The sequence below is a fragment of the Manacus vitellinus genome, unplaced genomic scaffold, assembly GCF_001715985.3.
Source record: "Manacus vitellinus isolate BGI_N305 unplaced genomic scaffold, ASM171598v3 scaffold_23_pilon, whole genome shotgun sequence".
NCBI lineage: Eukaryota > Metazoa > Chordata > Aves > Passeriformes > Pipridae > Manacus > Manacus vitellinus.
In genome coordinates, this window is record NW_021939718.1 from 9,328,320 (window position 1) to 9,445,477 (window position 117,158).

General features: G+C 39.7%; 1 protein-coding gene across 1 annotated transcript; it reads left to right on the forward strand.

Annotated features, from left to right (window-relative positions):
* The first annotated feature begins 39,258 nt into the window (after window positions 1–39,258).
* On the forward strand, window positions 39,259–108,052 carry MEGF10 (multiple EGF like domains 10). Its single transcript, XM_008925121.3, has 24 exons — window positions 39,259–39,379; window positions 42,094–42,195; window positions 42,919–43,019; window positions 47,894–47,986; window positions 59,123–59,369; window positions 60,277–60,397; window positions 62,212–62,348; window positions 65,312–65,524; window positions 71,052–71,226; window positions 72,046–72,166; window positions 73,881–74,044; window positions 76,918–77,020; window positions 86,106–86,252; window positions 89,483–89,617; window positions 89,851–89,979; window positions 93,026–93,154; window positions 94,418–94,546; window positions 96,457–96,585; window positions 97,098–97,334; window positions 98,128–98,255; window positions 98,425–98,548; window positions 100,394–100,438; window positions 102,354–102,560; window positions 103,502–108,052. Exons 1-24 carry the CDS (start codon window positions 39,264–39,266, stop codon window positions 103,660–103,662), a joined length of 3,393 nt encoding a protein of 1,130 aa, XP_008923369.2. The 5' UTR covers window positions 39,259–39,263; the 3' UTR covers window positions 103,663–108,052.
* Window positions 108,053–117,158: the final 9,106 nt, after the last annotated feature.

The following is a 117,158-nucleotide window of genomic DNA, read 5'->3' on the forward strand; positions in this document are numbered from 1 at the left end:
CCGTTTGAAAGAAAATGAGAAGAAAGACTGAGTGTGAGGCTCTGGTATTGTCTCAGCTATCACATGAAGACGAAACAGGGCTTTTTACAGGATAATGGTGTACTTTGCCATGATGTATTAAGTTACGATGTATTACCTAATATAAAATGTGTTGCTTTTATTTTCTCTCACATAATACAAGTTTCGAAAAGAAATGGATCTTCTCCTAATACCTGCTTTTTTCAAATTCATGTAAAATAGTTACTGTCATGCAAAGGCTGATTTTTGCTGTTTTTCCTGATTACTTCATAAAGAAACACAATGAAGTCATGTTCTTCCCCTTTGCTAAAAAGCTAATACGTGTTAGAAAGTGTTAAAATTCTGTATTTTGAAATCCATTTGAATAAAAAAGCAGTAGCTTTACATTCAAAATTTTAATTGTTTTAAATCTGACTATCTGATTAAAACCAGTATGTCTCATCATACTTTATCAGCTGCCCTGAGATCTACATAAATCAATAGCTGAAAAAGGATAGCAATTTTATTTCAGCAGCTTTTCCCAATTAAAACAATTCTATTGCAATTTGTACTCAGATGCTATAAAATATGAGCTTTTTGTTTTATTCCTAATTAATGCAGCTATATCAGCCCCCTTATTCTTTGTGTTTGACTTAATTGCACAGTGTTTGTGTGTCTTCATTCAGTACTTAACTGTTAGGTTAAACTGGAGAATGCACAACTTAAAAAGGCAGCCAGGGAGCATCTTGTTCTATCTATCCAAAAGTCAATTTTTAATCCAAAATTAACATTTAGCAAAACTGTGTAGTTTTCACTAGGCATAAGGGAGAAAGAATATATTGTTTTCTGATCATTCCTTCAGCACTGGATTATTCAACTCCTAATAAGCTTGTGTGTTTGTGCATTTCTGTGTGCATTAGTGAAATATAGGTAAAGGAGGGAGAGATCCACAGTATTCGCCTCTTTCTTTCTCAATACTTTGTTTTTCTGTTAGTGATTAATTCCTCAAACACAGATTCAGGTGCTGTTTTAAGTCAGAAATTCTTTACTCTAGACCTCTGTCTACTGTCCAAATGAAAATGTAGTTGGTTGAGTACTTTCTTTTTTTTTCCTCTTTTTTTTCCTCCTGTTTGTTTAGTTTTTAGTTATGCAGGAGTAAAATATCATTAGTCTCCCTCTGGGTTCTCCATTGCAATTTTTTTTTTTTTTTCTGGAATAGCACCATGGTCTGTGTTGCCAGACTGATAACTGGGCAAAGTCTTCACTCAGACCTCTCTTTCAGTTCTTACTTCTCTGGTCTATCCAGATCTTGTCATACAACACCTTTAAAATGTGGCCTTTTCTGTTTATTTGTGCAGCCAAGATTCTTGTTTGCAATGATGCAGTTCATTAGGGTTGAAGACAGCTATTTTCAGTGTTTCAGAAACTAATGGGACACATAGCAAGTAGTCAGTTGGTGCTTGAAGGGTATTGAAACAGTTGCTCCGAACAAGGTCAAAAGATACCATAGTAGGGAAGGATAATTAATAAACCCTGGGTTAGTAGTGTGCTGCAAAGGACAAGTTAACTTCATCCGAACAGTACAAGTAGAAAGTTTTAGAACAAAGTGCAGAACTAATTTTGGCTGCAGTCGGGCTGTGTTAATAGGAATTTGGTGAGTCAGCCTACATGGAAAAGGAGCTCCATCAGAGCTCCTCATGAAATAGTGCTTTCTTCTCTGATTTATCTTTTGTGGCATCTCTCAGACGTTACAAAAATTACTCCTTTGCTTGCAATTTTGAGTAAAACGTGAAGAACTACAGTCCTATTTTAACGTTCTCTTGTTAACTAGCAGAAAACTAGTATCTTGGTAAGATAGTGTAAAGTATGGACTGGAGGAGTTCATGCTGCTTTATAGGTTTTTCATTCATAGTTGTGTGCTAAGGATAGAACATAAGTACTTGGTCAATTCAATATTACTAATCAAATAAATGAAATAATAGATGAAGTAGCAAATCTGGATTGATGGTGATGATAAACTTGAAGTGCAGTGTTAGTAACTTCTTGTAGGCACTTCTTTCCCTGCTCTAAAAAAAAAAATTCAACTTGTGTGAGTGAGATGCAGCATTCTGGGTTTCTTTAAAAAAGTTTTTCCTTATAAGGAAAAACATATGATTCAGAAGATATGATTCAGATGCTGTGATGTTCCTTTGGTTTGAGCTAAGTTCTTGTCAGGAAGCAAAATTGAGCCCCAAACATTGTATATAATTACCTGTTCCAGGACTTCCAGTTTGCCAGAACAGAACAATACACCACGATTCAAAGTTTATAACCAGTACAGATCTAATTCTTTTAAAATGTACCTATGATTCTTCAGCCAGGCAGTATAAATCCATCAAAGAATCAAATTTTGTAGGTGTGATATGTCACTTTAAGTTCTTCAGTCTAACCAGATTCCAAATGTTTCTTGTATTTGTTAAGTTTTCATAAAGCCGTGTAAAGTTTTAAGTACCCTTAATCATAGGTTTAATCATAACTACAGTGTGCTAGCTTGGATACAGAGTGTTATCAGACTTGCAGACATTTTCTTTGGTCGTAAATTAACATTGGCTGAAAAACTAGACTATTAAATAGTGAACAAAGAAACAATCTTGAAAGTCTTTGAATCCTCATTGAGTCTAAGAGCTACAACATCTTGCTCTTTTAAAGCTGGATGATAAATCTACTAAATATCCTATGTACTAAGAAAAATCTAATAAATAACCTACAGTTGTCCCTTTCTTAGTGGCATTTTGATCTTGTCTGCCAATACAGGGGGGACTTTAGTTCAATGACATAATATGTTTCGCACTGACTTTCCATCTCTGATTAATTTTAATAGTTGAAATGGCGTGCACATAGAACCTCTAATGGATTGTTATTATTATTTTTGTTAGTAGTATGCTAACATTTACTTAATATTTTTAGAGAGGTGGATAATTTTACAGAATTTTATAGGGTGAAACCATAAATACTGTATGATACTGAATGCAATCAAAACACAGTCTCTCTTAATGATATTTATATTTAGTTGTGCAGACAGGTGGAAAGTTTGTAAAGAAGATAATTTTAAATTTATATAGGAATAAGTGCAAGATTAAAGTAATTTTATCTGTATATGCTTCAATAGTTGTTTTAATGTTTACCACCCTTTAATTTTTTAATACCAAGTACTACATAGATGTTTTTAGTATATTTTCACCCACCTAATCCCACTCCTCTGCACTCCATGACTTCTTCCTAGCAGCTGTTTGGGAAATAAATATAGTAGTGTTCTACCTGTGGTAAAGTTAGTTGAATCATAATTTTTTATTTACCTTTGCTGTTGGATTTGCATTGCCATGAGGAGGTGCTGAGGACTGGTTTCCATTCCTATGTCAGAACCCCCATAAAAGGTATGGGAGGTAGGTTCCAGTTCTTAGCTGAGAACTAAGATGAGAAGTGTAAACAACAGAAATTAATAAATTAAAAAAAATAGATACTACAGTGAGCTGAAGTAGGACAATCTTCTGTTCATCATGTTTTTACAGCAGTTTATGGAGAAGGAATTAAATTCTCCTCAGCAATGTAGCTACTAAAAACTAGGAGAATCTGATATTCTTGAAAATTATCACTGCAAGCTATTACAAAATCAGTATATAGTTGAGGAAGCACTTCATCACTTTGAGGTTACTACAAGAAGCAACTGCAAAGCATTGCAATTCCCTTAAGAAGGTACTTGCAACTTTGCAAAACAAAGCAATTGAATAATTTCTGTTGATCAAGGTGAGCTTATCTCTGCCAAGGCTGTTTCATTATGGATTTATCCAATCAGTGCTCCACTTTTTCTTGAAGCAACACTGGAAAGAGCCATTAACTCCTTAAACTCATGTACTTCCCAGTTACAGAAGGACAAGGCTGTCAGAAGGCATAAGGCAGTTTTTAAATTAAGGAGAACTCTGTGCGTAATACCGTAATGGGGAGCATCCCAATCTTGTGAGATCACCTCCAAAATGTTAAGAGCCTCCTAAATATGGTACACACTAGTTACTCCATAGACTAAAGCATCTGATCATAATTTTGTGTGGTGATGGAATGGAAAGAAATAGTTGTTTGGAGTTTGTCTGTCTCTGTGTTTTACTCCTTTCTGTTGTTCTGTTCATGCTGAATTTCCCTCCTCATTTTAATGAGTGTATCATAATATACCTTGTAATTCCTCAAGCAGAGTTATCAGGATACAAAATGATTCCTCAGCTCTTCTAACTGCACTTCTAGGTATCAGTGCAGCTTTTCCTATTGTCCTGAATTTATTGGGCAAGTAAAATGCGGGAAATGTTCGTTAGTTGACATAATAGCGGCACCATGTGGCTTGTGCTTGATTTTGCATTGCAACATCTAAAATCCTACAGTAAAATCCCACCAACTCCCTGGGATGGTTATTATTATAACACGCATGAAAATAACTTATTTTAGCTCATTAAAGGTAGCTGATTTTGTTTTAGAAACCTTAATTCTCTGCATATGAGATAGAGTGTATTCGGGGCAAGAATGTAACTCCATCTTGAAAAAGTTATTAAAAAACGAAATAGCTTTCACCCTCTGCTGTTAACCTTCACTTCTTTGGGTTTACTTATTTTTGTTACTCACAGAAAGCCATGAAACCATCCCTGAGCTCATATACAGGCAACTATATGTCCAACAATATGGATTACAATTAATCAAACTGACCTGGACCTCAAGAAGTGCCTCAGATAGGGCTTTGTGAACCTGGCCTCCTGATATTTAGAAAGTTAATAAATATTATTTTAATTCAGTTCTGAAAAAAGGGCACTGCTAGTAATTTCTGGAGGCTCTGTGCTCTGCTGGTGCAAGAGACTCTCAATAATGGGACAATGTTTGGACCATTTTCCAGTATCACACCTGTGACACTTTTAAGGGTCACTGTCATTCGTGGCACTTTGAAAAAATCCTACCACACTTGTCACAAAAGTGAGGCAGTGACATAGTATCAAAGGATGCCACTCTTTGCACTTATTCCTCTATTGTTTCATTTATCCTTTGTAAACCAACCCTTATAACACTACAGTTTGTTTCACAGCCTATGTAATGATATTTCTTCATTAGTAAATCACTCCAGAGGTTACTGTTCTGATTGGAAAGAAATAAAAACATTGATGTGTTTCTGTTTTGCTAGCCACCAAATTTGCAGCACTCGGGAGAGCTCAATCAAAAAACCATCCCAGGTGATGTATTTTGTTCCAGCAGCACAGTCCTATGCCTTGGCTGTTACATTTATATATTGGTAATGCTGGAGGTACTTATTTCATATGTTGCATCCTGATTTTGCACCCATATTTCAGAGATTTGACTTACATATTGAAGCAACAACTGAACAGCCTCTGCTAGCTAACATTATTTCTCACATACATTCAGATGAGAATAAGAATTTCAGAGCAGCAATTGACAGTCCAGTTGTGGCTTGGATGGAGGCAAGAAGCAAGAATCCCAGAGAAAAAGTAATAGAACAAAGAGAGCAGAGAAAATGGGTTGGTAAGTGTACAGATGCATAAATGAGAAGAAAGAAGATCCTTTTGTTTTTTCATTTTTGACAGCTATCTATCATATTCTCCTTTCATTCAGAAGAATGAAACAGCAACAGGGTAGAGATACTCAACTTGCTTCAAATTGAGTGCACTGAGTTCCTAGCAGGTTGGTTACAGCATTGTAGAGGTCAGTGAGTCATTTGCCCTAATGAGAAGTTAATTGGTATGTTTAAATACTAATACCTGCTTAGTGTTGTTATCAGTATTTACCCACAGGTCCATATTATCAATACTTACCGATGCCAGTAACACCTTTCAGTTTTGAGCTGTCACATATTCTGTCAAAGGCTCAGGAAACAACTCCTTTAGGATGACAACTACACAGAAGGAAATTTAATAAAGAGATCCTGAAAAAAGTACTGCATTGTCCTGAGCTTTCAACTAGATTTGTGAAAGGAAGGCATTATTTTGATCTTTGAAATAAAAGTCAGGTTTCATGAGTACATTTGCAATCATTTAGCTGTTTAAGTTCGAACGGAGAACAGAAGTAATGATTTTGACATATTAGAAGAAAATCTGTCAGTATGACTTTTCAGTAACTGTGCTACATTCTGCCTGTAGTTAGTGTTAGATGGAGTCATTAGCAGTTCAAAACTTTCTAAAATTAGGTCCTACAAACATTAAAGTCTGAAAATTGTGTAGAAGAGTTTTTTAGGTCAAAATCTGCCTGTATTTAATGTAAAATGTACAAAGGCAATAGTGAAATTAAAAAACAAATATCCAAATATTTAGAATACAGTATGTAGGATATATGTTTGGTTGGGTTTTTTTGTTGGGTTTTGTTTTTTTTTTTCAAAATAAAAGTTGTGTTTCATGTTAAAATATACTTTGCCATTTACAAGTATGTAAATATGTGTGCAGGGCGTGGGCCCGGGCCGGCCCCAGAACGCGTGCGGTGCGGGGGTGCAGCCCAGCCGGCCCTGGGGGGAAGAAAGGAGCGAGAGAGGGGGAGCTTCGCCTGCGTGGACAGTGCCATCGTGGGAGATGAGAGGGGAGCCCCGGAACACACAGAAGAGAAGGATAACTCTAAACCCGGGCAGATGGAGCTCGTCAGCCCTGTAAGGCCATCCATCTAAGAGAAGGTCCCTCTAAACAAACCTACGTCCTGAGGACCTCGCTGCCACCGTCCAAGCTCGCTCGGCCCCGGCAGATGAACCTCAGGATTAAAGGGTGGGCTCAGTTCAGCACACACTGTGTCTCACCTAAAAAATCCATTGTGCAGGCTCGAAGGCCTTACCTGCATTTGTAAAGCCCTGTATCACCTGCGCGCTTGTAACAAATGTGGGTAGAGACCTTTCCCAGATCTTCGTTCGCGAAGACTGGCCATGATGATGATGAAATGTGTGTGCAACATGTAAGTGATAATTAGCAGACAGGCTGTCTAGGTTACTGCAAAAATTGTTGGAACCTTAAATGAAGATTCTTAAGCTGTCTAACATGTAAAACTTCTTTCTTTAAAAAAAAATTATATTATGATAAACTGATTTATAGATGGATATTTATATTCATCCCATAGACTTAACAGTTGCTTTGTAATCTTCAAGTATTTAAGAATTGAAAAAAATACTTTAAGGATTTACCCTGTCATCTATGTTCTCTCTGAAAATTTTCTGATTAATAACAAAACTGCAGAAGTATTATTTTTGCTTCCTTCATAATCCCAGATATTTTTGAACATGTGACTGTGTGGAAAAAAATATCAAGCTATGTAAACTGCCACCACATCACCAATTTGATTGTAAAAGTATATACTACTGTAGTAGATTGTATTGCATTATAATTAGAAGAAGCCTTTATACTTGAAAATACTAGTTAGTGGAGAGTACCTCATATTCAAGTCTGGAATCCAGTTTTAGGAAAGCTAACAGTGAACTGAATTGAAAGAGATGGATGTTTCATCAGAAACTCAGTTCAGGAAAAGCACTGAAACATTTTAGGCAGAAGCAGTTTTTCCGTTTAGAGACTTAAAAAAACCCACATTTTCCCCCCTCCTCTTCTGAAGGAGGAAAATAAAACTTCCTAAACTCTGGTAGCTTGGAAAATTCTTGTCTTAATTTAAGAAATTTCTCTGCAAGAACTTTACTCAGTAGAATATACCTCAAAAATAAGTAAATGTAAATAACTGCTTAACATAGTATAATTTTATCTATAGACACATTTCCGTTTCACTGCAACAGTGGTTTATGAGCATTAATATATTTCTTTATCAGTAGTAATATTCTGTTCATAGACTCTTGCAGAGAACAGATACTAAAGCTGTAAAAGAATCTGTGAAGGACGAGGAATCAGAGTGGGGAAAATTTCAGTAGTGGAAAAAGATGTACAGTGATTGAAAGGACTTTATGATACAGACTTTACAGTTATTATGTATATACACATTGTATGCTTCCCCACAATTTGTATTTCCCGGGCATGTTCAGGCTTGTCCACTTCCCTGCTTTCCTGCGGATTGGCTGGAGAAGCTGTAGAGAGGAGACAGCCTCCATTCGCCCCTTCTGTCCCCAGTTCCTCCCACGTTCCTCCCTCTTTCTCCTGTGCCCCTATCCTGATTTGCTTCCCCATTTGTCTGTCTCATGCTCCACCCCATGTCCTGGCCCTTTCCCCACCTAAAACTCGTAAAACCCCGACGCACCTCAATAAAGCATCCATTTTGCACCTCTACCTTGTCCCCGAACCCATCCGTGCTGTGTCATGGCCCCATTCCCCTACCCCCTCGGACCGTGGCAAGAATCCCTTTGCTGTAGGTATAAAAATGCTAAGAAATGTCTTTCAAAATAAGAACTCCTCTTCTTAAATACCTTTTTTTTTTCAGCTAGACTTACACATCTAGACAGGAATGTCTGCTTTAAAGTGTATTTTGGAAGCCATGCAGCCCAAAGGACTAGGCTGTGAGGTAACTGCTGAATTCAGACTTCTGGTAATCTTTCTGGTAGCATTGTGGAAAAAACTGTGTCAAAAGGAGTCTTGGAATATACAGACAAGTGTTCCCCTTCTATTTTATTATATCTTTTCTGGCTGTAGATCTGTAAGGACATTAACAGGCATCACATCAACTTCTGCATCTTTCAAACGCTGAAGAGTAAAGATAATTTAGTCATTTCTGCTTTATTTGGTGAAAGAAAGCAAAGTTATAGCCTAATTTCTAGAGTGATGTGAGGGTAGTACATCATAAGGTGTAAACAAACAAACAAACCCCAAAAGTAAAGTTATAAATTAATATTGAGCTGCTGTGTCCAGACACACACTGAAGCTTCTGTGCCTGATCTATTGCCCCCAACAGCACAATGATTTTTTTATCAAGACTGTATAGCAGTAAATATAATTGCCTTATTGATTTCTCTCCCCTTAGATATCCGTGTGAGCAGTACTAGAGGAGAGCTGTGCTAAACACAGGCACATCTGCAATGTCTTGGAACTTAAGGTGACATTCGTGGATTTTCTTTGCAATCCCGTTTCCAGGATTTCCACTGTTATATCCTTTGCAGTACAACCATCTGCAGCGTGCTGCAGTCAGGGCAGTGAGCCACACTTTGAGGTGTCCACTGTGTCCTAAAATAGGGAATGTCCACCTCTGTAATGAAATGAGCTTTGAGGCTTTAAGGTGAAGCAAAGTGCTGATGGCAAAAAACCAGTGGCATCTAACTGAACTTCAGGCTATTGAATTAAATTGGAAGGAATGTGACAGTATTTCCTACTTTTGTTTTTCTACCCTGGCAGGCTTTTCTGGTCTTTCCATCTCTGACAGAAAATGTAGCTGCTAATAGACACCACCTGCATTACATTGGAAGAACATCCCCTTGGTGTTTTGAGCTAAATTTGCGATTTAAAAGAAGTAATCCCAAGCCACAATTTTCTTAAAAAAAAAAAAAAGAGAATAAGAAAGCACTAAATCTTTCTGGAGGGTTGATTAAACCCTCCACTCTTTTAAATGCTACAGAATGTTATAGTTAAGCTCTGAGCTAAACACATGAGGGATCTCTGATGATTCCCGATGCAAGTATTAGTGCTCCAGAGGCTGTGACCTAATTGAGTGATGCTTTTCTTCTCTTTGCTGAATATAAGAGGTGTGAATGATTTAATCTGCACTTATTTTTATGAGGCTCTGAACATCTTAATTTTTCTACTCCAAATTCTGAGGTGCATTTGCCTAAAAGGGTATAATTAATTATTTTGCTTTTAAGTTTCTGTTAAACAGATTAGATGGGGGGAAAAAAAGAGCATAAACTGAAGAAATTCTTAACTACCAATTTACATATGGTTTTGCCATATGTAACGTTAAATTAGTCAACATACCAACCTAAGGGGTTTTGTAGCAGAGTTGTATCTCGAGAATTTTACATGAATGCCTCTGCCACCAAATCTCAGTTTCCTTTGCTTCCATATGCAAATGTGGTCTACCTTATCAAGCAGTCACAGTGAACTGCAAACTTTAATTTTATATTCTCATAACGTACTAAAACCTGTAAGAGAAGCATCATATCTTCTCATGGGTTCAAGGTATAATACAATAAATAATATAGATAATTATATATAAAATAACCATACATATATGGTTATTTATATATATATATAAAAATCTTGGGTTCCTATGACCTAAAATCAAATTCTAATGAATGTTTGGACCTTATAGATACTGGTTTCTTTTATACTACAAGCATAATACCAGCTATTAAATGAAGACCATATAATAGCTTTACTTTCAACAGTACGTGTAAACATGTGGTAGAGCACATCTGATTGATTATGTCAGTGATTGTTTGCTATTTATGGCCTAATTGTTCAAGGGACGTAACTGGTTGCATAACCTAGAATTTTTTCTTATACAAGCCTTCTGTGCTTAGGTTGATTTGACTGTTCCACACAATAGAAACTCGTTTAAAATCTAGCACAGAAAAATAACTGTATCAATATGCTGAGAAGAGAAAGTCTGTTACATTGCACACTGCAAATTCAAAAGTACTCCTTTGATTTTTATGTGGAAATGATTGCTTTTAATCTGAGACAAACGAACAAACAAACCAATCAACCCACTCTGAAAAGTTACACATTTTTGGTAGAGTTGAGAGATCTGAGCATTGCTAACAGAGGCAGTGATGAGCTGTTCAGATGAGTTCTTCAGATCATGTGGGAAGGATCACACAGAAATGGGACTGCTGCAAGGCAGAAGTGTCCCTGAATGGTGGGTTTTTTTCTGAATGGAGTATAATACCTCTCCTGGGCACTATGATTTCTGCACACTGGAATGTGACAGACAAAACCTTATTCCGAAGAAGAAAATGCATTGCCATTAGGCTGCTGTAGTGTTTTTTTAAAAAAACAAGGTGTATGTCTAATGATAAGACTGAAGGTGCTGTTACAGCTGTTCTTTTTATCTGTGTGTGAAAATTCCAGATTTACTGAGAAGCACATGAAGGATTTTATTTCATCCTGAGATTTCAGAGCATAAGACAAACTAATTCTGAGTTCTGAGGGAAAAGTCATATTTGGAGCAGTTCAAAGGTGTTATCTGGTGCTGGCAAGTAAGAAACCATGATTCAAAACATTTAAGGCCTGCTTTAAACTCTGTCAGTCAGCCAGTCTGAGCTGTTTACCAATCTATATGAGAAATTTAAGTATCTCAACAATTATTGAATTACTGTTTACAAGAAGCTGAGAACTGTTAGATAAATAATGTTATAAAAGACTAATTTTTGAGAACAATATTTAAGCTATTTAAAGGTCACTTTCTGCTCTGGACAGGCCTGCAGTGGCTGCTGTGGGTAGTGCTCCCAGCAGAAGGAGCTGGGGGGGGAAGATGGAATGGATGGGCATGTGCCAAGTACTTGGGCCCTTCTCCCTGGGATGGCAAGGGGGGTAGCAGAGCTGGTGTGAGCAAAGGGGCCCAGAATCAGCATGGCTCCTTTCCTTCCTGCCATAGCTCTTTGGAAAACCACTTGGGCTATCTGAGAGGACAGACATCATCCTCACAACCATGATGACATTAGATTACCTGTCTGCCTACACTGAGCAGCTGGCCATGACCATGCTGGAGGTGATCCAGGAAGAGCCAAACTGGTGGCTGGTAGCTGTAAGTGGCCTGTGGCTGGGTTGCCTTGCCCTACAACCCTGCTGGGTCCCTCCCAGCCTCCCTTCCAAGTCCAGGTGTCTGTTGCACCTGGAGCCATCTTAAGACAGCAGAGAGGGATGGGAGAGGCAGCTGAGGGCATGGCTACATTCCATGCTCCCCTCACCCATGCCCCCTGCATGGGCCAGAGATGGTGAGGTGGATCTTCCACTTTAAGAGACCAGGGACATACAAGCCCAGCACACCCTTGACATGCTGCTTGTCCTGCTGGCCAACAAGGGCCCTGGGGAGGTCATAATGCTGCTACTGGAGATCACACTACGAGGACACAGGTACTGGCCACAAAAGCCCTGAAGGCTTTTTCCCTGTTGGGAGAGGGAGCCTGAGACTGTCTGGCTACCAGACTCCAGAAATGCTGCAGGATGCCCCCGAGCAGTGGGGCCTTCCATCCCACCACGCTTTCCAGCTTTCCAGCTTGGGGGTTATCCAGCGCCGCAGCAGCCAAAGCTGGCTAAGCCAGCTCAGAGCCAGCACGCTGCTCCCAGCCCCTGCTTGGGAAGGACCCCAGGGACCCCAAATCCTGCAGGGCTGGCCCAGGCCGCGCTGCTGTGGCCGAGGCAGCCCTGCAGACAGAGCACTCTGCCTTGCAGGAACACCCTCAGTCTGTGGGAAGTGATGTTCTACCTGCCCCAGACTCTGGGGAAGGTTTTGAAGGAGCTGCACATCCAACTCCAGGACTGGCAGAACAGTCTCTTCCACACTGAGCAGGAGGACACCTGTCTTGACACCTTCTGGCTGTGAGTTGTCAGGAAAAACCCCAGTGACCTTGCCCTCAGCTGCAGTGGGAACCAGGAGCTATGTGGTGCAGGAGCCCCGATGGCTCTGCTGGGTGCTCACTGCTGGGTTTCTTTCAGGTGCTGCCTCCAACACTGTGCAAGACGAGGAGTTTGCTCTATTGTGCAAAGTCTTGAGGTTTCTGAGGTGTTGAAGCATTGATCTGCTCTCTGCAGTGCTCAGGGGCCTCCTGATGCTGTCAGAGAGAGCTGAGGTGGTGAGCAGGGTGGTGTAAGGGAGAGCCATGTCAGCCCTTGGGGCTCTGGGCCATGGGCAGAGCCATGGGCCATGGGCCTGGGCCATGGCCTGGTGTCATGGTTTGAGAACCCCAAAATCCAATTCCCTAGTCCAAACCCCCTCCCTCATCTCAGCCCAATGTGAGATGGTTTTCCAGACACCACACGAGACTCAAAATATGGGGGAAGGGAATATATATTACAATGACTGTACAAATAAATACTACAATACATTATATACAATCTTAGCTATCTCTACCATGACATAAATGGATCAAACCTCTTCTCCCCTCCAAATAAAAGTCCAGGAGGGAAGTAGGAAAAGATCCTTTTCCACTCTCAGAGCAGCAATGTCTCTAAGGCAGCAGGCTCTCTGTCTCTCTCTTCCATGCAGCAGCTGTAGCTGGATCTCTGCCAGTACACACGAGGGGGTATCCAAGCCCCTCGGCCCGTCGTCTTCAAGTGAGGGTCTTATCTTCCATGGACTGGGTAGCAGGGACAAAACTCACGTCACCATGTCATACCACGAAGTGCAGGGGCATCTTCGTGATCGTCCCTTTCCTCAGGGGATTCACCCCTGAGTCAGAACATCTCAGGCAGCTTTCAGTTGAAGGTCTTTGCCTCAAGAGTTCTATCAGAGCTTCTGTGCTCTGATCTCAGGCTGCTAGCTTAGCTTGGCAGCAGCGGCGAAGGAGGGCCAAGGTCACCCCCTCTTTCTCCGTCCCAGTCCATCTTTCCAGGATGCTTTGAGCTTCTCAGCTCTTCTCTGCAGTGCATGCTGCACTTCACCCTTCCCTTCTAGGAGGTGAGGGGTCTCCAAGGAGTTTTGGTGGGTTTTTGGTTTCAGTTCTTACCCAAACTTTCTCTCTGTAGAGCTTAACTCTGCTCTCTCTGCTGCTGGCTCTCTCTTGGCTCTCTCTCTGTCTCCTTCCAGGAGTTCTCTCTGTGTTGCTGCATGCCTGTCGTTGTTGCTTGGTCTTATCTCTTCTGGTTCTCTGCCACTGTTTCTTCGGTCAGTGCAGTTCTGCCGCCACTTTTCAGTATCTCTTGCTGCGGCTCACAGTGGAGAAACATCCCCTGGTTCAGCTACAGACACTTAGCCCAGTCTTATACTGTTCCAAGTCCCTGTAGCCCCTGTAGTCCCCCAGGGGGCTCCTACCCTCACTCCTTGTGGCTTTACAACATGGCCACTTCTTCTACAACTAACTACAACTACCTTTCTCTTCCGTTCTGCTTGTGATATGTTTATATTTTGCAAAAGCAGGGGGTGGAGAGTTGTGGTGGTGGGGAAACAGTTTTCCCCCTAAAGTTATAAAATGGTAAAACCCCAGGGGGTGGTGACCCTTGAGATTTTACCCAATGAGCGCTTCTGCAAAATATAAACATATCACAAGCAGAATGGAAGAGAAGGTTAGTGGTAGTGGTTGTTGAAGAAGTAGCCATGTTGTAGAGCCACGAGGAGTCAGAGCAGGAGCCCCCCTGGGGGTCTCTGGCCCCAGCCCCTGGCTGGGGGCTACAGGGACTTGGAACAGTGTTAGACTGGGCTAAGTGTCTGTAACTAGAAAGCTGAAAGAAGTTTTCTCCACCGTGAGTGAGCAGCGGCAGAGACAGCAGTGAACAGAGGCTAGGGCTGAAAGCCAACAGATAAGAACTGAACTGGAGAAGCAGCAGAAACAAACATGCAGCTGAGCAAGGAAGACACAGAGTTGTCTGAGAGAGCTGAGGGAGAGCCAGCAGCAGAGAGAGAATTAGGCTCTACAGAGAGAGAGAGGAAGTTGGGGTAAGAACTGAAATAAAACCCCATACCCCTCTGAGACCTCCAAGAAAGGAGGAGGATGATGGACTCTTACTTGAAAGAGTCTTAAAGTGCTACAGCACTTGCAGAAAGGAGCTGAAAAGCTCCGAGAAAGAATGCAGAGGAGGTGACCTTGGCCCCCCCGCTGCTTGAGACAGAGCACAGAGCTCTGCAAAGGGGACTTGAGTCCCCTGAAGATACAGACCGTCACGAAGACCCCTGAGCTTCGTGGTATGACCGTGGTGACGAGACCGTTGTCTGGGTGAACGCAGCCCACAGGAGATAAGACCCTCACTTGAAGATGACGGGCCGAGGGGCTTGGATACCCCCTCGTGTGTACTGGCAGAGATCCAGCTACAGCTGCTGCATGAGAAGAAGAGAACCTGCTGCCTTAGAGACATTGCTGCTCTGAGAGTGGAAAAGGATCTTTTCCTACTTCCCTCCTGGACTTTTATTTGGAGGGGAGAAGAGGTTTGATCCATTGTAAATACTTATGTCGTGGTAGAGATAGCTAAGATTGTACATAATGTATTGTAGTATTTATTTGTACAGTCATTGTGATATATATATTCCCTTCCCCCATTTGAGTCTCGTGTGGTGTCTGGAAAACCCATCTCACACTGGGTTGAGATGTGGGAGGGGATTGGGAATTGGGGAATTGGATTTTGGAGCTCTCAAACCATGACACCTGGCCAGGACTGGGAGTCAGGAGATGGGGTGACTGCTCCAAACCTGCAATGGCATGGCCTGGTGGCTGCCTGGGTAGCTGCCCAAGTACGGACCTTCTCACAGAATGGAAACTGCCTTCCATCCAGGCAAGAAAGTTGCAGGTCCTCCTGCCAGACTCATTAGAGCTTCTGTGGCATCACTGTACATCCCTCATGAAGGAGGCCCTGGCAGTGCTCCAAAAGGTGATGGAGCATTTGAAGAAGATGGAGACAGACCCATCACTGTGCACATGGTAGAGAAACTCCAGCGCCTCTTAGACTGGGTCAGGCTAATGTGGGAGCTGGAGCCCTGCAGATGGGCCCTGGGCATTGACAACTGCCCTGCAGCCCAGCCCTGCCAGCAGCACTCACAGCAGGTTCCGCTTCCCCGAGCTCCCTGGAATGGCTTCTGGACCTTGCAGCCCAACGCTGCCTCTTCTGGAATCTGACTCCGGAACATCTCCCCTCCCCACCGCCATGATCACGCCTCTCCTCACTGTGGGCAGAGAGCTGCTCTTTCTGAAGCTCACCTTTCTGCCTTCCTACTAGAATCCAACTACGTGCGAGGTTCCCTCTGCCTCTGTGAGAGCTACTGGGGACAGTGGTGGGGAGTGACAGTGAGAATGTGAAGAAGTATATGCAGAATGCCCTGGTCATAGTCCTCTTTGGCTCCAGCAACCAAGCCCCCAGCGTGGCCAAGGCAGGGATTTCCAGGCTGAGCACTGACACAGAGAGGGGTGGGCTGACACTCCGTGGGGGTCCAAGGGCTGCTGGCAGCAGGTAGTGCTCCCCCAGAGCAGCCCATGGGAAGAGTCCTTGTGGAACCAGCACGAGAGGGGTGCATGAGCTGGCATGGCTATTCTCAGAACCTGCCCTACGTGCTCCAGCAGGGCTCAGAGCAGACCACAGTCACCGAGGCCTGAATGTGCATGTCCCCAGAGGCTTCTCAGCTATTCCTGCAGGTGTCAGAGGCCAGGCCTTGGAGCTTCTGTCCCCATCCCCCAGGACTGTTCCCAAGAGACCCCTGCATGCTTTGTGAGGGCACGTCCAAGCTTGGGATCCCTCAGGGTGCGACCACCCTTAGGAACAAAGCCAAGAGGTCACCTTCCCCAGGCTCTGGTGCCACCTCCCAGCTTCTGCTGTCCTGGAGATTGCTGGGGAAGCCCTCCTGTCTGCTGCAGAGCTCCTGAAGGGGGAAGAGCTCAAGCATGTGGTGCAGACACAGCAGACATGGAGGATCAATGAGTGTGTGGTGAGGACAAGCCCCAGGGTCCAGGCTGGGCGAGGGCTGCCCTCTGTCCATGGGCTCTGCAGCTCTGCCCCGCCTGCCTGGAGCTGCACCCTTGTTCCTGTCCTAGAGAACAGAACCCCCAAGGACTCTTTCAGCCCCTCTGCCCTCCCTGCACCAAGTGGGATGGAGGGCTCTCTGCAGGAAGGACCGCTGGCAGGAAAGACTGCTCTGGCCAACTGGGGGACTTTGTGCCATGCCCATGGCCTCATGCTCTCTCTAGCTGGTGAAAGACAGGAGCAGGGCTGAACACTACATGTTACAGAGGCTGCAGTACCTGTAGGACCCTCAGGCCCCCATGCAAGAGGTGGCCGTCAGGTTCCTTGGTGACCCCCAGCCCCGGGGTCATTCTTTGGGCAGCCTGGCCCCCATCGCCCCCTAGCCCTGGCACTGCCCTGGGCAGGGTCTCAGCCTCCCCCTGTCTCCCCTGCCCACACAGGTGGGCTTTGTGGCTGCCTTGCCCTGTGCCACCCCCCAGGCTACTGGTGGTCCCTGGGATCAGCCCTGCTGAGGTGTGAGGCCACAGCATCTCTGCAGTTACAGGGGCTCATCTTGGCTCTGTTCGGTTTGGTGGCAGCCTTTCAGCCCTTGGAGGAGGATGCTGATGCTGCCTTCTCTTGCCTGCCAGCTCAGACCATCTTGATCCTGAGGTGTCCAAGGGAGCAGTGATGACCAGGATACTCCCTTTGAGCGCTGTGTTCTGGTCCTGGTGACCTAAGGGCTGTGGTGTCTCAGACTTGCTCAACTGGGTTCCTAAAGGCGCTTAGGGGTTTTCTGTAGCCTGAGGCACTGGAGAAAGGTTTTCAGGAGGTTAAACAACAAGCTTTTACTGGCAAACTTCAGAAAAAAGGGTACTTGGCAAATTTTGAAGCAAACAGTCAATCAAAATAAAGCATTTCACAAGGCATTGACTTAGCAAACTCTAACCCATCCAATTTGAAGCAATATTGCAGCAATTATGTTAAAGCCAGCAAAACCAATTATTAAGTAGGGGTTGATGTTCCTCACCCAAACCAACACCTGGGGGAAAATCTCCCTCACACAGCCTGGAGGAGTGACCCTGAGGGATGTCCCCCCTTGAGGGAAGGATCTTCACACGCCTCAGGGAGGGCTGCCAAAAGTCCTTGCCCTGAGAGAGCAGGACTGGCCTTTTCCAGGAGGAAGTGGTGGAATGTCAGTTGGGCATTTTTAGACACAAAAAGAGCAGAACATGTGAGGGGAAAAGTGTGAGAAACATGAGGAGAAAAGGATGGGAAACATGATGGGAAAAGGGGTAGGAAATGTGAAGGGGAAAAGTGCAAGATATGTGAAGGGAAAAGTGCAAGAAAAGTGAGGGGAAAAGGATGAGAACCATGAGGGGAGAAAAGGGCAGGAAAAGTGAGGGGAAAATTGTGAGAAATGTTAGGGGAAAGTTTGAGAAATGTGAGTGGAGAAAAAGGAAACATGAGGTGGAAACAGTGGGAAACATGAAGGAAACAGTGTGAGAAACCTGAGGACAAAAGTGGGAGGAACATGAGGGGAAAAGGGTGGGAAACGTGAGTGAAAAATGGGCAGGAAATGAGGTGAAAATTGGGAGAATCGTGGGGGGAAATGGTGGGAAACGTGAGAGGGAAAAGGAAAGGAAGACCCTGGAGGTTCCCACTACAGCCTGTACCCCAGAAACTCCATAGTCCATGGGGGTGCCACCCTCAGCACCCCCGCATGCCATGATTTTTGGTGGAAACCTGTATTGGGTTTGCCTGGCCAGGTTTTGGTAGCAGGGGGACTATAGGGGTGGCTTCTCTGAGAAGCTGCTGGAAGATTCCCCCATGTCCTGCAGATCCAATGTCAGCCGGCTACAGGACAGACTCACTGCTGACCAAGGCCAAGCCCATCAGAGATGGCAGTGACACCTCTGGGATAACATATTTAAGAAGGGAAAAAAGTTGTTGCACAAATGTAATTGTGGCCAGAGAAGAGCAGAGTGACATGTGAGAGGAACAACTCTGAAGACATTCAGGTCAGTGGAGAAGGAGGGGCAGGAGGTGCTCCAGGCACTGGAGCTGAGGTTCCCCAGCAGTCCGTGGTGCAGCCCATAGTGAGGGAGCTGTGCCTCTGCAGCACTGGAGGTCAACAGGGAAACAGAGATCCACCTGCAGCCCGGGGAGGAGTCCATGCTGAAGCATGCTCAATGTGTGAAAGGGGGATGTGACCTTGTGGGACACCCATGATAGAGCAGGGTCCTGGAAGGGACCTGAAGACCTGTGGAGAGAGGAGGCCCACGCTGGAGCAGGTTTTCTGGTAGGACTTGTGGCTCTGTGGGGGACCTATGTTGGAGCAGCCTGTGCCTGAAGGAGTGACCCCATGGAAAGGGACCCACGCTGGAGCAGTTTGTGGAGAACTGTTGTCCATGGGAGGGACTCACATTAGAGAAGTTCAAGGAGGACAGTCTCCCGTGGGAGTCATGTTGTCTACCTTGACTCCAGCAAGGCTTTTGACACTGTCTCCCATAAGATCCTCATAGGTAAGCTCAGGAAATGTGTGCCAGATGAATGGATAGTGAGGTGGATCAAGAGCTGGCTGCACAGCAGAGCTTAGAGTGTTGTGATCAGCTGAGCAGAATCCAGTTGGAGGCTTGTAGTCAGACCCAGCATTCCCCAGGGATCAATACTGTATTCAGTCTTATTCAACTTGTTTATCAATGACTTGGATGAAGGGATAGAATGGACCCTCAGCAAGTTTGTGACAGTATGAAACTGGGAGGAGAGGCTGATCCATCTGAAGGCTATGTTGCCATTCAGAGGGACCTAAGCAGGCTGGAGAGTTGGGTAGAGAGAAACCTAATGAGGTTCAACAAGGGCAAATGCAGGTCCTGCACCTGGGGAGGGATGACCCCAAGGACCAGCACGGGTTGGGGCACGCCTACTACGGAGCACCTCTGTGGAGAAGGACCTGGGGGTCCTGGTGGGTGAGAAGTTGGCCATGAGCTGACAGTGCCCTGGAGGCTGGGAGGGACCATGGAATCCTGAGGTGAATCAGGAAGAGTGTGGCCAGCAGGTCAGGGAGGGGATCCTGCCCCTCTACTCAGCCCTAGTGAGGCCACATCTGGAGTGTTGTGTCCAATTCTGGGCTCCACAGTTCAAGAAAGACCAGGAGATACTGGAGAAGGTCCAGCAGAGGCCACGGAGATGATGAGGGGTGTGCCTCCTCTCTCTGATGAGCAGAGACTGCAGGAGCTGGGCCTGGTTCATTTGGAGAGGAAAAGACTAAGAGGGAATCTTATTAATGGATATAAATACCTTCAAACAATGTTCCAAGAGGATGGTGCCAGACTCTGTTCAGTGGTACCCAGCAACAGGATGAGGAGCAAAGGCCATAAACTAAACCACAAGAAGTTTCACCTCAACATGAGGCAGAACTTCTTTCCACTGAGGGTGGCAGAGCACTGGAACAGCTGCCCAGGGAATGTGTGGAGTCTCCCTCTCTGGAGACATTCCAAACCCACCTGGACATGCTCCTGTGTCACCTGCTCCAGGTGATCCTGCACTGACAGGAGGTTTTAACTGGCTGATCTCAAGAGGACTCTTCCAACCCTAACAATTCTGTAATTATGTGAAGTAGTGGTTGCTTAGCTTCACAAAACATTGTTCTTCCCATGCTCCATGCTCCAACTTTAGTTATGGAGCAGGCTAACAGGTCTGATTTACCTGAAATACCTGTGAAATAACAAGCATCTCTACTCATAATGCGCTAAAACAGTGGAAAAGTCATGACGCCCTTCCTTTCTCAAGCAGTACCGGAGGGGACCACATACGATTTGTTTTTTCTTGGATTTGGGTCTCCTGACGGGGTTGAGGATCAGCTCCTGCTCGTGGGACTTAAGGATCTAGTCGATTGAAGACTGTTTCATTCCTCGATCACCTGATGCCTAGGTACTCGTCCTTCACAGGGCCGAATAAATGACCTCCGGAGTCCCTATGTAGCTTCCACTTTGAGTGGACGGGGGCTATTCTGGGGCTGGGGAGAGGCGGCATCCGCCTCGGGCAGCGCCGCACGGGTGACACCGGCTGCAGAACCGTGTAAGTGCTTAAATGTCTGTGTGTCTGTCTGTGTTTCTGTCCGGGACCGGGGCCAGGGGCGGGGGCGGTCCGGGGCCGCCGAAGGAGTGGCTGATCCCGCCCGGCCCCGCCGTTCACACAGCCCCTCGCTCTGCTCCCGGCGGGCGGCTCCGGCGGCGGCTCCCGGCTCCCGGGTCGGACGCCCCGGGACAGGTAGGCAGGGGCCGGACTCGACCCGACTTCTCCCATCCCGTCCCGTCCCATTCCGCAGGTGCGGCTCCCAGAAGCCGCGGTGCCGGGCGCGGGTGCGGTGGCCCCGGGGAGGGAGCGGAGGAGAGGCGGGATCTCTCCCGGAGCGGCGTTTGCCCTGGGCAGAAGCATCCTCGGGGTAGCGGTGGGGATGCGGGGCTGCCCAGCGGTGCCTCCGCCTTTGCGGAGAGTTTCCCTCCGCGTTCGTTCTGGCTGGTGACCGGGATGCGGGAGCACTCCTGGCGCTCTCTCCAGCCCCCGCCGCTCCCTCGCCAGCGGGACGGAGCTGGGACGAGTCACTTCAGGCTCTCCATTCAGCTGATTTTTTTCCACTAAGGGTTTTTAAAGGTTATATCTTCATTTTCACGGAAAGCTTTTGGCAGTCTTGAGCAGAGGCTGGAACAAGCACACACACTGGAATAGAGGGATATTTGTGTACATATATAAATAAGCGTGACCTGCACGTGAAAATGCACATCTGTTTAATACTTCGACTTCGTTCCAGCATATGTCCTTCAGCAGACGCTGCCTAGAGAAATGCTCAGTTGTGTGGTATCCTGACCAGATTTTCTATTGGCGGCAGCAGTAGTACTGTAAATATTTCCTATTTTGTCTATCAGCCAAGAAATAGGTTCAGTCTAGAAATGTAGGCACAAATCAATTAAGGAAAATGTGCAGCTGCTTTTCCTCGAATGAGCTAGGAATGCAATGCTTTTTGGTAATCTTATTAATTACTTAAATGTTGCTGCCAGTTACTGAGTAACTGAAATGGAGTCTTAGAGACAAGTATTTCCCAGAGTCACGTACAACTCTGAAGTTTTTCCAAAGTACCAACTTTTCCCTGCAGAGTGAGTTTAAAACCTCATTTTGGAACATGCCATCAGTATGGAAGATGGCTTATTTTATCAGGTTTGTAACTGAGCTTTGGCAGCAGTAATTTGGAAAGCAGATTAACATGACTGTTTAGGAAAAATGTTTTCATCCAGCAACTTGGAAAAAAAAAAAAAGAAAAAAAAGACAAGTGTGGAAAGTGGCATTTGTTTCCCAGTAGATAAGCTACAGACCCAGGCTGAAAAGCTTAGATGCTTTGATTGAGCAGCATGTCTGATGCAAGACTGAAACTGAAAGCTGGCTTCAGTTTCCTTGTCAACATCCCTAAATGGCATTTCTGTCCGATAGCACAATGCTGGGAGTAAGCATAGGTAATTAGGTATGTGTGTTCTTCTTGAAGTAGAGGGGGGTGTGCTACTGTCAGAGCTGGAGATAGAATTTAGGAAAATGACAGCCTTGGTGGCCAAGTTATCTGTTTTGGTTGCTAGTCACTGGCCCTGCAAATGAAATGGTATTGGGATTTCTATTTTTGTTTTCCATCTCAAGTTGGAAAGGTCAATTGGGCAGGTGTGCTCTAGATTTTTAATAAACTGGACAAACAGTGTTATTCAGGCCCAAGTTTCTACTTGTTTGCTCACATAATTCATGCACCTGCACAGCATCAAGACATGGAACCTTATCTAATAAAATTTATCTAATTTTTCTTGCCCAGCCAACCGAATGCCATAAATTTAAATGTGTATTGCTCCCATAAGGGGTGGATCAGCTGCATGGTGTTAGTACTGACTGTTAATATGCTGTGGAGATGCTGTGGCTTTGTTTTGGCGTTTTAAGATTGTGTAGTGGTAAGTCTGGAAGTGTTGCAAGTCTCTGCTGGAATTATGAGTTGTTCACAGGACTGGCAATGAATTTTCTGTCTTGCTCACTGACTACAATCCATACCTTGCAGAAAAATTCTCAACTGCTCAGTGAGCTGTGTGAGCTAAGCTGGTTGTGCCTGTTTAATTTCCCTTGAAATCACTTACCAGATTTCCCTTTTCTGGTGTGTCAGGTGGTGAAATGTTTCAGAGATGGCACAAGGCTGTGCACACCAGGTTTGACTCCCCACAGATAGATCTGGTAGACAAAAACTGTGCCACATTTGCCTCAGTGCATGATGCTTTAGCCCTTTGTATACCACAGATTTCACCATTGTGGCATGTACCTAAAACGTGGGTACCTAATGCCAGCACTTTGAATATGACTGGTGTTGTAGCAATGGGCACCCTGAGGGCTTGTCCGGGTGTTATAGTGTTAAATGAGCTGTTCCTTACCTTTAGGTGAACAGGAGAGTTTGACCAGGTTGACAGTCCTTTGGTGACTCTCTTTTCTACAGTCTGATGCATTCAGCTTTAGGGACACCACCCCACCCCACCCCCAGGGAAGCAAATGCAGTTTAACAAAAGCAATTAACTCATCTATGCAAAGAATACTTAAGTTTGATTAACATCTAGCAAGAATTTGGAGTGTGCTTTTGACTGCAGCTGGTAAGGATCCCTTGAATTTATATTCAGATCACTTGGCAGGAGTTTTGCATGGTCTCTCTACATAGCTCTTGTCTAGGCATTTTCACTTATTTTGGGAAGCAAGTGGCTTTTGACGAAGGTAAAAATGAAACAGATTCTTTGCAAATGTGCTACAGCTTTAGTCAAACCAAAGATATGTTGATTAAAAAAAGCAAAATTGAGTAGATAGTACTGCCACATGGATAAGATCCCATATATTCTTGTCTGTTTTTTTTTAATGGAACACAGTGTAGAACAGTAAAAATCCACTATTAGCGCTTCTTTAGATATGAAGTGGAATTGTGTAGTGAAATAACAAAGTTCTTACATCCTTGCTCTTCATAAGCTGTGTCTTCCTTGATAAATGATACCAGTGGAATCAAATTTCACTATGTTACTGACTCACTGTCGGTAGTGTGATCCTGATTTTTAGTATTAAGAGATCAATTTGTCAGTAGTTTGTATTTGTGTTCCCCTTCATATGCTCAAATCAGCATATCATGAACATTGATATAACTGCATTATTTTTTCATCTGTGAGAAGAATCTGTCTCTCGATATTCCAAATGTTTTTCTCTTATGGAAAGAGTATGTATCATCTAAAGCCATTTGTCAGAAAAATAGGAATAGTATTCTGGGGAGGGATTTGCTTTACTAGAATAGCTTTATTGATTGTGTCAGGATTCTTGTTAATTAACGCATTCAAACTGTCTGGTCTTAAATTGATGTTTTGCTTTTGTAAGGATTTGTGATTCATGCCATTGGATGTAGACATTAGGTTTATATTAAAATGTAGACAGCCATCTCTTCATGTTTTGTATCTGATTGTCAGAGAAATTAGCCCATAGTCAGCAATGAGAGACTAATTCTGAGCTCTTTTGATGTGCAAGACAATGAAAAAATACAGATTGGGAAGCAGAAAACATACCTTTAACTTTGACATTGACTTTCTGTGACCTCGGGAAAGGAATTTAATCTTTTTTCTGTTGCTGTAAAAGAATACTCTTCTAAGCCTAACAAATTATTTTTGTTGAACACACAGAGGTGCAAGTGTGTGCAAATTTCTTCATTCAAAGAAACTTGAATATAAAGACTTTATATTAATGTGTCATTTTAGAAATAGAAACACTAGCATGAACAGCTGCAGGTTGTACGGCTCCAGTGTCCACCACTCTCATCACAGGATGTGTACAACAGCACAAAAACAATAGCAAAAATGGTATTGCCTTTTGTAGTCTAAACTCTAAGACAATGTTTAAATGGATTAATGACAGCTTTTTTTCAGATGAGAGTCTTCAAACAAGGAGAATGTAGAACTACTACTCTGTAACACTATTATATTACCAATGAGGGCTGGAACCATGGCCTTACCAAAAAGGGGTCAACATCTTATTAAGTACTGGAAATGTTGGGGATATGAAGAGATCATGAAAGGCAAGGGGAGTCTCAGAGAAGTCATGACCTTAGGATGATGTAAAAGGTGAATTTGTCCAGCTGGGCAAGAGAAGACCAGCAGAGGTTTGTAGTGTTGGTAAAATTGACCAGGCAGGGGACTAGGGGGCCCTGACCCAGCCTGGTGGTGTTTCTGATGGGCAGTGCTTGTCTGGATGGGTCTGCTCAAAACAGTATAGGGAAGAAGGAGGGCTGGTCAAGGCTGTGTAAGAAAGAAAAATGATCCAGAGAGGGATACTATGTGTTTAGGGCAACTGGTGGGTGTTGCAGGGTGGAATACCAAACCAGAGTTCAGAAGTTGTTATGTACTTCGGTGGACTGCAAAAGAAAGAAAAATGAACTAGATAAAAAATTATATGCAAGATGATAAGTTGTCATTCCATGCATACCCCCATTTCTTTTGGAAAGAAATCATTGCTTTCCAAAGTTTTCTGTGCTTCACAAGCATTATGCCGTGAGTTCTTGTCACACTGTGCCTATCTCCTTCAGGGGTAGACCCTGCAAGCCATTTTCAGAGTGAGTAGAGGTGTATTTCAGGAGTATTTCTACAAGACAAAGATTTGCAGCACAAAATGATTCAAGATCCAGTAAGGGCAGGAGGATGTTGTTCTTAACATAGTTTGGTCTCAGCCCTGTGAGAATATTTTCCATTAATGAAAACAGAGACATCCGTGCAGGGTTTCAATTAGTTCAGCATGTTTACAGCATCTTTTGAAGTTTCTCCTGCACAGAAATCCTGTCTTATCTATTTTTCAGGGGTTTTTTGGAGGTGGGGGAGAGGGCACTTGGTGAATTTAAAGAATTTACGGAGTAAGTAGTACAATAACATTGTCACCTGGTAAGTTACTCATCTTTGTCTCATGGAAATGCTTTGATTTTACCTTGCAGATGTTTTTCTGAATTACAGGAGAAAAAATATTCAAAGTGGAGATAACTCTGACTTGGGATTTTTCCCATCCCCCGCTGTTATTTGGAGCACAATCCTCTGTTATCAAAGGGCTTAGGAAAAGTCATGATGAGATCCTCATCATGAGGATCAGTTTTCTGTGGATCTGGCAGTGCTGCCTGTGCTCTGCAGTCCTGCTGCAGCTCTGCAGCGGTGCCAGCCTAGGCTGTGGGAGCTGCTGGGGAGCTCCATCCATGGGGAACCAGCATGTGCTGGAAGAAGCTGTGTATCCCAGTCCCATTCTGACCATCATAGTTCATATCTAAAGGTCAAGGCTACAGGCTGCATCTTGCTTGGATTGCAGGGGCAGGCAGGAACAGCGAGGTTGCCAGCTGGGGAGGAGCTTGCAGCTGTGATGCTGTGCTTGTCTTCTCCTGAACTAGGTTTTAGAGCATCCTTCTGACCTCGCATACAGCAAAGCTGAACTAAGTAAAACTTATTCCTGTGTTTTCTCCCTTGGCTCCACTCAGACCTTTTGCAGTACCAAAGTCTATTTTTTATTAACCACATTAAATTTGGTGTTGATTCAGACATAGTGATTTAGATGATGGCTACTTTATGCTACTTGCCCCTTTCTCCATAGAGAAGCTTCATAATCAGTTGATTTAGATGAGAAGTTTTGAATCCTGACTTTTAAAGTTTCGGTGTTGCTGCTAGACTGATGAACTAAAGAGCAGTGAAAGAGTTTCAATTGCAGGGCTCTGCCAAAAGGAGCCCCCAAAGTGAATGTTTTGTGTGAAAGCATGCCTTGCAGTTTGAGCCTGGAGTGACAATGATTGTAACACAATGCTGTTCATGTGACAGTGACACAAAGAGGCCATTATGCACGGCTGACTGGCATCAGATCCTCCAAAAGCCAATAGTCAGACCAAGACTGATCATCCTGAGAATGTGAATACACTGGAAGCACTTGCATGTTAAAAAAGAAGAAAAATACGTGTGTGCGCACCAAGGCCTGGTTAAGTTATAAGTACAAAATGACATAATTGATTTGTTTATGCTTTTTTGGAAGTTGCTGTCAGAAATCAGCAAAAAACATGTAACAGAGCACGGAGAGCAGACATAGTGGGAATAAGACGGAGTATGCCAACAGGCCAAGTAGATATTCCACTTCCTTTGCTCCATGCTACAGGGTTGCTTGCTACAGTGTGCTTTTGAGCATGTGTGACTGAGTTTTAGTTTCCTCTAAAGTGTTTACAAAATTTTTGGACCACACTGGTCTGTCAATACACACAGACATGTCATGATCATAAAAAATGCCTGTGTGTGTTTGTGGGAAGCATTTGTTTGCAGATTTATAAACCCTCTTCAAAGGGTTCAAGAGCACTTGATACATGAAGAAATGTCCCTGACAACTTGTGAGCTGCAGCAGTCTTGGTCCCAAAGGCAGCATACTTTGTCAGCCGTTGCAAATCTACTGAGTAAATAGGGTACAGCAGGTGGGGTGGAAAACTCTTCAATTAGAAAGGTATTTGTTTAAAAACAACTGTTTTGCCTTTGCAGCCTTGAGGGCTGGATTGACTTCTCTGTCACATAGGAGGTGGCACCTGATGATAATCAGAGTTGCTGGTTATCCCACCCAGCAAAGGGTTTGGCCTCGTTCCTTAGTACTGCTGTATGTCACACTCTTTTTTCTTTTTTATTGCTTTTCTAGGTTAAGAAAATTTCAAAATTTGCACAGGCTGCCTGACTCTTCTGCTCTGTTGCCACTGAAACCAGAGCCTGTCTCTTTATTATCCTCATTTTGCTTATGAAAACCCTGCTTAACTCTCATGTCACCTTCACTCCGACTTCCTTCTGCTCAGATGCTGACAATGCAAAAGCAGAATAATCTTTTGGGCACTTTTTTCAGCTGCAGCTGCAGACTGTATGAGAGCTGTATGTGGGCCCCTCTGGATCTGGGGGAGACCCCTCGGGACAGAGCCCTGGACAAGGTACCTACCAGTGCCACCGCTGGATTGTCCCTTGAACTCGTGGCTCTGCTTCCTCCATAATGGAGCTTTCCTGCCTTTTTAATCCACGCCACATGTGGGTGACCCGAGCAAACCCTGTGGGAAGACAGAAGCCCTGTTGTGTGTTTGTAGAGCAGTTGCTCGGAAGCTGATGTACAGCTGTGGCCGGGCTTGTTTGGAAGTGAAGAGTAATTTGATCTTTTAATCTTTTTTATTTTTTCTTCTCCCTACCCTTCCACCCCCCATCTCCAGTCTGATATTGTAAATAACAACTGTTTCTGGAGGGTACCAGCCAGTGAGACTGAAATGCATATTTTAGATTGAAGTAGATTTCATGAAGATTTTATCAGTCTGCAAAGAATGTCCTTTTTAAAAAAAAGTAAATTAATATTATGTTTCATTTCTTTTAAAATAGCAGACATAATTGAACAAGGGCTGAAGGTCCAGTTTTCTTACTTGCCTTGAGCAAATCAGGAGTAACTCAAGTGAGATCAGTGGACTTTCAGAGTAGCTGAAATGAGGTGCTTGATCCTGGGTCCCTTGTGCATCACTTGGTTCATGAATTTTAGGATCTGCGAAGACACACACATCTGTGTCATCCAGGTATCCCAAAGCTGCCTCCACCAAAGACTCTTTTAAGAGATAATTACATTTTCTTTTAGAAAAAGCGGAATTGCCAGCTCTGTGATGGACTCTGCTGAGAGTCCACACCAACATCAGTGTGGTTGTGCTTCAGGGTTTGTTTGGATCAAGGGCACTACACCTTACAGACACTGCTGTGCCACAGGGCTCCATCACTGCAAAACAGAAGATAGTCCTGTACAGACGTACCACTAATTCTGGGGAACTTGTTTAAAATCTGAATCCACAAAAGAGCGCATTTTTAATTATTGAGTAAGAAGATTGGATGAGTAGTTGTTGGAAAAGGAAAACATAAACACAACAAGAGAGAAACTTCCTTGCTTTAAGTGTCCCCGCTGCTCTCAGTGAATTTTCCCTCTCCATAACCCATTTGAGAGAGCTGTGAGACTTAATCTCATCTCTGGAACAGTATTGTTCCTCTGCAACTTTAATGCACACTTTAGATACGCTCTATTCTTTCTTGCACTAGTTCTTGCCAATTTGCATTATGTATGAATAAAGACGGCCAGGATATGCATTCATGGTAAGTGAACCTCAAAGGATGCAGTGATTTGGAGTTCTGGTCTGCACCACAAATTTGCAGAAGAAAATTTTTGTGTGTGTTTGCAGATTGTCAACCTTTCTGTGTGTGTTTTAACCATGGATCAACTTCAGAAATAAGATTTTTGTATGGTTTGTTTTGCTGAAGTAGTCCTTGGATGCAGGGAGGAAATGTTCTTTCTCATCTAGCAAATGAGAGATATTGTAAAGAAAGGCTGAGGTTGCAGCCTCTTGGTCTGCACCAGGAGGTTTTCGAAATTAAGCAGAAATCCATTGCAGTCACTCCAAAACATGTCTAGTGCCATTCAGTAACATTTCTGGAGCCTGCGCCCTACTTTAAACTTTCTCTTTTTCTGCTGTGGGAGTCTTGCACTACACTTGTGAAAATTACCCTGCTTTTTCTTGTATTGCCCATCTTCAGGGAAATAGCAAAGTTTTAGTTCATTGAGGTTTTCTCTTAGGCATATATGTGTGTTTTTCTTCATTGCTGTTTCCAGTAAGAACACCATTGGGAAAAATAAAGAAATGGAAAAGCAGACAGACAAGAGGGCATTACTGACCTCTTCAGAGGTGATCTACATCTGTAAAAAAATTCTCTCCATCATGATATGGTGTGTAAATGTCTAAGACACAATCTGTATTTCATGATACCTCTGCTATACCTACAATAAGTAGTGGAAGCACAATATTCATGTCCTTGCCACTGTGGCAGAATATCAGAATGGAGCTGTGGGTCCAGGGGTAGGTTGAAAATGGAGACTAGCAGACCTAAGTTCTGTTTTCAGCTCTGCTGTTGACTTGTTTTGTGAAATAAGGTAAAGCATTTAGACAGGAGACTAAATACTTTCCATATACAGTATGGTTATTAAGAGTAGCCTTAAGAACAAAGGGCCTTCCAGTACTAGAAGTGTTGTAGATCTTATGAGCAGTTACAGCGATAAAATGCTGTATGTGAGATTATTACATAACGTATCTAAAATAAATGTGCTTAAAGGGGTCCTATCTTTTGCTAAGTTCAGTAGGATGAGGGAAAACAAATATTTGCAAAAGAGAAGAGATCCCAGAGATAGGGAGCCACATGGAAACTATCTGGACTTCCTTGCAGCATGGAGCAGCCTTGGACTTCTGAGAGCATAACAAAACCCTTCAAACAGTGACATGGAGCATCTGCCCTGGCTCATCTCGCCCATTGGGGCAGACTCCTTCCAGAAAACAGTCACTTGCTGTCCTGGAGAGAGGAAATTGGAGTGTCCCAATCTGCCCTCCAGAGAGAAGAAAGATTTATACATGGATTAGTTCAGTGGGCAGCTGATAGGTTGGGTCAGACGAAGCGCCCAAGGCTTGCCACAGCCCGTGGTAGACAGCTTTGCTTTAGCTTCCAGCACAAAGGCATCCCTTTACCTTTCAGGAGCAGATGCAGTGGATATTGGATATTGGTACAGTTTTCATTGCTCTTCCACACAGTCCTACCTTTCTTTGCACTCCTTACTGGATGAGATGGATGAAAAGTGATTTTAAGCAATATTGCAGCTGGCCTACTTGTCTTGTTGACAATAGCAACATATGTTTCTGTGCTCTTAGTAGAAAGCCTGTGTGAAATTTGAAAAAAGAAGTTAGTTGAGGAAGAAAGTGCGTGTAAGCTCAGAGTCATTTGACTGTGTCAGGATGGTAGATGCTAAGAGTTTGGGTTTTAGAGACAAGAGAAGATCAGCTGGTCATAAATCCAATTTAATAGCAGTTATTGGCCAGCTCAAGATACCTGGAGTTTTCACCAGGTATCATGATCTCCGGATATCAGAGACAACAAGCAGTTTTGTGAGTGAGTTCACGTTTCATCCCAAATTTCCATGCAGTTCAGAGGAGAGTGTCCATTCTGCTTTTGCTCTTCCCAGAAGCTCCCTCACTGTGCTTCCCAGTCCCTCTGCAAATGCTGTGCTGTTTTTCACTGTCCTCTCAGCCATTTGCTCATTTGGTAGAGCAGCAGATGTACTGCTGAATGTGAAATTCTGTGTCGTGCAGTTTCCAAACTCCGGGTTGCTTATGACTGTTGCCCATTAATGAACGATGACACATTCACACATTCAGATGATCACTGTATTTCCTTCTGAAAATAGGGATTGCTTTTAATTTATCTTAACACCCCCCCATGCACAACTTGCAATACTTATTTTTATTTTTAATGAATGACTGAACCAAGGCCAACGCTTCTGCAGTTTTTGCTGAGAGGCAGCAGAAGTTGTAACAGAGATGCTGCCAGTGCCAGTTGGGCTATAACTTATAAGTCTGCTTACAAAGTTTGCCTGTTTTCTGGCACAGTCTCTGACACATACACTCCAGTCAATCACAGTAAAGTGCCTACTAACAGATGTGACAATTAAGCTGAAGAATTCTGTCTCTCTTGTTTAATTTTTATTACAGAGAATAACAGAGTACCTCATTAAACCCACCATCATAGAGATTTTTTTAATTTGGCATACAAATATCTGCAAAAATTAGATCTCTGAACAGAGTACCTTGTTACTAAAGGTGCTTTGTCAGACAGTTCTATGAATAGACCATTTTTGTAATGACAGATATATGCTTGTGCTACTGCTGTCCTTTTACATACTGCAAAGATGTACAGGTATAAAGAAGTCAACATGTGTCCTGAAGGATAATGTTTTGCGGGATTTAGGGCCTTGTGGTCAAATTAATGAAAATGTAGTCTTGATTCTTCTAGGTTTAAATTACGCTGCCTTTAGCTGGAATCAGCAGCAGACATTTACAAAGGTTTCAGTTAACCTGTAACCAAATTAAAGATCATCTAGTTCCAGCCCCCTGTGAGGGGGCAGGGACACCTTCCACTATGAACAACAGATTAAGGAGTAGCTGAACATTTAAGACACCTAAACTTTCTTCAGAAGCAATAATACAAATTTAAAACCGTGTTTGCAGGTGTAGAATTTCAGTGCTTAGTCTCCCTCTCTGTCAGCAGAGGAAATAAAACATTCCTAGGGAGAAATTCAACCTTCTTGGTGCTAGTGGTGTTTGCAGGCTCTCTGCACACTAGGGCATATATATATATACATGCAGGTAAACACAGACAGAGGCTCCTAGATAACTAGTTGAAGCTGTAGGACAAGATGCTGTGCTTCAGTGAGTAAACGAGACTTGCAACAAATAAAACTCCTACCAACACTCGTGATGGGCACTAAAAGCCAAGTTCTTTCCAATACTGACAAAGTAAACAGCTTGTATTTTATGCATGAAACCACTCTGATACTAAAAGAAAGACTTCATATCAAACATGCTGGTTCTGATTTACATCAGTTTCAGTTTTCTCTTACCATAATTTCTACGACACCTCAAATCATTAAATTCTTCAATAGATTTTTTTAAATGATGAATCAGTCTCTTAAAAAAGAGTACCCACTACCTCAGTAAAAGAAGCTAATGAAGGCAAATGCCTCAGAAGCTCTAACAATCAGAAGATGAATTTTTTTGGCTGCAATTAATACCATTTTCCAAGAAACTTTCTCTTATTTTGTTAATTTAAAGTCCCTTCCAACCCCAACTGTTCCATGAGTCTACAAGTCTTTAGATTTTACAGGCCACAGGTGGGATTATGAGACAAAACTGTTTCCCTATAATGTCAAGGAACAGTGCAAATCAAACAAGTTATGAGGAAAGAGTTGTGAGAAGGCTCACAGATACAAGGATATGTGAAAACCACATAAAAAATGTGGTTAGAGGATGGCCTCACTAGGTTTATGTTGTAATCTCAATGAAAGTTCTTCAGGGCAGAGTTCCCTCTGTCTTCAGTGGAAACAGGCTTTGTCCCTTGAATTGTGGATTGGGTAAAAAACTAGAATTAACCCATTGCTTTCAGTTTTTCATTATGTTCTTCCGTTTTCCCCTTCGATTAAGGAATGCAGGAGTACTATATCCATTCCAACCTTTGCAGATAACAAAATAAAAGATAGAAGTGGATGAATGAACTGTCAGAAGAAACACTTTTGGGTTCCCCATTCTTCTACGAGAATGTTTTGAATTTACTTTATGGGTGGGGAGGTGGCAGTGGCATGTGAGGCTTGTGCTGTGAGTTGTAGATGCTTTGATTGCTGGAAGTGGAAAAACTGATAAGTAATGCATTGAAATGTTCAGAAGCTGTTAAAGTGAAATGGCATCAGAGTTAATTAACTTTTTTTTTAAAGCGGATCATTTGAAAATTGAAGTTCGTAACAAAGTACTGTGATAAAGTTTTAGAGGAGCGTATTGCTCTGTCTAAATCATAAAAACAGGGGCTAACTGGAATGACAACTTTATTTTCTGTAGGGTGTTGTATGCAAAATGGCATTCCACTGGATGATTTACAAAGACAAAGGTACTGAAGCAGAGTTGCCAACAAATTTTTTTCACAAATTATAGCGTATTGTTAGCAACTAGAAGTTTAAAACAAATGTAGGAGTTCATGTGTCTGATTTTCACAAGGAAAGGGAATGAGAGGCTGCAACAAGTGTAGGGAGCTGCAGACTGAAGAAGTTTGCCAGTGATAACAGAGGCTGTGTCTGGAAAAGGGAAGAATCTGATGTATGATGGAAGTCTATGTGGAAAAAGAGAACATACGTGTAATGGAGGAGGGAAAGAAATAGAGATGGTCTTTGAAGAGAGTGAAACAAAAAGAGAAAGACTTTTAAAGGAAGATGGGCACATTTGAAATTGATCCTAAATTGCACAGGAAGCTAAAGGAATTATGTGAGTGCTTTGATTGTACTTCTTTATATCCTGTCAATAAACTAGAAGTGACATGGTGTCTGGAAGGCTGATAACAGGGAAAGAGGGGTCACAGAAGCTTTGGTTAAGTGAGGGTAAATAGCATAAATGAGAATTTCCACAGTGGTGGAACCAGGCATTGGTGTATTTAGGATTGTCCCAGGCAAATTGTCAGCAAACACAAAGTTTTCACAGTTACATCCATGAGTGCAATGTCTTTTCTATGATTCCCATTAGAAAAAAAATATGAAGTATCAGAAGTCTGGTGATGCTGTCTGCCTAAGGGACTATGATAAAGATTTGATACAGGTTTCTTATCATGTTAGTCTTTAATTTAATACAGCATTCATACATGCTGCTAATATGTAGATTGAGAAGTAACTCTGCTTAAATATGTGTATCCAGCCATTTTTACTTAGTCTTCTAGTCTTCACTTGTACTTTTAAAGTAGGCCTGGGATTAATATACAAGACAGATGGTCCAGTAAAGAGTACATTATTTGATTTTAAAAAGGGAAGAGGGAGAAAAAAGAAGTCTCTTTATGTGGATATGATTTTTGTCTCAAGCCTATACCATATAACCTCTATTAATTTATATGTTATTTGCTTTCATTACTCAGAACTGACTGTTAACTCTCAACAGCCACTCTGGGAAAGATGCCCAGGGCTGAGAGGTACCATCTGTGTATGGACCTGACATAGTTTTGTATGTTTCACCTGAAGTGTCTTTTTAAAAGGTGCCATTTTTTCTTCTCAAAATGCTTTTCAGATAGTGTGGTTTGGATTCTAGACAGCTTTAACTGTCTTTATTTGGTAACTTTTTGTCTGAGTGGAAAACAACCAGGCAGCATATTTAGCCAAAAGATTTTTTTTTGACAGTTCATCCCATTGGCTTCCCATGGGAATAATCTTTAAACATACAGTACCATGTGCTGTAGGTAACCTTAGTGATCGCATTTGCACATTCAAGACCTGTACTTGTTATATACCTGAAAAAAAAAATATAATATTTTAAATTGGAAGGGCTCTAATTTGGCATACAATGACAGCTACAGCAAAGTGACCCCATGTTTGGGATGTTTGGCCGCCTTCTTCTGAGGAATAATAATGAATCTATTTGCAAAAAGTATCTGGCATGCTGATATTAGTCTTTACCATGCCTCCTTGCCTTGTGCAAACTTGACTTCCACTGAACTGTCTTCTCCCCACCATCTTTTCATACTGATTTGAGGGATAAGAGGACTGATAAATGGATATATCACCCTGCCAGCTTAGCATCTACAGAAGCTCTCACTGAATGGTGAGAGAGTTGTATGACAGTGAGTGAAGTTGGTGGGCCAAGAAGAGTTGCTTTTCAAGAGTCCAGAAACTCCAAAGTTTGCTCCAATTGACAGTTTTAATACAGTTAAATGGGTGTTTTCTGTTATTTAAGATCAGATCATGTATTATGGCATTTATATTTAGTAGGAATGGTAGAGGTATGCAGTCTGTGAAATGGCAGCATTACTTAAAGGATTGTGATGCTGTAGCTTTCAAAACTGGTAATTCCAAGACTTTTGGGCAAATAAAGTCTGGTCTCCTCCAGATTTGTGCATTATCACTATTCTCTGGAACTTTACAATTCAAGACTTCTTCACCTCTGTTACTTCCAGTTTAAATGACAGGTGAATTTGGAAGTTATTGGACATGAGGCTAGAACACGCAAACATTGTGATTACATAAACCTCATTTTCCTAGGAAGCTCTGCTAATTAAGAAACTGAAAAATAAAAAATTGTCTAACTATTAACTGAAGAAAAATGGCAATTTATTAGTGATATATTTTTCTTAATAACATGGCACTTGAAAAGAGTAGCAGCATATCTGTCTTCATCAAGAAGACGTGTTTCATTACAGCCTCTGATTTGGTAATTCTCCAGGTACCAGTCTAAATGAATTGTTTTTCCTATTTCATATGCTTAGCCTCATCTTAAGTACCTTTAGACTCTTCAAATGGGTCAGTCTGTTTTACTTTGCATCTTAGATACTAACTCAACTCTGGGCCCTTGGCTGGGGTCCAATTTGAGAAAAGACCAATCAGTTTACATTTGCTGTGATTGTACATCTTCAGCCAGTCTGGGATCTTTGTAATAATGCTCCTATTCAGGTTAGTTTGTATTTGCTTTGTAAGCAAGATTTCATGTGACAAAGCGTCAAACTGATTTACAGATTTCTGAAGGGAAAACACCTTCTGCTCCTCACCCATTAATTCTCTAATGTAATCAATAAAAGCAATCAGTTAGGGGTTTGGTTTTGTTTTTTTTTTTTCTCTGAAGTTAGCACAGGATTAATCATCATTGACAAGATTAGGTCAGATTCAGATTTTGCTTTCCTTGACATTAGTAGTTTAAGAGATGTTTTTATAAAGAAATTGTGCTCCTTGTAGAGGAGCTGAACCTCAGGAGTGAAGACAGTATAATGTTATGAAAAAGACTCAGTCACGGCTAGGCTTCGCGAAGGAAGGTTTGGGGAGGGTACCACCCATGTTTATTGCAGGCGCACTGGTGGCTAAAAAGGCCAATATGAGATAGACAAGTTGCAGAAGGCACAGCAGAAAGACTCCTTAGGAGGTATATTCTGCAAGGCACGATTCTTTCTGCGTTGTCTTTTCTCCTCAAGGGTGATCCTACATGCTTTCTCAAAGGCATCAGCAGCGTTATAGATGGTGTGTCTCCAGACCTCCCGATTGGAGGCCAGAGTAGACCAGTTATGGTGATCAATATGGCCAAGGCTGAGATGTTGTTTCAGGGAGTCCTTGTATATTCTCTTCGGGGCTCCTCTCATGGGGCAGCCAGTGGCAAGTTCACCATAAAGCAAGATCTTAGGGAGGCGGTGATCTTCCATCCTTGAGACATGCCCTGCCCAGCGCAGCTGTGTTCTCAGCAACATGGCCTCCATACTTGTGACCAACATGACCTCCAAACAGTTCTTCACTAAAAAAATATTTAAAAATCTCTTTATCTCATCTGGAGCCATAATTTTCAGTTGCAGGTAGCAGTCCGTAAATCTGGGATGAGGGTGTAGCCTTTGTTTGCTCTGGAGAGTGTGAAGGCAAAAGCACCAGGAAGGGACCCTGCAGCAATGACAGTGTGGTTTACAATTCAGTCTGAAAGCTGACGAAAACTATGATGGACAGAAGGAGATTTTTTTACAGTAACACTTGCTGTACGTGCAATTTAATGCAATGTAAATGTAATTAAGAACAGCCCTTGGGTTTATAGCCCAGAGAAGGATTTGACATCCCTGTACCATATCACTCCAGAAAGGCTGAAATGAGGGTTGTATCTCAGAGATACTATGAGAGGCTGTGAAAGGCTCTTACTGTTCTGAAGTTTGTCTTCTAATTAAATGGCATGTTCCTGCTTCATTTTTCATGTTTCAGTGGTAAAAATGCTTTTGCAACAGTAATGAAAAAGCTGCATCAGCGTTTCCCTTGGTCTTGGGTCCATTATGTCGTGTTAGCAACTGTATCGTACTATTCTCTCTTGCTCATGCAGTTCTAATCCTGGTTAATTCACCAGCAGCACTTGATTTTGCTGACCAAAAAATATTTGTTTGCAGCCTTGAGTAACCTTCACTTCTTTTACATTATTTAACATTGTACCTTCCTATACTCCCCCTGTTCCGCTTGTATGTATTTTCCTTTTGTTACAAGAGCTGCATTCTCTCGCTTTTGCTTGTGCCTCTGCTCTGGGTGGGTGGAGAGATCAATTTGTAGTCATGTCTCAATTTTCACCTCACAGAGCGGAAGCAATTGTTTGCCTTTTTTAGTTGTCTGTTCTTTCCCTGGTTTTGATCCTGAACTCTGTATAGCAAAAAAACCCAAACCAAAGCAAAACTGTCAACATAGTTGGTAGTGGCAGAGAAAGTGCCTACAAATCTCAGATGATGGGTAGTAATAGTTAACTGGCTGTGCTTATGTGGTCCACATACAGGATTTTTCATCTGCTTACCAGTGAGACAAATGTAGTTTGTGTAGTTGCTCACATTTAAATGTATTTTATGGGAGTGCCTGTATATTTTGTACACCTGGTACACCATTTTAAAATGAGCTTGTAAGTAATTATAATATGCCTCGGGGTGATCAGATTAATTTTTAATATGACTACTATTGATTATCTTCCTTTTATATAATAAACATATAATTAGTTCAATTTCCCTAATTAGGTTACAGAAACTTAGGAGGCTACTCTACAGTTGCTTCATGCAGCTGCACTGCTTTCTTGTCAACATTTTTAAATCATGGGCCTGCACTAAATTTGAGGGAAGCAGAGAAGTCTCTGAGCTAAACAGACAGGATGTCCCTTAAAATTCCTGACCAAAATGTGAGTAAAGATGTAGCTTTTTCAACAGAAGTTTTTCCTCAAATGCTAACAGGCAATAAGATTTTAGTGTTCAGTTGCATACCTCGGTGGAACAAAGATCTGGTGCTGTAGGTGAAGAAGCTTTCTGTTTTAGCAAGAGGGGTTTCTTTTCTCTCATATATCTGCTAATCACTAACTTACACACAGAAGGCATTCTCCAATATGAGCGTTTTCAGTACTTGAACTACAGATTCTATGTATCTGTAGATAGTGAAAATACTCATGTATTACTGGGTGAGGTAATTTGAGCAGTATATGATATGAAAAGTGAATCTCTGAACAGTTTTTCTTAGTGTGAACTGTAGACAGCAAGAGTTAAATGAGTCATCTACATCTGTTATTGCTAATATAATCACTTCAGCAATGCTAATCAGCTGTACTGATTTTCCTTAATAATTAAGCAAAAGATCTGGAATGCAATCAAGTTTTACACTAGGGGGTTCATGCAAATTTTTCTTTTAATTTATTTTAAATTTTGTTAAATGTATCCTGCAAAAGAAAAGTTGCTGAAGCTGAGAATAAAAGGAAAAAAGGAAATACCACTTACTATCTGGTTAATCAGAGTGACTATTTTCAATGAAATCATGACTTCACTGGAATTATTAGCTGAAAATACAGCTGCTTTTTAAATAGTACATTAAATAGTACATTGACTACTTCCCTGCATGCAGAGAAACTGTTACAGACCATGAAATGTGTTTCAGCAGCCCTCATTTTTCAAGAAGGATTTAGCAAAATAGGTTCATCTCTGTATCCTTGGATATCTTAAATATAATAGTTTCTTGTTGTGAGGTTTTTAGGTTGACTTCTGAAGAGGATATTGTAAACCAAATCTATTTCACATCTTTTTTTTTCTTACTTTCATGGCCCTGTGGACTTTTTTCTGATGAACTAGTTATAGGTGTGGTTCACTTTATTCTGTTCCATACAATTTAAAGTAAGAAATTTCTACTTCTGCTTAGTTTAGTTTAGTAAAAATATTTGTGCTAAATCAAACATATGGATTAGGAATTATTTTCTCGTTATACTACAGACTAGACTCAATGATCTCTTTTTTTTTTTTTTTTGGTAATTTTTGTAGCCACAATTTGAGTGTAAATTAGGAAAGAAGATCAAATGTTCACTGAAGCAGAAATATAGAAGTTTAAGTTGTTAGAAATTACCTATTAATAGCATTTATTCTGGCATTTGTGGATTAATGGCCAGCTGGATTAAGACTGTTTCAATACGCAAATTTAAATAATTTGCTTAGTTAAAGTGTCAGGTTAATATTTTAGATTTTTATGTCGTGTTATGTGTGAGGCTGTCTGTTAATCCTGGAAAGCGAAGACATTTACATTCTTTCCCTGATTAATTAATGTTTTGGTGTTTTTTCTTACAGTTATCTTTTTGGAAAGATGGTTCTTCATTTGAACTCCTTTTTTGTCTTCCCTGTAATACTTCTGTACCACTGGATGGGCCCAACATTATCTCTGAATCTGGAAGATCCTAACGTGTGTAGCCACTGGGAAAGGTAATGTTTTCTTCTGGAAAATAACTGACACAAATTCTGATTTACCATTTTTGCTTTGCTTTATTTGGCACACTTCAGATTATTTAAAGCTGTTAGTTGAGTTACAGAATGAGGAGAAAAAATTCACTTTACTGAATGGGCAAGGTACATTCATGGATAAGTAAAAGACTGTTTCACATTGGGCTGAAATGCAGTTGTATTTGCGGTAGGAGTTAGGATGCAAAAAAAACTCCAGTGGTACCAGCAATGTTACACAACCATCTGGGTACAAGAAGTGAATAAAAATAGCTTTTTCCAACGGAAGTGAAAAGAAGCTTTTACATATGCAAAATATAGTTAACCATATTGGAATTTGGCCAATTTTGATTATGATGATTCTTTCCTATACAGCATTCACAGAATCTAAATTAAGGTTTGTAGTTTAAGTATTTTTATGAGGTTCAGAAATTTATAACATACAAAATTAAATCTCATCAATGTAATTGGTCCCTTTGTTCACTCAGTTTCACATTAATTCGCAAGAGTGCCACAGTGGATAGGAGAGGTTGAACCTCAAGAATCTGCTAAACTTTTTTTCTTGTGTAAAGATTATAATAGTGAAACCAAAACTCATAATTATTGTTATGCCCATTATTGATCAGATAGTCCATGAGACAGTCTGATTTTCACAGTTCAGTTGAGGACATCGGTATTTCCTGCACTTAAGGTAAGCTGTGTTTAATCATGGGGAGTGCTGCTAAGCCACTGTACATTTATTTGTGATTGTTATGGCTGAATTTTTACAAAGAAAATCGAAACTTGTATATCTTTTTTATAGATTCTATTAAAAAAAAAAATCACTTAAGGACTTTCCTCAGGAACTTACCTGAGCTTCATGTGAAGCATTTGGCATCTCTGCCTCAACTCTTGTGTACAATTTGTACAACAATGTATATATGAAGTAGTAATCATTCTAAGAATCTGTTAGAGTATTTAAGCATGTGTCTACAATGTTACTGAACACTGTTCTAGATTGTGTATACTTCATTTACAGTTTTTGTAGATAAAAGTGGTTTTGAGGGAAGTTGCAATGAAGTGAAAGCAAAATGGGTAAAAACCTGAAATACAACTATTAAGACTGCATACTGTATTTTAAAACAAGCTAATCAAAGCCTGCAGAAAGAAAAATATATCTAAAAATGTATCTAGCAAGCATGCCAATGAAAAAGCCTGAACTTTTTTCCTTCTTCGGCTGTGTCTCAGAAATAGGGAGGAATTCCAAGTAAACTTACTGAAACATTCACACTGTTTCCCAGAGCAGGCAACAAAGGTACATAAGTATGAAAGAATAAAGGCCCAGATACAAGCTCTGTACTGTCACTGGCAGTGCTATGTGCTTTAAATAAACCTATTCCAGTCAGTACTAAAATGGTCTTTTACAAGTGAACTGTAATCACAGCAAGAAGGGGCAGAGCCTGCCATGCGTCTAACAAAGAGCACAGAGCCTCAGGCAAGCATCAGCATCCCACTGATATTTTGTTGGACTGGAGCAGCTGGATGGATTAGGGCTGCTTGAGGAAAAACAGGGAGTAGGTTCTGGGCAGTTGAAGTGGGTCTGGGTGAGCTTACCCTCAGTGTAGTGATGACAGCAGGAAGGGGAGACTGTGGCTGTTGCAGTGGGTGCGAAGAGGTCAAAGAGGGTGTGGGTGGAAGTGAGTGAAAGCTGTGTGGGTTACAGAGTGTTTTGGTTGGTCCTGGGAATCAGCCCTGCTGCAGGAACTTGCCACGCATTCCTCTGTTTTCCAACTCCCTTGCGCAATCAGGACCGACTGACTGCCAGCATAAACAGCCTCCTGAAGAGTTTTCTGGGATGATTCAATATTTTCCCCTTTCACAACAGGGCTCTGTTCTTTTTGCCCTACTGACAGCTTTAGAGGCTCTGGACTTCAGAGCACAGATTTATTTCTAGGATGCTGTATAGTTGTATAGCTGGCAGAAAATCATAATAGCATTTCAGTACAGCATTTCAGGGTGGGGTGGTGGTGGTGGTGTGATATGGGAATTTCTCTGTTAAAAATTAGCCAGTAAACAAAATAAGGTGTTGTCTTTAATACTTGTGAATTTCTGATTGCTGAATGGACCGTTTGACGGTACGATTGTTATGTCATTTTTCAGTAATTACTACTCAGGTGTATTTCTGTGCTAACATCCATCATTATATATGTCATTATATACATCATTAGTATCAAAATATACTGGATGTTTTGCCATAGCCACAGATATGGCTTTTAAAAGAAATTTTTCAGAAAGGCCTATTTTCTATTTTTCTATTTTGAGTGATAACAGAAAAAGCCTCATTTTCTGACTCCTTAACTAGTTGTCCAGCTATCCAGTTACATAATAAAAGTTGCCACAGGAGAAAATGTACTACATACTACTTTGATTTGCTGCTCATTTGAGATACAGGTGTTTTAGTCTTTTAAAAAATTTGGGCTTACATTACTTTTCTTTAAATGTCTAGTACAGTTTTATCAAACATGTTACACAGTAGAGACATGGTGACTCTTTGCATATATATTTTTCTCTGTGAGCTTTCTGTGTGATTTTGCTGCACATGAGTATTTTGTTATATTTATTCTGTTCTATAGCAGGATTGTGTAAAAAATTTAATTAAATCAGACTGTACTACAAAGGACTTGCTCAGTGATCCCTCTTTTCTCCCTGTCTCTCCCCAGTTACTCAGTTACAGTGCAAGAGTCATATCCGCATCCTTTTGATCAAATCTACTACACTAGTTGTACCGACATCCTAAACTGGTTTAAGTGCACACGACACAGGTGATGTATAAATCTTAATATTGTCAAACCACTGATATTGTAGCGGTTTGTTAAGGTTTTGCGTCTGTCAAAATCAAGCATGATGTGTGGGACAGTTTAGCTGTAGTGACCAGCCTGTCTAACTGCTGTGACCTGAGTCTGCTGGAAAATGCTTGTCCAAGCAATGTCACGTATGTTTTAGTAGCGGGTTGGGGTGTATCATCCAGTGAAGTGCTAACAGAAAAAAACCAGCTTGGGAAAAAGCATGCAGTCCCCAAAATTAAATTCCCCAGACCCTGCAAGGTGTATTTTTTCAGTAATATCATGAGAGAGCCCTTGCTGCTTGCAACGTTGTGTTCTGGGGGAAGTGTATGCTGCTTGGAAGGAAAACAAAAAGATCTGTTACAGGAAAAGTTCTTGTGCTTCCAGAAGGCAAGTGAGGGGTGAATAATTGAAAACTGGTGACAGCTGTAAAGAGCATTTTCCTCATAGGAATGTGCCCGCATGTATGAACCATCACAAGTGAAAAACACCTCCTTCTTTTCCTACTTGCTGGCCACTCATAGGCATAAGGCTTGTTGGAGTAACACTTGGAGTCTTGAACTCAGCAACAGATAAATCAAGACCTCTTTGAGCATTTTTTCTCTTATGACACCTCAATGTTTTTTAAAATGTGTAAGAAAATATACTGTCTTGTTTCTGAATTGTGAATTGTGTGTAAAAACCATTGCTTCCTTTCCTTAGGATCAGTTACCGTACTGCCTACAGACATGGTGAAAAAACAATGTACAGGCGCAAATCCCAGTGCTGCCCTGGATTTTATGAAAGCAGGGAAATGTGTGTCCGTAAGTTTAGCCTCTTTTTGCCTTGAAATTCCATACCTACATCACAGTGCTGGTTTGACTCCCCTTTGATGAGTGACTCATGGAAGCTGAGTTAGGGGCTCAGATATTCATCAGTGGTACACATGCAGCTCTCACTGAAGTCATGTGAAGTTATGAAGTGCTGTGCATATGCAAATGACAGGATAATTGGATCTCAGATGTCATAAGTAACCAACACAATAAATAAATACGAGGTTTAAAACCAGGAGGGAAATCCAAGTTTTTTTTCTCCTTAGCATAGACTCCAGTAATCCCCATGCTTAGACTCTCCTGTAGATAAAGAGATCTGTAACAACTGTTTGATGGTGGCTGGTTGCGGGTGGTGTGTGCCCCTGTCTCATCTTCCTATCCCAAAATAGCTGTGTCCAGAGTCTGTAGGCAGCCCTGGCTCTGCTCTCTTTCTCTCTCTTGTATGACATCGTATAGACCAAAGGTCTTAAAATGGTATTTATTCAAGAGCATAGAAGAATGAAAAGAGAGGAGATGTTAATCCAGAGCCCTGGAATTGTATGGTGGGACGTTTAACAGTGGGTTGTCCAAAGTCACACGGCATTTACTGGTTGGGAATTAGGTGCTCCTATTGTCAGGACTGACAGCAGGGAACTTGGGACAGGTAATATATATATTAAGTTTATTTATTCAATACAAATGCAAGGTTGTTTCTTAATTTGTGCCATTCTACTTGTTGTGAGTGCCATATTGGAGGTAATTGACAGAGTTTATTTGTATCCCTGGAAAATCAGACCCTGTGAATGTCATAACAGATCACATTATCCTTATTTATATCTTTGTTTTACAACACTTCCTGGAATGCAGCAGTAAAATCTTTGATTTAACATGTTTTCTGCACATGAGAAAGCAAGGTCAAACTAATATTTTTTTTTTAAGGAATTGCAAGAATGTGCCAGCCTCATGTTGATAAAGTCTGTAAATGTTCTACTCACAGAGGAAAAGAATGACCAACAGCCAGAGAAAAGCACTGGCTAAAATTTTAGAGGGTATTTTGAGTCTTTTGGAGTCCAGTCTGAATGGACAAATTTGAATTCATCTAAGGATAAAATACTTCTGTGAACTTGTGACTCTTGACTTCCACACTTCTTCCTGAAAACTTTCAATACATGAAACTTGTGCTATGTTTTTACTTTTTGATTAGAATTCTTTTTGTGTTGTATCTTTGGATTCAGTATGTGTGGAATATGGAAAATATATAAAAAGGCCTTTTTTTTTAATCACTCATATGGAAAATTTTGCCCTGTTTGTTCATATTTAAAGTAAAAATAAATGTACTGTAACTGTCCAAACCCTGATGGAGAATTTTACCATCCTCTTCCTTGGAGAAATGCCATTGATTATAATAAGAAACTAGTCACACTACAAGTAGATATCTGAGGAAGACCGCCCCAATACAGTCACCATAAATTTTAAAAAAGACCCTGTTAAACGACTCAGATACCTGTCTTGCCATTGCTTATGAGTTTGTTGAAATGATGCTGCATTTACATCACTATTCATAAGCAGCAAAGTGGCATCAGAAGTCAGCCTCCACCTGCAGCCTTTGGAAGGTTTTCAGGGGACCTCTTAGGAAAGTTGAAAGTGATGTTTATATATAGTACAATAGACACTTTTTTTTGGTAACTTTTTGGGCAGTATAGATATATTTTCTTGCACACTGAGTTTATTATGGCAAGCAGCATTCAATAGAAAAAAATATCCTGTGTTTTATTAGTTGTGCCATTTCATTTTGTCTTCAGATGGGTTAAAAAATTACATTTTAATTTGAAATCCAATATTATTTTAGGTCAGTACTTGGACTGTTTTATAAATGTGAAGATATCTGTTAGTACTTACTAAGTAAGGAGCTCCCACCAACAGAGAGTGCTTTGTACTGTCCTCATATAACTCCTGTTTATAAAGGATATGAATAATGTACAATTTTCTGACTTCTGTCTTCACTACTGCCAGTATCCCCTAGAACAGTAGGTTAACTGGAGCTCAGGTTGTTGGTTTTGCTCTTAAAAATTACAGTGCATGTTTAGATCTGATGAACTTTCTGAGGTGATCTGATTGCAGCATATATGCAGATATAAAGGTAGAATAATTCTGTGGAATTCTATAAAGGAGCTTACTCCTGGCCTTAGAAACTCTATACCAGGCTGAATGATTGATTCATCTCTTATTTATTGCAAAGAATTTCCTGTCACTTGTCTTCTAATATCAGTGGTAATCCCTAGGAGATTTGGTATATGGGTGTTAGGCTGAGCTACAGACTAGAAGTTTTAACAAAAAGTGCAGTCTTTTTTTTTTTTTTTTAATGTTTACTAGGTCCATTGAATTTTTGGCATGATTTTGGACAGAAAGAATTCAAAGGTTTTAAGGTGTCTTCTGTTGGCTTTCTTGTAGAGTGATCCTAGCAGCATTTTGGTAGCTTGAACATTAACTTCACATACAATTTCTAACAGTGTAGAACATTAATGGAGAATTTTGCCTGTTTCCACAAAACATGAAATAGACAATGAATCATCTATCTTAATGCATAACTGGATATGTCATTTTAATAACATACAGTCATCAAGCACAGGAAAAAATGATGTGTTCTAACATGCAGTATAGATGTGAAGAATTTATTTGAAAAAACATGTTTATTATATAGTTTAAAATATATTTGAATTTTTTTCACCATAAATGTTTATTTTAATTAATTTTGAGGGAGTTGTGGTCATTTACTTTATGTGCATAATTACTGCCAAAATGTTTCAAGCTTTGTTTCTGTAACAGGCAACATATGTAAAAAAATTATTGCACTAGACAGGGGGGTAAGAGAACCTGCTCTTGGAGGTGACATCATGTCCAGCAATTCCACAGAAATGCAAGAGAAAATAGTTTATCTGTTCCTGATACCATTCCTGTCTTTTCAGCTTGTTCTAGTGCTTTTTGTGTCTTCGTCACCTTTTTTGTAGATAATTTAGTAAATTTTGGGTCTCTTATCCCCACGTCTAGTGCAATAATATTTCTACACATGCTGTGTGTTACAGATATTAACTAGGATTCATTTGTCAAGAATCGTTTAGCCCAAAAGGTGTCTAGAGAACAATTTATTTTGGTTACAGAATATATTTTTATGTAAACCCAGAGTGTGCTGTGTTCAGCATGGCATGAGGGGCAGTGCAAGGAGATGCTCCAAGAGCTTCTTCGGTGCCTTTCACTGGGTCCAGTTTCTTACAACAGTTTTATTTTTGTCTCATGGTTTGCTGACAAGATTTTTCACAGATTTGGTTTGTGGAGACCTTTGGTGCCCCAGACAGTACTAACTAAGCATGAATCTTCAAGGATACAAGTAATTCATGTCAAGTTATAAGACTAATGGAAAATTGTGATGTATTATTTAAACTGAGTCTTTCAATAATAAATAAACAGAGAACAATGAAATAGCTTTGCGTTTATATAGTTTCATCATTTAAAAATTAATGTTCTTCCTGTTGATTTCTAAAGAAGAATGCAAATCTAAAAGTTGCTTGTTAGAACTAAAAGTTGACAATTAAAATTAAAGGCTGTAAAAATAAGCAATTAATTACTGAAATCATAGGTAACCAAAGATGTTTAGGATATATGTGATTGATCTCTGTGGGCTTTTCTTTTTTCTTGGCCACACAAAATGTAAAGATGACCAATGTGCTTCATCATCTTTAATTAGGAAAAAACCCCAGAACATTTTACAAGTATTTTACCTAAGTACTATAGAGAATTTTCAATCAATTCAGAAGTAAAGTTGATCTACATGTAGCCCCATTAAATTTTTTTCTATTGTTCTTTTGGTATAACAGTAGATTCCTGTCGAGGTTTCTCTAGAAATGTTGGTACCAATAAAATTCTCTTGTGAACATATTTTAAGTTTTACTGTTGTCCAAAGTAAAAGGAAAGTACTACTGTGGATGTATTTTGGAAGGCTAAGGGTGTTTTGTGATTAATATGATGCCAGCAAATGGTTACTAGTTGGAGATTCTTCCTCTTTGGTGTACTATATTCTGGGTCAGTTATATGGATATACCAAGTATCAAAGCCATTTCAACTTTTTCTTAGAAGTTTCAGATAAAAGCTCTGTTTCAAAGTAAACCTTAACTTAGAAACTCATGTTTGTAAATCATTAAAAAAAAGTGAAAAAAAAAAAAAGAAAAGTTTCAGGCAGCTCTGCTTAGCACTTAGAATAAAGGTTGCAGTGATTCAGAGGGCTTATATCTCATACCTTACTTCAATCACCATCACTGTTTCTTTTATGCTTCATTTGAACTGTGCAATTGTTTGGAAAAATTGGTATTAAAATGCCAGTGTGTTGCAAATCATATTTTATCCTTGTTGTTGCAAAAGAGCATTTCTTTTCATGCTTGCTGGCATTCACCTCTTTTTCTTGTAATGAGAATTTTCTTCAGAGAATCACAGAGTGGTTGAGATTGGAAGGAAAGTCATCCTGTCCAAATTCCAACCAGAGACTCTTGCCCAGGACCATGGTCAGATGGGTTTCCAACCTATATCATACTGTGACTCTTTTTTCATTAAATGTGTACAATTTTCTTGTTGTTAAATGCAGAAATGTTTGAGTAACACTAACATGGTTTTAGTTGGAGCCTTCAAACTTAGGAGAAATAGATAAGACTGAAGTGAAATGTGTTTTGAAGAGATGCCATCAAACTTTAGTACACTGATGTTTATTTTGCTTTTAAAAGATACTTGAGACAAAAAAGATCTGGATCAGGAGTATTTTGCAATATTTTTAAATTTTATTTTTTTTTAGTGCTAAGTGTTCTTTAATTGTTTTAATTTTTTATTTTCTTTCCTGACAGCTCATTGTGCTGATAAATGTGTCCACGGTCGTTGTATTGCTCCGAACACCTGTCAGTGTGAGCCTGGCTGGGGAGGACCCAACTGCTCCAGTGGTGAGTTTTCATCTGCTTCTGCCTGTCTTGTACTCTTTCCATGGTGTTGTCCTCTCTTTTGGGCAGATAATCTTCATTCTTGTAGTTGGGCTTCCGCTTTCTGGTCAGGGTTTTTGTCCTGAGATATCAGTTTACTCTGTGTAACCTGATTTTTCTTCATTTACTTGCCAACAGTGTTCCCATGTAGCAGCACTAAGTGTCATGAGCTTTTTTCCTTGTGTTCAGAAATATGCAGATAACACAGAACTTTGTATTTGGAGTAAAGCAGATATGATTATATTTTAACCATAGGAAAATCTCACAGTTTTTTATTTTACTAATATGCAAAGAGTGATGGTGCTTGGTCACATTTAAAAGCTATGAGTAAAGCCTTCCTTACAACTCTATTCTCCTTTTTCACTCTGCTGCTAACTTTTCCTTTTTTCCTTTTGCTCTGTTCCCCATTTGCACTATTAGTTGCTCCCTGACTGCCTGGTCTATATATATCTACTGTAGTCTCATTTCCAAGACTTTCTTCTCCTTCCCTTTGCCATAAAAACATATGCAGGAGATGAGGGGAGCAAAGCTGTGCAGGCCACAAATCATTATCTTTTCTTCCCATTGCCTGAACTACAGTTGCTCGGAGTAATTTTTTAATTCATTATAATCTGTTATTTATTCCACTTTTCTGGTCTCCTCTGTAACAGCTTTGGAAATGTAATATTGAGGGTAACATTAAAACTACATATTTTGTTACAATCAAGGTCAAATTTGGTTACTACTACTAACTGTCCACTTGAAAGGAATGTATTTTAGTCAACAATTAAGAAATGTATGTATAATTTAAATTTCACAGACAATATAAATTTGTAACACATAAACCAGAGCTTGATGTCTTGCACAGATATTGTGCTGCTAGTTTACTGATTATGTTTCCTCTAAAAATAACAACTATGAAAAACTTAGATTATCAGCAGGAGAAAAATAATATGGCAGGATATTTTCACCCATTTTTTTTTCTCCTTAACAAAAATAGAGAATTGTTCTTTTTTTTTGCAAACGTGGTGCTGTAGTAACTCTTCATCTGGAACTGATAGTTGTTCTGGCAGCATATTTTGGGAGGTGGGGAAGAATTTAACCATTTCAAAAGTATTATATTTGTTGTATAATTTTTTTATATGCTTACGTGTGATTTATACATAGCTCTAAAGAAACACCAAGTTTTGCATAAGGCGTAAAACTGAAAGAGTAATGCAATGTTGCTGTAATGCTGATCTTAATCTAGTGCACTGAGTTGTCAAAAGAAATTGTCAAGAGATGTTATCTTTCTGAAAACCTTGTGCATAGAGCTCTTCTTTAGCTAATCAAAGATGCAGAAGAAACCTGACTCATTAGACAACACAGCATGCAAAGATACTGTTATTTATGGAGCTTTCCAAGTTTTAAACTTCCCGAAAAGGTACTTTGGATGAGACAGGAACCTCTCAATCTGCCTTTGGAAATGATCCTTCCTCTCACAGGGTTTCTAGTACCCCTTTCCCTCACCTGCCTGCTATACCGCATTTTGAATATTTATGCAGCTCTTTTTCTCTGCTTCTTCCTCAGTTGGTTGTCTTTGGCTGATCCTCAACTTGGTCAGTTTTAGTAACAGAAGGGTAGTATAAACATATGGTTTTTTAATAATGACTTTGTTGATATAGCAAGTTATTAATTTGATAAAAATATATGCAAATTGCTCTACTGTAATAATGTCCATCAAATAAATATTTTAACTATGTAACTATGTAAGTGAATTATGGAACAATAATTACAAGGCAGGATTTAATGGTTACTGATGACCAAAACAATAACCCTGACTGAGAAGGAGAGATTTTTCTCGAAGTGTGAGGTTTTAGGCCAACTTCCAGATTTAGTGATCTGTTAATTTTCATGGTCCAAGACATGCTGGAAGGAACTGCTCTACCTAAGGACTAAATGTTTTGTAAAACTGGAGAATTATCATCTTCTTCCAAAGTACTGTCCTTTCTCTATTAGGATTGTTTGATCTCCTTACAAAGAATTTAATCTGAAAGTATCTCAGAACAGAGATATTGCAGCATCTGTCCATCTGCCAACTTCCCCCAGCTTGATCTTTGTCTGTCATTTCTTAGAAGGGAATAAACTTTTTGGGAGACTTCCATTTCCTTGTAGCAAATATTGTGAGGGTTCTTATCGAATTACTAATAGCTTAGGTCAGTGGCTGTTTTCAGTTTATGGAGAAGAGGGCTAGAGATTAGCCTGGACTACCGAGATTGTCTTCTTTAAGTTCTTAATTCTAGTCCAGCCTGTAACTCTGCTCTCCACCACATCCTCTGCCTTTCTGAAAACTGAGAGGAAACCAGGATTGGATGCGTTCTTCAGCAAGTAATACCTGAGTGGTGGTCTCAGAATTTAGTTGATTAAATAATGTTTCCTTGGGGAACATTTCCTGTGTCAGATGTGCTTTTTCTTTAGGTTCCTTTTTAGTTAAAGGAAATATGCTGTATTAGCCAGTAGTTGCTTGCAGTGAAAGTCAATGGGAGGTGGATAGAGGAGATGATGATAACATACATATAAACTGAAGAGAAATACTACTTGAATCAAGAGATCACTCACATGCAAAACAATTTATTCCAGTAAAGATTTATTGACTGAACACAGTGGTCAGGACAATGACAAATGACTGGACAGATGATGTGTTGAACAAATGAAGCGAGTGAATCAGCATAACCAGTAAGCTGTCAGCACTCCTTTGAAGAAGTATTTGTGAAGTCCAGGAACATAAATTGACCAGTTCTGGGCTAGGAACAAGGGCAAAATTTAGAAAAAGGCACACAGTGGTAAACACAGGTATATTTGTAAATGAAACAAATAGATTTTATTGAAAAACAAACAAAACCAACATAACCTTTCCCTCTCAAACTAAATTATTTATATCAAATTTTTAACTTGCATGTGTCAGATTGTGTTGTTATATGTCACAAGAGTGCCTTTGACTCCAGGCTGGGTATAAAGCAGGCTTCTGTGAAAGTTTCTACATGCATGGTAATAGTTGTCTGTCTAGATGTGGAGATGATCAAACCACATTTTACATTTGTATATTATGTTTTCTGCTCACACTCTGGCAACACTATTTACTCTAGTAGATATGGTCAGTTTTGAATGTGTGTGCAAGACAGATACAAGTGCAACCTAACGTGGAGTGCCACTAAGCAATCAGGACATGCACTTTTTTTTCTTCTCATGCCTAGTAGTCCACAAATAATTCCTTCAAAATCAATAGGGCACTTTCTGGATAAGCTGGAGCAGAGGCAAAATCAATATTACAGTGACTTGTCTGAAATGGTCATAGCCTTGTGATTCCCCCCGGCTGGCCTGAGCAGTGAAGCAGAAAGGGAGTGACATGTCTTTGGTTTATATGTGTGGTTAGGATTGTTTGTGAAAATGTGAACAGGATTTTTCTGTTTTTATTGGACTTAAGCAATCTGAGATTTGTTTGAATGACTGGGTTTTAATTTATAATTTGATTCTATTGGTTATTCATAGAATTTTATCAAAACCACAGTCTGAGGTCATGGGGGTAGAAAAAAGTGTCATGAAGGTGTAATTTGGCTCCAGGGTTTTATAAAACATGAGGGGAGAACTGGCTTTTTCACTAATACTCATGAAGGTGTAATTTAGCTCTAGGGTTTTATAAAACATGAGGAGAGAACTGGCTTTTTCACTAATACGTTAAACTGCATGTTTAAAGCTGGCAGCTCAGAGAAACAACTTGTTAACTTTAAATGCACTTATTAAGGAACCTTTCAAGGTACGGGAGCTCTGCTACTATTACATTTCCTTTACAGTCGTGGGTGTTTGTAAAGTTCAAAAATTCTGTGAAAATCTGGCACTTGGCAGATGCAGAATATGGCAGAAACTGGATCCCTTGGCATAGTTTGTGAGAGACACTCACGTGAGTTGCAAGCACTGCCAGCTTCTCAGTGGAGTTTTTAATCTCCATTAACCCTGCAGAGGTGGATATGTGACTGTTTTCCACAGACATATTTGCACCCCAAGTGAAACAGCCCCGTGGTGCAGCTCCCAGGAAAGGTGATGGTGATGGAAAATCTTTTGAATCTTGAATTGAGCTTTTTTGACCTTGTTTGTTGAAAGCATTTAGACTAATGGAGCTTGCAAGATATGCTTAGAGAGCCAGTTTATCCTTAAGTTTTCTAAGCCATTCAACAGGCTGCAGAAATAAGTTCTGGTTTTAACCACATCTTTGCATTAGAAATGCTCGATTCCCAGAACTGAGGAACTGGTAAACACACAAGTAAAACTGCAGAGTATTGTGACAGACAACTATTTGCTTTTATGCAAAATGCAGAGAAAAACTTTATTTTAGTAGTGGAGAACTGCCCCTAGCCCAGCTTCCTGCAAATACATCCTGTGAACCAAAGTGACAGAAGGTCATAAACAATCTTAAATTTAACCCGTTTGTATTTCATGTGTCTTCCCTGTGCTCGTTACTTCCTGTAATTCTCCTGTATTTATTACTGCTGTACTTTCCCTGACTGAATTCCCAGTTTTTCCAGCTGAACACTTCATTTTCTCCTCTAACAAGGCTGAATATCTTTAGGTTGAGAAACTCACCCACCAGCAAGTTAGATCAGATCTAAATAGGGAAAAAACAGTATTCATGGAAGCTGCCATCACCTTCATTGTTGAAAGAGTCACTACAGTGTCACTGTGGTAGGTGGTATCAAAGTTCCCAGGGCTACAAAGCAGCTGTGCTTGTCTTGAGTTCGGTACAACTATGTTTTTGAAATACTATTATTCTTATGTTTAATATATTTTTGGTCCTATAAAACATTTTGGTTTTAAAGCTCTAGGGAAATTAATAGCTTTTATGGACATGCTTCAGCATTTTGCTGAATTACAGTTCCAATCTTCAAGCAAATGTAGAAACAAAAAAATTATTTTCTACAAAACTGAGTTCTTAGATTTGCTTCTGTTGAGGTTTACTGAAGGAAGGCATTCCAGTAAATGGTGATGGTATTACTGCTTTGAAAACATTTCTGGATCAGAGAGGCTTTTCATTTCTGCTTTTTACCCTTTTGGAAGCTATTTATAGAGTTTACTTAAGTTGATTTCTTGAATAATGTCTGTGGGGTTTTTTCCTAGTAACAGTGCAAAAGTATTTTTCGAACTCATTTCATTTCAATCTGCCTTATGCATTGGCAGGCTTATATATTTTCAATGTCTCACTTGGTAGGTTTTCAGAGATGCGAAGGATAACATTTGTTGCTAATTTAGAAACTAGGATGACCTTCAAGTCATTAAAAAAAAAGAATGGGGAGGAAGGCTAATTTATCGTCCTACAAGGAGATCTGTGCAAAATCAGGATCATGGGCAGGACATGAAACAAGCAGTTTCTTAGAATTTTATAACTTTTCCTATATTGGTCATTGTTTCTAACAGGTTTTATCTCAGTAACATCATAAAATGAACACCAACAGCTGCCTGTGTTTTTTCTTATCAATTATCCATCCTTGTATTCTGATGTCCAAAGCACTTTAAAGAGTCTTGTGAAATTTATGGCATGTGAAAGGCATACAGTTCAAGTCTTTCATAGGATCTGAAAAACACATTTTCATTGTTCTTCCACTTCATGGATCAAGAGGCTTTTATAAAGTAAAAAAGAAAAAAAAACTAAATTAAATTTAAGCTTAACATTTTGAATAAAAATCCTTTCTTATACACAAAACAAAAAGTAACAATGGAAAATATGCCACAGGGTTAAAGGCCTACAGTATAACAAATGCAATCAGATAGAAACAAAAGGTAGAAGGAAAATCCAGATTTAATAGAAAGGGCATTCATTCTGAAAAAAAAAAAATTCCATTCATTTTTGTATCTCGGATGTAGGTAAAGTAGGTCTTTTACTAAAAGGCATTGATACTTTATAATTATTTTGAATGATTCTCTAAGGCCAAAATATTTCTTTTTTTATGTGCACATGCATATATTTTCATAACATTCTGAGATGACTAGAACAGATCAAAATAAAAGAAATATATATGGAGAATAATCTCATGGTTTTATTACATAATACTTTGAAGGTTTTCTGAAGGATGTTTTTATTCTAGTTTTTAGAGTAGCTGACTTAGTTTTATCGCTTTTTTGACTCATCCCTGAAATTTCTGTTTCCCATGTTCTGTGTTTACTGTCTTGCTGTCCAGGCTGACATACAGGTTGATGTCACCAGAGGCTTAATGCATCTTGTCAAATTTTATATACTTTATAAATACTTGAGTATTTATAGCTTTGAAAATTACTAGGAATTTACTTTTATTTGGTTTAAATTCCAGTTGGAAGAATTATCTGTTTCTTACCCTGCAGTAATATCCTAAGGGAAACAAATGCCATCAGTTTAGATCTGCAGCTAACCAAACGGAAATAGCAGAGAGTAGTTTCAGGAATACCCTCTGAACTTTCCAGTAGGGATGGTGTGGATTTAGATTAGTGAAAACATCCATATTTTTGTCATGGTTTTTGCTCAGTGAATCAATGGTTTTCCCTTCTGTTGACTCTTGAAAGTCATGCCTTAGAGCATTTCCAGAGATTAGCAATCTTGTTCATAATAACAAGACTGTCAGTGCGATACTCCTTTGGATAAATCAAAGTTTTCTCAATATTGGCCTATTTTGCTTACACTGGTTATATTTGGCTATTCATGGTGATTATTCCCTTTTAATGCAAATCACTTATGGCCCCTCCTAGAAAGGTTATTCTTATTCTAAGTTTGTACTTCACAATATTGTGTTCCAAGTGAGGGAACATTTACTTTTCTTCTGTGGTCCGGAATTTCGTTTTCAGTTGTTTTAAAAGACCATAAAAAACCATAAGTCTAATGCTGCAGTAAGAATCTCTTCTGTTTTGTGACAGTGGTAAATATTTCCAGAAACACACAGCAGTGTGCCTTGCAGAAAGATGTGTAAGACAGAATAAAATCTCATTTGTGCTACATAAAACACAGTTATAAAAAAATGATAGTAAGAAAAGTAAATCTTAGTTCTTCACTTCTATGTCCACATTAGCAAAAAAAGAAAGACAAAAGGAAAACAAAGATCTTTACAAAAAAAGTATTGCAATAGACATTGTCTGACTGGATTATCATGTTATAAAGGAAATTGTGGCATAGTTAAAAAATAGTTGCAAGTTGGAGTTTCTAAGGAGGTTTTTCTTCTGAAATGTTCTTTGACTTGATTTGATAGCCTTGTTTTCTTCTCATCATAGGCCATTGTTTAGAAGAGTGCAGAATTTTAGGTGATCAAAGTGGGTTTGTCAGGAGTAAACTCAGAGTCATTTGCACTTTTCTTTTTGTTGCCTTTTAGGGAAATCAACATTAAAAGAAGCAGAAAAACCTTTATAAGTATTTAGTTGAAAGTATTTTTGTTTATAAGAAGCAATAAAGTAGCTGCCAAATTCTTTACAAGTGCTTCAGATTATTATAGAAATCATACCTCGTGTTATAAAATGTAAGGGCTCCCACCATCCCAGTTTACAAATCATCAGCTGCTCACAGAAAGCACGTGCATAAACCCATATCTAGCCCAGCATAATAACAATATGCATTAAGTTATTGTACTAGGAAATGGCATTCCATATTACAGAACTTTAGATCTTCAAAGATACTACAAAAGGCCCCAAACTGACAGCAGTTTGCAGCACCGATTTCAATTTCTTCTTGAAGGTGATTTTTTTTCACCACTGAATCCTTGCACTCCTCTCTGATTCTCAGGTCATTTGGCACTCAGTGTCAACAAGCATTTTTATCATGATAGACCTGTATCATCTTAGAGATTCTTACCATAGTGCAGCCTTCTGAGAGAACAGTTATCTTTCCTGTATCTGTGGCATTGTGTGATGTGCACAGCTCTTACTGTGGTGACAGAAAAGTTATTCCCAGCTGAATGTATAAAAGGAAAAATGAGAACAAGATGTGGCATTAATACCATGGTGTTTGTTAAAAGTTTTTGTGTATTTTTTTTTCCCAGTACAGCATAAGGTGAAGGCAGAAAGGACCCCGGGAATCTACTGCAAAAGCTGACAGGGACCCTAAAGCAGTTCTTTAGTTTAAAATGTAAAAACCTGAGGGTGAATATAACATGTGAAGATGGGAAGGTGAAGGACTTTTGTAAGGAAGGTGTTCTGCATGAAACAGAACAACATTAGGCCAGTTCTGTATGATTAACACAAAATTAATCCTGATTTACTGGCTGGGTTTTGATTTCTGTGTGATTTTTCAGCAGTCTTTGTGGCTGGGACACACCATCCTTGTGCTGAAGCCATTCTGAACATGGGACTCTTGCCTCTGTACTTTGCTTCCCTTTCACATATACCCTGTTCTGAGAGAGATGATTTACAGCTCCGGCTCTGTTCAGAAGTCAGTAGCTGAGGCTTTGGCGTGTGTCTGCATGTAGTGTGTGACCTACACATGTGCCTGTGACCTTGGTGCAGTCAGCAGAGCTATTCTGATTGAGCTGCAGCTGACAATCTGTAAACTGACCATAGTCATTAGCTTAAAGACTATCCCATTCCACTAGATTAGCAGATGTGTGACTTCCAGACCAGCTTTCTCAGTGTTTGAATACTAGGAAGCAGCAGAAATAGTCTGATGTAATAGTTGGTAAAGTTAGCCTCCAAAATCCAAACTTGCCATAGGAAACATTTCTACCCTTTGCCCTCTTCTTTTTTAATGGAAAACTTAGCATCAGTTTCTGACAAATCACTTTGATTTCGTATGAAGAACATTATTGATTATCAGTCAGGGGACATAGAGGTAAAATGTGATTAATCCATCTTAGTCAGTATTGTTATTTATTCCCCTTAATCCAGCACATTTCTCCACATTTCTGCCCATAACTTACAGACAGATGCGAGGCTGGTGGCAGACCTTGTGTAAAGGACTATTGTGAAACTGTATTGTGGCTGGGCTACCACTGTCCTTGTGGAATGCTTTACCATGGGGCTGTAATCCATGTTGCGTAGCCGGTATTTGCTATTCACCTGGTCATTGCCAGGAGAATGGTCCTGAGGCTTGGAATCCTTTAGCAGTCATATGATGGGTGGGTTTTTTTTTTTTCATATTAATGATTTCCTGCAAAAACAATGTGAAGATCATGCCAGGAAACTAATAAATTGTTAAGCACTGCATGGTACATGTGTCTTCTAGCAAGGCAGTTGTGCTGCCTGGGTGCTGGGTTCAGTGGCAGTAGATGTTTCTGGTCTGTGTGGCCCTGAGACTCTTGGCATTGGGTCTTGAGACAGCTCCATGAATGTTGTTGCACTGCACCTTCATCCTTGACTGAGCCCTACACTGGAACAGTTTTGGTCTGGCAATCAGCATGAATTCTCCTGTTTATCAGACATGCCTGGATGGGGGCAGGGGGAATATTTTTCTTTCTTTTCTTTTTTTTATTATTTTAATTTTTAATTATTCCATGAGAAATGGCACTAATTGAACTTTTTTCTGGAAGAACAAAGACTTTTATCTGAATCCAGACTAATGTGTTAAGCAAAAAAAACCAAAAAACAACAAACCAACGATGTAGGGGTTTCTGCTCAGTCATGACAAAACATGCAACTGTCTCAGGCCTCTAGCCACCCATACACATATTTTTATATATCCCAAAATAGCTGGTTTCCTGACAACAATTTCAGGACTGGTTAAGTATGAGAATTACACATTCTATTCTATGCAGTCATGTTCAAAATAAACTTGTATCAGTTCTGAATGAATGTGAGTTATCATGGCAACAGGCAATTTTGTGCTGTAGACAGCAGTGTGTTACAGAACTCTATATAAACCTCTTGTTTGTGCACCACAAAGCCCACACATCTTTAAAGAGAGAGGCCAATAATAAGACAGACAGTTGTTCTAATAATCCAACAGTACTGATGAGTGTTTATAATACATACGCTGCTTTCTGTTGCTCTCTATTTTATTGTGTGTGAGTGCTCACAGTATCCCCATTTTGGATGCATGTTCTAGTGACCTGTCTTGGAAAAAAAAAATCTTAAAGAGTAGATTCTTGAAAATACCCTAATTCCTTTTTTTTTTTTTGTGCAGCCTGAGTGAACAGCTCTTACAGCTGAATAATTCATAGCCTGAGGAGCATTCTTGAATTACTTTGCATTAGTCTAGGAAAGTGTGCCTGTTCTTTGCCTGGGTTTTTTGCCCCAGGAGAAGACTGGGAGAACAAAGGTTGTCAGTCTCCAAGAGAAGAGTTTGAGCTTATGGTCACTGCAATTGAGGCTTTGCCATTGTACTGCTGTTATCAACACAGCATAAAAATAAAATCAGATCATTTGACCATATGATTAGTACATTCCTGTTGAACTCCAGGTGACCTTAATCTTCAGGGTCTTTACAGAACTCCTGTGTTTCTTAAGATGAAATGCCTTCCTTAACGTTAAGTGTTTCTTTGGATGCTGAAATGATGTCTGAGTGACTTACTTATAGGGCTTTAATGGGAGGCATTGGGGCAGACAAGAAAAGATTTGAGTGGTTGTGAAGACACATTGGATAACCAAATCTGTAACATCCATATGAAGTTTCACCATATAATTGTTAATTTTTATTTCTTGGCGAAACACTTTTTGCATTTTCTTTTGCCGTTTCAGTGTATTGCAGGATTGAAAAGGGAATATTTGCAACTATGCAAGTAAGTAGGGATTTCTGGATTAGTCAAAAGTCATAAGTTTACACCAAGCAAGCTTTGCAGCTTCCTTGTGGGATTCAGCCTGTTGTTTGTGGATTTAGACTACATTTTTTTAAGTTAGCAAGACTTCTCCCTGTAAATGGAAGCTAACTGCAACCGTAACTGGTTTTTGATGGTACAGAGTCACAATGAAAAGTTTTGACAGTTAAGAGACTAGAACTTCCGTTGACTTCTTAGCCTCACATTATAAAACGTTTGCTTTTCCATATAAGAATCGGTGCGCACAAACTAAGTCCGGTCTGCCTGCTGAGATCCTTGAGGACCAACTGAGGAACAACTATTCCCAATTTACAGCTTCTTTTTTTTGTTTGTTTGTTTTACAGCTGACTCTGAGCATCTTCATAACATTCTTCCTTTCTTGCCCGTTTAGCATGTGACAGTAACCACTGGGGACCCCACTGCAGCAGCCGCTGCCAGTGCAAGAATGGGGCGCTGTGCAACCCCATCACGGGCGCCTGTCATTGCGCCTCGGGATTCAAGGGCTGGCGCTGCGAGGAGCGTTGCAACCCCGGGACATATGGCAACGACTGCCACCAGAAATGCCAGTGCCAGAACGGAGCAACCTGCAACCACATTACTGGGGAATGCAGGTGTCCACCGGGATACACCGGAGCCTTGTAAGCAGCAGGTGTATTGTTTTGAGGTGCAAGTTTAAAGAGTTCTGGCGAGTGAAATTCAGTTTAGAAGTTTAGATTAACTTTTGTGCAGGGAAGCAAGTTTGAGCAAACCACATTACAGAACACATCTGTATGTGTAACCAAGAAAAATCCCCTTGACTTGGGCTGCTCCCCTTCTCCCCTGCTTGGAGCTTCTTCATGACCATTGTGAAAACAGTTTGGCTGCAAGTTTGGAAAATCACATTACAGAATGACAGAATCAACTAGGTTGGAAAAGATCTCTGAGATCATCAAGTCCAACCTTTGACCTAACACCACTTTGCCTACTGGACCATGGCACTGAGTGTCACATCCAGTCTTTTCTTAAACACCTTCATGGATGGTGACTCCACCACCTCCCTGGGCAGCCCATTCCAATGCCCAACCATTCCTTCTGTAAAGAACTTCTTCCTAATGTCCAAAAATTCTCCCCTGGCACAGCTTAAAACTGTGCTGTCTTGTCCTACTGCTGGTTGCCTGAGAGAAGAGACGGATACCTACCTGGCTACAACCTCCTTTCAGGTAGTTGTAGAGAGTTATATTGAAACATGGAGTTATTTAGTTTTGTCATTCCAGAACAGATCTTGAACTTCTGTCAGTAATGATGAATGAGCGCCAAACTGTGTATAAAGAAGTAGCTTAAAAAGAAACAATTCCTAGATTGCTCCTTAGATTTGTTGCATGGGTGCTGTACAGTATTCAGTGTGCTTATATTGGTGTTGTGCTGCTTTCTCCTTCACATTTTCTGCTGGGAAATTTAATGATAAGGTTAAAAATAAAGACAAACTGGAGCGTGTGCTGAAATAATGGTTGTCTCTGTTGTCTACCACCCCCTCCAAATTCTCCCATCACTCCAAACTCTCCGCAGCTGTGAGGATCTCTGTCCCCCCGGGAAGCACGGCCCACAGTGTGAGGAGAGGTGCCCGTGCCAGAACGGAGGCGTCTGTCACCACGTCACTGGGGAGTGCTCCTGCCCGCCAGGATGGATGGTAAAAACACTTCTGAAACCCGCACAACCCCCTACAACTTCCATACTTGTAGACTTCAGGCGGCATCAGAGGAGGCTAGCAAATGAGGATAGCAAATGTAGTCTGCTTGTAGCCAGGAGTAATGAGAAACATATTTTAGCATAAGGGACTGGAATAAAATACTTACAAAACCATCTGTTACTGAAAGTTCTCCAGTTCTGCACTGCCTCTAACTATATCAGATTCTAGGAAGCAAAAACATGAACTGTGCTGTGACGAGGCAATATCGACTAGATCTTGCCTGGAAGTCATTAGCTTCTAGATGTAATTTTATGTTATAGTGAGGTGACACTATTTGTACATATTAACGGTGGGGTTTTTGCTTGTTTTCATATGTACAGTATGCATGGCAAAACCTCAAAACCTTTAGATATTGTGCTAAATGCTGGAGAGGAAATGAGACATCAGAACTTTGACATTATCTTTAGACTTTCTACTCTTTTAGCAGAGGGTAGGGAAAGAAGACTTCACCTTGGAGCTGCAAGTAGCTTTCCCCACTATCAGACTGCCAACTCTGAGTTGGCAAATAATGGATTTAGAAGGCAATCAAAGCACAAATAAATTCTTTAAATACATTTGCTGATAATATTGATCATGACTATTTGTTAATAATATTTTCTGTTTAAATGTTCATTTTGTGTGAAAATTCACATGAAATGATCTTTTAATTACCTTGTGATAATTGAGATATTATACTGAGATAACCTGTTTTTGACCAACTAGAGAGCACAGCTATAAAGCAGGATCTCTGATTGTGAGTTTGAGTAGCACTATTCATCTGACTACCTAGCCTGGATTATTGCCATTTTTCATTTTATTCCATTTCATGTTAGAAGAATGAAATTATTGGTCATAGAATACAGATGTTTGCATAAATTCTTGAATCCCTTTATCTGCCTAAACACAGCTACTGAAAAATGAGATAGAACATGAAGCACTGAGGGAAATTTTATACTAGTGTGTGTCTTAACTAATAAATTACTGCTTAGCCCTTTGACTAATTTTCCATTCCAAGTGATTATTTAAGAATAATTTATAATTTTAGAGTTTTCAGTTTTGTGAAACACAATTGTGTCACTATAACCTTTTTTGCTTTTCCTGTAAGGGAGGTTTCAAATAGCCAGGTAGATGAGATACCTGCATGCCTTTTGTCTGATGAAATACCTGCAAATACATTTGAAACAGCTTCTTAAAAGTCTTAAGATTTGAGGTTCACCTCCATACCCGGGTGTAATTAATTCCAACAATTTAAAAAGCAGTGCAAGAATTCAAACCCCATTGAAGGGAGCAATCATCCTACCTAAACTTTTAGGATATGCTGCTTTTAGTGAATACAAACAGCTTTTCCTTTCATCAGAAAAAAGCCCCAACTTATCATCAAGTAGTATAATTGGGGCATTACAACAATTACTGATTCCTACACCATTACACACTGGAGGGCATTCCAGTTATCTTGATATATACTGCTCCTGGTAAATAAACTGGGAAGAGCTTGACATCAATTAGTCTTAAATCTGTAAGTGTTTTCACAGTTGCTTAGAGAGTGTGTTTTTCATGAGCTTTTACTTCCAAAATGGAAATCCTACAAGATTATTCCTCCAGTGTTGGAACATACCTCATGTTTAAAGCTGGAGAGAACTCTGGCATTTCCAAGATCAGCACTGGACAAGTAACACAAGATCTCCTGGATCTTCCTTCATGACAATCCTTTCTTCTTTGTCTGTTCAAGCTGCAATCCCAAATCTAACCTTAAGATTTCTTTTCTGCACACACAGGGCATGGTCTGTGGTCAGCCTTGTCCTGAGGGTCGTTATGGGAAGAACTGTTCTCAGGAGTGCCAGTGCCACAATGGAGGGACCTGTGACTCAGCCACAGGCCAGTGCCACTGCAGCCCAGGTTACACAGGGGAAAGGTAAGGAAAACTCATTTTTGCCAGGCTGCTGAACCTGAAAGAGGCTCTGCTACAACAGGGAGAGTTAAGAACCTGGTAGAAAGAAGAGTGAAAGTATCTGTGATGGGATTAAAAGAGTTGATTTTGGTTATGAAATGTTTGCCACGTCTCTCAGCTGATGCTGGGTTGCAAGTTGAACATTTCTATGTGAAAGAGCCCTTCTGTGAAGGAACTGCTTGTTTTCAGTATTTTCCTGCTATGGCCTGTGCTCTGGCAGTTCCCGTGGGTCTGCACTGGAGTGGGTTGCAGAATGGTGCAGTTTGGGCTGTGGTGAAGGGGTGAGGAGGGAATCTCGTGGTTTTGTGCAGATGTCTGGCAGTCATAGCAAGAAGGGAGGCTCATTCAATTACTCTTCAAAATGAGCAAGCTGGAGAGTTGTCTCCTGAAATATTTAAATCAAATGAAATGAAACATTTATTTTCTGATTATTAAAAATCAGCTTTGGTAGATGGGAAAGAATATATTGAGACATCATTTTTGAAGGCAGTGGAAAGGGATGAAAGAACTGCTTTCTTGCATGTGTTTGAAACAGTACACAACTCAATTTTCTGAAGTCAGCAGCAGCTTGATCACTGGAGTTAGTCCAGAGGATCTATGACAACAATTGTGGGTATTATAACCATATGCATTTCCCACACAAGTGTTCACAGGACATGGTTAGTGCTGTGCTAGACATAAGGGAAAAAACCTCACCTCATGAAGAAGAGAAAGAGTTAGTCCAGAATCATTTGCATGCCAAAATTATATTTGTGTGTGTGAAAATACAGTGCAGAAGGTGGTAAAAGCATTTAAACACAGACAAGGCCACAGGGCAATCAAAGGAATATCCATATGCGTTTCTATTCACTGCACTACCCTGGAGTTTCTAAAAGTAATACATTTTTACTATTGTAATTGTAATCTGATTATCATCTGAAATGCCTTACTGTCTGCAGCATTTTGATCACTTTTGCATATCTGAACTCCCTCTTTTCCTGCCAAACAGGCTGTATTTGCAGTTCTCTTGTTTTCCAAGATACTCCAAGGGCAGGAATGGGTCAGTAGCAAGGTTGTAGACCAGGTTCTTATTTCATGTCAGTGAACTGGCAAGGGAGGGAACTGTTACAAGAAATGTGCGAGCAATGGCTGAGGTAGCACATACATACCAGCAGCGAGAAGATGGTTTTTAAAGTGCTAAGCTATTCTCCACTTCTGTTTGTGACTCCAGCAGTGTTTGTCTGAGATTTTGGTGTGGTGGTGACTCCTGGAAGTTGATTATATATCAAGAAAAAGAGGACTTATAGAGCATGTAACAGTTTCTATGTGATCTGAGTTAAGACAAAGGAATCTAGTTTAAACTACCTTTATAAATCTTCTGCCTAAGACTTTTTGATTGATACCTGTCCTCACCACAAAACGGGAAAAGGGTCTTTCAGAAGCTGATGAAGATGCAGTTAAATAAAAAAAATATATATTGCAAGGTTAAATTTCATCTAATTTGGCTGGGATTCCTGATTGTCATTTGAAAAAAATTCTTTCACAGCTTTATTTGTTGAACTTCATTAGGAAATACTGAAACAGGGTTATTAGCTCTATTATTACACTATACTTGAGAAGAAAAAGAGATTTTATTGCTGACTTCAGTCAGGACAGAGTTACGAATGCCGTGAAAATTCTGGCTATCCGTATCAGACTGAGACGAATACTGCAGAAGCATGAAATAAACATGTATGCCCCTTCTACTTCAGTCAGAGGGCTCTGCTAAGTTCTGTTACATTTTACAGTGCCTTGTATCATGGTCTTTGAAATTCTCATGTAATAAACCACCGATCATATGAAAAACTAAACCAAAAAAAAAAAAGCCAAGTGTATAAGAAAAATAGAAAAAGAACACCAAGGAAATTCTTTTACAAGACTGGGGAAATGAGCAAGTTATAACCTGATAAAACCATTAATACTGTGCTGTATTATCAGGTAATATTTTTGTACAGTCTGTAACTTGACAAAACTTAAAGGTACATAAATTGCAGAAGATGATACCACCTCTTAAGTTCACGGCACATCTAAGGACGTTAATGTCGGCATGTTCTGGCCCTAAAGCTTTGGGATTTAATTGTTTTGTCTTTTTATTTATGTCAGCATAATTCAGACTCTATAGGGTGCTTATACTGAAAAAAGTGGGCATTTTCCTTGACACATAAGCTATGAAATGTCATCCTTGGCTCTGAGGCATGAACCTGTTGAGTTGAGAGGTCTGCTCTCATAAATACAGTGAAATATTTTAAATGCACTGAGTGGTGGAACCTTTAGTAATGCTGTAGTAGTACTGACATTTACAACAATTCAGCTGTAAAATACAGAGAAGATAAACCTGAAAACATCAAACTCATAAGACATCTCTGAATGAAATTGCTATCCAGAAATTGTTACTTAATGAGTTGCAAGTTTCAGAAACAGGGTACTGAACATTTTCTTGTAGTGAGGACTACAAGGCTGGACAGCTAAAGATAAGACTGATCTTTAGGTTAAATAATGTCATTCATATGAAAGACATGAAAGAATTAAGTCTGTTAACTAAATTGTCTATCTTCTTAAATCTCTATGAATGAAAAAGTTCCTTCACACTTCAGGTCTGACTTAAGAGGGTTTGGTTTTGTTCTGGTTCCTGAATGTGGAGTGCAGTGGTCTGTGTATGAATGTTATGTCCTGTGTTGCAGAGAAGGGAGGCCTTTCCCAAAGGAATTTGCAGAGCCAATGTTTTTGAGTCTGTCTAGCTTAGCACCAAAGGCAACCAGAGATGGGCCCTTTTAAATATGAAGTTATATAAAGTATTTGACCCATATAAGAGATTCCTTATAAACCATATTTCCCTTAAACCTCCAAAAGCTGTAGTTCATGGGAAACAAAACAAATTTTTGTTGTTTTTTTTTTTTCCCCTCCCACAGATGCCAAGATGAGTGTCCAGTGGGGACTTACGGAGTGCATTGCGCAGAGACCTGCAAGTGTGTGAATGGCGGGAACTGTTACCATATTAGTGGTGCCTGTCTCTGTGAACCAGGATACACTGGAGAGCACTGTGAAACAAGGCTTTGCCCTGAGGGAATTTATGGTCTCAAGTGTGATAAAAAGTGTCCTTGCCACATGCCCAATACCTGGAGGTAGGCTTTACACCCTTTAGCCTGCTGTCTTTTTCTACATAGAACATAGAAATCCTAATATAATCTGAAAATTAAAATTTCCTGAGTTTTCTAGTACTTTCATGCAAATTGAAGACTAAGCTAAAGACTTGTAATAGTATTTGGTATTCTCTCACCACATCAAAAAAAGAAAATATCAACCCAGAAGAGCTTCTGAATTTTAGTCTTTGCATGTATATTTGATCATAATATTCACGGCATTATTTGGTCTCTGAGCCATAAAATAAATATTAAGACAAAGTGTGACCTTTTTCTATATTTACCACCTCCATGAATGTATAGTGTTCTGAGTTGGGCTTGAGAAGCCTGGGCATTTCCCTCTCTCTCTCTCTCTCTCTCTCTCTCTCTCTCTCTCTCTCTCTCTGTATAAGAATTGCTGTAGGTGACTGTTTTAATACAAAGTTTCAGAGACTTACCAATTGTAAATCTGCATTTCAAAAATTCATTTATTGTCATTTTAGTGACTTTTCTACTAAGCAGGTAAAATCTGTCCTTGGAAATCGAATGAAAATAATTTCCCAATTAACTTACCTTTTGCTATTTCTCCTTATTTGGGCAGTAATGAGTCCTATTTTTTTGTGTTTCTTGTGTCTTTGTGGATTTCATAGTGTTTGAGCATAGTGTTATGAAAATGTAAAAAGCTTGGAGACAAAGTTTCAGCTGTGAGGGAGGAATGTCAGATGTCAGTTGAGGGGACCCAACATATTTATAGAACAATTCTGGACAGCTTTTTCTTGTTACAAAACAGTACTTCTGGTTAAATCCTATGGTCATTGTGCATTTGCTTACACTTCATTGTATTACTATTTAACAGTACCTTAGAGAAGGTTTGTGATCATAATCTAAATTTTTGCTGTTGAAAGTAACTGTGAAAGGAATTTACATAAACTATTGAGTGTCACATAGAATGTTGCTGTACATGGATATAAGATGCATTTTTCCTCACAGATAAAATAAAAAACTTTAGTCAGAAGTTAGCAGAGATGTTAAATCACTCAGGCACATACATGGAAACAGCTACTCAGGCCTCTGTGAAAAATTACTTTGTGGATTGTCAGAGTTGATCAACACACCTTTTGTTGACAAACTATGTGTCAACAAACTGAATTCCTTTCCCTTTCCATTCATATGCTTTTACAGTTTTGTACTTGTGCTCTGTTTTTCCCATTTAGGTGAAATATCTAAAAAAAAAATACAGAGCTGTTTTGATGTAAAATCAAGCAATAATTATTTGGGCAACGTGTTCAAGAATAAATGGCTCCCTAGTGCTGACCCATCTAGCTTTCAAATTATGCCAGTAGACCAAATGCTACTGTATTATGAGTTATGGTTAAGCTGCTTTCCTGAAAATTTGTCTGCAGACTGTTGTGGCAGCCTTGTTTGACAGGAATGCATTGCACTGTATAGCATTTCTAGTGTTACAGGGATTACTTCTGATTCATGTTCAACACAGCTGTTCGTTCATTTATACCACTGGAAGGCAGTTTGTGGTCGAATCAGATCACAAATGTTCACAAGTAAACTGCAGCATATGTCTGGTCTTTTTTTGAAATTTTTCCCCCCTGTGTGGCAAATCCAAAGCCACTTAACAGCCCTGAAGGTGCACAAGAGCATAGTGATGTCTGAGAAAAACAAATATTTTCATTACTTCACAAGTGTATTTTACATATGTAAGTTCCTTCCCCTAGGTCAGGAAGTGACTAAAACCATCAAATAATAGGAATAAAAGGGCACCTAGGTAATGGTATAGAAGCCAGAGCTCCCTGGGGGCACTTGAGGCTTTTCAGATTCTTTTTAGAAGCCAGTTGTATCTGGTTGTCTTCATCTCTCAGTCAGGGAGGAGACAACTCTTTAATCACATCAGGGAATATTCTCAACTCTTTCTTGCCTACCACAAGTACTACTTGGTCTGGCTGCAGCCAAAGGATCTTCATAGCACTAATCCATTTAGCAGCAATGTAGTAACCAGTAATCCCAAGGCACAAAAAAGGGATAGAATTACTCCTGCAAATACCCTTTGTGTGTCTGTAGGTCTATGATTCTGTTCTAAGGGCCTTGAATAAAGGTTTTTTCATCTGGGTCTGATCACTAGTTTAGATATCCTCAAAGAGGAGCTGTTATTAAAGTCTTAGAGCTGTTATTAATATTCATAGATATGGAAATGAATTAAGGATTAATTAAAAAAGTATGCTTAGCTCTAAAAAATATTGCTGTAAAATATGTGGATGTAAGTTCCAGCATGTATGTGTCTAGCCATCTTCTTCATATGCTTGTTCATGTACAGATACAAAAACATTATAGTACATCGTAGTTCAAAATCGTATACATTTTTTATTACTGTTTTATGACTGAAAAAAATTGCATCAAAGCAGCTTTGCCAGTAATTCGTAATTTGCATTTTGGGTTGCCTAGGCTTATAGGGATTTTGCTGCTGCAATTGGTTGGTGGCAGCTCCTGGGTATGGAAGGCAAACCCATCCTTCCTCTTAGTTATATCATCAGCCTTCGTTAAACACTTTGTAAAGCATTAAAAATAGCTATACTTGAGAGATTTTAATCTGATTGAGGGGCCCAGAGGACAGAAACAGATGACCCTCTTGTGCAAGGAGATTTTTCACAAATACTCTTCACTATTGCATGTTTTGAAAGGACTGGAGCCTGTCTGTATGTCAACATTTTCACTTTGTTTTGTACAGGAATGCTCTTCTAGCATAAACCACTTTTAGGCTGGCTTTTGTCATGCCTTCACTCAAGCAAAACCTAAGGATCATTCAGGAAGTGTAAAAAAGGCAGAGTGTAGCAGCATATTTGTCTAGAATGTTTACAAAGGATATTGGTTACACCTGTGATACAGCATTTGCCCTGGTTTTAGATTGATCTCCAAGTAAATTTGAGATATGCCTGTTTTTTTTGTTTTGTGTTTTTTCTTGTAAGCTCTTTCTGGTAATCTCCCACCACTGCTTCACACCTGCAGAGTGGGGTCATTCTGTATCACCAGCTAAACAGGCACAGTTTAGCCTGTAATTAGGATTTATTCATGACATGAGCACTAATGGGGTTTATTGGTCTCATACTTTTCTGACATACATATGTAGAGTTGATTGCATTTTTATAGTGTGATACATGCTTAGTTCATGTAGTTTGGTTGTGTTCTTAAAGTAAAGATTAGGGCATTTCAATTTTGCATTTTTCCAATGGACTTGTATTTACAGGTACAAGAGCTTTTGGAAATTTTATATTGCATAAGGTACTGAAGAATTTGGTGAATATTGTAATAGTGAAACACCTATATAAATGATATGAAAATCACTAAGTTCATTTGAGTCCTTCAAATATATAATATCAACTACCCACAAGTATTTTTTTTGTCTCTGTACAGAGTAGGGTTGCATTTCCAGAAGATGTGAACGAAAGACCAGGAATAAAAGTGGATATACTGGCAACATCTCTTTATTTCCCTATCTTAATATTTAAATCTTATTGCCAATTAAGCTAACTGCACAAGAACCCATCAAAAAGCTTCAGAAGTGGTTCAGTTTCCTACATCTAATTACAAATTAGGGAGTACTAATTTCAGTGTCAATCAATACATGTGCAAGTAGGCCTTGGTAACACTCAGTAGGGGGCTCAGAATATCAATGCCTCTGCTTCATACTCAGTGCTTCCACATGTGTGTGGTCTCTCCATCCCCTGAGAGGAAAATAACCCAACAACAAACACCACTTCCATCTCAGAATATTATATGATTCTGTGAACACTGGGCTTTATGTCTTAAAATGACAATAATGCTAAAGTAATGTTATAAATATAGTCTAATTCATGTCCTGGTGACTATTCAGTTGTGGATTGAAAATTTTTTTCATTTTCCCTGCTCTATATTCTTCCACTGATAAGAAACATGGAAATTGGGGGCCCACAGAAAGTTAGGAATAGGAGATGTTAGATTATCTTGCTACAACTTCTGTGTCTTCAACAGTTCAGCATGTATTTTATATATGAATAGTTCCATTTCAACTTATTTCATGGCAGGTATGCTTATAACTGAACAAATAATCAGGACTGTTGAGTATGAACAGCATGAGTTTTGAACCATTTCTTCATTTGTCATTTATCTGAAAGGACCTTTCGTCTCAATTTAATGTAAAGCAGCTTAATACTGTCAAAGGTATTTTAATATCTCCAGGACCTCCAAGTTTTTATGGTGTCATGGAGTATGAAGTAATATATAGAAAGCAGAATGCATGATGACATTCCAACCTTTATAATTCATGCTTTCCTTGATTAGCGATGTTGTCAGCTGGTTGTTTTCAGCAATATTAAACTCTTATTTTTACAAGAGCAATCCTCAAATCCAAGAGCAATTGCAGCTAATATTGTTATTCTGCAACTTTTTCAAAGACTGTTCTTGCTATGTTGTAGCACTTAAAAGTGCAGTAGGTATGTCTTCAAACTTGCAAATGGTCAGAAAAATACTCAGTTTCAAATGCACTTCCATACACAAGGAGTCAGCAAGTCTTGCAAAATCAGGCTCTTGTCATGGATCATTTAATTTGTCTGGAGGAAGGCACTTCTTTTTTTTTTTTTTTCCAGCATACTTAAAGAAACTTCAATCAGTAGCAGACAAATATCTTGAAACAATCTTCCCATTGTAAATATAATGGATTTGAATAAGGCATTTCCTTTGGTGAGAGTTAAGCAAATGCTTTTTCTGCCAGAGCGCTACAGAGCACCCCATTGTGCCCACTCTTCCAGCATATATATCTTTGCACAGCTGATGATGTCCATTTGTTATGAGGCAACAGCTGCCTGACTGGCCCTTCAATGAAACTGCTGTTCCAGGTAGAGACAGCTGGTCTGCCACCAGGTATGGCCAAGAGAGGGGAGACACTCTCCAAAAGGTCATTGCTCTGATAGTATAGCTGACTTCTGCCCAGTTGTCCTCTTCCAACCTACAGTTTAAAGAAAAGAGCATTCTTGCTGCTCATGGGGTGCTGAGTTACTATTTTGTGTTGGATGTGCTGCTTTTCCGAGTGTCATATTTCTCAGACAATACACTGCTGAGTTTGTGCAGTGTTATGAAAATGATCTTGATAGTGTGGAAACCTAATAAATTGTTTGGAATTTAATGGTTTCATCACCTTAATATTCATAACTGTGGATATCTGCTTTATGGTAAAAACTGTGTTTCAGAGAGGTTTCTTTTCAAATAGATGTAGAAAAAAGATATGTCTTACTTTCTTCCCATGTCCTCCCAATGTCTGTATGTTCCTTCCCATGTCTGTATGTTGTATGATATTTCTTAATTGTCATGCATTTATATATAAATACACAGAACCTTTCCTTGTGATTTGTGAGGTAAACCTCTGTGCAGAGCATGGCAAGATCCTTTATGCAACTTCCCTATAACAGCGTTTTGTCCTCTGGAAAGAAAACAATATTTATGTCACGGTTAGTCCCAAACTATTTAACCTCTCATCTCACCCTGGCAGCTGTCACCCCATGTCTGGGGAATGCTCCTGCAAGCCTGGCTGGTCTGGGCTCTACTGCAATGAGACATGTTCCCCGGGATTCTACGGTGAGTCGTGTCAGCAGATCTGCAGCTGCCAAAATGGTGCTGACTGCGACAGTGTGACTGGGAAATGCACCTGTGCCCCTGGATTTAAGGTAAATGTCTCACTTTCACTCCCCATTTTCAACTCCACTGCCTTTGGTTAAGTGACAAATTCTTCAAGAAGCCAGTGTGTCCTTTCTCCACCACAGTAAAACAGAAGTAAGGATATTTAGGTACTACTGTATGTGTTGTAAGACCTTGAAAAGGCAAAATTTCGGATTGATTTTGAGTACTGAAATGAAGTCATTTTTAGAAAGTGATGTTAGTTGTTTTATAGGATGTTGATAAGAGGGTGTGGTGTTGAGGTGTAAATAAGGAGAGGAATGATAGTTTCAGTCATTATCTTGTAGCACCAATTCCTCATGCTCCATCCACAGAAACTCTGGACAAAAACATTGGTTTTTATAGTTCAGCACAGATTATTCTTCAGCTTTTATGCACATTTGCTGTTACCTGTGCCTTGGATGCTATTCTAACATAGAAAACATTTTACAGTAATAACTGAAACCTTCAGCCAGATTAGTTCTTAAAAACTAATTATTTTCCATTAAACTGCTATCTTACTGTGTTTTGGTTTCATAAAGAAATGAAACTTCTTTATCACTGTCCATTGATCTAACCAAGTAATGTTACCTATAGGACTGAGCTCTCACAACAAATCATAGAAAAATAATGCTTACTTAAAAAGGCTTGAAAAGCATGAAGGGCTCCCTGCCCCTTAAATTCAGGATAACTTGGTGACAGCTTCGGACATGCTTGGGTTGTATGTTTTCTGGCTTTTGTAGCACTTCTATCAGTCTAGATCCTTTATTAGTTGTATGGTCTGAGCCCCCTCAAATAGTTTTTAGACTCTTATTTTTTTAATAATTCAGGGTGCTTCTTGTGGTAGTCCTTGTCTTCCGGGAACATATGGAGTAAACTGTTCATCCATGTGCAACTGCAAAAATGAAGCCATCTGCTCACCAGTAGATGGTTCTTGTGCCTGCAAAGCAGGTAAGTGTCTCCTCAGATTAATCTTCCTTTTCTATAATCATAACATTAAATTGAATTTTTGAAGTAGAGAAGAGGAAACTTGATAAAAAGCAGACCACCCTGAAGGCCTAAGCACTAGATACTTTATGCTTCTGCTGCTCTGGGAGGGAAAACCAAGGAAAACATCTTCTGAGAGAAGCACTGTGGTCTGCTAGAACGACTATGAAGGGGCCATTTATCTGATGTCAGCCTTCCTAACCAAAGTCATATGGAATCATAGAATCATAGAATGACTTGGGTTGGAAGGGACCTGAAAGAGTACATCTCTCGTTCACTTCTGCTGTGAGGAAGAATTTAAAGTCCAGTGTCTCTCAGCTGTGATATTGGATTGCTGAGAAGAGAGGGCAGGCTTTTGAATGCACCGAAGCAAATCCCATGCCCAGTAAACGTTTTAGACCCCTCCTGTCTAAAAATGTTTTTCTAAAAACAGATGAAGTTTGAGAGTGGAGAAGTGTGAGAGTTACCTGGACAAATAGCCACTAAATTTGTCAGGGACTAACACTATTAAATCTGTCGTGCAGCAAATGTAGAGCATCTACTCTTGCCACAGACAGTGGAGCTAATTTAACCCTAATTTAATTTAAAGCAGCTACTGCAAAACAGGTCATGAGGAGAAAAAACATTCCTTTAGAGATGTAATCCTGTTTCTTGTGCATCATGCAGTTTTAGTCACAGTATGGTGAAAAAGGACAGCAAAAGTGAAATTAAACTAAACCTTGATACTTGTCATGTAAACAAAAGAAATTTATAAATCTTGGAAAGACGTTTGAGAGAAAGTGTCTCAGTTTTCTAGCTGGTATAGTGTAACATTTTTTCCTGAAGTGACCCCTAAATTTGAAGTTATCAATGAAGCACAAAGCAGCCTGTTTTCAGTGCATGTGTTTTGCATAGCCTATTGATTAGGCTCAGTGCAGAATAATTTTTCCCTTCACTTACTGTAAACAATACAAAACTAGAAACTTGGCCTGTGTGACTGTAGCTCATAACATATGACTGCCTCACACTGTTTCTCTTGTATCCAATGGATGATCACATTTTAAAAAATCTATTCACATTTCATCTAGTGTGCAGTCTGTGAATTGTTGCTATCAGGCATAATCAATGGTGACTCCTGCATTTTAGACCCTTTTTTCATCACATTTTTTTTTGTATTTGGAGAGAAGTACAGAAATCATCTGAAAGGACTTCTATGTATCTTGGAGAAATCCAATTTATGCAGTTCTTTTATGGTTTGTCTTTATTTAAGATTTCTGTTAAAACCATATCGCAGAACTCTCTGTATTGAACGCTTGTGGCACAATTATGAAAGTGGCAGCTTAAGTCTGCGGGAAATATTCCTAATTATGTTCAGGCTATTCTCAGTGTAGTTTAGTGTTTCTCAGTGAAATTTCAAGGTGTCTTTATCTCTATTCCAGATCTTCCATCAATTGCTTTTGTATGTTGGCACCCATCTGCAAACATATGCTGTGCACAGATGTTACAAGGTGCCCTTGAACACCTTTGTCCAAACCTGGACAAGTCCTGAGCCAAAACTGCTGATACCACCTTGTAGTGAATGTTATCACAGTACTGCCCATCTCAGAGAGATGCCCCATGGCAGGCAGAGGGAAACATTCTGAGAGGAAAGGGGGAAAACCTGAATAATTTGTGACTATAATTCTTTTTTTTTTGGCAGGTTGGCATGGTGTAGATTGCTCAGTAAACTGTCCCAGTGGTACGTGGGGACTTGGCTGTAACTTAACCTGCCAGTGTCTTAATGGAGGGGCTTGCAATGCTCTGGATGGAACTTGTACCTGTGCCCCGGGCTGGAGAGGAGAAAAATGTGAACTCCCTTGCCAGGTAGTTAAATAATATCACCGAATTTTGCCCTGTAGGATAACTTTGGGTAGGGTAGACCTTCTATCATTCTTTAGGGGTATGTCCCTAGGAAGCACATATGACTGCGTGCGGGATCAGGGACATGCACCAACAATTCTTCTGGAAGAGCCATGCTGCACAATACACCAAAGAACACAAAAAAATGGCCACACAAAATGAAGTTGCATTGATGAACACCTTTTCTGCTTTCAACACTTTAAAATCAGAACCCAAACTTTTCACTAACTCCTTTGGAATTGGTTGAAAAATTTTTCCCTCTATCAGCATCAAATGCTATCAAATTGCTTCTGTTCAACTAGTTTAAGTAAAAATTACAAGACAAAAGAAAAAAAATATATTCCACGTCAAATAACATATTTCTAATTACATTTTCTTATGTCTATGTTACAGTATGAATAAAGAACTTTGATTGCCTCTCAGTCAGACATGAGAATCTACTTTTACTACCCAGTTCCATGACTGGTGCCTTTCTACTGGGGCTCTCGTTTCTACTCTCTCCCAGACTCTGAGATATTAGAAATATCTGCAATATTAGAAATCATTGTGAGAACAAAGGCAAACTCCTTATCACTTCTGTTCCACTTCGTAGTTTGGGGAAGCCATGAAAATGTATAATTTCAAAAAATTTTAAATAGTAAAAATCAAAATGCATTGGTTTTACTGTATAACTGTTTGATTTCAATTACATTTCATGCACTCAAAAAAAAAAAAAAATTATGAAAAAGGAGGTTTTCCCGAGTCAATTCTTTTTAATGATGGACTTCAGTTTTCCAGAAAATTTTTAACAAAATTAATTTTTAAAATAAACTTCTCTCTGCTCTCCTTTTCTCCTCCCTTGTCATTTGCTCACTTTTGCAGTACTATCTGCACAGCAGGTTGTTGGTTTAGTACAATTGTAAAGGAGCCACATGAACTGAACACACACCTTGTTAATTCCCTCTCATATCACATTGAAGCTTCTTTCAGTTTGGACGAGCTCTGCTGAGCAATAACATGATGGGAATAGCTGAAATAGAGTGTAAGATGGAAACCACACCTCTGTCTTGAATGAAAATTTGTGCCCTCAGAAGTGATTTTTGGGGCTTTGCTTTTGGTTTTAAGATGAAGCATAGCACACACTGATGCAGTGAGTAAAGTGGAAAACAAAATTGAATATATTCTGGAAAACTCATTAGAATACCACCTGTGCACATTCACGCAGTGTTTCCAACAATGCATCTCCATCAAAAGACTTAATTTTTCCCTTTTCTAAAACAGCTTTGTTTATCACTTCGTGTCTGATTCTGAAGGATGATATCTCCCAAGCTGCATTAGCTCTTCTAAAACTGACATTTAAAAAAGACAGATTGTTTCATAGCAGTCGCATTACTATGCCAAAGTTAGTCAAATAATGCTTAAAAGCATTTCTATATCAGATAATTTAGCATGCCCCTCTATCTGTGTCAAACAATGTCCATAAGCATTTACACATTTCAAGTGCATATTCTGCTTCAAAATTCCAAAACAGGAGAATAAAGAGAAAACTAATTCAAATAAATCCACTGTTGTCTGAAATGTTTTTCTTATCGGAGCAGAGACATTATTTAAATCAATGAATTTAAATTTGTTTAAATAACTTCAGAAAATTAATTTTACTCCCCAGATAGTTACTCAAGATATCACTGAAGTTTGGACTTCAGTCCAAGTACATAGCAGGCTAAATATACTGCTTTTCAACAACATATTTGAGGATTTCCTTTCGTTCCAAATCTGATTATATGCAAAGGAAATGTGTAATCTTTTCTTTTTCTGTATATAAAAATGTACTGTTGAGATGAGCAAAAGGCTCCTTACGCTGAAGTAACATAAGATTTTGTTCAACTTTAGACTTGAAAGACTGGGAATTGAACAGCTGAATCCTGTAGTACTTAGTTGAAACATATGTATGAACATCAAAGAACAGCAGAGGAATTTTGTTATAGATTTTATTCAGATTTTAATGTGGCTGAAACCAACTTTTAGCCTTGAATTTAAATGATTCATTTTTAAACCTGACATGTTTCTTTTCCTTTTTTGCCTTTGCTATGGGTAACCCTGAAGCATCACCATAAATTATACTGGCTTTTTTCCATGTTTTTTTAATTTGGTTTTGACACTTTTTCTTCAAGATCAATTTACTGTTGTACTTTGACTTTGTTTTGAGAATGCAGTATTAAAGATTCTGCTCCTCAGTTTCTCAGATCGATTTTGTATTAAATTACCCACAAATGCGTGTGCCAGCTTCTACAGAAGAAGCAGAAAAGGCAAATTCAAATGTTTAGATGTAGTCCCTTGAAAATCAGCTGTGCTTTTGACACAGCAGAATGCACCAAAAGGGGTGTTCAGCTTGTAACTTTAATCTCTCTTATTGGTTCAAAAAATGCCCCACAACCAGAGTATCTCTTTTTAGTGTAGTATATCTTGTAGTGCAGAAAGATTTTTAATCAAAAGAAAGTGATACAGTTTGCATTATTTATGCAATGAACCTTACACTAAATATATATTGTAATATAAGGTTTTACTACTCTTTATTAAAATAATTGTGCCTTTATCTGGTATCCTTTTTGACCAATAGGTAGAGAGCTCAGGGTCTGAGGCAGAAAGGAGACTGAATTGCTTTAGTCTGGGATTTTTGAAGAGAGTATCATTCATTCTTTATCTTCCCCTCTTAAATGAAAGAACAAAAATGTAGGATGCTAAAATGTTCCAAAAAGCCAGAAGCATTTTATATTTACGGATTCAGGAGAGATCTGTTGTTGCTTTTCGAGGCAGGACTGACCAGAAATTTCTGGGTTGTTCTTTTTCTGTTGTCACAGGACGGCACATATGGCATAGATTGTGCTGAGCGCTGCGACTGCAGCCACGCAGATGGGTGTCACCCCACCACCGGGTACTGTCGCTGCCTCCCGGGATGGTCAGGTACAAAACACACCCCTGAGGACAAGGAGAGTTTCCACTCTGGTGGAACTTGGTCTTCTCTGTGGGTTTGGGGGTAAAGGAGGAGTATGTGGGATTGGGAGGGAAAAAGGGACAGTTCTGTGTCTGCTGTGTCCCTCCTGTGATTCACACATGTGGAAATTTTGTTGGGTGTGGGATCCACAGAAAACTGAGAATAGAAAGGGAAATCTTAAAACTTGGGCGCCTCCACAGTGTGATTCGTTATGAAAGTGGCAAATAACTGTAAATATTCCAGGTTGTGCTTTGAGCTTTGGGGTAAAGCATCACATCCAGCTTTCAGTCAGCCAAAAAGAGGATAAATACTGCAGAAACCATGTTGCCATTTCAGTTCCTGAAACTTTGAAAACATGAAGTTTTCTCCGCACATATTTTGTTCTGTATGAATATTTTCTCATTAAGTTTTTTAGCATTGTGGTTTTAAGAACCATCTATATCTAGTTATTCCCTGTAATTTATATTTGAAACGGTTGTTGCACTCTCTTGTTTGTGGAAAGCAAGATTTTTTGAAAACATGATGAGACTGTGGAGGAGGGCATGTATCATGAAATGTTTGCTTTATCCCTAGGAGGTAGTTTTAGTTCTCAAATGGATTTCTAAGCTCTAAGGTTGGGAAAACTCTGTGATCTTCAGTAGGGCTTAATTGACACTATAAACTTGCCCTTGTTGAAATGTTCTAGACTTGGTGTCTCACTATGATGCTGTGGTGTTGCAGGGGTCAGGTTTCATGTCCCCTGTTTGTATGTCCTCTTTCCATTTTATAATGAGGAGTCAGCATGAAAAACACACCTTAAATGAACAAAGTATGTGAGTGCTGTGAAAAGAGAGGATTTTTATTTATTTATTTGTGTTTTCAGATATATACTAATATTATTTAGTGTCCACTGTTTTAATATTTTTCCTAACTGACTTGCAGGTTCATCATATAATTGTTTTCTTTTTTCTCTGGTGCTTTCAGACAAAGTAGGTGGAGGTGAGCTTATGATTTCCTCAGATAGATACAGTCTTAGTTACTGGGTTTTTTTCCAAACTTTGCTTTTTATACTCTTTTTTTCCTAGCTCTGTAGATGGATCCCAAGCATCTTGTTTGAAGTGCATGTCTACAGTTCAGGTTGATTAGTTGTAGCTGATTACAGCTCACCTGCCGTTTTTTCTACTTTCTGTTCAGATGAACGTGACTTTTGTGATTACTGGAGGTGGGAAGTGGAAATCAGTAGGGGATATAGGCATGGGCAGGAAGGGTTCCTGCTTTGCTTTGGAAGACCAAACCCATCTATCATTTGTGCATTTTTTTCTGTATATTGGTTCTTTGAGAAGGTCTCTCTCACCATTGTGTCTCACCTTTTCAACAAGAGAGACTTTCAGAGCCAGCACTCACCTCACTAAGACAAGACTTTGTTGGTTTTATTTTCTTCCCACAAGCTCCAGTGTGACTTAACATCAGCTACTCAGACATCTCAGGGAAATAACTACCACAGGAGTGCAAAAAATAGTACAAGTTAACTGAGTGAATTATGAAAAAATACTGTTAGCCTTATGCCATCTGTTGCTATTTTGTGTGACACTACATTGTGTTTATTTTGTTGTGATGGTAATGTCCTTACTTTCATGTAGTTTCAGGTAATTGTGTGTGCGTTTGGACACATTTCTGCAAACTTACATTTGAATCTGCTCAAAATATGATTTCATAAATTAGTAAAGGTATTAAAGAATACCCACAGTAAAAACATTTTGATGATCTTGATCATGGTTTAGGCTGTTAAAGCTGTTCATGAGTTGCAGATGTGCAGCTTAAAGTAAATCCTGTGAGTTTTTAAAATGGAGAGAAATCATCAGAGACAATAGGTATGTAATGAAAGGATCCAGGTTGTTTTAAAAGGCCATGCCAGAAAAGTAGCCATGTTTTACAACAGGTGATAAAAATTACTTAGCCAGCGTGATTTAACTAACCCAGGAGTATTTTTACCTTTAGTGAAATCTTATTTCATCTTCATGTTTACAAAGGAAAAAGACTTCACTAGAAAGAGACTTCAAGCACAATTATTGATAAAAATTGAGTCTCCATCCCTGGATGATGTCATCAGAACACCATGCGTGACAGACTAGTTTTGACATGTTGATGATGTCTAGACATACTTTATAACATAAATGGCATATTTCGCTTTATACTCAGTGTCTGGAAAAATCCTCCTCCCACACTTCACGTGTCAGAGCAATACACACAAGGAGTCTGGTCTTTGTGTAGATACTTGGAATGAATAAAGAAAAGGAGAGAATGTTTTAGGAAGGGGTTCTCAAATAGCTGTACTGTAATGTTGCATTGCAGAAATAGCAGTAGATCGTAGGATTAATAAGGGAGGTTGTACATATATTTCTATGCATAATAGGTGGAGAAGCAGATGGAGGATGTGTGGAAAATACAGGAAGTTTCTAAAATGCAAAAATTATGTTAGAGTAGCTTAGATTTTTTCCTAAGCATCAGACATACTAATTTTGGATGGGTAGTATTCCCTACAAAAAAACCCAAACCAAACCAAGCAAACAAAAGAGAGGGAGAACCAGATTTTGGGTAGCTGTAATGCTTATCTAACCCAAATGAAGGATTTAGTCTTTTAAAAACCATTGGGAAGGTAGTATTTAAAAAATGAATACATTTGAAGAAGCTTAAAAATGTGAACTTGTATTTTTTTCTTTTTAAGCATGAATAAATCAATGAATCCAAGGCGAACTTTCCCAGATGTTATGATGCCATCAAAATAATAAAACTTTCCAAAAAGACGTTTTAAATACAGTATTTTTCTCAGCTCTGTGAATGGAACAGTTGTCTACACTTTCCTCAGGGAATTTCATCAGAGGGAATAGTTTATATAACTTTGTAGAACTAAATGAAGGGAGGTTTTTCCCTTGCTGGATGACACAGTTGTCCCATAACACTGGGGAACAGGAGTTGTGGTGCATGAGGAGGGTGGATCACTGGCCTGGTGTTGTGAGGGCCTCCCTTGGGCTGTAAGGGAGCTCTGAGCTGCTGATGTGGGCACAGGGGCTTTACTTCAGGCTCCAGATACAGCTGCAACTCACCACTGGTACAATAAAAAGATATTACATGGTTTAGTTTTTTAAGTAGTTTTTTTTTTATTTATTTATTTTGAACATGCCCATTGATTTTCTTTTGCTTCTTAGGTTCTACTGAGGAACAAAAGTTAAGTTTTTGACTATTGCATTGATATCAGCTGTTAAAAACTCAATAACTAATTAAAATTGGCTTTAATTAGCTCTTTGTTTTTATTTAGGGTTTATAGTTTTAATGTAGGTTCTGTTGCCTAGGAGGATACTTAGGTTTTTCATCCTAAACAAAAATGACTTATTTTCTAGGGCTACTGTAATAAATCTTCTTCTCTCTGTAGTTTGCATTAAGTTTTCCCTGCACAGCAGCTTTAATTCTGCTTAGAAAAGCAAGAGTTAAGGGTGATTTCTTTTTCCTGGCAGTCTGACCATTCCATCACGTTCCAGGAGCCACATGACAGGATGGCACAAATGAGAAACATCCACCCACACAGAGGAGGATGTCTGACCCAAACGCTCTCATCCCTTGACATTTTCACTGTATGTTATAAATAACTTTTTTTTCATTTGGAGGGAGTGCAATAGTGAGACAGTGGAAAGGAGTAAGAACCATTAAAACAGAAAGCAGAAGAAACAGATAGAAAATATAATCCCTCAATATATAATGATAATTTTCCTAATAATTTATACAAAAATTTGAAGTTAAAGTCCACTAAAAAGCTACATCTACCACTTCTCTCAAGGAGAAAGCAAACCAACAGGCACCATGGTAACTTAAGTTTCATTTCTTAATCTTACCTGTTCTGCAAGCAGCTCTCAAAACACATTTTTCCCAAATTGCCTGAAAGGTTTAAGAATTTGTATTCTTGCAAACTGACAGTTCACATTAAAGCACTAGTTAATTAAAATTAATTAAAGATAATTAAATTAATTAAAATGGCAAAAGGACTTTTTGTCTCCAGACTGTTTACTACTGCAATTACAATTACAATAATGTGGGTGTTACTGATGACACATCACTGTTGTGCTTTCTTGGGTGCAATTCTGCCACACCTTCCCACTTGAGAAGAAATGTCATGTCATAGTGGTACATTTGTTATTTTTAAAATCGATTTAAAGGTTATCTGATGCCAGGGATTGTGAAATACCATTAGTCTATTATCTGTACCAAAACAATAGCATTGGTTTATGGAAAAGACAGATGCAGTAATACCAGCCTACATTTTACCATTCATCCACATGCAGATGGGGTGTTGGTGACTTTTTCTGTGCTGGACACCTGCTGACGTTAGTCAGAGTGCCTATCACCAGATGTGCTGTTTCTGTGTCCTTCCATGTGCTTCTGACATTATTTCTAAGAGGCACATTTGTTGTGGGATTATAACAGGGAGGTCTCTGTCATCTGACACTGATGCAAATCACCAGGTCTGCTGAGAAGTGCAAGCTACAGCTCTCCCTTGCCCCTCAGCTTTCAAAGTGTTTGCACTTTTTCCCCTCCTAAAAAGAAGAAAAAAGGCATAAAGAGTTCTATCATGGGTCTTCCTCACCTTTAGGCCAAAAAACACGGTGCTGCTGGAACGACATCCGTAGTGCTGGTACCCCAGTGCTGAGGTCCTCTTGCAAGAATGTGGTTTTTCCTCCACTTTGACTACCTGCCCCTGGCCTCCAGAAGCACAAGGTACCATTGGGATGGATGCTCAGTGTGCCACAAAATGAAATCATACGTGGGCACTGTGTCATGATAAATGGCATATTTACTTTCCAAACTTCAGGAGAGGAATTCTCCAATAAGAAGTTTGGCCCACCCTACATTTGGACTTCACTGTGTCTGCACCTCTGTTGTCTGTGTGTTGTGGTGGATCTTTATGTGGAAGAAATACTCTTTCAGAAAAAAGAGCTTTAAATTGGTGATTAAGTATGTTTGTTTTCTAACTATGAAGTAGTTAAAAAAAAGGGCAAGTATTATTTCCTTGTATCTACCTAAAGATTTGTAGTTGAAAAGAAGAGCACCTCTGGAGTGGATAACAGCAAGAGTATGCCCTTCAGAAAGATACTAGGAATACCTCAAAAGTTATTCATCCACTAAAATTTGCAGATACTGATATTTGCCTTCAAACTCAGATGTTTTTGTTGACAATCTTTTGTAGCTGGCTTCCTACCAAAACTCGCAGGCAGAATCTCTCCGGCTGCCACAGTGAAGCAGCAGCTGACGACCAAACTTCTAGAAAAAATCCTTTCATTCGCTCCTTAATTTGGGACACTTTATTTATTCCTCTGGCTATTCTCAGCTAGGGAGTGAGATACCTCTCTTCTTCAAAGACAATTAGGGTACTTCTAAATAGTGCTTGTGATGTTTTTCACCAGTCCCTTTCCTTGGGCTACTCATCCATCATTTGACAGAGAAGTAGGGAAGTCCTTGAACAGAAGTGATCTAAGTGTTCATTCCTCTCAAATATGAGCTCTTTGGCCATAATTGAAAAGTGTCATTAGCTTTAATGACACCAAGAGTTCCCCAGCCTTTGAAGGCCTGTTCCTTTTCTTGTTTAGGCTGTTATATATCTAATTTCACCCTGACATATGGGAAATACACCAATATACAAACAGGCTTTAATTCTTCGGAGCTATACTGGAAAGTTCCACGTGTTGTGAAGATAAATTGTATGGCAAAAACATTTTCTTTATGAAAAAAAATTCTTTTTAAAGCTTGGATAACCTTTTATCAGACTAATAGAAACCTAACAAGCTGGAAAACAGCATTTAGTCCAATAATAAATTTGCCTGGGAAGATAGTAAGAAATAATTGGTAGATTTTTTTCCCCCTTCAGGTGATCAAACAAATTAGCTCTTTGTTGATCTGACTTGCAAGAATCATTGAGTCTCAACTTCAAAATACAGCATAGGGAGTATGGAAATACTCTGCTAGCATGGGCAGAAACACTCGTATCCCTAAAGAATTCTTTACTTCATTCATGCAACTACGAATGTTTGGGGAATGCTGATTTAGATGTGAGGCCCCCAGCATAAAGCACTGGGCATTAAATGCACGAGCGTTTCTTTAGAGCAGCTTAGCTGAAGTTTATCATGACCATTCAGCCATTGCCTAGCAACTTGTGAAGGCCATCAAAGAGCTCTTTGTCCATAGCTCTGGCAAAAACATTTTCTCGCAGTTATCCTTATCAGTATCAAAACCAACATGAAAACTTAATGAAAAACAATTTTATCACATAAAAGATTAATACTTGCTTGAAATTGTGGCAATCATAAGCCAGTTGATACCATGTTGTAAAAGATGTGTTTACTGTTGCTTTGTAAGTTCCAGTAAAAATGCTTCTTTTTCCTCAATAATTTCCAGCTTTTCTATAAAAGCATAGATTTCTTTGCTGAAATTTCGTATAAAGCATCACTCTGGAAATTAATTTTTTTAAAGTTTTTTTTATCCTTTTAATATTTCTAACCTGTTCTTTCTCAAAAATGGACATACTTGATTTTTACAGCTATTAAGATGTGAAACTCAATTTCTTATTTTTAAGTGCCTTGTGAACTTCATAACAGTGAGATTTAAAACTATTTTTATAAGTAGATATGCAGTAAATCATTGAATGATCTCTGCTTTGCTGCACTCATTCTTGACACTCACAGGAGGGCAACCGATTTTGCTTCTGATCAATAATGAATATAATACAATTCTTACAGTGAAACAGCAGTAATCAGCATACTTTCAGTATCTTATATTGTCATAATTATTATTCTGTGATATTTAATATACACTTTTTATTAGCTAAGTAGAAGGATATCATTCTTCACCTCATAAGAAGTGGAAATGGGAAAGAAAATGTAGTCTTTTTTTCAGTTTCTCTAATGGATAATTTTCCCTGGTGTGTACTGAAGGAGCTTTTTCCTTTTTTCATTTTCAGTAGTAGTTGCTGGCTCTTTCAAGTATCGTGGCTCTCTGCAGCATGGGACCCATTGTCTTTTCTGTTCCAGTGTGCCCACTATCACCCTTTGACACCACACTGTCATAAAGCATCCTCTGTGCACAGATCAAGGCAGCCTAATTGAGCCTGGTATTATTGTATGTCACTGGTCTACATAATCTCAGATAATGCAGTGTGGTAACTCTTGGCAACCACTGGCTTGTTAATAGTGACCATTATATACTGAACAGCAGTGAAACCCCTTAAGACTGTGAAAAATGTCTTTTCTTTAGCAGGGTTCACTGAGTGAAGCTGTGTATGATATGATACATAACACTCACGTGGACAGAGTGCCAGGCTCAGTTGTGAAATGCTCTGCATGTGTCTGCTTATGCTTTCACAGACTTGGAGACCCGAATTCTCAAATTTGGGAACCCCAAGCAAAGCAATTTTATGCAGCTGAAAGAAGTGGTTCTTGTTTCAAAAAAAAAAAAAAAAAAAAGCTGTGATGTCATTCTGCTCATGTGCACCAGCATCTCTCAAAATCCAAAATCAAGCCACTCTCTTATGTCCATTTATCCACAAATGGGAAGTTAATGAAAAAGTTGACCCAGACTACTGAGAAGCAAGTCCACACTGCCTCTCAAATGTAGATGGAGACAGGAGAATGCCTGTGCATGGAAAAATGAAAGAGGAGTGATACAAGCAGTCTTTCATTTTTTGACAATAGATTTGTTTTAGGTCAGTAGTAACTCATTGCACAGTCAGGGCTTTTAGGTGGCCTATGTACTGACTGCTGCTGGTCAATGTCTGGATTTTAAAAGTCAAATGTTTTCTCTCTTGCTGGCATTAGTGAGCCACATATTTGATTCTTCATTCTGTCCATTGTCTTGCAGAGAAACAGTTCTAGAATCTGGAGTTCCAGCCTTCCTCTAATTAGAGGTTACATACAACTTTGCAAGGCAGATGCTGGGGGTGTTAAGGAATCACCTCTGAGTCTGATCTATCAGTAAACCATGTAATTATTTTTCAGGATCGTTACAAATGAGATTTTGTAGGTTTTGCTGTTCAAAGATTTTTTTTCTTGTCACATGTAAACTGGTTTGGGGTTTTTTTAGGACTTGGGAAGGCATTGAATCTGTGGCATATTTTGCTGGAAATACTTACAAAGCAAGACATCGTTGTGGTTGGACTCAGTCCACTTTTCCTTTAGCTGAGGGTTCATTCAGTAGAGGCATTACAGTAATACTTAATTGTTAATGAAAAGTGCTGTAGACACAATACAGTCTGAGTTCCACAGTGGTGCTTGCTGGCATTTAACATGCAGAGTGCTTTTTAAAAAGCCGGAAAATTATATTTAATGTTGCTGCATTGCAAAAAAAGCCACAAATGAAAAACCAAACAATACAAAAAAAATCTAACAGTAAAGGGACCGTAATTGGGTGATTATAATGAGTGGTTTGTATTATGATTTAAATGTAGGGATTCCGGTTGTGGCCATTTTACAATCAATTTTATATCAAAAGCAGCTAAACAAAGCACTGACTGAGTAGCATCTGTAACACTGTTGCAGCTAAGCATTTTGGAATGCTCATGTGGTGTATTTGGAAACCCTTTGTGTGCGCTACATTTTTCCATGCGGTATGAAGCTGAGCAGTAATCAGCTCACCACTAATTAGAAATCATTCAGTGTCCTGTACACCATTATTATACAAAATTATGTCAGACCCAAAGAATTCTTATGCTCAGAAGGAAGAGTTTCTATATACCTTTTGTCATGCGTTTCCCAAAGATAAAATTTGAAAATAAGGTTTTGCTGTTTTGAAACGGCCATTATGGAGGAATCAAAAGCCATTATGTACATCTCATAAAAACTAGAATATGAAATTCACTGTTCTGGGGGAAGACAGGAACAGGGATGCACATTTACTGTGTTCTGTTTTCCTGATGTTAGTGGTATTTTCAAAAACAGGTTATGTGAGCTGTGTTTTGAAAATCAGTCCACTGAGGACCACAGGTTTAACCTTACTATGCATGAGAGTTCTTCACAAATGTTTTATTTATGTTTTCAGGCATTCACTGTGACAGTGTGTGTGCTGAGGGACAGTGGGGTCCAAATTGCTCCCTGCCTTGTTACTGCAAAAATGGAGCATCTTGCTCTCCAGATGATGGAATCTGTGAGTGTGCACCAGGATACAGAGGCACCACTTGTCAGAGAAGTAAGAACAAAATGAATGTTTTAAAATCTCTGTTTCTCCTTCTCTTACTTGGAATACATATCATATAACACAACAATGCTTTGTTAATTGTAGTATGAAGTACTATGAAATGCTCCCTGATGGGGCATTTTCTCAAAATATATGAATATGCAGAAAAAAAGTGTTATCTTAAATGAACAAAGCAGTAGTGCTCTTCTTGTTATGGTACAACTTTACTTTTATTCACTATCTGTGCTGTGGCATTGTTATGAATATGACTTTCTAAGAAATTTAGTAGGGGACTGCATTCTAAGGGTAAACATTCCCAAATGTACTGTAATGTGTATTTTGTTAGGTAAATAAAACATACATGAGTTTCAGAAACTTAAAAACCTCTCCATTGAGTTTGGTAGGAATTATTGGCTTAGTTATTGCTTTTTTTTTTAAACACTTACTTTGTAAGAATCAGCAGTGGCATCAGGCCTCAGAGTGAGAACAGGATATCAAATGTACCCATGGTTCCTTTTGAAAAAATTAAAATTAAAATTACAAGAATAGAGATACAGATTAAACTAAGGAAAATCGTGCTAGAATCAAGGAGGTAAATAATAAGTCTACCCTCCCAACAAGATTTGTCACAGTTTTCCAGCAGTCCAGCTGCCTTTAGTTTGAATCATCGAAGCTGTGAGGGAAGGGTGTTCAGGGAAGAGAAATGTGTGTCTCCTGGAATTGGGGGTAGCCTCATTTTCAGAGTAGGTCTCCCAGAAACAGAGTCAAGAAGTAGGTGGAGAGAGGCCAAGCAGAGATGCTCCTGGGTCTTCCAAAAGAGGCTGAAAAGGCAGGAGACAACATGAAATGGTCACTGATATGTTAGAAGGAGAATCGGAGGAGGGTCAAGTCCTAACAGTCCAGGAATGGCAAAATCTCAAGCTGAAGGATGTGATTGCCTATGGCACTACTAAACCCCACATTAGGGTGGCATTAGTATTCCTTGAGCACTTCTAACTATGCACAGTAATTATTCTCACTATCTAATCTCTAAAGGCCCTGCAGTTAATCAGTTAATCCAAAAGCAGACTCAGTGTAACACTACATGTAAAAATGTTCCCTTGTGTTTTGGAACTGTGATTATGATCTGGACGAGAAGCTTCCAGTCTAGTGCCTCTCAGAGCCCCTCTCTGATGCACGGTCTGGAGGCTGGGAAGACAAAGGTCATACGAATAATTTGGATCCTAGTCAGAAAGTGCCTTTTCAGTAAACAGGAAGACCTTTTGGCATTGTTTCACTTGGAAAAGTTAACCTCTGTAGAGAGATCTGGCCATATAATTTGTATCGTGTATAATTAAAACACTGAAACTTGGATGAAGTTAAAATATTGAAAAGATTCCAAGTTCCTTTTGTCAGTGCTAATTGCAGCTGTGCAGGTATTTCTCTTGATGTATTACCTAATACTTTACATTTATCAGGAAATGAATGCCAAAAGGGATTAGAGCTACAAAGAAGGAGATTTTATGTAACAGCCCATTTTTCCCCCCTGTTTTTGTTTGGGGTGGGTTTTTTTTGGGGTTGGGTTTTTTGGTGGTTTATTGGTTGGTTGGTTAATTTTTTTGTTGTTTTGTTTTTTAAGAAACTCGTGCTTTTAGTATTAGAAATAACTGGTAGACTTTGTATTTCTGGTCTCAGGTTCTCTAAAAGTTAGGTGACTCTGTACCATGTAATGAGTACAGTGAATATCTGAAAGAAAGGTTGACTGGAAAACATTTGTATTTTTTACCAGTGAAGTAATGGGTAAGTTAGTTTCCATGTTAGGAAGCACATAAGAAGTCAAGATCTAAGATGACCTTACTCATCTAGAGAAAAACTATTCTCTGTTATTTTAAATTACTTGTCTTCAAATATGCTTTAAAACACATCCATGATTGGCCAAATATGTATAATAATAAAGTATATATACATTTCAAACATTATCCAATCACAGTGTGGCCTGACATGTAACAGAATGTTGACTAAGTCATTATTAACCAGAATTATTAACCTTGAGGAAAACGAGCAAATCTCCTTTTGTGATAGTAAATGTCATGGTTTGAGAGCTCCAAAAGATCTAATTCCCTAGTCCAAGCCCCCTCCAACATCTCAACTCAGTGAGAGATGGTTTCCAGACACTACACAAGATTCAAAATGGAGGAAAGGGAATATATTACAATGACTGTACAAATAAATACTACAATACATTGTACACAACCTTAGCTATCTCTACCATGACATAAAAGTATTTACAATGGATCAAATCTCTTCTCCCCTCCAAATAAAAGTCCAGGAGGGAAGAAGGAAAAGATCTCTTTCCACTCTCAGAGCAGCAGTTTCTCTAGGGCAGCAGTCTCTCTGTTTCGCTCTTCCATGCAGCAGCTGTAGCTGGATCTCTGCCAGTACTCACGAGGGGGTATTCAAGCCCCTCGGCCACTCGTCTTCAAGCGAGGGTCTTCTTCCGTGGGCTGCATTTCCCAGGACAAGGGCACTATCACCACATCATATCACGAAGCTCAGGGGTCTTCGTGACGGTCTGTATCTTCAGGGGATTCAAGTTCCCCTACAGAGCTCTGTGCTCTGTCTCAGGCAGCGGGGGGACCAAGGTCACTCCCTCCGCATTCCTTCTGAGCTTTACAGCTCTTTTCTGCAGTGCTGCTGCAGTTTTAGGACTTCCATTCAGTAGGAGTCCATCCTTTCCACTTCGGAAAGGTCACAAAAGGAGTTTGGGGGTTTTTTGGTTTACTTCTTACCCCAAAAACTCTGCCTGTAGAGCTAGTCTGCTCTCTCTGCTGCTGGCTCTCTCTCTCGGCTCTCTTCAGACAACTCTGTGTCTTCTTTGGCTGGCTGCAAGCTGCCTCTGCCGCTTTCTTATCTCTTCTGGCTCTCTGCCACCGTTTCTTTGGTCCGTGCAGTTCTGCCGCTGCTGATGCTGCTCTGACTCTGCTCACTCAAAGAAAACTTCTTTAGCTTTCTAGCTACAGATACTTGGTCCAGTTTAACACTATTCTAAGTCTCTGTAGCCCCCCTGCTGGGGGCTGGGGCGGGGGGGGCGGGCCCAGAGGCCCCAAGGGGCTCCAAGCCCTTTCCTCGTGGCCTCAGAGCACGGCCACCTCTCTCAACAACTTCAACAACTACCTTCTCTTCCATTCTGCTTGTGATATGTTTATATTTTGCAGAAGCGCTCATTGGGTAAAACCTCAAAACTTTGTTCTCTCTGGTTCCAGTTTGCTCCCCTGGGTTTTATGGACACCGCTGCAGCCAGACTTGCCCCCAGTGTGTGCATAGCAGTGGTCCCTGCCACCACATCACTGGCTTGTGTGACTGCCTGCCTGGATTTACAGGAGCCCTCTGTAATGAAGGTACAACATGTAATAAAGACATTTCATAAAGTGTGAAACCCACTGTACTCTTAATTCTATTACTTGTATAGTAAGTATGGATATTGTGCTTACCAGAATTTATAATGCCTTACTTTAATGTTATACTAAGTGATATTTCTTGATCCAAATATTAGTTGCTTTCTCTTGAAATAAAGAAAATAAAATCTTGTTCTGATTGCTAAGGAGTTTTAATTCTGACAATGTCTTCTCAGTATGTCCCAGTGGCAGATTTGGCAAGAACTGCATTGGAATATGCACCTGCACCAATAATGGAACTTGTAATCCTATTGACAGATCCTGCCAGTGTTACCCTGGCTGGATTGGTAGTGACTGCTCTCAGCGTAAGTATCAGTTTTTTCCCTTTAATTTTAGAACAAATAACCAGGGTCTGGCTAAAGTATCAACATTTTGGTGAAACAACACTGTCTAAGTCAGAAATTAGGACTTCACAGTAAATAATGAATATATGGCTAAACTTTTCTTCATTTTATCAACACTGTCATGGTGCACTATGATCCTTTCAATGAGTGGGCTGGAGTGCAGGATAGGAGGGATCAATTTTCAACCTTCCACTGCCCAAAGGAGAGTTGTGGAGAAGCTGGATCAGGCTCATTTGCAGAAGTGCACAGTGAAGAGACAAGAGGCAATACTCACAGGTTGCAGCAAGGGTAACTTTTATTAGATAAAAGAATAAAAATCCTTACTGTGAGAGTTGTCAGACACAGCAACTGTCCAGAGACGCTCTGAAGTCTCCGGCCTGGAAGAGGCTGTGAAATTATCATAATTGAAGAACCTTTGAATAGGATGTTGGACTAGGAGACTATACAGGTCTCTTCAAACATGTCTGTGGATTGATAAATCTTTACATTAGAGAGTTCTTGGTCTGTTGTTTCTTTATATGTAATTATTTACTCTTTTCACAGTAGTGTTGTGAACATCTCAGGGTTTGTATCTTCAGGACAATCTTACAAATAAGACGTATTATTTTATAAATAAGAAGCACTGAAATACAGGGTGTTTTTTCTTACTCTCTTTTGCAAAGAGAGCTACTGGCAAGGCTGAAAACTAAGCTGAGATTTTCTCAGATGCAATTTAGTGCTCTGACTGCACTACCATCCTTGTTCTTACTAAACATCTGAACATTTCGTTAAGAAATTTACCACTCAGACTTTTTTTAAAGTGTTCATAACTTTGTGATGGATTTTTCTGTTTCTTCCTTTTTTAAATGTTTCAGAGATAGACATTTTTAGTGTCATTCTGCCTCACTGGATGAGTATTGTCTTAGTATGCTAAACTCAATAGAAACTTTGTTATTGACTTTAAAAAGGAGGAGGGAAAAGCCCTAATTTTATTACTTTTTAGAGTTATTTTATTAAATTAGTCATTCTCCATATGCCTTCCTGGGTGTATGCAAATTCCTAATTACAGGAAAGAATTGTTTTAAGCAAAATTCTCACAAGAAGTATATACAATCCCATAAGGTACTAAAAATCCATGCAGTCTGAAACATATGCATGCCAAAACTTCAGTCAACCCATTTTTGTAAGTAAAAGTAGCTGCACCATACTCTGATATGTTAAAGTTCAAAAGACATTGTGGTGGGGTTCCCAGGGAGGTGCATTTCCTAATAATAGGCCTCATTGGTTTATATCATTTAAGGTTTGACCGGCCCAGGTTAACTGGCTCTGTACCAGTGCAATGTAACATCTGGTCAGTTTGGAAAAAAAAACCAAACACTTCCCTGGCTAAGTTCTGTGAACTGATTAGCATGCACAACTCAATATGATACCAAACTAAATCTTGGGCCTATTCCTGCGGAAGCCAGTTGGTACAAAGTACCAACTGTTTGTATGGTAAAATAAGTAGGTAGTTGGGAGAGTAGCAGAATAGGGGTATTTAGGAGGAGGAGGGACTTACTCACTGAATCAATAACAAGAAAATGGTGCCAGCAATATGAATGGAAGTGCTTCTTGAGGCTGTGCTCATGGACCATGACAGAGGAAGTTTATTTGCTTTGTGTAAAGGCCTTTAGTTAACATGGAAATTAATGATTCCATTAATTTCATTCAGAACTAGAGACCTTTTTCAAACTTTTAACCTTCTGGCTGTATGTGATTTACATTCCTTCTTAGTTGACCACTAATTTCAAACACAAAACTATAATTATAATAATTATGAGGCACAACTGAAGTGAAAACAGCAAAACCCAAACTTAATCCTTTTTTTCGATACGAGGTAATATGTTACTTAACAAAGTGAACTTCAGGCAAAGATGACACTTTGCAAAAATACAGCCCACACATACATGAATAATTATGCAAATATTTAAAGGATTCAGGAATTTTTATTGCTCCCAGACAGGTCTCTGGACAACCAATTCAGTACACAACAATAAGGAGTTATCAGCCTCTTTAAATTTAAACAGGAATAAAACTACAGCTTCCATGTCTGACCTCTTTCTTCTCTCCTATGAAATACTCACACTGTACTCCTTAAAACTATTTTTAAAGTACTAAAGTACTACTTAAAGAACTACTTTCTTAATGAAAAAAAACCCTCAAGATGTGAATCCTACTCAACAGAAAGGGTCTATTCTTAGAGTACCCTCTTCACTTTGTGGTATTCTAACATGAGGAAAATTATCTTTCTCTGTCTCTGAAAAGTAATTAGTATTTTGGAACCACTTCACTATTCTAATGGCAGCACACAGTATCACAGTCATTCATCATGACATTTTCAAAGCAGCCAGTAAATTCTGTCTCCTAATGTATAGACATGATTGTGAGCAAAGTAATCTCCACTTTATAGCTATTACTTGGTTTTTAGAAATATTATATTGATTATTGGACCCACGGAAGCAACTGAGTTAACTTGACTAAGGCACAGACCTGATTATATGCACCACATTTAAGCAATTATAGTGGAAACACAAGAAGCAAGCTTAGTTTGGGGTCTAAAGCTATAGGCTATATAGCTGTTTCAACCTCTGTTTACCTTCACTTTTGAGACTTAAAAACCATATCCTCTTGACTGTAAACAATTGAACTGTTTGCAGTTTAAAAAATAAATGGAAAAAGGAAACAATGTCTTTATGAGAAAGCTGGTGTGAATGTCCTGTGTACTCAGTATCAATTATGTATCACTGGGGTTTTCACATATTTATTATTTTTCAGCACTTTTTACCTGGAGTAAAATGATTTCCTAGTTTAAATAAATAAATAAGTCCGTGGCTATTTGGTCAGAATAGAGCAGCCCAAACCACACATCTGAAAGGAAAACAACAAACACCAAACAAAGCAGTGCTCATATGTGAATGGAAGCAGCTCTATTCATGGGTATCAACGGCTTTTTCATTTGAGATTAATTAATTGCTTTGGGTTGTTTTAGCTTGTCCACCTTCCCACTGGGGACCAAACTGCATCCACACATGCAACTGCCACAATGGGGCTTTCTGCAGCGCCTATGACGGGGAGTGCAAGTGTACCCCAGGGTGGACTGGTCTTTACTGTACACAGAGTAAGTGACTTTTGTATTCCATTCTCAGTCTACAAATCAGTGACAGAATTATCCTTCAGACTGAAGCCATGGGAACAGCTTCTGTCTCAGCTGTGGCTGTGATCTGCTGAGGCACAGCCCCTCTTGTCACTGCAGAGTGATCACACTGTACATCCAATATCTGCAATTGCAATTACAACAGCTGAAGCTCAGTACCTGTAATTCAAATACTAATACAGGAGTTATTTTATCTGGAACGTGGAAAGTTAACTTCACTAGACTGTAAAATTATAGTTTTGGGATGTTTTTCATTTAATAATACATTAATACTGATTTTTTTTCCCCCCAAGAGCTTTTCATTAAAATAAAAAAGCCATGCATGACTGGGTGCAGGTATGTGGCACTCATTGTATGCTGGGTGAGAGTTCATACAAAGTTTGAGAAATAAACATTTGCTAGAAATAAATTTTGATAGAGCTGGCTTCTTTCTCATATTACACCTTCAATTTGGTTTACCTTCAGTTCAGGTAGTCACACCCCCACTGACTGTAATCTGGGCAGAACTCTTATCTTTGACCTCAAGAAAAATGTGACTGCTGACTGTGTTCTGCATTCAGTGTTTTAAATACATATTTTTCAGAAATCAGAACTCTCCTTTTTCCAATGAATAATGTCAGAGTGTCAAGAAATAACAGATATATTGCAGGGCCATATGGATAAAGTTCTGGAAGACATTTACTATGCTGTTCTGCTGTGAGCTATCATGGTTATTTTGCATCCTGCTGGTGAATAATGATCTCTTTGCAGTGGTATGTCTTCTCCATACTGAAATGGTATCTTTGTGAGTAGCTCACATACAATATGCTGTTATTTTTATTTTTGTTGTGCTTCAGCATAAATTGTGAGGAAAAGATGTCCAAATATTCACTGACTGCTGAACAGACTCCGTGGTCTGGTTCACAAACTGCCCTCCTTCTCCTCACTCAAATACCTTCTCAAACCCATTTCTTCAAAGAGCTGTTCTTGCTGCCTTCTTCAGAACCTCTGTTGTCTGCACTATTTCCCAATTTCTGCTCAATTTCCCAAACCCATTTTTATGCAGATTTTGCCTAATGTGTATTTTAAACCACTTCAAATAAGATAGGGCTCGATCTCTTGTGTTTATAGAATGTTCCTGAAGCTACAGAAATGAGCTCTCAGTAACACACTAAACCAGAATATTCGCGTTTCATTTCTGGAGTGGCTGTTTCACCTCTTTTTCCCGTCCCTCTCCTTGTGCTGCAGGATGTCCCTTGGGGTTTTTCGGGAAGGACTGTGCATTGATCTGCCAGTGTCAGAATGGAGCCGACTGTGACCACATCAGCGGGCAGTGCACATGTCGCACGGGGTTCATGGGCAAGCACTGCGAGCAGAGTGAGTGTTCTGGCCACAGTGGGAATTCTGACAGGGGAAGAGCTTCAGGAGCTGGACCGAGGCTTTTTCCTAAGAGAGAAAAGCCCACAAAACTAGTTATTAAGACTGATGATTGCAATGGCTGTTTCTTTCAATTTGTAGCTCCGTGTAAGAGGCATTTGCACTATGTTTTAGTTGCTTTGGACTTAAAGCTAAAAAAACATCCAACAACTCTTGTCATGTAAAAGCAATATATGAATCCAAGTAATTGTGATTAGCATAAACCACAATGAAAAGTAATAGTTAGAAAACTAATAGTTAGAAAACTAAAGATAAGAAGTGGTGGGGATACAATTAATCAGTGCAATGTGGTTTTGCAACACATTTGGATTATAAAAGCATTGTAGATGCTATTTTGTTTTCATATGTGTGTGGTTGTTATACATGAAAATCAAGAATAACACCACTGACATCAATAGTGGTGCCACATTGTACAACATTAAAAGAAGAATCCGTCTCGTAAGCACAGAAGTGTTTGTCCAACTCTTGCTGACTTTATGGAGAGGTGCTCCCAAATTCATGCACTCTGATGATTTCTCTGTTTCACTTCAAAAGAGCAATAAAGTTCAGGGAAAGACTAACTTTTTAAGACAGTCACTTGATGTCAAAAAATAATTTTGAATACTTTGGCAAATCTAAGTCTATTATTACATTTTATAGATTTTATATTTTTCTTAGAATTTTATAATAATGATGTAACAATATTAAACTAAATGCTTTGGTATTTGTTCTAATTCAGATTTTAAAATGCCAAAATATTTTATGACATGATATTTTTTGCCCAGACATTTACTTCAGTAATTAAAATTTTGTTTAATTGAGTGTAATAAAGAGAAGGATAATCTATATAGACATGGAAGTTTCACTTGAGACAAGACTGCAAAAACATTATCTGGCATTCATTGTGTTACTTTACTTTGTAAATTATTCTAAATTAGGAATGCCTAGAAGGTGAGTTATATTCCTTTAAAAAGACAAAAAGAAGAACAAGTTAATATAATTACAGAACTCCTGAGATATTTCAGAAAATTGAGTCTCAGAAGGTGAAGAACTACCATACTTGCTGAAACCATCAGAACTACTATAATGTAACACATTAGTGTTACACACAGTACCAGAGGTGGCAGCATAAAAGAAATAATTTTTATCAGTTTAGGATAATTCTCTACCATGCTTATGTCGTGATGTAGGAGACACTTTGATCAGTAATTAATTATTGTATTCAAGTCATTCTGGGAGAGAAAAAAATCTGTGAAACTCTTCCAATTAGCTTATTCTCCAAGATTTAGCATTTTCCTCCTGTAGGTAGTTTCTCAGTATATACATTACAGTATCAAAGCAGCAGTTTTATTTTTATATAAATGTGTGTTGCACTTTAGACTCACTGTTATGGCCCTTTCTTCTTGCTATTTTACATCAGCACATCTGTCATAAGATACGACAGCAGCCAGATATCTGACTCCACCTGTATGATTACATGATTTTTCAAGCACTGGGATATGAGCAACCCGAAAGACATTGTGTTCTGGCTCTTTATTCACATCTTGCCCATTTCTTCCCCGTCTCCTACCCTTTTTATCTTATTAGGATTTTTTTTTCCTTTCTAACTGCACTGCCTTAGTGGCAGCAACATTGCAGGTAAAGGATGAATACACTTCTAAATAAAATTTCCTTCTCCTTTCCCACACACAGACACACACGCTGAGGGGTCCTCTTAGGATTCCTTCCCTAAGAGATCTGCTGCTAATGACACATTGCCATCTGCTGACCACGGACTGAAACGTGTGCGGTTAGAAACGTGTGGCACTGCAGGTCTGTAATTAGCAAAGCACTTAATAAGTACTGACTGTGTCTCATTTTCACTTATGCAGAATGTCCCCAGGGTACATACGGGTATGGGTGCCGTCAGATCTGTGACTGTCTGAACAACTCAACCTGTGACCACATCACTGGCACGTGTTACTGCAGCCCAGGCTGGAAAGGGGCCAGGTGTGATCAAGGTAAAGCCTGGATGCAATAAAACTACTGCAACTGTTTCCTGTAAAAATTGCATTGACCTATGAAATACCATCTCTGGGTCATTTATTAAGTAAATCTGAGAAGGTATGAGCATTTAAATAGTCAATTCTATTAAATACGTTCTGTACACTTTAAATGAGACACCTCAGTGATAGTTAATTGGAGCAAAGCTGTCAAGTGTAGATTGCACAAAATGTTTTACAGTGTCCAAAGCATGTGCTTTACCTGCCCTGTCCTTTTGCCTAGGGAATATTCCTACTTCAAATTCATGAAAATATCTCTTTCTGTGAAGATCATGAATGTTTTTCCTTAAGGTTAGGATTGTCCTAAGGTTAGGATTGTCCTCACATTGGTTTCTGACATGGCTCTATTTTGGCATTATTAAATACAGTTAGGTTAGCAGGAAGATTTAGAAGTGAAATCTTGTCTTCTGCTCCTGACACATGACCTTCTGAGTTCATGCCACATATTTTTATTTCTTCTTGTATTTCAGCTGGTGTAATCATTGTGGGAAACCTGAACAGTTTAAGCCGTACCAGTACTGCCATCCCTGCTGACTCCTACCAGATAGGGGCTATAGCAGGCATCATTGTTCTTGTCCTGGTTGTGCTTTTCCTGCTAGTGCTGTTCATCATTTACAGACATAAGCAGAAGGGAAAAGAAACAAATATGCCCACAGTGACCTACACCCCTGCTATGAGGATCATGAATGCAGATTACACCATTTCAGGTAAGTGATGTTTAGAACAGATTTTATCCTCAAATATTTTTCTTCATTAAACAGTGGAAGTATGGACATTTCTATTCCCCTGTGCCTGTTTTTAAAGAGAATGGGAGTGTGGCAAAATATGGTTTCTACAGAGACTTTAAATTCAATGCCAACAGCTTGAATACAGAAAGGCTGCTATGGCTGTAGAAAAATCAAGATTTCACACTATCTGTGGCAGGATTCTGTAGAGAACCAGATAGGAAAGTGGCTCAAGTTTGAAACAAATTAAGGGAAAGAGAAATGAAGCAAACAGGAGTTTCTGACCTATGAAAGTGCCTGTGAGTTGCGATGCAGTGAGTACACAAAACTTAAGGCAATGCTGTTTTTTGCACACCACTGTTTAAGGAAAGCAGCAGTTGAAGACAACAGCAGAAACAGTTGTCAAGAGTTAAGAAAAAGCAAATCAGCAAAGGTACTAGTGGCTCTTGAAGCACCAGAAAATGTTGGTGTGAACTTAATGGTGCAAGTGACAGTGATTAGGGCAATGCTATGACTACAGAGATAAAACAGAGATGTTAACAAGTAACACTTGTGTATGATCTTTGCTGAAAGTGGGGACATGACTAGTTACTTACTGCTCTGTATCTCTAATTTCTTTAAATAAATGCAACATTTTTAGTTTTGTTTCGGTAGGTTTTTTTAAGAAACTCAAAATCAGATTTTGAAATCAGAGCAGCACTGTCAAAAACATATCTTTGAGGAAGAAATGCCATGTTATTTTCAGTTGTTCATTTTCCTGTCTTTTTCTTTTCAGAAACCATCCCTCACAGTAATGGTGGAAATGCCAACAGTCACTATTTCTCTAACCCTAGTTATCATACTTTAACTCAATGCACTACCCCACCTCATGTAAACAACATGGAGAGGCTGACCTTAGCAAAGGTAAAGCATAAAAATCTGTAAACTTCTCTGTCAATTAGTCTTCAGTTTATTTTACTTTATTCCCTGATGTTTCCCATTTGGTTTATTTTTGCTTTCCCTGATTATCAGGTGGAAATTCAGCAGCTTCCCACTAGTTTCAGTTTCTATTGCCTATCTTTCTTTGAAACAGGCAAAAAACAATCAGCTGTTTGTGAACCTTAAAAATGTGGAACCTGGAAAACGAGGTACTGCCATGGACTACACAGGAACACTGCCAGCAGACTGGAAACATGGTGGCTACCTCAATGAACTTGGTAACGAAAAAAAAAGGAGAGAATGTGAACATTATTCATTGTGTGTGGGATGGATTAGAAAGCAGGAATGCTTTTCTGAGTCTCCTCTCAGGGTAATACCAAGTTGGTCAGATTGTGTGTGAGGTTCAGGGTTATAGGTTTGACCTTCCCTCAGAGACAAAAAAGTGACTCCTTGTGAGGTATGCTGAAACAGTCTGATTCCCAGCACAGACATGATATGCAAAATATCTCATATTATTTTTGTTAGAAGGTTTGCTTATTGATTAGTTTTATAAAGCAATGGGTATTGTACGATAAGGGTCTGCTTTGAAAAAATTACATACTCTTATTAAATAAATGAAAAGTTGCATGTATTCTTTTTTTTTAATCCCTACCAAATGGAATCAATGGTTTAAAAAGTAGTTTCTCATCATCTGAGCTGCTTCATATGTAAATTCTAGGAGATCTTCCCAGCTAAGCCTCCCATTTGCTAGAAGACAGAACATTATCTCTAAGAAGAAAAATTCCTAAGAAGTGGTTAGAGTTGCTGTATCCTGCTTTATGCTGTCTTTTCATTCTTTTCCAAACTCATGCACTCCAAAAAGGCTGGATTGCACTGGCCAGTGAAAGACCCTTAAAAGGGACTTTCAGTGCCAGTATCATTTAGATCATTTAATTACCTTCATTTCTGGTACTTACAAATATATGAGATTCTGGGAATCAGAACAACTGTATGCAGCATTGTTATGTTTCCTGCTCATCCCCAGTCTTGGTCAAACCACCATTCAGGCTCAGATCTCTTGGGTTTGTTTTGGGGTTTTTACAGAAAAGGGTTACATAAGCCTTGATGTTCAGCTTCACATTTTTTTAGAGCATTTGTACTTAAGGCTCCTAAGAGATACTTGCTATGGTTAACCCGTGGCAGGAGATTCTCAGTAACAGTCCAGAGGACTAGATGAATGCTGATATTATGTCTGTTTCCTAGAAGATCAAATGGGATTACTTGGGTAACTTGGTGACCTGGGCATAAGACTTGTAAAAACAACAGAACAGCTGACACGAGATCTAATAAGATGAAGTAGGAATAAAATTAAACAGGTTTAGGTCTCCTCAAATAATATAATTTCCTTCTTGAAAACTATGGTTTTTGCTTACAGAGATATGGTATTGATAAAATGATTTTAGGCTTTCATAAAGTTCCTGGCACAGTACCAAAATACAGTCATAATAACCAGGTAAGTGCCAGGTCTCTGGAGACAGTGTCATGCACTGCTGATGTTTACATTCGGATTTATATTGAGAGAAATCTCTTACTAACAGGTAATTGCAAAGTTGCAGACTCAGGTGCTGTGTGCTTAGGCCATTCGTGCAGGTCAAGAGACTGTAACAGGGACCCTGGGCATGATTAATTTTGGCAATAATTAAATTTGGAAGCAAAATATCAAGGAGTGAACTTTCCATACCCTGAAACTTTCAGGTTAAGATGGGATGCTCTTCTGGTAGATATGGTTTATCCAGACAAAAAAAATATGCTTTAATCAAATAGCAGTTATTAGGCTCATTCAAGAGTAACTGGGGGAAATGTAATGGCCTGTGACATATGTGAGGTCAAAGCAGATAATTTAGTGGTCCCTTGTGACCTTCATCACCTTCCATGTTCAGGAAGCTCCTGTCTGAAAGGGTGCAAGCAAATAGTAACAACACTTCTGTACCCTGGGCAGTTTCACAGCGCTTATGACAGAATTATTGTGTACAGCTAGAAATTAATCCCTAAGCGATTTTTTAAACCCTTTAGAACCTGTTGTTTAACCACTTTTATTTTCTTTGATTTTAAAGCTACTTTGTTTTTTATATAATTTTTCTCAGGTGCTTTTGGACTTGATAGGGGATATTTGGGGAAGTCTCTGAAAGGTGAGATTATTTTCTGATGTATTCAGATGAAATGACACAGACATTCAGTTTACTTTTCTATATTACCTTCTGGGTGAAGAGCATATAAAAATAATTTTGCACTAAATTTTTCTTAGACATTGAATCAATACATGAAGTTTGTTCTTTTCTCTGAAGGGAGGAGGCTATTTAGAAAAAAAAAACAAACAACAAACCAAGCCTTTATAATTCCTCTCTGTGTTGCACATCAAATGTTTCTGTAATGCTTGAGTCACAACACAGCTCCATTCTAAAAGCAGAAGGGGGATGGCCCTTGAATTCAGCCTAGTGAGTGAGGTGAGGACATGCTGTCTCTGCTGAAAGGCTTCAGAAGAGAGCCAATTCCTCTTGCAGCTGGCATGGTCAGCGTAGGTCTGTGTGACTGCAAGCCTGTAATGCTTCACCACATTCACTGCAGGCCTTTGGAAAGCATATCAAAATACAAATACACAGAGAGGAATTAAAGGCTTCAGAAATTCAGGGTAGCACTGATATTTTGCTCTTTTGAATTTTTCAGTTTTCTCATAAGACTTTACACTGTACCACACTGGTGTATGTCACTATTTTTGATACCTGATTAAGGTGTGCATACGCAAAAGATGTAAAGATTTGGCACTTATGGGCATGGTTTAGTGGTGGGCTTGGCAGTATTACATTAATGGTTGGACTTAATGATCAGAAAGGTCTTTTACAACCTAAACTAATTCTAGGGTTCTACGGTTAGAGAAAGACCGATTTAAATGAGTCGCAAAGTTATGAGCACCTGTCTACTTACAGTTTCACTAAGGGCAATCTCATTGCTAAATATTGAATGAGAAACAAGCTGACAAAGTCTCATCTCTGAAGCATAAATAACACATCATATCACGAAACAACACAGAGAACAAAGTAACACAAACACCACAAAATCACTTCCCAGCATAAGAAAATATATCTCTGAAACCACAGTTATCTGTCCTTCAGTGAAATCCTAAATCACAAGCTACCTGATGTTTCCTTTTCAGTTCTTCTGTTATCACGTTACAGAAACTTGCAAAGAAGCTCTTGCAGCCACACTCTTTCAGTGTGGCTGCATAGTAAAACTTTTCACCAAACATGCCATCCATAGAAGTAATGTTACCATTTGCCCAGACATTGGCCTTGGGAACAGTCTTAGATCACTTACTTTAATAGTGTCCTGAGAACAGCACTTGGAGGGGCAAAACGTATTCTGAATTATTGAAAACTGATACTACACATTATCTGTATATTGTTGTAGGGTATCTGTCGGTAGGTCTTGGTCCCTGGGGGAAAGAAAGACACACACACAAACAGAGTGCTGAGACCAGGGGTGTCAGCAGGCAGGTGAGAGTAGCAGGCAGCTTCATTGAGTTCTCTAAGGTCTGTTTTCTCACACATATAATAGAAACATATTCTTACAAAAACACCCAGGAATGCAGCACCTGCACGCTGCCAAACAGCTTTGACCTTATACTGCTTAACAGTAAAGGCTGTATCTATGGGTACATGCAATTATCCTCACTTTTCTCAAGGGAAAGGTCTCACACCCTGTAACACTTCAAACTCTTCTACTTCTAGGGGTCTCGGGGGTTCTATGGGCCTGCCATCTCCCCCCACAGTATATAATGCTAGCTACTGTTTTAATCAGAATTGAAGATGCTCAGACTTTCAAACAGTAATTTGCTGGTGGTCAGATCAATCCTATTAAAAAGCACAGCACTTGAGGTGCTTTCTTTAATTGTTTTATAATAATTTTGAAGTTTTATGACTGGGTTCCATTTAAATGTTCATTTATGAGTGACTTTTCAGAACTCAGAATTAAAGAATGCCCTTTCTTCAGCAGCAGTGTCCATAATATGTACCATGGCTTGAGAGTAATACATTTTTCTTTTTGTAGATCTAGTGAAGAACTCGGAATACAATTTAAGTAATTGCTCATTAAGCAGTTCTGAGAACCCCTACGCTACTATAAAGGATCCACCAGCTCTGGTACCAAAAAGCTCAGAATGTGGGTATGTTGAAATGAAGTCACCAGCACGCAGGGACTCCCCCTATGCCGAGATCACCGGCTCTGCTACAACCAACAAGAACGTGTATGAAGTTGGTATGTACAAAATCTATTTCTGGATGCTCAAGGTTAAGGGCAAAGAGCATGGGACTTTCTTTTTTCTTTGATTCAGTTTAATCAAAACATATGAAAATTCACTGGGAAAAAAAATATATGTTCAGATTCTGTTTTCTGCTCAAATGCTTTTAACAATAACCTCCCTCTACTGAGATAAATGGTGTAATTCACACAAATGAGGTTTGAAATACCTTCAGCTCTGTTCTGTAAGCTAGAGGTGCCTCTGAATTTCCCTGGTTTAAAAGGCTTTCTCTAAACAGCAGCATGAGATAACCTTAGCATTTGATTGCAATACAATTCAACTCAACTGTTAAGTACTGAATACAGCTGGAGTTAAGTGTATGGGAGGGATAGGAAAGATCTATTTCTTTCTCTTGATCAGAATAAAACAGCATCTTCACCCATAGACATAGTATTTCAGTAATATGGGCCCTGTCTAGTTACTATATTACTTAATTGCAGAAAACTTTGGCATCTTGTGAAATGGTAGCTATCCTAATAATCTCTGGACTGGAATAAATTGTGTCCCATATCATAGGATACATTTTCCTTTTCTGTTCCCAACTTAGAAATGAAAATTCATCAGTATCCCCATGGTGCTTTTAAGGACTTTTCTAAAAATCTTGATTAAAACCCCCGAATTCAGGGTTTTTCTTAAGTTTGCCCACACATAAAGAAGAGATGCTGGTCCACTTGCTTCTGTCAGTAAATATCCTCACGGCAGGGCCCTGCTGCAGGTCTACAGGTGTAACTCAGTGTGAAGGCAAAACACCTAAACATCAACCTTGGTTTCTAAACCTGCACTTCAGGAACTCAGCATGACAAGGAATCTTCATATTGAAGCAGAACCTGAAATGAAATACGTTGTCCTTCTGTGTGCCACTTCTCATATTGAATGTATGTGCTCTTTTTTGTCACAGAACCCACGGTGAGTGTTGTGCAGGGACCATTCAGCAGCAGAGGGCATTTCAGCCAGGATCCTTACGATCTTCCAAAAAACAGCCATATTCCCTGTCATTATGACTTGCTACCAGTTCGAGACAGCCTCACATCCTCTACAAAGGGGGTCAGCACTGAATGACCCCAGAAGCTGGTTTGTAGAACAGTGGGACTCTCAAGGGGCAAATTGGCATGGTTGTGCTCCTTCCTCTAGTTTACCATCATATTTGGCTCCTAATCTGTCCAGCAAGTATTTGTTGTACATTAAACAGAATCTCAACACGAGGTTTGTATTGTGTATACAAGTGACAGATGGACAAATGCCACACTCTGGGGATCCTGATTATTTTTTCTTATGGCAGTAAACTTTATAGAAATGGGAATGCAACACATTTATACTGTAATATACTGGCTTAAAAATATTAGTTTGCAGATCAGTTTTGATAACATCCCATTTTAGTGACCTTAAATATAGACTTCATCTTTGTCATGTTTCAGACAGGACAGTGCAATTTACCAAATACCACTTTTTACAAGTGATCTGATTCATTAGTTATTCATTAGTAGAAGAAAAACTGCCTTGCCAAATTTTACCTTCCATTGTTATCTTTAGTCAAGACATTAAGAAACAAGATCTGATGGGGATAAGTAAGCACAATACTGCAGTTGTTTGAGAAATCCATCATCAGGCTTTTTTGTCCATTACTGGTGGTGGACATGGGTTGCTTGAATAGTTCTAGAGATAAAATAATTGCATACATCAGTATTATATGATGCTTCAAGATCTCTTAGTACTGCAGACCCTGCACTAGTCTTCAACAAATATTTTGCTACCATTTGTATATTGCAGTTCTGACCACTATTTCTGCCACACACAACTAATAATCCATAACATATCAGTAATTACTTCAAAAAATATGTAAAATAAATCAGTTTATTTTTGTCACCATGGACTGATTATGTAAGGAGTGGACAAAGGTGATGACTTCTGTAAATCTTAACTGCAAGGAAGGGTTTACATTTTATAAACAGGTAGTAATAATGACTGTAATATAGAATAAAAATAGGAAAGTGTTCTGATTTTTTTTCTTAGAAATAACAAAGCAAACTCTGTGCATACTTGCTAAAAAGGCACCTTTTCTTTTTTATAGTTGATGTAGGGAAACACATGCTTAAGCTGGTCTTTTGCATTGCTAATAATGTGACACATGTATCTCCCATTCTTCATTAACTTCTATCTCCATTTTTACTCTGTGTGTCTGTGTTTCTAGTGAACTAGCTTGTAACTGCAAAAATATTCTACTATGTGTCCATTTATTTTGCATTTTTTGCCAAATGGCCTTTATTTTGTCCATTTAAAGGGACCTCTGGGCAGAGGGAGAGAATTAAAGTAAGAATTCACGTCATACTGATGTCTATCAGGAGGTGATTACCTAATACATAACAGTTTAACCTAATTTGTTAATTGGGACAAAAAAATTATGGTGTTTTTGTTCAGAATGATAACAAGAATGCAGAAGAAAAGTAAAAAACAGTTCCTCGTTGAAGTTTAGCTTAGTCCGTTACTCATGTGGATGGAGACCATCTTTCCAGAAGAGCCTTTTTTCCAAATAGGGCTGTAACTCCTTCCTAAACAGTCTGCTCTCTGGCTTAGCACATGGACTGCCATGACATCTGGGCTGCAATACAATCTGACACAAAGAATTATCACAATTGTGACAGCACTGAAATATTCCTAAGAAACCCACAACCAGTTGCCTTTGGAATACTAAATGCCATAGAGGAATAACTGGAAGAAAAACTGACAAAACTTTCTCAATTTTTTTTAAAAGGAACACCAGAGCTGAAATGGAAGTACAATTTCCTTTTATTTGTTGTCACTAAAGTGGTGAAAAATGAGTAAGCTACTGGCAAAGACATTGTAGCAGATGTGCCTAAGCCTGAGAATTTATATGCCTCTATGAAATGTCCCATAACATTCTTGGTTCTGGCTAGCCGTGATAACTGGCTGTTTTGCAATTCCCTGGGCATTTCTTGTACATCCTTAGAAAAAATTATTTTATTTTATTTTGCTAGTTAACATTAACTAGAAGATTTCAGAAGCTGGTTACAATTTAATCCCTCTGTAAGACAAAGAAATGATTGGGTTTGTATGCATATAGATAATGTGTAGAGCTACTGATATATACATTTTTTGTATTGTGTGAAACAGACTTTAAAATAAAACCTTTCTTTTCTAAAGCCATGAATAGAAAGTGCTGCCATTTAGCAATTGTGAGCTCACAAAAACCTGTTTTCTTGCTCTGTGTAAAATTTGGAGGCCACTAGGTAAATGAATCTTCATAATCTAAGTTCTTTTTAACACGGGAAAGTGAAGAGCTGAATAAATGGTATTTTTTTGAAAATCTCCAGTATGTCTCATATCCACAAGTGATATATTCAGGCAAATATTCATGAAAACAGATGAGTTTATGAAAATTTTGCCTATTGGGTATGTTCTAAATATATACATTACCAAGGTCTGCCTTTCTGTATGTGGGTAAAACTCCTGCTGTGTAGTCAGCATAAGCAATGTCTGCATTTATCTGAGCTGGGTGTGCAACACATACAGGTAGAGTAAACGTCTTGTGAGTTTACTTCAGTGAGTGATCCTTGGTAGGTGCTCAAAAAACATTTCCTGGAGTACACTCTGCTCTCAACTTGAGACCCCCAAGCTCAATCTTCATGACAGTCAGAGGGTCCTTTTTGTAGATTCCACTCTGATCTTTACAGAATTTTAATATTTCTGGAATGTGCACACTTACATTGTGGAGAAAACTGAGTAAGTTGATGTAATAATTTTGGCAAACACTCAGAGAATTGGCTTCCACAGACAGGAAGGAAAAGAGACACTTTGTCTCTATATATTCACATCACAGTTGTGAGAAACAGCATTGAAAATTGAGATAGCTCTCCCCTTCCAACTTGCGATCATTTTAATAAAGTTCAAAATGCCGCACAAAGTTAATAGCTGATTTTAAAGTAAGTAGCGAGTATAAACTTTAGATTTTAAATACTGTAGGCATATTAACTCAGGCCATTTAGAATATGAACCTCAAGGCTTTCTACTATATCAAAGATTTTTCATCACGACACATGGTCACAAACAAAATTTGTCCTTATCTTGATCTACCCAGAGAACTTGCATTAACTCAAATTGGAGATGCACACGCAGATTACAGGGGAAAGAAGATTTCATTGTACTCATACTTCCTGCTGAGACAATCTGCAAAGTCAAGTTTGTATTGAAGTGAAGTTAGTATAAAATAAAAGTGGAAAATGTGTTATTTAAAATATACTGGATTTTCAAGTACTGTAACTATAATTTTTTATCAGATATGTGTCCAAATAATAATTCTTAGACCGAAGCTCCAAAGCCCAGACTAAATACAGAGCTAATTTTGACAAAAAATGCTTTATATTAAAGACTGTATATATAGTATCTGAAATTACTGAAGACAAATGGGTGTATGTTCATCAGTTGCTGTACAAAAAATTTTGTCATTTGATACACTCATACTAGTGTTAGAGCACTGAACCTAACACTTCTTTCTTCAGTTTTTTAGCCCACAAGACTTCACTTTGATATGATTGAACTGTAATATATTTTTAAAGAAAATCTATCGAGTATGCCTGGCTCTTCTTCTTAGTTGTAACCAAAAAAAAAAGTGTTTTGTTTGAAAATATATATTTTTTCCAAAGATGACTGATGTTCATCATTCTGCCCCTCACTACCATTTACTTCAACTTCACATACCTGTAGGTTAATAGAATAACATTTCTAATGAAAGGTGGGAAATGCTTTGAATTTTTTTTTTCCTTTGTTTTTCATTTGCTTATGATGGATCTTGAGTGGGAAATATAGAAAATGTCATTCTTGCTGTCATGGTTTGACCCCAGCTGGCCACTCACTCCTCCAGGGAGGAGAAGTGGAAAGGAAACTTTGTGGATTGAAATAAGAAGTGTTTATTAACTGACACAAAATAAATTACTATTACTGCATAAATTACTACTACTAAAACTAATAATTGTACTGAAAAAGAGGGAGAAAAAAATAAATGCGGAGGGCACAGAAAGTCAGGAAGTAAAGTTTATTGAATGGAAAAAGACGGCTGCAAGAAGTTATGGCTGAGAACAGCGACAAATGAAGATATGATTTGAAGATATATAACATGATGCGGTTAAGACAGAGACTGTTATTAATTAGAATTGTTAATGCATGTTCGCTATTTGTTGTACCCCAGTTTTTATCGAATTTCACATTTTTCCCTTCAGAATTATGCCCTTTTTTCTATTGGTTCACGTTTGCTGCACTGCAGATGTTTCTCTCATTGGTCCCTCCTGATCTCATGTTCCCTCCTTCCTTCCCTGGTTGGTTATCACCCCTGTCAATCCTATGCTCTTTCCTGTTTTCCAGAACCTTCCCACCTTACCCTATAAATAGAGCTAGACACCTTCAATAAAGGGAGATAGCCCCAAGCTATATCACTCTGCTTGAACCCATGGGCTGTCGAGTCTTCTTTTTATGATGACTGCGGCGAATAAACCCCAGGAGATAACAGTGATGCACAGTGTGGTTGCTCACCACAAAACACAGCAGTGTACCAGCTACTAAAAAGAAAATTAACTCTGTCCCAGCTAAAACCAGGACACTTGCCTGTGCTGGTCCACCAATTGATGCATTTTATTTTCCCTCTTTTAGAAAATAGTTTATCAAAGGCTTTGCAGAAAAATCAACTGAACTTGTGTGATTACTGTCTGGTGCTGTGGGAAATAATTCTGTAAACAGGACAATTCTTTCAAGCCTCTCTTGAATGCCTAAAGCTCTAACTTTGAGAAAGATGGCAGGCTGAGTTGCCAAAAGCAAGGCATTTCCCCTTTTTAGTCAGATAATAGCCTTGGATTAAGCATTAAAAATAGTACACAAAGTACAAACACAAAGGGCTGTAATGTATTTTAACTTCTAACTCTGACGCCCCTATGAGAAATTCAAAACACAGGCTACAAATGGTGTGAGAAATTGTTCTTTACTATCACAGGTTGATCAAGGAGGACAGATATGACATTAAAAACTAATAGAAAAATAAAATGGTTTGGATGGGAAGGAGAGAGAGGAGAAGACCTGTGAGACTGAGACAGAGACCCCCGTGGAAGGAACCAGGGGGGCACAGAGAGCTGGAGAGCAGAGCATGGGGGAATTTGTCCCTCCCAAGTGTTGTCCAATGCACCTACCTGCCATGTATGCCTGATTTATTCAGTCACAGAGGTCTAACTCTTCAGATTCAAAAAACTACAATTCAGTATTGTAAAAGCGTATTTCTAGTTTCCAGGCTTTTCTGAGCAAATCTGAGAAATACAACTTCGTATTTCTTCACCACTATTGAAACAGAGGGCTCCATCATAAACAACTGACTTCTTTTACCTTCAAACAGCCATCTTACTAGTGTAAGAGAAGAAAATAACAAGTGATCCTGATTACATACGGTAAATAATCATCAGTTATAAATTAATATTCTCAATAAAGACTCATGTTTTCACTTAAAAAGAAAGGCTTAGACATTTCAAATCTATTGCAGATTATTACCAGAAAAAGAAGTAGAAGGATACTGGGGACTGGGAGTTTTCCTGACCACAGGAAACAACCAAGCTCCCTGGTCTCTCACACAGAGAGCAGAGTCCTAGGCTGGCAGACTTAATCCCCTGGAAAGGGGAGACCCCCTGGCAATAGTGGGGAATGTTGATCAAATTATGGAGAGTGTACAAAAAGCTGCCTGCTTACAAATGATGCCATGACAGAGAGTTAATGCCATGACACAAATGCCCAGTGATGATGCCTGTGGACCCTGAGAGAATGACACCCCTCATTAGAGGTCACCCTGAATCCTTGAAACCCATGGGCATCCATCTAAAGGGACAAATAGGAAGCCTTGCTGGTGGGGAAGAGCTGTAGCCACCTTAGAGGAGGCAGTAACCCCCAACCACAACCATAGTGAACATAAAACTTGGACTTGAGGGGAAGTGACACATTAATTAATTATGGAAGAAAATACAGCCCAATTGTCCCTAGCAAAATTGGCTCCAAACTAATTCAGCACACAGAATGTAAAACACCTACATCCCCCATGGGACTCAGAAAAGTAACATTCTCCCTCAGGCAAGGAGGACGCATCCACACAAATGAGGAACATTGGAGAAAAAGAAACGGTCTTTGGATTTTAGACTTGCAAAAAGGAATCCCAAAAACCCTAATGGTCAGCAAATGCACTGATAAATCAGAGATATTAGTGGGTAGCTGAAAGAAGAATCCACAAAAGCTGTTGTCCCTGTTACAGTCCCACCTTTAGAGGCACCACAAAGGGGAGGAGGTGGGAAACCCTCACATAAAGGTATGTATTTGTTGTTGATGCATTTGGATACACCCAACCCTAAATAACAGTCAAGGTTACCGAGAGAGGAGAAAGTGATTGAAACCCTAACTGTTCTGTGGGAATTTCCTACTAATTTACTGGGGCTGGACCTCCTAATGGGAAGGTCTTAGATGCACAATAAAGAGAAAATAAGAGCTTTTTGGAAGGAAACCCATCATTTCTGTTCTCTAAGTGCTGCCTTCCTGCTTCCTCCTTCCCTTGTAACCAACGTCAAACCTTACTCCTTACTCCTGGCAGCCAGAGAATGAATCACCCCAGTGACAGAATCAGATGTCCCACCTGGGATGGGTGGCCACACTGGCCAGACCATAAAAATAAAGGAGCACAGGAGCTCCATTTTGCCTTTTGTCTCAGGACCTACCATTGCCGTATGAACTTCCCAGACTTCCTTAAGTTTATATAGATATGTTTGGAAGTGTTGTGCTCAGCAAAGCAGTGCTCAGCGGAGCAGACCACAGGAACCAAGACCCACCAAAGCATCACCTGAGAACATCCAAGTTCAGATCCAGACTGTTTATGTGTTGTCTTATTTGAGTTGTGAAAAATGAAATAAGGTTTTGCTTCAGCCATAAGACCTTATGGACACAAGGGAGAGGGGGAGGGAAGTTAATGCATGTTTACTACTTCAGGGCAAAGAGTTGTTAAGGCCAATAGAAAAGGTGATACTGAAGACCTGCCCAAAAAAGGAAGAAAGAGCGGAGGTTAAGGTGGCCGGGAAAGGATGTAAGTTCCTGAGTACCCAGCCAAAGGGAAAAGGGACAGGGGCCCCACCGGTTGGGGAAGGGTATAAAAGGCCATCCATTCTGAGGAGAGGTGTGCCTCCCCAGAGGGATGCACCCAACTCAGCTGACTTATTTATATCAATAAATAGCTTTGCTTTGATGACTTTGTCCTCTCTCAGTTTTATCCATAAGTGAGTATTTCTCACAATCTGGGGGCTCTGGCCCTGCAGAGAGGCACAACAGGGGGAAGGCACACCATGCTGATTTCAGCAGCCCTCAGCCTGTTGCCGTGCCCCATGGCAGGCTGCAAGTGAGACCTGGATGGAGGACTCTCAAAGCAAAGGGGGAAGGAGAAGCAGAAGAGGAGAAAAGGCTGCAGTATACAAGCGGCAGCCCATCATATCTGTGCACAGGACCCAGGTAAGAAATGTGACTGTTGAGTATTATCTGGGCGGCTGGGAGGAGCAGGACTGAGTGTGTGACTGAGACACAGAATTGCCCGGGAAGCAAGTGTGGAGTCATTTTAACTGTGGTTCTGACACACCACGAGGAGAACAGCCAGTGATGGGACGAAGTGAGATGGTTCTAGGAGAAAGGAGTCCTGTGGGAATTCAAGAGATGGGAAATAGACTTAGTAGGAAGAATAAGAAGAGGGGAGAGTAGCCTATAAACTCCACGCCAAGCATACTTTGTGACAGTCTTTTTGGGACGATGCTCAGAGACTGGGGACAAGAGGGAATGTCTTGTACCCAGAGAAAAGATAAAAAGAAAATTATACAGTATTGTATGTTTGAATGGACTAAGGAACCTATTAGATCTGACCAGTTATATTGGCCAAAGTATGGGTCATCAGAGGATTGGATTTGTCAGGCTCTAAAATTATATGTGAATGCTCAGAGACCTTTTAACCAAGAGGAGAGCAATTATGCTTCCTATTGGAAAAAGAATTTTTTTGTGTGTGGCTAAAAATGTGGAGAAAAATAGAGAAGAGAGAAAAATGGGAAAAATGGGACCCTTTAGACCATTTACCCCCTCCCTATGCACCAGATGGGGAACCAAATGCTCCAGTTTTAGAAGAAGTAGTTAATGAGAGAGGAGAGAATGAAAATGGAAGGGTCCCCATAAAATGGTGGGTCCTCATGGCATGGAGGGTCCCCCTGAAATGGCAGATCAGACACCATGGAGAACTCAAAGCACCAGAGCTAGAACAACTGAAAAAGGACATTCAAAACATCCCACTCCCCAAGTGCTAGTACAGCCACACCAGTATTTCCCTTGCAAGAGGTGGCCATGCATGGAGCCACAGAGGGAGTAGGGTTTGTCAACAGAGCCCTCACCAGTACTGAAGTTCAAGAATTCAAAAAGAGATGAGTAATATATTAGAGGACCCCTTGGGGTTGTCAGAACAATTAGACCAGTTTTTGGGTCCAAATATTTATACCTGCGAGGAAATGCAGTCCATTCTGGGAACCTTATTCACTCTGGAGGAAAGGCAGATGATACAGACTACAGGAATAAGAGTTTGGGAAAGGGAAAATCCACTGAATATTCAAGGGGGAATACCCGGTGAACAGAAGTTTCCCATTCTAGAACCTAACTGGGACCAGAATACAACTGAAGGGAGAAATAATATGTCTGATTACAGGAGGCTGGTAATTCGGGAAATAAAGGAAGCGGTGCCAAAGGGACAGAGTTTTGAAAAGGCATTTGAAAATAAGCAGCAAAGGGATGAATCACCCACTGCGTGGTTGCAGAGGCTTAGAAAGAATGTGCAGCAATATTCAGGAATTGCTCTCGAGGTAAGGAATTGCTGAAAGCAAACTTTTTCACTAAAGCCTGGCCTAACAGGAAGAAGAAACTACAGAAAGTGGAGGACTGGAGTGATAAGAGACTGAAGGAATTATTGCGAGAAACTCAGAAAGTTTGTGGTAGCAGAGATGATGAAAAGTAGAAGAGTAAAGGTAAGTTTATGGTGGCAGCAGTGGACCAAGTGATAAAATGACAACCCGGGAACGAAGCTGGGAGACAAAGGGGGGTAGTGCAAAGGAGTGGACAGCATAATTTTATGGTGCCCTGAGGGAGGGGACAGGAGTTAGCTACCTGGCAAACAGGTCCCAATAAGTGCTTTCATTGTGGGAAGGTGGGGAATTTTAAAAGAGAGTGTCCTGCATTACAGCAGGAGGTTAAAACCTTCCAACTGATGGAACTAGAGAATTATACCCAGCATTAGGTGTGTCAGGGGCTCTATTCTTTGGGGTCCAAATACCATGAAGAGCCCTTGATAATTTTAAAATTGAGGCCTCAGGAAAAGAATACATATTTATATATAGATTTAGGGGCCGAGAGATCAAGTTTAATCAAAATTCCACGGGGATGTATATTAGGGACTGAACAGACTAAAACAACTGGAGTAAGGGGAGGGATTCCATGCCCCTATAGTGGAACAAGTAAAAGTCTTGTGAAATGGTAGAAAAAACATATCTACTTTTGTAATAATACTGGAGGCTGGTACTGATTTACTAGGGAGAAACTTACAGGTGCGGTTGGGGATTGGAGTGATTCCAGAAGAGAACTGGATGGCAGTAAAGTTATTCAGGTGAACGGCAGAAGATGAGAAGGAGATAGATCCAACTGTGTGGGTAGCAGAAGGTAATAGGGGGTGCTGAATCTCTCTCCCCTGGAGATAAAATTGACAGAAGTCAGCCAGTTTGTGTAAGACAATACCCTATATCCATGGAGGGGAGAAAAGGATTACAGTTGGTAATTGAAAAACTCTTGAAGGATGGACTGTTAGAACTGTATGTCTCTCTACAATACCTCTGTTTTACCAGTCAGAAAGTCAGATGGGACTTACAGATTAGTTCAATACTTGAGAGAATTAAATAAGCTTGTCCAAGCACAACATCCAGTTGTCCCCAACTCTTATACTCTATTGAGCAAAATCTCCCACAGTCATGTGTGGTTCAGTGTGGTGGACCCGAAGGAAGCATTTTGGACTTGTCCTTTAGCAGAGAACAGTAGGGATATATTTGCTTTCAAGTGGAAAAATTCTATCACTGGAAGAAAGCATCAGTTATGTTGGACTTCCTTATCCCAGGGGTTTACAGAGTCTCTGAATTGGTTTGGACAAATCCAAGAAATATTCTTGAGGAATTTAGAACATCCCCAGTGGTTAGGTTACTAAAATATGTAGATGATTTATTGGTATCAGGGAAGGGAAAAGAAGTCCAAGATGCCACTGTCCGGTTATTAGACTTCCTGGGAGAGAAAGAACTGAGGGTCTCTAAGACTAAATTACAGTTTATGGAAAAAAGAGGTAAAATATCTCAAGCTTTTAATAAGTGAAGGAGAAGGAGGATAGCTCCAGAAGTATTAGAGGTTTCAGAAGAATTTTCCTGTGTCGACATATCCTGTGGATTGGACGCCTCTTCTAAACCAGTTGTGCCCTCCTTTATGCTTAAATGCTCCAAGTTGTCTGCATGATCCAGCACTTGCATGTGTCTGCACAGCTTCTGAATTTCTGCCAGATGTTCTGGATTATCAGTTCCCAGTCCAGTGGACAAAATCTCGAATTGAATATTGTATTCATTGATCCACACCTTCACACTGGAAAGACTGGTAACCCCAATTGCTGGGTCAACCCAGGCTGTCTTTCCCAAGGTGTGGACTAAATGTTTCCCTTTAGCATTACTGCAAATTAGAACTGCTCCAAGGAAGGATACAGGAGTGTCTCCATATAAAATGCTGTTTGGGCTACCTTATCAGGGAAGGGAGGACAGGTTGCTGGTTCCTGAAACAAATGACCTGTATCTCAAAAACTATTTGCAGGCGATTGCGCTCTCTCTTGCAGATCTTAGAAGAAAAGGGTTGCTCCTCCAAACCTCAGTCGTGGACTTTGACACACATCAGGTAAAGCCTGGAGATTGGGTTCTAGTTAAATCTTGGAAAGATGAAACCTTAACACCGGCATGGGATGGTCCCTTCCAAGTACTCTTAACAACTGAGACAGCAGTCTGCAGTGCAGAAAAGGGTGGTCACACCCATCCCGGGTTAAGGGACCAGTGGAGCCTCCTCCCACAGAGTGGACAGTGGTACAGGGAAGCAACCCTCTGAAGTTAACCTTTAAAAAATAATCTGTACCAAATAGTCAAGGGCAAGACCCTTGACCCCTGTATTTGCCACCAGAAAGATCTCTGCTCCACTGTGGGTTGCAACCCTTCAGGTGTTGAGCAGTGGAAATACATGTCATACCAGACCTTGACAAGGAAGAGCAAGAAAATGAAAAATTTAGATCTTACTGTTTGGATCAAAATTCTAGTTATAATTAGCCCTGTTTTAACTGACCCCTGTACCCCTCGATGCTTTAAGGCTTTGGAGGTTGCTGGAAGGAATGTTACAGCTTTCATGCATCATGTCCATCTTCCTGCAGCATGTTATTCCAATAAACCCATAGAATATCGGGAATGCATAAGAACTTAATGGATTGTATGAAACTTAGGAAGCAAATATGGGTGCTGTGGGAGGGTGGTTTTGTCCCAAAGGGAAGCCTTGGGTGTGCTTTTGTAGAGAGTCAAAAAGAATATGATAATCTAGCAACCTCCTTCTGGGAAATAGCAAAGACTATGTTGGAACAGCAGAAAAAGGAAAAGGCAAGTGAAAATCCTCATCCCCACCAACCACCCCCAAATAACACCACAGCAGCACCCCCAAAGAACCTTTCATTATATGAGGAACTAAGAAGGGAAACAGAGAAAGGATTAGAGCTCCCCTCTGTGAGTAAAAATTTGTTTGTAGATCTAGCAGAGAGAATAGCCAAAGAATTGGAATTTCCAGCTTCTGAGTGTGTGGGGGAGCCTTGAGGAGTGAAGAATGGCTGTGGGGAGGAACTGGTTTACACCCCCTTCCAAATAATTAAATGGAATCATTGTGTTGTCCCTGAAAAGAGAGAGATCCGGTGGATGGATTTTAGCATCTGAAAGTTATGGGGGATGACTGTTTAGGGGGGTAGTAAAATGATTTGACCAACTTGTGGGAGAAACCCCCTGTTGTAGAGTCTATACCTATAATTCCATCTCTAACAGCACTGGTTGCTGGCCTGAGAGACCCTCCTCATACTGCTCTGAAATAAGGGGGGACAACTGTACTAATAGTACCAAAGTAGGGATGTTAAATTGTTCAGGAGAGAATCTCTTCCAGTTATTACCTGGAATTTCTCGGTTTGGGGCAAAATTATCCAACACTTCCCAACATGGGTGGAAGGCTCCTGATAGACTGTTCTGGATTTGTGGACTAAAAGCTTATTCTAAACTCCCTGCAACTTGGAAGGGAAGTTGCACTCTGGGAATCATCTGGATTTTTCCTATTGCCATTAGAGAAGGGAGATAAATTAGGAGTTCCACTGTTTGAGGATTTAAAATGAGAAAGGAGAAATATCCAAAGAGGAGGAATTCAAACCTAGGGAAAAGATGAGTGGCCACCAGAAAGAATTAGAGAGACTTATGGACCTGCAACCTTGGCTTAGTATGGCAGTTGGCGTTACAGAACACCTATTTATGTGTTAAATCAAATTATTAGACTGCAGGCGGTGGTAGAACTCATTTCCAACCATACAGCCGGGGCCCTAGAATTGCTGGCCAGGCAACAAAGCCACATGAGAGCAGTGTTAGGAATAAATAGGTGTTGCAAAATCTGTAGTGTGGTTGCATTTGGTGGTGGGAAGTGACAAGTTACTGGTTGTTCAGTTGTTTAGTTATAGAAAGGTGGTTTGCCCAGAAACAAGGGGACTGTGGAAGGGAGGGACACATTGTAGGCATGTCAGGAAGGCTGTAACCCCTGAGTACCTCAGCCAGTAGGGAAATGGGAAGGGACCTGCATTTCGGGCAAGGGGATAAACAAGGTTGCAACCTCCATTAAGTTGAGAGAGACCTCACTGGGGATTGTTTAGTGAACTGTCCCTTTTATTTGAATAAAAGTCTTAGTTAGCTCCTCTGTCTCTTGAACACTTCTGAGGCTCATAATAACAGAAACACAGAGATATACATTTTTCAGAACAAATGGGGGCTCTGTCCAGGACAGACTCACCCTCCAAGAGCAGTAGCTGGTGAAAGGAGCTGTAGGTGCCACACAACTGGTTTTGGCGATCAGTTGTTTTCATCAGTGCTGACACTGGATGGCTGATTGGGTTCCCGAGACCATCCAGAGTCAGACAAGAGGGGAGGACAGGGTAAAAGAATGTTTGTTTGGATTTGGAAAGGAGTCCACAGGGAAAGGATTGAGACATCTCACTGGTGAGTAATATGGGAACTGGAAGAAGCAAAAAAATTCCCAGGGAAGAGAAGGGGGGGGAGGGGAAACCAAGGAGAAAATATCGGGGGGGGGGGGCAAAAGGATAATACCCAAGGAGGGTGAAAGGAAATGCCCAAGGAGGGGGAGGGCAAAAAGAGGCTGTG

Coding starts and splice junctions, on each gene's coding strand:
- MEGF10 (XM_008925121.3), top strand. CDS start 39,264: ATGGTTCTTCATTTGAACTCCTTTTTTGTCTTCCCTGTAATACTTCTG. Junction 94,547..96,456: donor GGGCAAGCACTGCGAGCAGA/GTGAGTGTTCTG, acceptor TCACTTATGCAG/AATGTCCCCAGGGTACATAC. Junction 97,335..98,127: donor TGCAGATTACACCATTTCAG/GTAAGTGATGTT, acceptor TTTTCTTTTCAG/AAACCATCCCTCACAGTAAT.